Source organism: Notechis scutatus, chromosome 6, assembly GCF_049901735.1.
Source record: "Notechis scutatus isolate UNSWTSFEM ecotype Mainland chromosome 6, rNotScu1.2, whole genome shotgun sequence".
Lineage (NCBI taxonomy): Eukaryota > Metazoa > Chordata > Lepidosauria > Squamata > Elapidae > Notechis > Notechis scutatus.
Window position 1 is genome coordinate 53599844 of NC_142014.1, and position 144179 is coordinate 53744022.

General features: G+C 37.6%; 6 protein-coding genes across 8 annotated transcripts; 3 read left to right on the forward strand and 3 right to left on the reverse strand.

The window, feature by feature from the left end:
- The first annotated feature begins 17824 nt into the window (after positions 1-17824).
- On the forward strand, positions 17825-42259 carry SOX10 (SRY-box transcription factor 10). The gene is made up of 4 exons (XM_026694898.2): positions 17825-18040; positions 18917-19374; positions 38864-39129; positions 39824-42259. The coding sequence occupies exons 2-4, from the start codon at positions 18965-18967 to the stop codon at positions 40531-40533; spliced, it is 1386 nt and encodes a 461-aa protein (XP_026550683.1). The 5' UTR covers positions 17825-18040; positions 18917-18964; the 3' UTR covers positions 40534-42259.
- A 4730-nt stretch (positions 42260-46989) lies between these two features.
- POLR2F (RNA polymerase II, I and III subunit F) lies at positions 46990-53675 on the reverse strand. Its single transcript, XM_026694900.2, has 5 exons — positions 53494-53675; positions 51850-51919; positions 50868-50998; positions 48812-48883; positions 46990-47201 (listed from the first exon to the last, which is right to left on the reverse strand). The coding sequence occupies exons 1-5, from the start codon at positions 53511-53513 to the stop codon at positions 47111-47113; spliced, it is 384 nt and encodes a 127-aa protein (XP_026550685.1). The 5' UTR covers positions 53514-53675; the 3' UTR covers positions 46990-47110.
- Positions 53670-63449, forward strand: C6H22orf23 (chromosome 6 C22orf23 homolog). Of its 2 annotated transcripts, none has more exons than XM_026694899.2 (7): positions 53670-53766; positions 54809-54935; positions 55636-55698; positions 56269-56451; positions 57931-58062; positions 62201-62301; positions 62563-63449. In XM_026694899.2, the coding sequence occupies exons 2-7, from the start codon at positions 54833-54835 to the stop codon at positions 62683-62685; spliced, it is 705 nt and encodes a 234-aa protein (XP_026550684.1). In that variant the 5' UTR covers positions 53670-53766; positions 54809-54832; the 3' UTR covers positions 62686-63449. The 2 variants fall into 2 exon arrangements, with proteins under 2 accessions (XP_026550684.1, XP_087824460.1); XM_087968334.1 differs by lacking the exon at positions 53670-53766 and adding an exon at positions 53788-53878.
- A 99-nt stretch (positions 63450-63548) lies between these two features.
- MICALL1 (MICAL like 1) lies at positions 63549-103084 on the reverse strand. Its single transcript, XM_026694901.2, has 16 exons — positions 101414-103084; positions 88516-88564; positions 85192-85333; positions 83543-83643; positions 81620-81756; positions 80057-80628; positions 79475-79538; positions 77076-77470; positions 73406-73884; positions 71578-71712; positions 70039-70165; positions 69861-69951; positions 68725-68798; positions 67521-67635; positions 66966-67012; positions 63549-65549 (listed from the first exon to the last, which is right to left on the reverse strand). Exons 1-16 carry the CDS (start codon positions 101557-101559, stop codon positions 65428-65430), a joined length of 2796 nt encoding a protein of 931 aa, XP_026550686.1. The 5' UTR covers positions 101560-103084; the 3' UTR covers positions 63549-65427.
- Positions 103085-114997: 11913 nt separating this feature from the next.
- On the reverse strand, positions 114998-128465 carry EIF3L (eukaryotic translation initiation factor 3 subunit L). The gene is made up of 13 exons (XM_026694902.2): positions 128285-128465; positions 127940-127988; positions 126381-126591; positions 125893-125972; positions 124885-124946; positions 124672-124741; positions 123910-123983; positions 123025-123196; positions 122641-122795; positions 120969-121139; positions 119387-119884; positions 118738-118818; positions 114998-115219 (listed from the first exon to the last, which is right to left on the reverse strand). The coding sequence occupies exons 1-13, from the start codon at positions 128312-128314 to the stop codon at positions 115181-115183; spliced, it is 1692 nt and encodes a 563-aa protein (XP_026550687.1). The 5' UTR covers positions 128315-128465; the 3' UTR covers positions 114998-115180.
- Positions 128466-130041: 1576 nt separating this feature from the next.
- Positions 130042-140527, forward strand: ANKRD54 (ankyrin repeat domain 54). Of its 2 annotated transcripts, none has more exons than XM_026694904.2 (8): positions 130042-130382; positions 132446-132493; positions 133765-133863; positions 135450-135521; positions 136210-136257; positions 136347-136471; positions 138051-138158; positions 138641-140527. In XM_026694904.2, exons 1-8 carry the CDS (start codon positions 130151-130153, stop codon positions 138713-138715), a joined length of 807 nt encoding a protein of 268 aa, XP_026550689.2. In that variant the 5' UTR covers positions 130042-130150; the 3' UTR covers positions 138716-140527. The 2 variants fall into 2 exon arrangements, with proteins under 2 accessions (XP_026550689.2, XP_087824461.1); XM_087968335.1 differs by having other exon boundaries at positions 130075-130354.
- The last annotated feature ends 3652 nt before the right edge of the window (positions 140528-144179 follow it).

The window sequence follows — 144179 nt, forward strand, 5'->3', positions numbered from 1 at the left end:
CTGTCAAGTTTAGAAAAAGAAGATGGAACACTCCTTGAAGTGAATACTTTCCTGTATGAAACTTGGGGAGAAATTTCTACCATGTCAAAAGTGTACCATCCTACACAAAGCATGAATTAGCCCTAATCTGTCTAATCAAGACACAATGCTAGTGGTGGTTGGTTAAAACAATGAGCTAATTTTAAAACAAAACATAAAATGAATTCATGGGTAATAAATATCACTTCTCCTTTTTACAATAATAATTAAGACTTGTTTCAAAAAAGAATCTTGTGGCATTATAAAAGCAAATTCATTATTACCTAACTTTTTGTTGGCAGTGTAATCATCAGATATATGAAGTCTAATCCTATGAGAGGATTATTATATCAATACAGCTTTTCTAGAAAAGGGAAGGAAGATAAAAAGAGGACTAAAGAGAAGAGTTGTGACAAAAACATATTAGCAGTAACTTTACAATAACGCCCTTGATATCTATGTGGTATGAACTCCTTGTCACAGCGAGCTTCAACGGATGTGAAAGTCGGAGGATGACCACTGATCTTTTTTTAAATAATTGACACCTGTGGATTCCAGTGCTTGTCATGGAGTGACAGATCATAATCCAAAGTAATAGAATAAAGGGCTACTGCAACCCTGTCATGCCTATGTCCTGGGCCATCCTCCAGCTGCAGTAGCATCCGCTCGAGACCCAGACAACAATTCCTACCAAGTCCTTTGCACAGATTTCTCTCTCTCTCTTTCTGTCTCTCTCTCCCTCTCTCCTTTTCTTTTTAAATCCCCCCTTTTTTTCAAACATATCATTACAGCGAAACAAAAATGGTGGGACAATAACGCCATTGATACAGCCTTCTCATCACCCGCTCCTCCCTCCCTCCTTGGTGCGTGCCAGCACTCTTTCCACCCGCCCAGAGCTGGAACCGGTGCCAAACAACCTCTGCTAATAAACAAGAGGAACCAGATAAACCAGGAAGACAAAAGAGGGATTTGTTGCATTTAGAGATGGTGGGAACAATGTCAACGTCGCGCGCAGCTGCATAGAGTCCCCACACACTTGCACCCAAGCTAGTATGATTTATGAAAGGTCAAGGTTTGTCGTGTCTTAAATGGTCCCCTCTTTACATCATTTATTAACCCTTCCTGTACAATGGGCCCTTATTTTATAGGGTGAAGGGTTTGTATATTTAGAATTTCTTTGAGGAACTGAGGAAGAAGCAGACAGAAATTCGTAGGCATTTTTCCACTTTTAAGCTCTGATGGATGATGGCTGGTATGAAGTATAACTCAGTTTATAAAACTGAAGTGATGATAAAACAATGCAAATCAATAGCAAACAGAGGTAAAAAGAGTAACCCCAAACAATGTGCGCCAAAGATAAAAGAGTATAACTGAAAATCAAATGACAAAATGCAGAAACTGAAATGGACAAGACGTAAAGAAAAGCATGGTGTGACACAACAGATTTACATATTAGCAAATAACATAGTGTGAAAAATAGGTGTGAATTATTTTTATTGCTACTTTTTATGAGTCCGATAAATAAAAATTATGCAAAATGTATTAACAGAATTTAAGATTTGTCCTTGCAATAACTTTAAAATATGCCACCTCAATTAAGATGTTCCTGATTTCAGTTATTTATCCATTATTTTCAGTTTACAAATATTGACATCAATCAGCAGTTACAAAATAGCAGTTGCCATTCCAATCTCTATATTCATTTTATAATTTGAAAGTTTCATTGACAGTAAAATTGGCAACGTTATATCTTTCCAACATCTAGTTGCTAAAATATATTTGTAATCTGCAGGTGGTGCTGGGAAAAATATGTGGGCATTCTTGATTAAATATATCAAACTCTAAAGATTAATGTGTAAACTTGTAAGACCGATCATATTTTATTTTATTTTTTAAAAAATTTAAATTTATATGCTGCTCATCTCACTATCCAGAGTCTCTGTCTGTCCATCTATCACAGATAAAACTGAAATGACTTTCATATCCAATCATTTGAAATTTAGAATTAATTAGCAGTTGCATATTCTAGGAAAGGCAAATATCTGTGTACTGTAATATAGGATAAAATCAGAACAGGTAATAATTCTGGTGTATTTGGGTATCATTGGAATTCATTCTGCTGACTGAGAAGAGTTCCACCATGCCATTTGTGCTGGCCTTCCAAATAACCAAGAAGGGAACACATCCTACCAGCATCTACTGCCTACCCAGATCTTGGTGCGATGCTTTTTTCCCTTGGCAGCTTCAAAAAAACACTGTCTGCCACTGTGAGGGTTAGTTGCAAAGTGTCTCTTGGGTCCAAGTTTAAAAGGACTGTTGCAAGGGTAACATGGATGAGAAGTTTAAGGGAGAGGGAAAAGCTTAGGAATTGGAAACCCTTGTCAGTGGGAAAATCCAGCTGCAAGATACATTAACAGTGATTCTTTTTGTACTGTATTTTGGCAAAGTTAATCAGTCCTACTGCCCCAACAGAGTTTATAGAATTTGATCACATGGACACAAAATTGACTTGGAAGCTACAAAATTTTGCAGGTAAAGAATATGCAAGATACCCCAAGCATGCCCCAATAATAGCTCTTGATCCAGAAAAAGTTGTACTTCATATTTTAAAGCAAGTAATACTGATCTAATCAAAATTTTTGTCAGGATATAGTTTCAAGCACAGACACAGCAAATAAGGGAAGAGCAACTATATATTAAAGGAGAGAGATCTGATCAATGTGGCTCAAAGCATCTAATCCCTGGTTGGGACATAGGGATGGAAACAATTTAAAGAAAGGAAAAATGTCTTCCTGAATGTTTTCCATTTTGTTCTCTACCTGCCAACAGAATTATTTCTGCCCTTGCTTTGGCATCTCGGCCTCTCTTTCTCTCCCTCTCTCTTTTACTTACTTACTTACTTACTTACTTACTTACATACATACACACACACATACACACACACACACACACATATTCTACTGGGAGCCGATCAGGGTTTGAATGACACCCCAGATGACTCTTTGCTATTAATTCTTGAAAACAGAAAGAGCTCCTTGTTCTTATTCCCTGGGAGAAATTACAAGGAAGGAGGCAGCAGGCCGAAATGTTCCTGGCTTAACCCTTTCCCTGACTTCCTGGGATGTTTCGCAGAGCAAGGGTGCCAAAGAGACAAGTGCTGCTGCGTGATTCTGGTTTTCCATGAATGTTCCCTAAAAGAATTAGTGCCTTGCACAAACATGGGCCAAACACCCTTATGTCTGTTTCACACATACATGCTAACCTTCAGCCTAACAAACTGTTTTTAAAACACTCTCTGTCACACTGATTATGATGCCAAAACATATATGGGACTTAATGGTAAAAGAAACCCATAATAATAAACCCATAATGCAAGTCTGGGAGGGTGAAGGGTAATTTTAAAAAGCTATTAAAACTGATATTCTAGTTGATACTAGAAATTTGGTATTCTGCATCAGGACAGGAAGGGTTAAGAACAAAGGAATAGGAAGTGAAGAGGTACACCTGTCCTCTTTCATCTTCTGAAGCTGGAAGTAGGCAAAGAAATTGATCCTTTGGCAATTGTAGACCTTGTTTTCTTTCTAAAATAGTTGGGTATGTTAAGTTTTCCAGATCGATCCAAAGATTTCAATAAAATCATACTGCATAGCTATTCTGCCTTTTCCTCATGCACCAAAGAAAGAAGGAACAGTGTGAAAAGTTAAAAAAACTTACAAATGATGAACAGATATATCTCATTTCCCATAGAAAATGTTATGGGTAATGTACAAGAGAAGCCTAATCTAGATACATTTTGCTTCTCAAATTCATAAAAATCATTCCAGTTACTTTTGCCTATAAAAATTTAAAAGAAAGACACAGAGTGCAATACTTCAAGTATATGGTATTCCACAAATGAGATACATGATACTGATAATACTCCTATGTTCTTAACTTCTGTTAGATTGAGGTCTCTGCGAGTAGGCCTATCAATATGATTGGCCCCAGAAGCCATATCTTAATTTGACAAAGTAGTCCTAATAATCCATTGTGTAAATTGATAGGCATTTGATGATGATCAGAAGAGATCACCAGCCGCTCACTTCCTCTATGTAAGGGAAGGATGCAAAATATTTGTCAGTAAAGACAAAATCACCATAGTCTGAATGCAACTTGACAAAGACACTGGAAGGTGTAGACTTGAGTTTGGTCTTTAGCTATCCTAAGATGGGTTCATTTGGAATACCTTCATAAAAGTCTTGCTGAGGTAGGGTAGTCCATTACGAAATGATTCTATGTGCATACAGATATTTTTTTTTATTGTTTAAAAATGAGGACAGAGCCATTTGTGCTCAAAAAACATTTTTTGGAAATAAAAGTACTTTTCCTTTGTACCATCCCAGCTTCCTATGTATTAATTATTGTAATGTGCAAAATTAGGTGAAGCAGGAAGCCTGTGAGAGAGAGAGAGAGTGTGTGTGTGTGTGTATGTGTGTCCTTGACATGCTGGCTTCTCTGAGTGCTATCCAGGGGCCTAGTGATTCCATTTGAGACAAGGGCACTCAATGTCATATTCGTATGCATGCATGTATGTATGTATGTATGTACGTACGTACATACGTACGTATGTATGTATGATGTAAGTATGTATGTATGTATGTATGCATGTATGTATGTATGTATTCAATATTAAAAGCCCACTTCCATCTGTTTATAATATATTTGCAAATAAGCACGAGCATTACCAAAAGTTAATATTCTGTTTTGTTTGTGGAAAAAAAATTCTTCCTTCTCTATTTCATCCTTGTTTTTCCAAGTAAATTTAAATGTTACATTTCAATAATTCTATATATTCTAATTTTTATTATCTGTCGGCTACCTGCCTTCCTGCCTGCCTACTGGTCTGCATCTCTATCTATCTATCTATCTATCTATCTATCTATCTATCTATCTATCTATCTATCTATCTATCTATCTATCTATCTATCTATCTATCTATCTATCTATCTATTTATCTATCTATCATCTGTCTCTCACAGGGGTCTTCAAACTTGACAGTTTGTGAACTTCAACTCCCAGAATTCCTTCTCCAGTCAGGTTTGCTCAGAAATTCTGGGAGTTGAAATCCACAAGTCTTAAACTTGCCAAGTTTGAAGACCCATGGTCGGTCTATCTATATCTATCTATCTATCTATCTATCTATCTATCTATCTATCTATCTATCTAGCCACCTAGCCATCATCTAACATCTACCTCTTGCCAGCAAATTGCCAGTTACCTTCTAAAAGAAACACAATTTAGGTCCTGAAGTTTCTTTCAATTCAGAGAGGCATAATACAACAATATTTAATTTACAGCATTTTGGCAAGCATGCCAACAAGTAAAAATATCACAGATGTCAGTAAAACTCAGAATTGTACCAGGATTTTGAATTATATTATGATCTTCTAAATTCATCTCAACAAGCAGTGGATAACCTGCAATTCATAAGCTTTTTCTTTATCATTTCACCCCAAATGTATCAGCAGAGATACATTTCATGGCAGGAAGCATATGTAAACTATAACATAAATCCTAAAAGATGTTTTGAAGCACAATGATACCCAACCTGAAGATATGGTTAATCTAATCGTAGAAAATTACACTGTTGTCCAAATAGGGCAGACAGAAGACATGAAACCTATTACATAACCGTGGGCCCTTTCCTTCACTTCTTCATGCTGTAAACCACAGTGATAACCAAGCATTTGTATTGGGAGCCCTGAGGAGCAGATCAGATTGATGTCTTTGCATATATTGCATACATTAATACTCTGTCACCACTCTTATGATGAATAGCATTTACTAAAAACCTAGCTGCTGAGAATCCAGGCTTAAAAGTTACTCTTATATGGAAGGGCATGCTTTTTTCAAGCTTTCCTCTAATCTCCTTAAGAACAGAGAATGTGCAGACAGCAATCTAACACATAAATAAGACTACTTTCCAGGCTGTGGAAAAAGACTAAATCAACTGCAATGTCTAACCCAAGATGTTTGTCAAATAACTCATTAGAGAAGAATAAGAATAATTAATTACTTAGCTATTAAAACTTATCAGGGGCCTTAATGTTCAGAGGTATTCCCTTGTCAGGTTTCTTCACTAGAAGAGTAATTAGATTTCACTTAGTACAGGGATTTCTAGGAGAGTTTCCAGGAAAAAAGTTTAAATTGCTAATCAATATCTTGGAGATTTCATTTTATAATATCTGTTTAGCATAGTATGTCAACCTGTGATGTAAAGTGATTCTTATCAGTGATCAAGTCAATAGAAAGCATGGCACTGTGATTTCTGAACCAGCTAAACAGACATGAAGATAAATTGGGACCCAGATGGCCTTTAAATACATCATTGGTAATAATGATCCACTTTAAAAGAGATCCCTTGTGCAAAAAATAAATTGATTTATGTGGCCACCATACATAACTAGAATTGTATGTTCCAAAATTCTTTGGGGAAGCATAGCCATAGCTTCTATATAGCTGCTACTGACCTCATGGTGCTTCCAGTTTTCTATGGCTTAAATCATCTTACTTCAACATGAAATGAAACAGGATTAGCAAGGGCTTTCTTGATAAAGAACAGTATGGGAATTTGCATGTTTATTCCTTATGCAAGTCAAATGCGCTTACAGAAATCCAGCATCATTCAGAAGCATACAGCTAGGTAGTCAGGAGCCAGTCAGCTAGTAAAAGGCATCCCACAACCCCTTAGCAAGAGAGGGCAGGAGGGGGAGAGAGGGGAGAAGGACATGTTTATTGGGGTAGTCAAATACCTTTCCAATCTTTTGTGGACACTTATGAGTCTTGGTTGCTGCTTTTAGACTGGAATATGGAAAATGGGAAGGTTGGATAAGCCTCCTCCAATGATCACCAATGACCCCATGCCGTAAAAATGTATGCAATGATAGTTATTGTCTAAAAATGGAAGATTCCTGTTACAACAAATTTCCCAGCTGCAGCAGGAAGCAGCCAGGAAGCTAGGAAGTGCATCTTAATATTAACTTTAAAACATTTAATGTGGCAACTTAATCCCAATCTGGAAGAGACTCTAGGAAAGCTAATATTGCTCACAAGGTCTGTCTAGGCTGAACTACACATTACATTAACTTCCCAAGCCTTGCTCCTTCCAAAACTGTGATTACAATTAGAATTTCCCAATTACAATTTGACATATCATTGCATTTGTAGCCTCAAAAGAGTCAATAACTACATAGAAAAGATGTCTCAGATAGGATTGTGACCTATATCTTCTATTTCTCCACAGAGTTCATTAACATATCAAACTTCTGAAAAAGAAATACATTAAAATAGACTTGCTTCTTTAAGGGCATATATTCACAATACAGACTTAGATTACAAATCTGAAGCTTCATTCTAAGCAAGAAAATTAATAAATGCTACCTTTATAAAAAATAAAGATGTCCTCTGAGGCCTTAGGCTCCATGATATCCCTGAAACTTTTGGATACAACCCATAGAGATATCTCAGAATGATTATCAATTTGTGAGAGGAAAAAATTGGATATATACTGTACATTATCAGAAAATAATAATATCAACTATATTAATTCTAATTACATTTAGTGCAAATAAATAGAAATCAAATTTCCTTTTTTTAGCTTCAGCCACGAATTTTGCAGTGTAGTACCTAACATCCAACTCAAAGAACATTTGTATATTTGTGGCATAGACCTGATAGACTTCAGACTGTCACAGAAGTTAAATGGTCTTAATAAAATAGAAATCAAATCTAACAATATGAGGAATAATCAGCCAATTTACATTCATGTTCATAATTAAAGACATAGATTTAACATCATCCTAAGGGAGGCATTCCATTCTCCCTTCTTTCTGCTCATCATCTTTGAATCTATATTGCACAAAGGGAATGTTTTGTAGATCCTGTGTAAATTTGTCTGACTTTACTGGCATTTCTTTTTGTACAGACTTGAGATAAGGATTCAGATTGTTGTATGTCATCAGAAACTTTCACTGTCTTCTCAAATCCCAGGATTTTCTGTTGGGGGGGTATTAAAAGTCTATGCAGCAAAAGTGCTATTTGTAATACAGAAAAGATTAAATAGAGTAGAAAACATAGAAAGAAGAAGAAGAAGAAGAAGAAGAAGAAGAAGAAGAAGAAGAAGAAGAAGAAGAAGAAGAAGAAGAAGAAGAAGAAGAAGAAGAAGAAGAAGAAGAAGAAGAAGAAGAAGAAGAAGAAGAAGAAGAAGAAGAAGAAATAATTACATATATTGTTACTTCCTCCAATTCTTCAACACCTGTGGCTTTATTGCTTTTTTTTACACACTAGACTTCATCATAACAAAACCATTTAAATTTGTCTCCATTAGATTATAAATTGTTTGAAATATAAATTGTTTGTAGCCTTTTGCCTTAACCCCAGTTTGAAAAGGTCTAATGAAAATCAGCTTGCCCATCTCCATCTCTTTGCCTATCTGCTCCTGCAAGGGAGCCAGCCTATGCCACAGAACCCAGTAGAGGCTGACATTCATTTCTGTGTTTCTACCAAAGAAGAACCTAGACATTTTTCATGACATGTGAAAAAGGAAGAGGACATGTGAGTCCTTTCTTGAATGGAGTCCATCATCTTAGCATCTATCAGAACTTGAAGAGAAGCTAGAAGTCTGCACTTTAAACATCTCCTCCTTCTACAGAATAAAACAAAAAAGAAAATAACAAATAAATAAAACTAACCTTCATTCCCCTGATTTAGCTCCAGCAAGACTTCCAAAATTGGCAGTGACAGATTAAGTTGACAGTTCCAAGTAGTGCCAACGATCTGCTCTACCATGTATGACCTAGGAAAATGGTGAAGAATCAGAAAACCGCCATGGTGATCTCAAAGATATATAAAAAAAGGTACCACCAACCAGGGATTTATAGTTCCCTCTGAAGCAAGGAATAAAATGGACCTCTCTTCCCATTCTCCCACTGGGGAGGCTACTTCTTGTTCTGTGAGGAAGCATTTCATTCCAGAGAGGCCCTGAACAGTCCAGAGCCATCAGAAAAGGCTCAGCCATAGTTGTGCTGTTGCCACTAGCCCAGATTTTGTGGTCTTTGCTTCTTACAGCCCTAAGTGCTGCCTGGTTCTGGGCAAGAAAGGACGGGCCTTTAAGAAGCTGTGTGCATGTGTGGTGTGTGTGTGTGTGTGTGCATTTTAATCACATGATTATTGTTCACCTGTATCTTGAACAAAGGCAGTGCACTGTTAAAAAATCCAAACAAGAAAGCAGGCAAGAGAAGGGGGGAGAAATTGAAGGGGTTGTTGAGAGAAAGAGAGAGCCCTTATCAAACTTTCAATTCATGGGTCTCTCTTTCTGTCTACACACTGGCGTTATTGTTCAGCCATTGCGTGTTGAATGTTTTCCCCTCTTTCCTTCACCCGTTATTGCTCTAGTGTATAGAAATAATTAATAGAGTCCCTCCAATTTTCAAAGGGGTATGACACCAGTCTGTTGCCCCTAAGACAAGCATCATCTGCAACAGATACCTCTATCATATTTACAATGTGTCTGGACACACTGGTTATCCAATTGAGAGTATAACCCACCTGCATGTATATTTCCCCCAAAGATTGAGATAATTAAAACATCAGAACTCTTCAGTGGCTGAAAAGTTTTCTAAGAAAATAAATAATATCATGGAAGCTTAATTTTCCTCCTTCAGCTCTCCTTCATATGTGGAATCTATTGACTAATTTCTCTTCTGACAAGTTGTTTTTCTAATGTGTTCATTAATTTCTCTATTTAATTTCGAATGGAAAATTAGTTTATTTGGGGAGGTCTAGATTAGGCCTTTGTTTCTGCTGTTGACTTAAACAGAGAAAGTTAAGATGGACATCACTATGTAGAGAAGTTCATACTATCCAATATCCAAAAATATCAAAAGTAGAATAATACCAGCACAAAGGAGACTAATGCTGAACAGGGACCACCACAATCACAGTACTCCAATTTTTATTAATTCTCATGTTTATAATGCATTTTCGTTAGTGCCAGCCTAAAGGAGAAGGAACCTTAATACACTGAGTATTTAATGGTGTCTTTCACACTCAGAAAATCTAATGTCCAGTCACTGACACTTTGAATTAGAAATAAATTCAATTAGAAATAAGCAAGTGTTGACAAGTCATCTGCCAGAGATCCTGAAGAATTGCTAGCTGTTAGCTCCAGTAGATAGAGACAAAGAATTGAAGGTCATACATGACTCTTAAAAGCCTGGTATGTAATATGCAGATGCCTATTAATGTTGCTACAACATTGCAATTGTAATGCAGAAGAAAATGGAAATCATGAAATACGTGGGAAGTAAGTATATTAATTGTGTTTAATTAAGCTCTGTGGGAAAATGGAATCTAGAATCTGGAGTCCACATTATCCTATCTTTGTTTCTTTATATATTTCAAATTTCCAGACTGTCCAACTCTAAAACTCCTGAGTGGCTTAAAGTTATCTTGTATTTAATGTATCTTATTTTTCTGATTTTGACCTGCTTTGAGACTGCAAATCACTGGAGTTACAACTCTCAGGGTTTCCAATTTGTAATTCCACACATTTGGAACAAGCCATGTCTAGTAAAGATGTGCTAGTCTTCCGTTTCAGAGGCAAAAAAGTACTTCAGAACGGGCAGGGCTGCTCCTGTAACACCCCAGCAACTGTTGAAGCAGCTTGAGTGTTTTCTTGGGATTGCACATCTCTCCTCCACAACTACAGCATAATCCTGGGAAAAAGATATATTTCATTTAAGATTTTCAGACAGGTGTTATTCAGCCCAAAGCTGAACAGAGTGAACAAAAGCTCTCTTAACCAAAGGATCCTTCAAACAAGGATGCAATTGCAACATTAAAGTCAATTGAACCCCCTCCCCACCTGAATATAGAGTTGATGATATTGTGTATTGTTCTGGAGAACTTCCTTTCAGAGAGATGAGGTTTGCTACTTCTGTTTTCAGTAGAAGTGGTAATATTGATGATTCCACATGTCCACATTGGCTAGCAACCTCGGAATTGAAAACAGCAAAAACAATCCACCAAAATTATGCTATGAAATCAGACAATTTGAACACAAATAGGAAGGCTGCCTATCTGTAAATGTCCAGATTTATAGACAAGTAAGTGTCTTGCCAACATGTTTATGAAGATATGAGGAATGAACTTTGAAAACTATTTTTCCAAGCATGAGATCTAGTCTAATCAGAGTAGCACAAGATTGTAATGTTACTTTCATTGTAGCTGTAATATGTAGCGGTGGAAAATATATCAGAGAACCACATACTGACACTATATGTTCACTAAATGAGGTGCCTGCAGTTGCAGAGCTGTCCTTAATAAGTGGGAAAGTACCACATGATTAGAAGTTTAAGTCTATGTGTAAACTTAGAAGTTCACACATTCAAAATGTAAGGGATGAAAGCCCAACCCACAGAGACAATGCCACATAAAATGTCAAGAAAACCAGAAATAAACTCAAAATTGTTACTTGTTCACTTTCTTAAGATCTGTGAAGCCATGAGAATCAGAGTTTTTCCTTGTCTTTATAGTATTTTTTTAAAATAACCATCAAGTTTATTTGTGACCATGAATTTGTGAATGTGTTTCAGCTCCACTAATAGGCTGTTGCAACAATTATTTATTTATTAAATTTATATAGCTGCCCATCTCACGTAATGACTCTGGGCAGTGTATACTGTCAAGAAACAAAAAAAACCCAAACCTTCAAAATAATTAAAACCAAAACCATTAAAAAGAAAATTAAAACAGTTAAAAACTATAATAAAAACATGGAAGAGTGCATTCTGAACTTAAACACAATGCAACCATTTAACTATTTAATTAGCCAGTTTAAAGAAAACAACAAAGTAAATGAGTTACATTTTCCAGGTTTCTCATGTCATAAATTACCACTTTGATGCTTTCCAAAATAGCTGTGGTTATGAAAAATGTCTTCCGATTCTCAAATCCACACTTCCCCCTTCACTTTCTATTGTGACTTACAACCAGACTTTACAACTGGTTGTAAAACATGACTGATGGGGGGGAGAAGATAATAATTTAAATCCAGACATAGATAACCTTTGGGCACTTTGAGTGTATGCTGTGGATTATTTCACAAAATGGTTGACATATGATTTGTGTTTTGATTGTGACATTCTATTTCCTACAATCTCCGTTTGTTAGGTTTTTTGGCAAACAGAGCACTAAGTTGAAATTATCCATCGTTGTTGATGCCAAAAATATCTAGGGAAGCAGTATGCAGCTCAAGATGATTCCTAGAAATGAAGATTTTTGGGGGAGGTTAATGGTTGACGTAGCTTTATCCTAGCTTCCCATTTACTTACAGTTTAAATAATCTTTTTTTTTTTTAAATAAGGGCAGGTAAAACAGGGAGCCCAGATAGTCATGTTGCTGCAGAGTTCTGCTCTCATTCTAAGTAGGATCCACTTTTATTCTGAGATTCAAAGAAACAATGATTTATATGTGTTGTTCTCTGAAATATACCTTTCTTTGCGCTGGCCTTGTTTTAGCCTACAGCTCCATTCATAGTTAACACAGAAACAAGGAGAAACTTCTGCAGGTATCCATTTTTCCATCATAAAGTCTTAGGAGAAGCAAGTTGGCAGAATTCTCCTGTCTATTTTATTATTTTATTTTATTTTATTTTATTTTATTTTATTTTATTTTATTTTATTTTTTATTTTATGTTATGTTATGTTATGTTATGTTATGTTATGTTATGTTATTATTTTATTATTTTATTTTATTTTATTTTATCTATTTAGTCAAGCATGTATGAGAAAACAAGTGTAAGTATGAACATAATATATAAACATATAAATATAAACATGTATAAGCATATACACATAATAAATGAGTACGAGTAAATGAGATTTGGGGTGCCCTTCCAGGTTTGAGGACGAGTCCCCTTTCATGAAGTGGATTCTTCTGTCAATTGATGCCTTGCTTCCTCTTGCTTGACCATGTAATTCCAGATGCTTGAAGATTGCTAAGGCATCGAAAATACTATTGTCTTTCACTAGCAAACTGCACCTGGGCATGGGGAAATTTGCTGCCCGACCTCTTTTCTTTTCCATTGTTTCCCAAGTTGCACTTCTCCACTCTAAGCTGAATTTTAGCCTGGCTTTGGAACAATCAGACCAGTGTTTCCAAGCCATGGTGATATCTCAGGGGACCAAGAGATCCCCCCCCCTCCATGCCTTCCCCTCCCCGAGGCTATTGCTCTGTCTGAAGAGTCTTCTATCTCTCACGCTGGTTGAAGATGACCCTTTCTAGCCAGGCTTGATACAGCTGAGTTGATGTAATATAATTATCCCATTTGAAGTAGACCATAGAAATGAACAGTTCCCCTGGGTAGAAATTACCAAACTCTTATTTGTTCCTTTTAAGTGGTAGGATGAAGATATTCAGTGATATGATTTAATGTTAGGTGTGACTTAATCATTTTTTGTAGTTTTTGTGCAACAATTATGTTAGCCTGGGATATATAGGGACATTTTCAGTGTCCTTGGAGCTAACAGAAAAAGCATGCTCATGTTTTCACAAACATATATTTTACATGCATATCAATTAGTTTCTTCATGGGAATGATAACTATGGCTCCAACCATGTAGATCCATTAATACCTTTCAAATGTTTTAGGCCAGTGTTTCTCTACCTCTGCAAGTTTAAGGTGGGTTTACTTCAACTCCCAGAATTCCCCAACCTGTGTTGCTGGCTGGGGAATTCTGTGAGTTGGTCCACCCATCTTAAACTTGCTGAGGTTGAGAAACATTGCTTTTAGGCTACAACTACATGCACAATACCTGACTATTTGCTGTATTGGCTAGGGTTTATGGCAGTGGTGGGATTCAAATTTTTTTACTACCGGTTCTGTGGATGTGGCTTGATGGGTGTGGCAGGGGAAGGATACTGTAAAATATCCAGGCAGAAGTGGTATTTGCCAGTTCTTTGAACTACTCAAAATTTCCACTACCAGTTCTCCAGAACTGGTCAAAACCTGCTGAATACCACCTCTGGTTTATGGTTATTATAGTCCAAAGTAGTAACAATGCTTTACACATTTGTCAACAAAACCAATCAATTTTACTTGCTGTTAATCTGTCCACTTGATTTTTATTTTTATTTCATTTATCAAATTTAAAAATCGCCCCTCTGCTTCACAGAGGGGGTTTGGGCAGTGTACAAGTAAAATATGAAAACATGAAAACTGTATGGAAAATTTAGATAAGAGGCAAAGATAGTTAAAATTCAATATTAAAAGTTAATTCAAAGGCGGGGGGGGGGGGCTTTGCTACAACATCAATTATTTTCCAAACATTATGCTGACAATTTGACCATTGTTGTTGGTTTACTGTTACAGATGAATAATATCTGTCAATCATAATCTTTGCTGAAACCACATCTTTAACTATTGTTAAAAGAGAGAAAAATTACCATTCTGCTGCTGATTTTGTTTTGTAGTGCATACCTGGTGCAACCTGATACCCTCAGGATCAGTGGTGGGATTCAATTTTTTTTACTACCGGTTCTGTGGGTGTGGCTTGGGGAAGGATACAGTAAAATCTCCATTCCCACCTCACTCCAGGGGAAGGTTACTGCAAAATCCCTGCTTTCCAGCTCTGTTCTCCTGTGCAGGGTAACAAAAGAAGACCCAGCCAATCAGCTGGGACTCGGGAGGCAAAGAATAGATGGGGGTGGGGCCAGTCAGAGGTGGTATTTGCCAGTTCTCCAAACTACTCAAAATTTCCGCTACCAATTCTCCAGAATTGGTCAGAACCTGCTGAAGACCACTTCTGTTCAAGATGTTTCCTCTCATTTGGGTAGCCCACCATGAACTCAGCTTGAGTTACCATCCTTAATGTAACTGTTCTGTTAATACGTTGTCCATAGTGGGCAAATGGCAGCTTGGCATTAGGAATTTAATTAAGACATGAGTGAAAAGCATTAAGTCTTGGTCTCCCAGTGGCTCCACTCTCACTCCTTCTGTAATAATTCACATCAAATCAAGTTTATTACAGTCAAAGACCAGAGACCGTAACAAATAAAAACATCAAAGAATATCCAGTTAAAATGATAGAATAAAGTATCAAATCTTTATTAAAATCACAATTTGGCATCCAATCTGTCAGTTACACATGCCTAACTATACTATAATATCCATCTTTAAACTGTGAGGCCCACTCATTCCTTCTGTAATAGCATTAGGGACAATAGCTGGGTTCATACATGTGAAATCCAAACTGTATACTATTACTGGTATCCACTTCCCATGTTGGAATTGTTTTTATTTTATTTAATTATATTATTAATATCTGTTTTTATTATATATTTTGAATGTATTTATTATTTTGAATGTATGTATTTATTATTTTTAAACATGAGCTATAATTTTATTGAAGACTTTCCCTCTTTATTTTGTAAATCACAGAAATAAAACATAACAAGACAGAAAACATGAATATGGTCCTCTCCATAGACTTATACTTTTCTTTTTCTGTCATATTAAAATTACTGTTGGATGGATGGCAATATATGAAAGGGTTTTAAGAGGTGCACTTGATCATCCCTGATCTACATTCACAAAATCTGCAGGACGTTGTCTAACTCTTGATAGAGGCTGACTGCACCTTAAGCTGTAATATTGTTCAGTTGGTTTTAGTTTAACATGTTATATTATGTGAAACCAGCTAGTTGTGATTTATTAAATATACTGTGGTTAAACATAATATGGCTTTGTATGCAATAGTTGTAGGTTTGGCTATCATGTTAATATCACAACTGCTTTTAGTGTCTGTCTTAATATTCCAAGATTGCTTTCACCCATCCTTGTTTGCTTGAGCAAATATTACAACATTGTTATTATAGCATCTTCCCAACAAACAGGAGAGAAAGACAAGTAACATCTCAAGAGTATCCTAGATAAAAATATAGCAACTTCTTGTTTTGAGGCATGATTTCTCAGCTCTACTTGACAAAAAAGAAAGGCAGCTAATATAGTCTATGCAACACCAGATTTCATCAATGGTCCCAAATATACAATAATCTGATTTGTATTATAATATTTATTTTTACTTTGGAATGGGGATTGTTAGGCATCATGGTTAAAATGATCATTTGGGTACAAATGGGAAAAATATGTATTGGAATGGTTTGCATGTGACGGTTACGAGAGTTCAGCTGATTGAAAAAGACATTATTGTTGCAACTGCTCTAGAAAGCCAGAAGTAATGAGAATTCCACAATATTGTGGAATCATCTATACTTGAATCTATATTTCATGGTTCTGTTGTGCAAGTGTCTTTCCTGAGTTTTACTGCATCTTTGGAGCTGTCTCCTGAGGATTCTATTGAATGTCTGCAAGTCCATTCCATCAATATTAATATTAATATTGCAAAAATCATTGGAAACTAAAAATGGTAAGTCAAAGGGAAAGAAAGATGTAGAATTTGTTTTTGTCTATGTGTTTTCTCCACAAGAATGTGGAAAACTCCTAGGAGGGATGGTTTTAGCCTTCTCTATGAATACAATAGATAAGTCATCAGATACATGTATTAGTGACTGCACTGAAGTATGTTTAATTTTGATCTGCATTTCAGGAGTGTTTATATAGACAGGAATTCCTACTACGGGTTGAACAACAACAATAAAATACATAACTGTAAAAGTACAAATATGCACCTCATCCTACAAAACACTTTCAAAACTGTCCCAAATCATCTTGTATGGGAGAAGCTCTTAATCAATCCACCAATTCTTGTCCTCAGTATTTTATTTATTTTATTTTATTTGGTTTGTCAATTGCTTACAAGATAATAGGTATAAGTAAAAGCATAGTTATGGATACATGGATACATATACGAAAAATAAAAGAAACAATAGGACAGGGACGGTAGGCACGTTGGTGTGCTTATGCACGCCCCCTACAGACCTCTTAGGAAAGGGGTGAGGTCAATAGTAGTGAGTCTACAAGAGAAGTATAACCCACCTCAGTGTATCTCAACTTTGGCAACTGTAAGATGTGTTGACTTCAACTTCCTTCAATATGCAGACTGGGGGATTCTGGAACTTGATGTCCATGTATCTAAAAGTTGAGAAGGTTGAGAAGTACAGGCCGAACTGCAACTGGCAATAGGCTATTCAATTACAAGTCTTTCTAGATTGTTCTTATTTCCTAGAATGTTCTGAACTCTGTTTGTAAGAGAAAAACATTTATCTTGAGGGTTCACAGAATTTTCAAGTATTGGAAGCCCACCCAACATCAGAACAGTAAGTTTCATCCTAAAAGCAATTCCATATAATTTCACATACATGGAGACTATCATGCTTTCAGTAGATGCTCCAATCAAATAATTGACTATTATTCACACACTCATATAGAAATGTGTGCATATAAAAATAAATAACAATAAAACTGTTGGTGTAGCCATCACAGGGAATGACACACAAAGTTTGTTCATTCTGTAGAGGAATGATATAACGAAGTGGTCCTTAATGTGGTCCTTTCTCAAACAAAAGATGGTTTGAAAAAGGGTATTTGGGGAGGAAGAGAGGAAGATCTGATGCTAAACATTTGAACAGATGAAATAAAAGTTGACTATAGCCACCTTTTAAATAGGCCATATGATAGAAAAGTGTTAATTTGAGATGGGGGTTGAAATGTAGTTGATGGGGATGCTGAACGTCTCCTGTCTGCATACAATGGATGTATTTGGGCCATAGAGAGCTCTTAGCTCCACCCTTTGACTTTCCCTCCCCCAGTGTTAAGCAACGAGCCAGTTACAGAGACATTCATGCAGGGTATTAGGAGCAACCAAGTCTCCCTCCAGGAATGGCACTTCTGATAGTTCTCCCAGCACACAGCTCTTGAAAGCTACCAGCCTTGTGAAAAGAGAACAGACACAGAGAGAGAACAGAGAGGCTAGTGGGACACAAATTACAGCTAACTCAGGATTTGCCCGAGAGACCGGCTGATGTAAGTTTCCTTACCTGCACTTGGTAACTTGCTTCTTCTCTTTTTTTCCCTTTCTCTTTCTCCCTTCTTTTTAACTAACTGACAGCTTTCACGTTACTTACTTTAGCAGATCAAAGTTATTACTGTTCTGTTCAAACTACTGTAAACATGTAACTGGAAGCCAATTTTAGTTTGGCTAATTTCACTGAAGGTGTTTGGATCAACTTTATTTTTAAATATTGTTTCCCTATGGTTGGATAATATGATATCTCACAGAAACTAAGTGGTGGTAGAAGTAATGACGAACTAAAACTAACAGCTTTGAATTTCTTAAAAGGCTCCCCCCCCCTTTAATCAGAATGTAAGTGAAATAGGACAAAAACGTAAAGACAAAATATTTGTATCCCCTCTATGCTGCTTTTACCTATTGGCTTCAAAGGGCACTATGTGTAAAGACGCATTCTGAAATGTACGTCTTACAAAATCACAAGGCGTTCATGTTATGATCCTTTAATACTAAAACCACCTATTTCTCCTCTGCTGCCAATATTCTTGATTCCAGTCTCAAAAGAAGCTTATATTAGAAGCCATATTTGGAATGTAGAAGGACAAATTAGAACATGGGGATTTTTTTTTTATTCTCACCCCTCTAAGATCACCCTAATTATTATTTTATGCTCATGTGTCCAAAAATTGTGTTGCCATATTAGAAACTTTCCAGACAAGAATTGGAAGCATCAATTAATTTGGAACTTGTCCTCCCATTTTTGATCATGGATTTTGCAAGTGATAAAATATAGCTTCCATTGTTGTTTTTAATGGTTACTGACTGTTTGATTGTTCAGAAAGTCTGACCACTTTTGACTTTAATATTCACATCTATGTTTTAAATGGTAGTTCCAGCTTGAAGACCTGGTTTCCGAGGGGTAAAATCAGGAGGAAACAATGACAGATGATCAAGACCTTTCTGAAGTAGAAATGAGTCCTGTTGGTTCTGAAGACCATCACTGCCTTTCACCAGGACCTTCCATGGCATCAGACACCAACTCTCATCTTACCAACTCTGGCAGTAGTGAGATGGGGAAAGTGAAGAAGGAACAACAAGACACAGAGGCAGATGATGATAAGTTTCCAGTGTGCATCCGGGAGGCAGTGAGCCAGGTACTGAGTGGTTATGATTGGACCCTAGTGCCCATGCCTGTGCGTGTCAATGGAAGCAGCAAGAGCAAGCCCCATGTCAAGCGGCCTATGAATGCCTTCATGGTGTGGGCTCAAGCGGCCCGGAGGAAGCTGGCTGATCAGTATCCTCACCTTCACAATGCAGAACTTAGTAAGACGCTTGGGAAGCTCTGGAGGTAAGAACAATTGGTGGGGACGGGGGAGGTAAAGAAACCACATAAGGCAAGGTCAAATAGAGTTACAATGGAGAGTGAGAGAAGCTCAGCAAGTATTGATTTACTGGATATATCTTTGCAATTTTTGGTGTTAAGATAGGGAGTGTCAAAGAATAGGCAGACAGCCAATAGAACAAAACATCCTGAGTGCTCTCAATATAAAATTTAGCTCATATTTTGATCTTGTCTATTCTCTTATCTCTGCCATGAGGCCAGTTGACCTGGCCGTTCAGTCTTAGGCCCATGAGTTTTATTTCAGATACTGTGTACTCTGCGCCTTCTCTTGATCAGTTGTGTTCCTTCAGTCTAAATCCTTGATCATCTTCTAATCCTAAGCATTTGGCATGCTGGCAGAGAATGATGGAAATTACATTTGGAAACACTTGGAGGGCACCCAAGTGGAATCGGCAAATTTAAGCCTTTGCTTCCTTGTCAAACCAAGGGTCTTTGTTCTGCTGGGGAGCATCTAACACTGGAACAATGATTTTCAGGAATTTTGGGAAAGAGAAGTTTTATCTTCTAAAGCAATTCAAATAACTACATTTTTTTTATCCATGAGGGAAAACAAATGCTTCTATTGGGGAGAAAGAACAAAATGATTGCTAATGATGTGATGAGTTGCAGGTACAATGAAAGAATCAGTTTGTTCTTATTAGAAACCACCCCATTTTTAAGCTCAGGGATGAATAATTTATAGTTGTCTAAAAGTGATATGATGATGGGATTAGGTATAGGATTAGTGACAAGCTTTTAAAAAAGGATTAGTGGAGAGATGATGAACTTAAAATCAAAGATAGGATTCTCTATGTTGCTAATTAGCCACATACCTCCTTTATAAATAGGTGGAGCTTGGCTGATCATCTGGGCATTTGTAACTTTCAGGTGATCAAACTGAGGAACAGAGATATCTTTATGGAACTATACTACTCCATACTTAGCAGGAACAAGCCAGCACCTACCCAACAGATTGTTGCATTGTCTTTGCTTTTTTAATTACATGGACCTAGACTTGGGGAAGCATTTACATTTCAGAGGCACTGCGTTTTCCCAACATTCAGATCACATTAGATTGCTGCCAGGAGAAAAATGCAATCAATTATCACATCTAGAAGAACCAATTAGAATACAATTACGAGGATGTCAAGGGTGTCCATTGGAGAGTGGTCATACAATCATTGATTTAAAACAGATACAACTCAATATATAGATGCCATAATAATAGCTTGTAAAAGAAGGCTCACAATGGAGTTGAAACTAAGTGGTTGGAAAGAAAGCATGGAAAGACCCTTGATAGTTTCATCTTCCATCAGATAATCTTGATGCTATATCCTAAGGATTTATTTGTATAATTAAAATGGTTATTTTATCATGGGATTTTTTTTGCATTAGACATTAGCTGATTTTGTAGGGAAAATATAAGCTGGCTTATACACTGAAGTCTAATCAAACATTGAAAAAGACAATTAAGGGAAAAGAATAAAATTTGCCTCTCTTCCTGTCACATTGCATTATAAGTTTAGAAGTTTGGATATGCAGGAGTATTGTGCAAAGTCTCAGATGAGGTAGGTTTGCTTTGATTGTTCATCCAAGTAAACCTTAAAGTTGGATTCTGTTGCTGTGGGATATTCTTTTGAATTCATTGTAACGCATTTGAAGCAATTAAACATCACAACAAAAGCCTGAATAAAAGTTAAATTAATTATATTATTTTTAATATGATCCTCAGAATTTGGGTTTTAAAAAAATCTACTTTTTTCCAAATAGTGGAATATTAGAATTTTTAGAATATTTGCTTTGGAACAAAACAAAATGAAATATATATTTTTCATCAAATCACATGATTCCTTCAGACAAGGAAATATAAACAACAAGGGACTTGAAATTCCAGGATCTAGCCACACTGCTTGCTTTCAAGACTTTGTCCCATCCCACCTGACTATCATTCCTTCAAAAGATCTAAATAAGGCTTAATTCATGTGATTCATTTTGCTAAGCAATTTGGTAATGGAGAGCAACACAGTACCCATGTGATATCAGATTAAGAATTCCACTTTTCTGCCACATTTGTAACTGACTTCCGCTGAAAGGCAAATGATTGATTAGAGTTCAATAGTGTACAATAGTACATATTGCGTACTGAACTTCCTATGTTATAGGGCTGAAAATATTTAAACCTTGAAGAGCCACTGGCTAATAACTAGACAAGCAACTGAGCCGGGCTAGTGATCTAACTTTATATGCAGCATGCTTTTTTTAATTACCTCCCTAAAATTGTTTGATATGTACTCCATTAAGACACCGGGGTTTTCTTAGTGAAAACAAATTTAATATTAAGGATTTTGGTCTCAATTCTTTAGCTATGTGATTTAAAAGGCAACTATCTTTCTGGATTAGGTAGACATGAAACAGAGATATTGAGTGCAAGTCATATTAAATTGCAGAACCTCTGTGAAACCTATTCTCTTCAGTATTTTAGTTTGTCTCTTTGGTGCTGGAGACCATTCACAAAACATTTGACCAACTAATTTGTTGATTGTGGTTTATCAAAATCGAAATCTGTTCCTACTTCTTTTGATTAACTCAAACAAAAGGGCTTCCTAAAAAATAAATGAATATAAAGAAACATGGTAGATCACAAATAAGATTTCTAACATATCCTGGTCATATCTCATTTTTTCCAAAATATCCTACAGAAGCATTTTTGTAAGCAGTTCATGATGAACTACTTAGATAAACTCTGGCTTCTTTCTTACTTCACAGGAGTCTGTTTGCATTCACTATTGCATAGACTAGTAAATCTACTGTTAGTACTAATGCTCCTATTGCTGCTGCTGTTGCTACTAATATTTGGAGTTTGAAACCAGATTAACATAGTTGTGATACTCCAGACAGTTTAAGTCTTAGGAAACTAACCCATTCAAATAAAAATGACCTCTACTTATTTATTTATATATTAAGTAAATATTTATTTAACATAGCCTTTATTTATTTAGTTGAAGAAAATTTTTAATGCATATTAATTTTCTTGATCCTTATAAACAATTATTTGTGAGTTGTTCTTTGAATAGCTATAAATTTATTTCTGCAAATACTGGTATAATCATAAGTTAGTTTTAAATTAGTAAATATAGACAGTGGTGAGATATAAACCAACAGAGCAATCAATGTCTTTATTTAATTGCATTAAGATCAATGACAAATATATACTGTAAATGCTAAATCAGTGTCAATCATATTGGCAATGAATAGATTAAGCAGCAGTGAATGATATCTATAAGTATCTTCCCCTTCTTCTACTTCGTTATTAGATCAAATCAGGAATCATTTTAAGACCTTTCTTTATAAGACCTATTTTTTCTCTGATGATTGGATGCAGCAATTATGGAACTATTACAACAGTGTTAAGAATCAACCATATTATATACTGTGACTCCTGCAAGGGCAAATCAAATAAAAATGGAGCGTTTTGAAGTGCATCTCTTCTTTGGGCATAGAGGGAGATATACCAAATTCTTAATTTATTTTAAAGTCAACTTCAAGCTCATTGATGATACTAGATTGTAGTCATTGGCTTTTGAAAGTGTCTGGTTTGGGACATAGAATGATAGCCATATTTTTATGTTTTTGTTTTCATAAATTTGATGCTGCACTTACTCTTATATTTATCTTATTATATTTTTGCCTGTATATATTTCAAAATTAGGGGCTATATTCTTAAACTCATAAAAATAATGATGCATGCTGAATTCAATAGAATCTGCTTCTATATAAATAGCCTTAGGGTACCACAAAATCAGATAATCATATAGTTATAATTATAATTAATCATCATACAGTTATTATTACTATGGGCCTCCTAATTAAGTTCTATATTATGAAGAGAATAGATATAGATACAGATATAGAATATCTTTGACTTCTTTTTTAATGTTATATAGTAGTATATATCTGTTTCAGGCACAACTCTTGATCTATGTCTCTATTTGCTTTGTCTTGTTTGCTTTTGTTAAAAAAAAAACTTCCTTGTATCTCTCTTCTCTTACACAGCATTTCTCTCTTTTTTTCTTTTTATATCTTGCTGCCAACATTTAAAAATCATCCTAAATATTCTTTAAATAAATATTATCTTTACTATGTAATTCAAAATAAATAAATACATATTTCAAGTTTTTTTTAAATAAAAAAATTTTACATCATGCTTTCAGTATAAAGCTCACATGCAGCAGAACTTCAGTCATTAAAATATTAAGTTTGGAACCAAAGTAATTTTTCTTTTCTGATCCCAGACACATAGAGGGTGTCTCCCAGAACTTGTGACCATGTTCTATGAAACCTACAGCTGCCATTCCTGTCTTTGAGACTTCCAGGAATTCTGAACTGCAGAAGCCCCATGTCTGCCTTCCCAGATAGATTAGACAGGAAACTGACCAGATGAGCTAATTCTACTTAATTGTAAAGCTGCATTAAAAGAATCTTGCAAGTCTGACAGTAGAAACTTTTTACTGTCTCTTTTACTGTCTGTTAAATTAGGGGTGTTCCTTTCTGGGTTTCTTTCTCTGCCCATTAAGTAGCTGCAGGTTGCATCCAGGTGGCATCTTTTCCCTCCATCTCCCAGGGGCATTTTCACATACCATTACATCCATTGCAACCAAAGGGCAACACAGTAAATAGGTTTTGGTGGATTGATGCTACAGTGATTGTACTGATTGAGTCACTTAACTTGGAAATGAATAGTAACACATCTGTAGAATAACTTTTGGCCACCAGATGTCCTCCAAGTATGTTGGACTACAACTCCCATCCCCTGGAATAGAATGATGGTGATATAGTCCAATACCTCCAGAAGGCATCAGGCTACAGAAGGCTAATTTATGGTACCAAAAAGCAGGAAAAGAGCTTTCATTTTTTTCCTATGGTAAATGAAATAAGCTGTATTACAAATGCAGTGGTGGCCCCAGGTTTGAAACAGCCTCCAAAGTTCTTCAGAGGTTGTCCCTGAATTGCGCTTTTTAATAACAAAAGAAGAGGTGAATGATTAAACATAGAAAGAATGGTCATGAACATTATTTAATTAATTAATTTCAATTTAATTTAGGTTTTATTCTGGCCTTTTGTTCTTTCTGGGAGTGCAACTCTTGGCACACTATTCACATGTCAAAAGTAGCCAATGGCTCAAAAACCAGTTCATATCTCTGCATTAACGAAGTGCTCATTGACAAATAATACTTTTCTTATGAAAGTGTGGGAATATGTTTATATGTTTATTTCTTACATGCATACTTACATCACCTGCTCTGATATTTATAGTACCCCAATAAATATCATAATCCCCAATTAAATTTTACTTAATAGATCTTTAAAAGCATAATCCAAGAAAACATAAAATAAAAAAGAGATTTACAAACTAATAGAACACAGAATAAAACTTTCAAAGTTAACCTTAGATTAATGCTGCATTTAACAGTGATCAAAACCATTAGTAAAGTCAATATGATTCTTATTATTTAGCTATCTTTGTTAACTATAGAATAGTTCCCAAATTGGAAATCCTCTCCCAGATGTTTCCTGTTTCAAAACTCTTGCGCTCAGGGAAAGTTTTCATTGCCTTCCCAAATATTCACAGGGAGAAGGCTATCCTCACCTTGTGGGACGGTCTATTCCAGAGTAGGCAATTAATATATGAACACATCCAGTAATCAGAACCTGGCCTGATTTCTAAAGTGGAACTGCAGTCAAAGTCTGGATTGTTGCTTCTCTTGTCCTGACAAGCATGCCTGCACTACTAAAAAGTCCAACAAACAGCATCAACATTTATCTTTTATACAGCACTTTCGGTCAGCAACTAAAACAAAGAAACTTTGCTTCATACACTCTTTTCTGGACAAAAATGAAATAAAATCAAAATCACAGTTTTCACTATTATTTTAAAAGTGTCGATAGCATCTCCTCCTCCACATGGAATGAAAATCCACCGATGAAGTTATCTTTATTTTTTAAGATAGTCCAGAATATAACTCACCGGCACACAAAACGTAACATGTACCTTTACTAGCTTCATAAACCATTAATGGTGTTTAGGCCTTGCTTCTCGTCACATCTCCAAAGCATCTGCTATGACTCAAGTGCAACTATTTTACTCTCTATAAACCAAAGTACATGCCTTTTGCCTGATGTGTTGAATTTATAACTGTTATACAAGACAGTTTCAGCTCTATTGTATCCGGGAGATTTTTTTTTAAAAAAATCTTGTCTTCTGATCAATATTTTTTCAGTGGCAATATCCAAAACGGTACTCCCCACTTACTCACCCACATTCCTATATTATTGCTTCCACAGTCTGCTATAATGAGGAATCTTCCTACAATTTGGAAATTCCTCTGAATTTTTTACAAATAGAGGCAGTAGGGTATCTGCATTATTCATTGCGGAAATAATGCCTGCACCTCCATGAGAAAATTAATATTTTAATGGGAAGAGAAAACCTGTATTTACTAAGATCCCTTAAAATTATATTAATTTTTTTAGTATATCATATATAGTATGCTAGCTCATGCTCTCATAATAAGGCTACAATTTATGGCAGTAATATTTCTTCTTTACTGAGAATAGCTTGTCTAAAGTATCCTCCCATACTGTATAGTTTTTACAAGCAGTATTGGAGATTGTTCTTATTCTCAATCTACGACTTATGACCTCATGTATAACGAATTTCTTACACAGTGCTATCTTTTATTTAAGGAATTGCATGTGCTTACCTCATGTGCATTTTTATTTTTGCCACATGTTGATTATGTGCCATCATGTCAGTGTTAACTTTTTGCAACCGCACAGGTAGATTTTCTCCAAGACAATCTGTTCCTAACCTCGTCCCTCATGTCTTCCAACGGTGTACTCATCACCACTCAAACTGAGTCCGTTCAATTTGCTGTCCATCATCCCTTCCTCTCTTTCCTTTCACCTTTCCCAGCATAATAGATTTCAGCAGAGAACTAGGTCTTCACGTATTGTGTCTGATGTAGAAAACAATTGAGCTGATCATTTCTTCTTCAAGTTTCTTCTTGAATAGTCAAGATCTTGTTGATGACCCAAGCTCTGTAAAGGACCTTGGAATACTCACCTCTAATGATCTAAGTGCTAGAGCCCACTGCAACTACATAGCCAAAAAGGCATTAAGAGTTGTTAACCTAATTCTACGTAGCTTTTTCTCTGGTAATATCACACTACTAACCAGAGCATACAAAACATTTGCTAGACCAATACTCGAATACAGTTCATCAGTCTGGAACCCACATTACGTATCTGATATTAGCACAATTGAGAAAGTCCAGAAATATTTCACAAGAAGAGTTCTCCACTCCTCTACTCGTTGTAGAATACCTTATGCCACCAGACTTGAAATTCTAGAACTAGAAAACCTTGAACTACGCCGTCTTCGGTCTGATTTAAGCATGGTATATAAAATCATACATTGCAATGTCCTACCTGTCAATGAATACTTCAGCTTCAACCATAACAACACAAGAGCACACAATAGATACAAACTCAATGTTAACTGCACCAAACTTTATTGCAGGAAATATGACTTCAGCAATAGAGTGGTCAATGTCTGGAATACTCTACCCGACTCTGTAGTTTCTTCCCCAAACCCCAAAAACTTTAACCTTAGACTGTCTACTATTGACCTCACCCCTTTCCTAAGAGGTCTGTAGGGGCGTGCATAAGCGCACCAACGTGCCTACCGTCCCTGTCCTATTGTTTCTCTTATTCTTCTTTTATTTTTCTTATATGTACCCATTTCATGTATTCACAACTATGTATACACTTATACTTATCTTGTAAACAATTGGCAAATCAAATAAATAAATAAATAAATAAATAAAGTGAGAACTCTGGGTTGATCTATTCAATGATCTATTGGTTTGCTTTCTTGACAGTTCACAGTATTCCCAGAATCTTCTCCAACTCCAACATTCAAAGGGGTCAATATTTTTTCTATCCTGCTTCTTCAAAGTCCTACCTTAGCTGTCATAGGTATATACGTCACAGCATCTGAATATCGTTTTCAATTGCCATATGTATATGTTGGGAAATATATATGATAGCATTTTACATGTGTACGCATGTAAACTGGCACAGGAGCATTAACAATGATATACCCAAGGGATATAATAAACTGCTCATGGGTTTCGTTAGTTGCACAGGTTCACACCCAGGATATTTGCCTTGTTTTGTAGAGGCCATTATCTTTTTTTCCCCAGAAGAAGGATAATTGTTAATTTCTTGAAGCAAAACCTATATTTTTGTGGCATCTTAAAGATCAATAGACTTTCACTTTGTTCAGTGTTGATTCTGTTCAAAGTTGAATAATAGTTGAATAAATGTATTGGCAGATTTTAATATTGAAGGTCAGTTCTGGAATTCATGGAATTATAATTATGCCTGAAAATTTTTTATATGTGGTTCTTAATTGTTAAAAACACTTTGAAATATAATGTAGGTAATTGAACATTACTAATAGTATTAATGTACTTGAATGCTAAGATGAAGAAAGCAGAATTTTCAAATTCCTATGAATTTATAGAACAGATCCCTAAATTTCTTCTAAAATTAATTGCTGACCAATAAAAAGGATTCAGGCAAAGGGCTATAATAGATGAGTGGTTTATCTGAATGACTACTACATAAATAAAATGACAATTGAGATCTAATTTCATATACATGTTTTTCTTCTGCTAATTGCATCATTAGCAGACAATGTAGATGATAATTCTCAGTTGATGCTGTTTTAATTCTCATCATGATCAAACCAGATTTAGACATTAGGTTCAAGTCACAGTTTGCTTTTAAATAGTTTGCTGAATATTCAAAACTAGCTATGTTCACAAAACAGACTAAGCTAAAATCCATGGATTTTTAAAAATTAAGTATGTGTACATCAGTTGAAAGTTGAATGCAGTGAAAATGAAATTTTTAACCATTTTGCCAATTTCAGCGAGAATAGAGTAAGAGTAGAACAGAACACAGAAGGTTTTTGAATTTTGCATTTTTGCATTTGATAATTTGTTGGTTGATTCTTCTCAAGGATTTTTTTCTTTATGGAAATAGTATCTAGTTCCTAAGAATAAATGCTAAAGAAATTGTTGTCTGCAGATTCACCAGGAAAGGTACGGAATTTTTTCTAGCCCAGAAAATTAATGAGATGTGGAAGCCTTAAGATTCCTTCAGATTGAAAGGGCATTTTTGAGCAGGCAGAACTGCAAAGTCCCTAAAGAATTGTATAGATAGATGTAAGTGTGGATTCTTCTACATGCTGTGAGAAGTGCGAGCCTGATCCATTTGGAAAGAAAGACAATAACAAAATCAGTATCTGTCATAATGTACAGTATAAAGGCTAAACTGGTGCGTGTAGAAACTAAAATGCTGCTATTTACAGCACCCTCTCCTGGACAAGATATCCAATAACACATTCCAACAAGAATAAAAATTGTTCCCCAAAATAAATCCATAGGAATTTACTGTGGCTGCAAAAAGAAAATAATGCTTAGACTTGTGATTGCTTAATTGCTGCGTGCATTCATGAGAAGAGGAAGGTGAATTTGTCATTAAAATTCTCTGGTGTACAGTACATTTAGTTTTTGATGAACAAATTCAGGTGTTCGGAACAAAATTATTAAGCACTGAACACTGCAAGATATGTTAAGCATCAGTGCTGTACACACATCCATGCGCACAGACCAAAAACCAGTATGCCAGTTTGGTGACAGTTTTCCTGAGAGTTTTTGACAGCATCACAGTATATAAGTGATTGTACATCTTTTCATGTGTTTTTTTAACCAAATAACTCAGTATTCCCAATTTGATGTCATCCAGATGCTTTGGCCTCTAAATACCCCATTATTCCTAATCAGCATATTTATGAAAATATAAGAATAGGACCAAACCAAAGCCCATCTTAGACCAGGATTTTGATTAACTGGATGCTCCCAAGTAGGAGACAGAGACATATTTCTCTTCTGCTGTTGTTTGCCTGCAACTAATTTTTGAGCAATGCTGCCTCTAATGCAAAGATAACACTGACTTTTCAAGACTAATAGCCCTTAATCGATCTTCCTCTATGAATGTCTCAATTCCCCCTTTAAAGACAACTAAATTAGGATTATTGTGCACTGGTTGAAGAAGTACTTTCTTTTGTCTTTTGCTTATGCCAATCCAGTCATCTTCAATGGGTCACAACTTGGCCCAGGTATTTTGATAGAAGAACAAAGATATTTCCCAGCCTACTTTCTTAATGCCATGCTGCATAACAGTTAGATTTTCCTCTCACCCCTTCCTCAGGTGTGCCTTCTTCTTTAGCTAAGAATCCTATATCCAATATTTTTGATTTCTTAAGGAATCTTCCAACTATTCACTCTTCTGCAACTATATCTCTATCTTTCTTTTAAATGTGACCATAAATGTAAATAGGGTTCAAAACATTGATGTGCCATAGATGTATATAATGGGGGGAAATTGTCAATGTTATTCTCAGTCCCATTCCTAATGATTTCTAGATGGAATCTGTTTTCTTTTTCAACAACTGCTGTGAACAGAATTAACCTCTTCGTTGACCTTTTTCTTGATTAGTTTACAAGTAGCTCAGATCACATTAATGTATAGATGAAGTTAGATTGTTGCCTTAATGTGCATCATTTAACATTTAAATTGAAATTCGTAGTTTGCCATAATAGTTAGACTGGTTAGAAATCAATGGTTGAAATCCAGCACGCTTTGAGATGGAGGCTCAGATTGGAGATATTGCACCTACCTACTTTTATCACTATCCATCCAATAATATTGGCACATCAAAACCAGGCATGCATAATCAATAAAATCATGGCAAGAAAATTGTGGAGGGATAATATTGATGTTTGTTTTTTTCCTGGTTCCTTTTTCATTGTGCCTTAGCAGATGCACTGTTATTCATGACCTGAGGAGTGTGAATTGAATCCAATGTTTTGATTTTAGTATTGTCAGAAAAAAGTCTGACAGCCTAGGAAAGTGAGAAAATTTTTCAGGTTGTATTTGCATGCAATCTACTAAATTATTTGTCCTGAACCAATTCTTAAACAAAATTGCAAATTATCTTTCAGGAATGGTACTTTTCTGATGAAGCAATTCTCCACTCTGTATTGTGTATTCTAATGTGCATGTTGAGAAAATTAAGGAAAATGCATATGTTAATAAGAATGGCACACAAAAAAGAATATTAAATCAATAATTTGAGAAAATGAATATATTAAATACAAAATTCATTTATATACATATACATATACATATACATATACATATATATACATATACATATACATATACATATATATATATATATATATATATATATATATATATATGGCATTCAGCTTTGTTGGGTATTTTCCACGTCATGTAGTTGTGCTTTTAAAGTTGTAGCAACGTTTCAGCAGAATCTCATCTGCCATCATCAGGCTTCTGAGAAGATGAGATTCTGCTGAAACGTTGCTACAACTTTAAAAGCACAACTACAATGACGTGGGAAAATACCCGAACAAAGCTGAATGCCATACATGTAAGTACCCGCGAAAACTTAAGAAATATATATATGTTTTCTGAGGTTTTTATATATATATATATATAATGTAAACAAATAGCAAATGGAAAGGAAAACTGAAGTAGAAAACTGAGAAACAGGAGAAACCAAAACTAATAAAATTATGCTCTTAAATGTGGCAATGTGCTGAGTGAATAGAAAGAGAGGAATTGTTTTAAAATTGTGCCACTGGTGGAATCCGGTAGGTGCTAAAATTGTTTGTATGGGAACAGGTTATGCTACACCTAAGGGATGTAAGTTTTTATCAAGTGTTATATAGATTTGGCCCAACATTTTCAAACTATTCACACAAATTACATTGAACAAATAGAAGTGTATATGTAATATATTTAAACAGAAGAGTGGGCAGATATATGTCTAGAATTGTTTTGAAACAAGTTGAAAAGGAAGAATTAATTATCTTTCCTGGTAATGGGAAGCAGCTTCCATCAAGCTGAGCTAATATCGTCAACATTCAAAGATTATGGGAACTATATCCAATAAAATATGGAGGATTATAAATCCCTCTATACAACTACAGGAGCATAACCTTGTCTTTTTGGCATGTGGCCATTTAGATTGGATGTTAGGAATGATGTGTGCAGATTGAGAAGAATTCAGATCTTTAAAATGGATTTCCTTTATAGAAAGTGAACTTTTGTACAAAAGAAAAAATATGCTTAGCATTTATTCAGGAATATCCTTGTTCCAAATCCCAAAGATGGCACATTACTGTCAGTTATATGTTCAGCTAGACTTGGCTGGTAGAACTCATGATTTTAGAAACGTAAAACAAATAATTACGTAGATAGTACAAACATCAATTTGTGATAGTTTAATTAAATTTACATACTATCAGCAGATAAAACATGCACAACAGCACTCACTGGAAATAATAACATTGTCTTAGCATTGATAAATTAATTAACCCCAGGATGGGGCAGAAAACTGTTTTATTCAATTAAAACCCAGTTTATCACCAATGATTTTGATAAAGTCTAACGTAATTTCGTGCTGAATTTTTCTTAAGTCTCTTTTCTATATTCTGCCTCTGATAAAATCAAATGTACAAAATATAACCTATTATCTTTTAGGTGTTGTTTGTTTGAAGCATCTTTTTTTAACTCAATGGACTATCAAAAGTCAGATATGAGATGGTAGAAATTTTGAAATGCATAATTAGAGCTTTCAGTCTCAGCCTAAATAACTTTGAGCCATGTCATGTTGGAATTGTGTTGTCATAGTCACAATGTTCAAACATCTGTAGTTTTCTATGGGTATTCATGCTGAATGTGTGATCTTTTATCCTCCACCTTCCCCTTGTTTTCATTGTTTACCACACTGATTCAGCAGCAGCTGCTACTGATGAGTAAGTGGGAATGGTTGTGACTTTATCGTTTGCAATCACTCTCAGCGATATTCACTAGATTTCTACTGTCGTGACAGTGAAAAACTAAGATTAAAAGACCACCTCTCACTGATATTATAACCAATGTGAAAATTTCACTTGAACTGTATGAAATAGTCTTTACTTGTGGGTCAGGGAACTGGGAGTTCAATTAAAGCTTTCTTAGGATCAATAGTTTTATAGGTTAATTTGCCATCCCCAGTGGTGGGCTTCAAATTTTTTTACTACCAGTTCTGTGGGGGTGGCTTGGTGGGTGTAGCATGGCTTGGTGGGCATGGCAGGGGAAGGATACTATAAAAATCTCCATTCCCACCCCATTCCTGGGGGAAGGTTACCGTTGGTTCTCCGAACTACTCAAATTTTCTACTACCAGTTCTCCAGAACTGGTCAGAACCTGCTGAATACCACCTCTGGCCTTCCCCCATCTGCTTTGGTGGGGTTTTGTTGGGGGGGGGGGGGTTGAAAAGTTGCGTCCAATTTTTTTCAACAAAGCATAGAAACAAGGAGATTGAGTTGGAGAAAAAAACCAGCTCTTTGCCTGCTCATATCACTTTCTATTTATTACAGCTGGTTTGTTTAGGTAGAAAGAGATGGGTAGATTAGCATGGATTTGATTGCAATTCATTGAAAGATGGTGAAAACAAATATGTTGAGGTTCAGCTCTGGGTACAATGGCTGATACAAAAAGAATTGAAACTGATTTTGTAGTAGATGGATCTTCCTGTCAACTGTGTTTTCATAAACAGCACAATTAAGGGTGATCCGTTTTAATAAAAAGCACATCCTGCTGTATAAGAGTCCCTCTGCTAGGGAGATAGACAGTTCTTAAATATGATAAATAAATGTATAATATAATGAAGAAACAATCCACTGAATCATTGATGAAAGCAGACACCGAGCAAGAATATCTGTTGGTTCTAAGTATCTCCAAGCAAGGACTGACAATGTTGGCCATCTTGCATAGACTCTTTTTTAAAACAAGTATTTAATACCAAGCAGGTTAAAAGATTCTGAATGGATTTCCAATGTCTTTTTGTTTTATGCCAGAATAATATTCACATAATATTCAGTACTTTTCAATGTATGTTGATTGGCTTGTCCAGATGTCATCCTTCCAGAAAATAATTGTCAACTGAGTATTGTTGAGCTGGGGCTCTCCTTAGCTTTTTAGACCCATTGAAGAACTCTACTTGGAACAATTCAAGACAAAGGAGGTGGGTGGTTGGACCTCTGAATACAATCCGTAGAGCCACAATGATAATCAGGAAAGCTGACATTTAACTTCTAGAAGATCAGTGTTTTTAATATCCTGAAGTAAAACAATGAAGTAAAAGAATGAAATTTTGGGCATATAAGCCATTCAGTACTGGGTGGTGTGATAGTAAATCAGGCTTTCAAAAGACTCTGCTGCAGGTCATAGAAAAGAAAAGCCAAGTCTATTGTTTGCCCATTAACTTTGTTATGGGCTGCTAATCATTCATCAGTATTTAATATTCTTGTTCATACAATAAACTAAGCCAGAACATGTGTGATTGATTTTTTTTTATTGTTAGCAATATGTTCTGTGAATACAGTTTCAATTTATAAACCATGGTTTCTGAGCTAGTAATAATGTGCAAACCAGCCAGCAAACCATTTAAAAACCATGATTTATGTGATGTGTGAACCTAGTCTCTGTTTGGCTTTCTAATATTAAAGTCTGCTTGAATGTTAATTTCAATAATGTAAGAACTTTCAGAGCTTGCACAGACCCACAGAAACTCAAATCAATTTAGTATTTTGGTGCTCCTTCCCAGAACTTAATCAAAATTCTTAACTGGAAATCTTGTACAGAATGACAGACTTGCATGAGAATTTACAACTGTGTCTAAATTAGTTGGAAATCACACAAGAAACACCGGGGAATTGTTCTGTTTCTCATTGAATCCAAAATAAACAGCATTTATGGAGAGAAACAATAGAGTTGGTCCATGTTTTAACAAGGAATACTGTGGAGTGATAATATTCAGAATATAGCACAGCAGATCTTGAGATCTAAGCTGGCTTGAATTTTCAGTAATCAGAACTCAGTTTGTAGAAACCTGATCTAAAAGTTATATATCCCTGAAAACTATAGTTATGCTAACAGGCTAGCTAAAATAGTCTTTTGGGGGAATGTAGAGATATATCTAAAAACAGGTGCTGTTGTACTAATGAAACATATTCCTCCTAGTGCTGTAAGATATGCCCATTTTCTTCTATGACTAATTTTTGCACTTAGAGACACTCATTGTTGTTGCCTTTTGTCATGGGAATGGGAAATATCCTTATAGCTTTTCCAACTCTTACACCTGAGTATGCTTGCCTCTTTTATTTGACTCAAGGTGCAGAAGTAGAAACTTTTTCAAATGTTATTGGATGAGAGGTAGGAAGGAATGCCACTATTTAGAGGCCAAGGCAGGGCCTCTGACCATGCTCTAATTATTATTATAACACTTGATTATAGAGTCGTTAGTTCACTAGTCAACTATGTTTTAAATGACGATCAATTAAATGAAAATTAATTTGGCATTTGTCAAAATCTCAAAAATCTGCCTTTTCTTGCCTTTGCTCTTTTCCTGAAGATGAAATATTTTGAGGCTGAGACTGCTATAAATAAGTGGAAATTAACATAATTTGTGTACCCATTATAAGCATTTTATTATGATAGCCAAAGTGGCAGAAAACCGTGCCATAATTTTTATGAGGTGAAAAAAGAGCAAAGGCAAGAGAAAAGTTATATGATTTTCTTTTCTACCTATATATAAATATAGGAAGATAGGATTATCTTGAATATTTTTGTTTGATTCCCTACTCTTGTAAAACCCTAGAAACAATAAACCAGTTTGGTTTTGTAGTTTCTATACCAATTAAAACTAAGATCCATTTGCTAACAAGCAATACCAAATAAGCAAAGCTTGCAGTCCTAATAAAATACTGTTTCACATGTTTCAAGCAGCTGCTTGATATTTACAACAAATACCAGAGCTCAAGCTGTTGTTCCAATTAAGCTCTGTCATTATAATTCCATGTTTACATATTATCCATTAAACCCTGCTGCTGCCAATCTCTATGCCTGATTTATAGTGTCTTAGACTGAAAGTCTTGGATGTTGCAAAATTAAGTCCCAAGTAAAGCAACCCAATTAGCCAGTTTTAAAATGCAAATGTGTAAAACCATTTTGAGGTTTTTTTTAACCATGATGGAAGCTTGTCAGCACTACCAGATTTCGGGGAACTAGGTTCCCTGAAAGGCTTGAAGGCTGCAAAAAGTGGGGTTTTGGGATGTACTGGCTCATCTTTGATATATATTCAGATGCTTTCAGAGTGCTAATAGCTGCCAAAACTTCATGAAGAACCATTTAACACAGAGAAACAAAGCATTAGAATTTATCCATGGTTCATGCAATGACAGAGCATCTGAATAACAGAATAATATTAAATAATAATGTGAATTGAAGCTCAGAATTTTTGTGGTTTAATCTCTCTCTCTTTCTCTTTCTCTCTCTCTAATTTATAGACCTGCCCATCTTAATCTCATGACCTTGGGCAGCGAACAGCAGTTAAAAACATAAAGCAACAATAATAGCATACTAAAGATTGGCAGCCAAGGTAAAAACCATCAAAAACCATCAATGCAGGTATCCAATGGGCTCTCATTTTGATTCCATGCCCGGTGGCATATTCTTCAAAACCATCCAACAAGTTAACAAGGTTGGGGCTAATCTAATGATGTTCCAAAAAGTGGCCATCACAACAGGCTTTCTTTCTGGGTCCTGTTAGATGACAGTTTCAAATAAATGGGATCTGTATCATGCTGGGCCTACCCGGATATACATAATCAGGAAGCTGTGGTCCGTCAAAATCTAACTCTATGTCATGGAGGGGTTTATAGTTACATAAACAAATAGAGTATTTAGGCTCTTATTGGTGAAAGCAAAATCCACTAATCTAATTGCTAAACAAGAAATAGCCAGCAATTCTTCATAGATTATTTAAGAAATAAAAAGATTAATTCTGTTTGTTGTTTGTCTATCAAACAGAGGTCTTTCTCCTCACTGGGCAAGACAGAGAAAGGGAGGAAAGAGTGCACTTCTATTGAGACCCCAACAATCTGAGATTTGTTTTGTTAAAATTTAATGTAAGCAATAATATTCTTTGGGCACTGGGAAGACAATCTGTAATTGAATATAATATATATAGTCTAGCAAGCTTTACACAGCAATCATTCTGGAATAGGCTTTACAGTACCATGGTTAGAATGCAGTACTGCAAGCTAACTCTGCCCACAGCCAGAAGTTCGATCCTGACCAGCTCAAGGTTGATTCAGCCTTCGATTATTCTGAAGTTGGTAAAATGAGGACCCAGATTGTTTGGGGAAATATGCTGACTCTAAACGGCTTAGAGATTGTTGTAAAGCACTATGAAGTGGTATATAAGTCTAGGTGCTATTGCTATTAATGTTATTGCTATTAAACAGTCAGTTGATTGCCTCAGGTGGTAGGTGCTGAAAGACAAGGAAGTTACAAATTGAAGTGATACCTGCCTTATATTCCCCCTTTCTGTGGTATACCTGCCTATATTTCCTCCCTGTGGAGACAATGATCATCTAAACAGATAGACAATTTTTGAGTATTTTGAAACTCCAGATAATAGGTTTTCTGTTCAAGGCTCCAAAATGCTACTTAGCTCAACAACCCTGCCCACTTGCAGCAACTTAGCAGGAAATATTGTCTTAAGTAATAACACAAGTCACTTAGGGATTATGTTAAGCGACTGGAAAATTCTTGATTAGATGAGGCAATGAAATAAGAGTCTGATTGGTCTCAAAGTTAGTGTTGAGCTCAAACTGGTCTCAAACTGGCAATTCCCATTAAGAAGCAAAGTTCAGAATGTGTTAAAGAGGTAGTTTCTCTTTTTTACAAATAGCTTGCAATAATCCAATATAGATTTGGGCAGTCACATTACTGGATAGCAGAAGTTTATCCTTCTCTTCCCCTCCTTGTTTATCAAAAGTAAAACATTCTCCTGCATCTGTATGGGATTTTTAAGGGGAAGGATGGTCTCCATTGACATTTTAAAACAAAACAATACTTCATTTACACAGTATCTGTGAGCATTTTTTGAAGATGACACCTAGAGATCAAAATATTACCTACCCAATGTATGATAGCCCCAAACTGAAAAATAAAGCTGCCATGGCAAATGCATGTTGCAGATTTAACATGTGATATAGCTTGAGCCATGGAAAGAAATATCAGAGTGTGCCAATCTCACACAGTTTCATTTAATCCTGTGTGTTATTCTGTGAATACATTGAAAAAGATTGTGTATAAATGGAAATTGATCATATTACAGAAAGACTAGAATTTGTACAAGTATATGATGTAAAATTTTCCCACTTATACAATCTGTGAGGAACATCTTTCTGTTCCATTTCAGTGAAATTGATGACAAACATTTAACCAATTCTCCTAAATAAAAATTTCATGCATTACAAGGCTTGGTAGGTCATTAGAAAAACATATACCAGATGTGCTTTTCATGTTTGTGTTCTTTCAGGTCAGTCTTGACTCCTGGCGATTGTCTGGACAAGTCCCTGCAGTTTTCTTGGCAAAATTCTCGGAAGTGGCTTGCCATTGCCTGCTTCTTTAGTTTAGTTTAGTTTACTTTATTGTCATTGCACCTCGTACAACGAAATCAAACACCATCTTCAATGGACATCATGACCATGACCATGAAAATAAACACAAACACACATCCTTCACCCTTCACACATTGAACTGGAAACCCCTGACACCACACCAACACTACACTATACAGCAGAATTCAAAAGAGCTACTGCCCTGGGATAGAGAGATGGCTGAGAGAGAGGAGGGGAGGAGCTGGCCTAAGGTCACCTAGTCCTAGTTGGCTTTATGCCTAAAACAGGATTAGCCCAGAGGTTATAGTCATTACACCAAACTGGTTCTCAGCTGAATAAAATACATAACTGTTTACATTTGCTCATGCCAGTGAATTTTACATAAAAGTGTGATTATGGCAAAAAGCTTTGCTGATGTGCTGAACTGAAATCTGTTTATGATATGAGACAGAGTTTTGACTAGCTGAGTACAAAAGAAAATGGCTGTTAATGTTTCTGGTAGCATCACCGATTGTCTTAAAAGTTCTCACTGTTCCATTGCAAAATTTCTGGTCAATCTCCTTCCAGTGTCATGGTAGAGCATCTCCTCTTTGCTGATCTCGTCTTCAACATCTCCTCTTTGCTGATCTTCTTTCCTATCTGCAATGCTGTGTCTAATAGTCATTAATGGGTTTCTATTATCAATTGATATGATCCTGATTATTTAGAATCCCCCTTTTTAAAACATTGGTCCCTTACATTTCTTCCTGTTCTTTTATCTCTCCCACCTCTTTAAGATTATTGAATGAAAGTGACAAACGACCTTTCATTGAAGAAGCAGAGCGGTTACGGATGCAGCACAAGAAGGACCACCCTGATTATAAATACCAACCACGGCGTCGGAAAAACGGCAAGGCTGCCCAAGGAGAAAATGATGGCCAGGCTGATGGGGAAGCTGGTGGAGCTGCAGCTATTCAAGCCCACTATAAGAATGCCCACCTGGACCATAGGCATCCTGGAGAAGGATCTCCCTTGTCTGATGGGCACCCTGAACACTCTTCAGGTTGGTTCATAAATTTAGCCAGCAGTCAGATCCCCAGCAATGATGAATTCCAGTGGCCTACTAAACCAGGAACTGCCTAAATATAGAGCAGGATGATGAAAACCACCATTTATTTTTCTGACAAAGCTGAACATTTAATTGAATCGGCATAGATGAGTATCATAACAAAAGAGTGATATCACAATTGCTACAGCTCACAACCCTCAGCCCACAATTACATTTTGCAATAGTGTGTTTTTACTGATTACCTTTCTTTCTTTCTTTCTTTCTTTCTTTCTTTCTTTCTTTCTTTCTTTCTTTCTTTCTTTCTTTCTTTCTTTCTTTCTCTCTCTCTCTTTCTCTCTTTCTTTCTTTCTTTCTTTCTTTCTTTCTTTCTTTCTTTCTTTCTTTCTTTCTTTCTTTCTTTCTTTCTTTCTTTCTTTCTTTCACCTATTCACTGGAAGCTCTTGTGAAGCCATCCCAATTGCCGAAATCAAGTAAAACAAACAAATAATTGACTAAGCAGTCTGTGCAGTGAAGGTAAAAAAGTTAACTAAGATACTGGTTTGTCGTGTTTCCTTTTTCATGGAGGCAAACTCTGGTAACCTGGAAAGGATCCAATCCAAATATAATGTTGCTATGAAAGTTATATTTGTATAAAGTGAACAGTTTACACACTATCTCTCTTCCCTCTTTTGTGATGTCAACCTTACAGGTCAGAGCCATGGACCTCCCACTCCACCAACTACACCGAAGACAGAGCTCCAGACGGGTAAGGCTGACTCCAAGCGGGACGGGCGTTCCCTTGGGGAAGGAGGAAAACCTCACATCGATTTTGGCAATGTGGATATCGGAGAGATCAGCCACGAAGTGATGTCCAATATGGAGCCCTTTGATGTCAATGAGTTTGATCAATATCTTCCACCAAATGGACACGCTGCTCATCCAGGCCATGTGGGGGGTTATGCCACAGCTGCTGGTTACGGCCTTGGTAGTGCCCTGGCTGCAGCCAGTGGACACTCTGCCTGGATCTCCAAGCAGCATGGCGTCTCTTTGTCTGCGGCCACATCCTCAGTGGTAGATTCGAAGACACAAGTCAAAACAGAGGGCTCTACTCCTGGGGGTCATTATACTGACCAACCCTCCACTTCCCAGTTAGCTTACACATCACTCAGTCTGCCCCATTATGGCTCAGCTTTTCCCTCTATATCCAGGCCCCAGTTTGACTATCCTGATCACCAACCTTCAGGACCCTATTACAGCCACTCTAGTCAGGCTTCTGGTCTCTACTCAGCCTTCTCATATATGGGGCCCTCTCAGCGTCCTCTCTACACTGCCATCTCTGACCCAGCCCCTTCAGTGCCACAGTCCCACAGTCCCACACACTGGGAACAGCCGGTGTATACAACCCTCTCAAGACCCTAGGGAATGGGGAATAGTGACCAAAGCAACAGCAGAAAGGCTCCAAAGAATCAGCCCCAGAAGATGAGCCTCCAAGTTCCAAGGTCTTTTGGTGTCAACTATTCGCCAGAATCCACAGAATATCCGGGGATGTCTATCATGACCACAGTTATCGATGGCTCACCTGGCTGGAGGAAGGTTCCCAACTACCCCCCCTACTCCCAGTCCCTGAGTGGCTTTCAAGACCCCATAGGCCTTCTAAAAGAGGGTGATTCTAGGCATGGAGCAACAAGTCATGGTTGGTTTTTCTAAGGCAGGTTGAGGGTTAAGTAATTACAAGAAGAATAACATTGAAAGATAATTCCTCCCTTCTCTTCCCCTATCCTCAACTGCCCAAACTATCTGTCTGATATTTTAAGAAAGAAACCAATAACCATAACTGTGCCACAGTCTATGGGTAAATTATGGCTAGAGCTGGGCGTGCTGTGGTGGATATGTTACAGAAGAAATGCAGTAATGCAGCTGTTGTGGACAGAGCTCTAGGACATTTGTGCTTCAGAGTTGCACATGCATGAAATTTTGTTCTCCATTGGAAGATCACCCTGTGCTTGCTTTTCCTGTTGTACTTGGCATCTCAGTTTCCGCCTATCTAGTCCATTGCCTCTCTGCTGCCTGGCTCTCTTAAGACTTAACTACACAGTACATTGGACTCAGGAACTGTATTATATGATCTGGCCATCTTTGCACATAAGTGCATCCATGTGTGAACACCTGCTGGTCCCTTGACCATAAATGGCAAAGCAGACTGAATTTTCTTTCTTGGTAATGAACGTTTTGTATTCCTAGTGTGTTCCCAGTACTTCATGGTTCCCTTCTAACTCTCCCAACTATCCTTCTAATAGTCAAAAAGATATCCTGCCAAAGCCAATGTTTTTTCTTCTGGCACGCTTATGAATGTGTTTTCCATGTATGAGTGAGTATATGTGGGTGTAGGGAAATTGAGGAAAGAGAGCAAGTCAGTATGGTTTTTCCTACATGCTTAATTAGAGAACAAAATTGGCACAGCATTAATCTTATTGTTTCATGAAACATCTCAAGGATGTTTGGGTACCTGAGGCAGAATGTTCAAATGGTATCCAGGAAGGGTAAAAAGATAGTAAAAATATTAGCTGATCATTTGCTGCCTTTCAATCATTCACCAAAGTCTGCTATGAATGGAGGTCTGTGTTACCATGCCTTTTGGGCACAACGTAAAAACATGAAAGCATCAATGCACTAAAAACAACCGGTGCTATGCAAGTATATGAGAAAAGGCCATTACTGACTTTAGCAGTGTTTCTCAATCTTGGCAATTTGAAGACGCATGGACTTCAATTCCCAGAATTCTCCAGCCAGCATCTTCAAGTTGCCAAGGTTGAGAAACACTGGGCTATAGTATTGTATGTTACCGTTACGTTTTGTTCTTCCCAACACCTTTAGACTGAGACAGCTGAGGCTTGCCTGTCCCGAGTTATGAACTTATATATGCTTACTTCCATGTTCAGCTATGGATAATTATCTTTTCTCTATGGTATTTGAAAAGAACACGTAGTATGGCTGTACCTCTTATAATCTGTTAACTGCTATGCACCCTTATTTATGCAAGTAGCACATCTTTTCCTGTCCCCAATGCTACAAACTTAAGTTGTCCTAGCATCATTAACTTTGCATCAAATGTATGGAGTAATAAACTTAAAATGTTTTAGCTATGGATGTCAATGTGTGTTTCCTATTTTGATCTATGCTCTGCCTCATACCCCTCCAAAGTTGGCTGAGAAGAGAGGGGGGGGGGGAAACTGGTATACTACATATAACCTTCTTACCCATAGATTTCTCCCTATGCATTGTTAACAGATCAACCTGTCTTTTCACACCTAGTCAGAACTACAATTCCCACTTTTTTCACCCAGCAATGGACCAGATGAGGATTGTTGGCTTTTCCAGTTAAACATTCCAAGCACACTTTTTACTGCATTTTTCCAGTTTCATGGCTGACTGTTAAACCCAATTGGGATGTTCACAAGCATCTTGACATCTTTTCTAGCTGTTTCACTACATTTGCTATTCTAAAGTCATCTGCCTCTAAATATGGGGTAACATTTTTAATTTCCAATGATAAATGTAATTGATAAGTGTATTCTACAGATCTGTATATAATCCTTTTGTGGCATACGTTCTATAAATCAATTGCATCACCTTAACGAGGGGTCCTTTTTGTGATGCAGACAGATTGACTGTGTAATTTTAAAATACATATTTTAAAGTGAGATTAGAATAATACCACTCTAATTCAATGTATCCATCCAGTTTACCATCCTACTTGATTTGCAATACTTTACTTGAGAGAGACAGTGCATGCCTTCTTCATCAGGCAGCAAAAAAACGTATTTCTACCACTACCGTACATATGCCATTTTTATTGGGAATTACAAAAATTACTTTCAAGCTTCCCCTCTATTCCTGAAACCAACTGACCCTTCTTAATTTCTCAGGTAGGTATTAACAATCAGGAGGAACAAAGTCTCACTTTTGTCCGCTTCTTCAACTTTGTTTCATTCCACAAGATTCCTAAGATTATGAATAAATGATACATTTTCCAGCTTGAAATATCATACCAAAACCAAAGAGTTGCAATGTCAAAAAAAGGAGATATGTAACCAAGATGGTACTTAAAATTCAGAAACTGCCATATTTTGCATACCAGGCTACATTTTGACTTATTCTGCGTGGGGGCACATGAAAAATGTAATGGTGGGCGGGTTGTGCATTTGGCTTGACATTATCTCCTTTGATGGAAATCTTTGGCTCTAGGCCTCTGTTTAAATGTCTGGCCAAATGCTTTAAATTCCCCAAAATTGGCAACTTGTGCTATATGTTTGCCATGGCACTAGGAGTTATTTAACCAGAAGACTCAATGATCACTAAGCAATCTGAGTTGAACTTTCTTAGGTAAAGGAGAGTAGCGAAAGGAGGTTAGTAGGAAAGTGGTAAGATCAATGCAATTACCTTTCTTCAGCTGACCAATGAATCAATTTAAGACATACTTCATTTTAGGTCAGAATAGCCGTAGAAGTATAGAATCAGAATTGGAAGAGGGTGCGTGGGGCCTCTAAAGTTCAACCTCCTGTGAAGGAATCCAAATTCAAGCATCCTAGTCAGATGGTTTCCAGTCCTAATTTGAATTTATTCAGTAAAGAGCAGCCCACCTTCTCTAGATAGCATATTTCAATTTTGAACTGATGTTATTGATAGATAAGACATCTGTCTTCCTATAACTTAAACGCATTATTCTGTGTCTTGCATGCTGGAATGAGAAAACTTCACCTATATGGACATTTTTATATCCAATAAAAGAGAACTGATTCACAGAAAAGTGTGATGCTTCCTTTGCAAAGTTTTCTTCTAGCAAAAACTTTTGATGGTAGATAATTATTTAAGCATGAAAGCATGTTTAAATAATTATCTAAATTATAAAGAATGACACCCATGCTGGCTGGGAGAATTCTGGGATTGAACTCCATACATCTTAAGGCCGCTGAGGATGAGAAACACAGGTATACAGAAAAGACAAAAACTGTAAAAAAAAAATGCTGAAACAGTAAAAAAAAACAAAAAACCAAAGCACAATTGTTGGACTCCATTTTAAAGTTTCAAAACATCTGTGCAAACAGTAAGTTTACATATGAAAGAGAAATGATCCCAGCATTTGCACAAGTTGAAAATCATGGAGACAGTAGTTCAGAGAGAGGGTACCACTACTCAAAAGGCCTTCTCTCATTCTACAAATTTCCCTTTAGGGGGAAAAAAAACCCTACCAGAGTTCTGGGTTTTGATGCAATACTGCAAAATAAAACAGCTGCCTTTTGGATATTCAAGCAAAGGCAAAAACACATTGTCTTTTTCACCCTTGTGTCCTCCCTAAAGTAGGTGCGTCAAAATCCAAAATTGCTCAGCTGGCATAGCCTTTGTTGAAAATTCTGAGTTGGAGTTCACACATCCGGAGGATGCCCTATTTTGAGGAAGCTCATTGAAAATAAAGAAAAAGCTAATTGAGAAAAATCATTGGCAAAGTTGGAAGGGATAGCCAAAAGAACTTTTGTAATCGCTCTAGGGAAGCATGGTTAAAACTGGAAATATATGACCTATTGCCAATAGGTAGATTGCCACAGCTAAAGAAACCACACACAAGGGACAAAAGTAAATATTTCCAGCTTCCTTCAAAGTGCTTCCCATGTGCATCCTCAGAAGGAAAGCTGATTAAGAAGAGGTGATGTGCTTTCTTAGCCAATAAATTGCAAGAGTTAATGCCAATTGCCATGTTTCTGTCTTAAAGAACAAAAGTAGGATCCAGCATTTACCAGCTTCCATGCTGGGCACAAAGGGACTGCACATTCCCCTACCAGTCTGGTGGGAGCTGGCCTAGAGCCTTTTGCTACCCTTTTAATTGTATCTGATGTAGATGCAAGGGTTGAGGAAGGGGGATGGGGAAGGGAGAGTATTAAAACAAAGCAGCTTTAAAAAAAAAAAAAAGAGGGCCAGGAGAACAACTCCTGCGCTCCATTGTGGATGACAAAATGATCACACAAAGACACATTTCATTACTGAAATTTCATCACACAAACGTGATTAAACGCCAGAGGGAGTGGAGAGGCCAAGGAGATTTGTAAGTTATAACTCTGCAAATTAACCTATTATTGGCATAGTTGCTGAGTAAAGGCGACACATTCCTTGTGGTTTCAGTGCCTTTGTCTGTTGACAGTTGTTGCATTCTGTTAACTTCCATTTCACCTTATTTCTGAAACTACTCCCTTAAAAAACTATTTCCAAATATAAATTTCATTTGCATATGTGTTTGTGTATAAATAAAATGGGTGGGGGGAAATAGCCTTTGCCCTAATTTCACAAGCTCCCTGAAAAAAACAGCTCAGATCCTAGGCAAGTCTGATATACCCCTCCAGTAGCAACTCCTGAGCATAAAGTAGCATTATAAAAAAAATTTGCCACAGTAGGAGCAAATCTGGATATTCCAGCAGGAATATTTCTTCAGTCTGGTTAGCTTTAGATTCTCTCCCAAAACCCCACATCTGAAACTAAGGTATGGGGGATTGCGTGTTGCATACAAAAAGCAAGTTATATTTTTAAAAAGAACTTGGATTAAAAGAAAATACACTTTAAGAAAGTATGCATTAAGTTTGCATCAAGAGCCAAAAGAAAGGCCATCTGCATCTTAAGCAAACTTTTTGGGACAACATGCATTACATGCATGTAACTTAGAGCAGCAGTCCCCAACTGTTCTGGCTCTGCCGACTGGCAGCGTTGGCAGCAGAGGGGGGAGGGGATGGTTTCGCATGTGTGCCCACTCGCACAAAATGGAGCTCTGCCTGCTCTCCCACTGCTTGCACAGCTCAGTTCCCAATGGATCATGGACTTGTACTTAGACCTGGGGTTGGGACCTCTGATTTATAGGAATGATGTTTACAAAGCTTTTGGAGATTGTTAAAATATCCTGATGTTTTTTTAGAAACAATGCTGACAATACATTTGCTCTATAAAGCTCCCCCCCCCAAAAAAAAAGTTTGTTGCAGAAAGCAAAGATTTCTTTAGGAGCATAATTTTTTTTCATTGCAAAAGTACTTTTAAAATATTCTTTTACCATTTGAGTGACCCAGGGGATTTGGAGGTTTATTTTGCAATAGTTTGCTTATTTACGTAACTTTAAAAGTTATTTTCCTGACATTTTAGGGATCATGTAGTTCTTCACAATATGAGCATGCACTTACAGTAAGGCTATGCCAGATAGGGTGGGAAAGAAATGTACTGAGACATAGGTACCATAAAGCATAGATTACAGATGTCAAGCTGACTCTCACTAGATAACTCATCAAGGCAATTATGCTTTTTTTCTTTGCTGTAGAACAGCCCACTGTAAGGGGATCCTGTTGATTGATAAGAAGTCAGGGCAGGAAAAGGAACAATGGAAGATTTGATGAGAGTCGCTCTGTGATACTCCTGAGAAGCCCAGAGAGCCAGCCTTGATCAGAGGGGAAATTGGGGGTTTCCAAGGCAACTTGTTCCTGGGCACAAAGGCATGTCTGTTTGGTAGCAAGCAACAGAAATGCCTCCTCTACTACAGGCCCCTGGAAAAAAGCGTAGGTCGAAGGCAAAGAGGTCTTTCAGTTGTCTTAAAGGGCATCTGGAAGCTTGGCAGCTGCAGGATCACTTTAAAATCACTTGCGCATAACATGATGATTAGATACAACACTGAGGAAGCTTCTCCTGCACCACCTTTCTAGTTTGCATTTATAGCATTTGAAAGGCAGCAAATACCTTGCTTGGCTCGGCAAAAACAGCAACAGAATTAAATCTACTGGGTCTTCAAGACTGAGCTGTAAAAGCACTAAAAAAAGAGAGAAAGAAAGAACAAGACAGGCAGACTGCTGGTTTTCTTTAGTATTATTTTATGTAACAAGGAAACATCCAAAACATTTATAGGCGATTTTGGTATTTATTTACACAATATATATATTTCCATAAAAGTTGGGAGTTGCAGCACGGAAGATATTTAATCTGTGATAATTAGTTCATCTACACCCCAGTCTTCATAACTTCCATCTGGCAGATACCTGCGGATAATTATAGGAATTTTCCGAGCTCTGGAGGAGGGAAAGAGACATTCATAACTAAATCATTGGTATTCAGCAATGTATGTAATAAAACATTTGAAAGCCTTCAAACCCAAATCTAAAAATTCACCCACAGAAAATCATTAAATGTTCGTTTCTACTTCTTAAAAATAAGCAGCAAATAATCTGAATGTAGGACTTCTGAATCTTATTTTTCCAAAGAACTTTCCTAAGAGACAGGGAGACAGCTGCACTATAGAAAGACTGTACTGGGATCACATAAATGACCCTTTCAAATACGCATTGTTTAATAACGTATAAAGTGTTCATATAGTGTAACGTCATAAACCAAAGAAATGCTCTGAGTTTTAAACTATTAAAAACCTTTGGCAAACGGAACAACTTGGAACTTAAAGGAAAGAACTTTAAATCCAGTTTAATCTAAATAAGACTTTTTAGGTCAACAATGTAATTAGCCAGCCTGGAATTTGTCCAGAACATCAGGTTTATAATCTTGCAATACGTGAAAAGTAAAAACAGGCAAAAAATTTTTTTTAAGTTACAGGAGTTCAACACAATGGTCCTGAAACCATAACCAGAATATAATTTTTCTGGAAAATTCTTACATTATGATTTTGTATTGGGGTACTAGTCACAGCTTTGCATAGTTCAAGTAAACATTAAAACAAGTTTAGTCACATTAATGTTTGGGCTTATAAACTCCTTTTCATTAAATAATGTACAAATCTTGCATTATGTGCACAATGTGAGCCAAACATGAAGAAAGAAAAAAAGTATTGTTTTGTATTTCTTTCTATAATGGGAACTCATGAATCTTAAGCGCATTATAACAGGAGTATAGTTTACTATCACTTTTTCAGTTTCTACATAATATAACATCTGACATTATAACTCTCTAGCCAATGACACTTATAAAAGAAAAAAAGAAAAACCAAATTATCTATTTAAGTCCTGAATTTCAAAATAAGTCTGAAACATTTCAGTGCCGGGAAAAGGGAAATCATCTACTGTGACTGTACTTCTATGGAAAAAACAAAGATGGCAGGGACTAAATCATAAACCACTGTAGCGCTTTTCATTAATGCACCTGGGAAAATTATGGTACTGAAAATGTGACAAAAATAAATCATAAAAATAGCATTACTATTTTTACAATTAGTATTTTATTCCTATTCAAAACAATAGCATTACCTCTACTTGGAAAAGTCAAGGCACCTACAAAATGGAACATTCTATGTATCTCTTGTTGGACAACAAATTCAGATATTTTACATGTGAATAAAATTAACTAGCTCTCTCCTCCCCCCAATAATTGCCTTTTTGTCACAAGTTGTAGGACAAATAATTATAGCAATAAATATTTACTATTTATTGAGCTTCCTCTCATCCTCAATGTCCTAAAAATTGTGATTTTAAATTGTATGTAGAACCAATACACGTAGGCAAGATTTCAGTCTGCAGAAAGTTCTCTTGATCATAAGGACAACTAGAAGAACAGGAAGAGTGAAACTAGCATGTTCACCATACAACCCCTCCTGCCTTCAAGCAGAACGTCCAAATCTAATTAGAAAGGGAACAGTTTATGCACACCTGCACATGGATAAAACTTCTCAACTTACTTCAGTTCTTTCATTGCAATCAGCAAGGGATCTCTTTCTCCTTCAAGCTCTACCATTACTGGGGCACACATCCTGAGGGGGGAAAGATTTAAGAACCTTTACTGCAACTGGAGTAAACAGTGGGTATTAAAAGTTATCAAGTTAGATGAGAATAAGATATACCATTTGGTTTCCTGTCAAACTTGTAATTTGCCTGGAATTTTTGCTCTTGAGAACCTATGCTATAATCTCTGCTTTCTAACATTTTAAAGATTTTCATTTTAGAGCTGGGTGCGTGTGTACCTTTGAGTCAATCTTGATTTCTTGCAACTGCCTGGAAAATCCCTGAAGTTTTCTTGGCAAGGGTTTTGAGAAGTAGTTTGCCACTGCCTGCTTCCAAGGGCTGAGAGAAAATGGGCAAATTTCTAGCCTGGTACCTTAACCTTAAACTGGCTCTTGTTATTTGTTGTATATCAGGGGTCCCCAACCGCCGGTCCGCGGACCGGTACCGGTCCGCGGAACAACCCTTACCGGGCCGCTGGTTGCTGGGCGCCGCCATCTTTTTTTTGGTAAAAAAGCGCTTCCGGGTAGAAAGCTCACCGGAAGCGCTGTTTCGTCATAAAAAGATGGCGGCGCCAGCGCTTCCGGTGAGCTTTTCCGGGTAGAAAGCCATTTCTACCCGAAAAAGCTCACCAGAAGCGCTGGCGCCGCCATCTTTTTATCAGCTGCGCTTCGATGGCGTCACGAGCGCCTTTTCGTCATAAAAAGATGGCGGCGCCCAGTTGACGCCGGTACCGGGCCGCGGCGCCCAGCTGATGTCGGAACCGGGCCGCGGCGTCGAAAAGGTTGGGGATCCCTGTTGTATATAACTCAATAATAATATGTCCAAATGAATTATACTTTTAAATTGCATACAGAAATGGGGTGATATGGAGTTGCTATTTTGGGCATAAAACAAAATACAAAAATAAAAGTAGGAGAGACTAAATTCTCACACATGGACATTATTGTTATTCACCTCTAGCAAACCAATCTTCATTGATTTATCAAAGTAACTGTCTACTATGTGAGTTCTACTGAAATAAAGAATAACCAGCCACTAGTCCTCAGTTACTAAAATTGGGACCAGCTACTCCATCATTAAGTGACATAGTTGTAAAGTGAAACTTCATGTGACCATACAGAGCTACATCAGTTCTGGATATGGTCATTGAACAAATCATCAATGGCCATTAGGTGAAATGTTACATGACTGCAACTTGCAACTTACTGCCAGCTTCTTTGATTTTATTCGAATGTAGCAAATGGCAATCATGTGGCCAGAAGAGGAAGACCATCATCAAAGCAAACTGCTTGCCAAGCACCCAAACTGCAATCATATGAATGCAAGGGCGCTGTGATGTAAGTTTGAGAACTGGTCATAAATCTACTTTTCAGTGCCATCATAATTTTGAATGGTTACTGATTGTGCAATTGATAAACAAGGGCAACCTGTAAAGTTTTGGCTTAGTTAAACCTCTGGTAAGATGCTTCAAATAAGCTCAAGAACACTACATTCCTTCCTGGAACAATATTGGGAACATATTGGATAATGAAACATCTGTCGTTAGTGGCTAATTCTTCTAAATATTTAGTTTTCCACAAAGAAAAGGAAAATTTTCCTGTCTAGCACCTTCAGAATGGGGAAAAGATTTAATCTGAAAGACATTATGTAACCCCCCAAAATGCAATCTTATTTATGGACCTCTGTTTTTAATTGCTCATCTTAAAGTTGTCCCTTTTCTATCACTCTTACTGCCCAATTCTTGAATGAGGGATAAAATATTCTGCTAGCAGCCTTCTCTTTCCATTATTCATATATTTCTCTATATGAACTCTGAAAGCCACGTACATAATATTTAAAATAAATGTCCTACTTTTTAGCGGCATCTCACTAATAATTTAAATACATGCGCTGCCAAAGAGCTATAACTATGGCAAAATAGAATTATGCATTGGAGACAAACAGCTGGAACCTGGAGAAGCCTTCAATCATTGGTAGAAAAAGACAAATAACTAAATAAATGTATATATTTACGCTATCTGTAGGGCACGGGTACCAAGAACTCTGGCCCGCTCATATTTGGTCATGTAAGGAGTAGTGATCCGCTTCTGATTTGCTTGTTGACGCTCTCCAGATGGCAAGATTTCCACATTTTCCTGACCCTCCTATGGAATAATACAAACCAAATGTAAACATACATAGCTGCATGCCCTGTCATCTGAGTAATCATGCAATTAAAACCGAGAATATGAATGGAAAATATTAAATAAGGTTCTACAAGAATGCTAATTAGGTAAAGATACCTAATACATGATGGTAAGATGTAAAACAGATATTAACCTATGAATTCATATATATTTTAACCCATTTTCTAAACTTCACATTTTATACCACTTAAGCATTGGGACTTTACAGATCGAGGTTACTAGTCCTTATTCTTTGTCCTTAGCTACTAGTCAAAGAAACAAAATATATGCCTTGGGTAAAACAATGAAAAACAGACTTTGAGGGAGATAAGAGAGCACTACGCAAAAACTTTCAGGATTCTATTATTCTGCCTTACTATGATAAAGAGTATTCCTGGAATCCAGTTTCTTGACCTGACCTACTTCAAAGGACTGACATATTTTTTGAAAATTTGTCCAAGTTTCTCCCTATCCCATCTTATACTAAAAAAAAAAAAATCACGGGGAGGTTATTTTGAATTTGTTTCTTATGCTTCCCGCTAAGGACTGTGTAACTTTTTCGCAAAGTCCCTCCTTAATAGTTTGATCCTTCTTTCTCCTCTTAAGTGGCCCTTTCAAGTTCCCCAAAATCAACCCTATATTCCTTTATACCCTAATAATATACTTAAATACAGCCTTCCAAAAGTATTCATTTTTCCAGCTAAGAATGACAGAAGTTGAAGTCTAATACATCTAGTAGCTATTTCACTCACAAAATATATATCTTCCTTTTTCAAACCACTCACCAGATTGAAGGCTGTTTTAGCATATCACAAGCTAAAGTCACTTACCTCCTCAACATTTTCTAGATCATCAAGTCCTTCATCTTCTTCCACATCATCAAAATCATCTCCATCAAAACTAATAGAAGAAATTTATTAATATTTTATGGGCAATTCTCTAGCAAAACCCTGAAATACTTACTACCAGCTAAATGTCATAACTGATGTCAACACCTAAATTATCTATCTTGACAAAAACAATGTAGGACTGAACTGGATTCATATGTGGAAAGAAGATCACTAGGAAATCCCAAGTGTGAATGGATCAGGCTGTGAATGGATCACAGAAAAGTCAGAAAGGGAACATGTTTGTCTTTAGGTTGGAGAAAATTCACTTGCTCTTCTTCCAAATTCTGTGGTACAAGCCAGAAAAAGAAATATTCTTGATCTTTTAAAAGTCACTAAATCAACAGGCATGAATTTGGAAACTAGAGCAATTCTGTTCTGAGTAATTCTGCTCCCCAAATGTACTCTGTGATGGTGATAAGCAACAGCTAGCTATTAAGCTTTCCAAATTTGCAATTTAGAGATTACTACAATCTACTGATTCCTTCTTAAGTTCTAAGAAATTTTAGGTCAAATCATACATGAGTCAGGGAATCCATTGGCATGACTGTTGCTACTGTACATGATGTAGAAAATGCATTCTATTCTCAAATTCTGTCCATCAGGTCAGGATAAACTGAGCAAAAGTATAAATTTAATTAAAATACACATATTAATATTTTTTTAAAAAAGTCTGCTTTGGCTTGTTGTATCGCAATTCCTCTTTGACAGGTGATTAACACTAAAGAAAAACAAACAAAATTATAAGACAAAGGATTCTTGATTTTAAGTGTATTTCAACTGCCACATACTAAAAATGTAGGTCATTTAGCTTCTCAGAATAAACCATGCTAGACTAGACAGAGCTTTAGTCGGATCCAAATGTATATATGGGTGGGAGACACTGTAATTACTCTCCAGTTTCAGTGGTGAGCAGAGAAAGATGCCAGGCCAGTTAGAAATATTTTTTGGAAAAGTCAGTGTGGTACAATTATTTGAGTAAACCCAGGACGTGGATTCAAATTTCTCTTTGGCTATGAGACCCACCTCATTATTATGTAGCTACTCCTCAGTCTCTGCTTGGGTAACTATCACTTTAGGACTGGTTCAACAGTGAAAGTGGGATACACCTTTTAATAACAGTGCTATTGTTATTAACAGTGTTAATATTAAATCATAGCAATACGTTGGGGGGAGGGAAACAATAGCTGAAAATTCACATTCTTCTTTAAGTACAGGTGGAGCTCTCGCCTCACAATCATGAGCCTGTAAGATCGATCCCAGGTAGAGGCTAATATTTGGATTATTAGCCTCTACCCAGGAGGCTAATATTCCAAATATTAGCAGAGGTTGGACTAGATGACCTCCAAGATCCCTTCCAACTCCTGAAGTCAGGAATTGAATGAAGTTGAATCCAGGCCAGCGTCTCACTGCTCGGTTTAAAGCAGTTCCAGGAGGCTGTTTTCCCAACTGCAGGCGGACTGGCTAAGCAAGCCTTCCTCCCAGCCTGGACCGGCTCTGAAAATGAGAAGTAGCCCCAACACCCGGGAGACGCCAAATTGGGGCAAGAGGCTAGAAGATTCATTTCTTATTCACGCGCTTATTTACTTATCCTCGTTGTCCGACATGTGGAGGCCTTCCCTCGTTCAGCACAGACCTTCACGGTGTCAATTCCCACCACAAACCGAGCGTCCTGACGGGAGAAGCGGACAGCCCCGAGATGATCTCCCCCGGCAAGGAAGCAAAAGGAAAAACGCAAACAAACTCACGCGCTTCCCGTCGAAGAGCACGACGAGCGCGAACACTTCCGGGGTCAGAGTTGACGTTGGCGTAAGCGAGCGCCGGAGGCGGTTGTCATGGTGACGGGAGCCGCCAATTCGGGTAAGAGAAGGGAGGGGAAAAAAAAAACCAAGACTTTTCCTTTTGCAAACCTCTCTCGCTGCTCATCCCGTAACCCCCCAGAAAAGGGAGCCGTGATCGGACAGAAAATCGGGTAGATGGGGGCCTCCAAGCCGAGAAAGGCACGATTTCACGCATCCGTTTTAGATGCTGAGTTTGCATCTCCGCTACCTTAAATTGCACCGTGATGTCGAAGTTAGGATTAGGCTGCGATTAGACGCCGGCTGCAATTTATTTTATTATTTTATTTTATTTTATTTTATTTTATTTTATTTTATTTTATTTTATTTTATTTTATTTTATTTTATTTTATTTTATTTTATTTTATTTTATTTTATTTTATTTTATTATTTTATTTATTTATTTTATTTTGTCAAGCGGTTATAAGATAACAGGTATAAGAGTAAACATAGTTATGAATACATGACATTGTTATGATCATGATGTATGCAGCACAAATGTCTCCAGTTCCTGCCTTAAAAAAATCCAGTTTGGGTTTTCTACATGTAGCCCATACATATTTCTACATGTAGCCCATATATGAGTATACAATTGGTCTACAGGTAATCTGCAACTTAGGACCACAAAAAGAGCCCAACATTTCTGTTGCTAAGCGAGATGGCTGTTAAGTGAGTTTTGCCCCATTTTACAAACTTTTTTCACTACGGTAAGTGAATCGCTGCAGTTAGTAACCTGGTTGCTAAGTGATTCTGGCTTCCCCATTGACTTTGCTTATCAGGTCGCAAAAGGTGATAACCTGACCCTGGGACACCTCAACCGTCCTAAATATGAGTTAGGGTACTTGCTAAGCATCCACATTTTGATCATGTGACAATGGGGATGCCGCAACAGTAATAAATGTGGGAAATGGTCCTAAATTCAGTGCCATTGTATTGACATGTATAGCATAGAAATTTAATAAATAAAATAAAATATGGCAAATGAACATTGGTGAAAGAATTATGAGAAAAAATACAGAATATGTGTGAGTTGTGATCTTAATAACTGTAGAACTCTTTATCAGTTTCTTTCAGAGTACTATATTACAATGGCTTCTCAAGAGAGGATCAGGCCTGTGATAAAAGGAAGTGGATTTTGGCATGTTCCCACTGTGAAGGAATATAGCCAGGAAACACAAGAGTTATTAAAAGGTAATTAGCAAGCAGAATAGAAAAGTATCCCAGGAAGTAATGCTCCCCACTCCTGCTTATTATCTTGTTGCATTTTAAATTACTACTACTTAAATTACTTTTTGTGCAAATTGAGGATGTAAGTTAAGAATCCCTAGTCTTTGATAATTTCAGTGACTAGTTAGTAACTATAGGAAAATGTCTGTGTTGAATTTCTTCCTTAATATGAGGTATAAATTCTTGAATACCTTTCTCAGCAGTAGCTAATTACAAGATCTGGTCATGCCAATAAAGTTATAAGCTGAAAACTGGTTACAGAAAAAAATAGAGCTTGTTGAATACTACTTGCTTAAAACCAAAAATACAGGAAAAAAATTCACTTTGGATTTCTGTATTCCAGAATAACCACAATAATAAAAATAATTTTGGGGAGAAAACCCAATGTTGCAATTAGTTAGATATTCTGAAAAAGGGTTTTGAATATAAATTATAACATTCTACAACTGGATACCCTTCAATTATATTATATCAAAAAAAGCAGGAAGATATCTCATTGGAAAAGACTGCTACTGATAGATTGGACTGTAGCCTTTTAGCATTTGGGGTATCTGTGCTCAAGATTTTGCATTCCTTTTTGTATGTAGGTACCGTTTGGATTAAATCTATTTCTGCAAAGGGTGTGATGTTGTTGCTGATCTGTATAATATTTTTTCTCTTTTAGTGATGATGCAAGAATCTAAACTTACTTCTTTCCAGCAACGCCATCTTGTAAATTGCATGAAACGTAAGTATGCCTAAAATTCAGATTTCTAAATTTAATTCAGACATGCGACTTTCTCCAGCTAAAGAGACAAACCATCCCCTTGCAAAGGAAATTTATATAAACTCAGGAAGACAATAAAACATTAGTGTAAAACTGTAAATCACAGATGATGAATACTTCTTAATAAACTCTAGTTTATCCAACTCAGTCTAGGACAATAAATCTTATGTAAAAGTGAGATTTTCAACATGTACTATAAAGATAGGTTGAGGGACTATTTTTAAACAATTCTGAATTCATATTAAAACATGAGTAATTCCTATTATATATTTTCTTGTATGCATTTATAAGCAAGTCAGTTTACAGAATCCCTCCTAAAATATTAAATTGGAACACATATTTATACCTAGCAATTTAACCTTGGGGTCAAATCTAGACACTGCCAAGAATACTACTGGAGGTTTCTAAAAAGCTGCCAGAGACTGAGCTTGGGTGAAAGGAGACTCTTGCCATGTATACTTAAAATGGTACATGCATGCCATTGCTTTACATTTAATTCCTTTTTGACCAATCTCTGCCCTTCTTTCTTAGGTGGTGATGCTTTCCCCGTACACTGTTATCCAACATCCAGCAGAGAACCAGAGTTTCCGAAGCCTGTGTCATCAAAGATCATTTTGACCACCAGTCTCTGTGGTAGACCTCACCTGCGGCCTGCAGAAATCTGTCGGGCAGGAAGTGCATATACCAGAGAAAAATTCAAACCTCAAGCCACTCGTAAGCAAGAAACATTTGCAAATGATAAATGCATCAGTGGTGGTATTCTACCGGTTCGGCCTGGTTCTGCCGAGGCGGTAGCGGCGATGAGCAGCGGAGACCGAACCAGTTCTCTCTGACGCTTTGCTGTTGGGCCCACCCGTCCGGGCTCCCATACTAACCTTTATGTCCTGCTTTTGAAGCGCAGCTACTTTGCGCGGCAAATCGATTGCTGTGCAGCAGTTGCTGAAGCGACAGGGGGAGTGCAGGATTGCAGGAGGCGAGTTGGAAAGCCTCTGTGCCTGCACAAAGTGCGCGTTTGGCACACACGCATGCATGCAAAGTGTATACACACAAAGCGCACCCACCAAGCCATGCCAACCGAACTGGTTGCAAAAATTTTTGAAACGCACCACTGATACTCATCATAATTTACAAGTAATCTTTGTTCAGCTACTGTACTATGTGGGTAGCAACCACCTGTAGTTACAACAGTGATGAAAATGTAACTTTGCAACCAGTGACCACATTTATGGCCTCCAAAGCTTCTCTAGGTCAGTGTTCACCATTAAACACAATGTGTTGTCTATTGCCTGGCCTGCTTTTTTTTCCTCTACCTCCTTCACAGTGCACAGAAGGATTGTCTAAACAAGCTATCTCTTCCTGAGCTGCTTCTCTCTCTTCAGTGCAGCACTGAAAAGTGCTAACCACAATTTAACCACTCTTGTGATTTTAATTACTTGATTAGAATCCTGGACCTGCACAGTTGCTGCCTGAAATTGACAAGACTATAATCAATGTCTCTACTCAAGGCTTTTTTTGTTCCCTAAGTGGCTCAGCACTCCTAAGGGTGCTAAGCAAATAGCAGGGAATGTGTATTCCACATTGTATGCCTGCTTACTTCTTATAATCTCTTCTTCTCCAAAGATGAATTATCTAATTCCCTTACTAATTATCCCAGTACTTGAGTGAGCTTCCAAAATGGTAAAAAGGAGCCATAAGATTTGCCCTTTTACTTGGCTTCCTTGTAAATCGTTCCAGAAAACATCCCTGCTGTTTGAAATCACCCAACTGTTTGGGGTCATATCCTTTTGATGCTGTAAAGTAAAGGAAAACTAATATAAATTTGTAAGCAGTCACATAATTTTTCACTTAGCTACCACTTTGCTTAATGACTGAGTTGGTCCCAGTTGCAATAGTTAAATGAGGACTACCTGCTGAAAGGATGAATATAGGTGATCTGTCAGATTAGTGCAACTCTTCAAAGAGAAATGTCTGAGAAAGAGAAAATGATAACCAAGGGAAATACTATCTCTAGAATTCTCTCCACTTAGCAGTCTCAACTGCTGCCATTTGAGTATCAGAGTTCATTTGTAATTATTTGCTTAGACATTTTAAAATTGTCTTCTTTTGAGCATAAAAGAATGACAGTAAGTTATCCCCTCCAGGAATTCTGATCAATATTTTTATACAGTAATAATATTTCTTTTATATCTATAGGAGACATAGAGAAGGAGAAAGAAAGACTGCAAAACATCTTAGCAACAGGAAAGGACAAAGTAGAGAAGAAAACTCAGAAGAAACCAGTCAAGGTAGAAGAAACAGTACCAGAGGTGGACCGATTCGATGAATGTAAGTGGACCCCCTTAGCTAAAAGCAGTGACCTGATACACTCTGGCAGGGTACATACAATATATTAGCCTAAGATAAAAGGGTTGTTGTCATTCAGGAACTCAGACATTTACACCCACCTACACCTCTGGAATAAAAATATAATACAAAGAATTGCAAATAGAAGGACTGTAGCAAAAGAAAGCAAATACCAATAGTGATAGGCATATTATGTGCAATCCTAAAACAACTGGATCACCACCTGAATACCATTAGCATTGACAAAATCCCCATCAGTCAATTGAAAAAGGCAGCTTTACTTGGAACAGCTTACAACCTGCAATAATACCTTTACTGCCATCAAAAATTTGCCTATAACAGGTCCTTGGGAAGATTCTGTAGGTTGACCAAAATACCAAATCCAATGTAAACTGTGTGATGATCCCTAATAGTGTTTAGGATTAATTTGTAATGCTAATCCACTTACTGAGTTGGCATCATACATAGAACCAGAAAGCTAAGCTAAGATGCTATGTTCATACAGTATGCTATCACAAAAAACTAAGGTTAACTCTAACCAAATTAATGTTAGATTCATACCAACTAGGATGTGTGAGTGTAGCTTCTAAGAATTGACCTGATCTGATTAAATCATGTTCTATGAATACTGGCTGTTTGTAGCTAGTAGAGACTGGAATCAGCTACTCCTTCCTGCTTGTATCTTTAGAGTCTGAGCACTGTCAAATCAGTGACTTACATGCTAAGTTGTCTTTGCAAAAGATTGCTCATACTTCCAGGATGAAGCACAGCAACACTACTCTTATCCCACTAATGCAGTACAGCAGGATCATTACTTTGGCACAGTGTTATATATTTTCAACCGGGATGACACCAAACCATTTGATACAACAGTGTATCAGGTTAACAATAAACATAAGAGATTTCTATAGGTCAGTTTCAGCAGAGCATATGCAAGGCAAAGCTAACCAAGAGCAGGGTAGTCATACAATAGACTTTTAAGATGTCCCCCCCCGCCCATAATAACAGCCACTATAGTTTATAAACCATGATTTATAAACCATGATTATGGCTCAATGTTGGGCAAAATTTAATTCAATAAATCATAATTCATCATATCATAGTGTGCATAGTCAGTCTGTCTATCTTATCAAGAAATGGAGTTAAAGTTATTTATACCTAGCTTAAAACAAAGTCCCTATTGCAAAGTTTGTCTACTGTCCCAAATATTGCTTGCTTTTGTTCCTCAGAATTAGTATTCAGTGGCATGGATCTTGTGGATGTTCTGGATCAACCAAACTTATGGACATTATTACTATGTTCTATGAAAGACTTCCTTTTTGTATATGAGAATCTTATTAAACCTATAGTCATGTGAAAAAGAAAGTTCACTTTGAGTTCTATGAACATCAGAACATAATAAAAAAAAATCTGGTCCTCAGCTGTTCTTAAAAATAGGTAAATACAATCACAAATGAACACCACCACATGACATGTTACGCCATGTCATCATTTATTTTACAGAAAAGAAAGCCAAAATGGAGAAGCCATGTGCGAAAAACTTACACTTTATGATTCAATAGCTTAACGAACCACCTTTAGCAGCAATAACTTGAAGTAACGGTTTTCTTTATCAGTCTCATTGTGGAGGAATTTTGGCCCACTCTTCTTTACAATATTGCTTCAGTTCATTGAGGTTTCTGGGCATTTTGTTTATGCACAGCTCTCTTGAGGTCCCACCACAGCATTTCAATCTGATTGAGAGCTGGACTTTGACTGGGCCATTGCAACACCTTGATTCTTTTAATTTTTCAGCCCTTCTGTTGTAGATGTGCTGGTGTACTTAGGATCATTGTCCTGTTGCAATGTCAGCCAAACTTTAGCTGTTAGACAGGTGGCCTCACATTTGACACTAGAATACCTTGATATACAGAGTTCACGGTCGACTGAATGACTGCAAAGTGCCTAGGTCATGTGGTTGCAAAACAAACCCAAATGACTACCACACCCTCACCATGCTTGACGGTTGGCATGAGATGGTTGTACTGATATGCTGTATTTGGTAATCACCAAACATGGCACTGTGCATTATGGCCAAACACCTTCACTTTGTTCTTATCTGTCCAAATGACAATGTTCTACAACATAGGTGTCAAACTCAATCACATCACGGGCCAGTTCACAACATATCATGATATTTTTTGTCTTTGCGGAGCTGGGCTGGGTGTGGTCTGTGCATGATGTACCTACCCAGCCTGCAGGCTGCCAGTTTGATAGGCCTGTTCTAGAAGTTTTGTGATTTATTCAGATGTAACTTTGCAAACCTAAACCATGTTGCCATGGTTTTTTTTTTAAGAAGAGGCTTTCTCCTAGCAACTCTTCCAAAAAAATCATACTTCTGTTTTTTTTCTAATTGTACTGTCATGCACTTCAACTTTTAACATGCTGTCTGAGGCCTTGTAGAGTCTGCGATGTAACTCTTGGGATTTTTTGCAATTTCTCTGAGCATTGCACGGTCTGACCTTGGGGTGAATTTGCTGGGACATCCACTCCTGGGAAAATTGGCAACTGTCTTGAATGTTTTCCATTGTGAATACTCTTCTCAAGAATAATGGACTTTAAATTGTTTGGAAATGGCCTTATAATCCTTTCTAGACTAATGGGCAGCAACAATTGCGTCTCTAAGACCACTGTTGATATCTTTCCTCTTTGGCATTGTGTTAAAACACACCATAGTGCTGGAGACCAGCAAACTCCTAAAACTCTGGCTTTTATAGGGATAGTCACACTTGCCGGGTCAATTGATCAAGGGCACTTGATTAGCAGCACCTGGCTGCTACTTAGCATCTTCATCTCTCTGAAAGTATTAAGGGTGAACGTAACTGCTCCATTTTGGCTTTCTTTTTGTAAAATAAATGGTGACATAGTGTAATACGTTGTGTTGTTGTTGTTCATCTGAGGTTGTATTTATCTACTTTTAAAAACTAAGGACCAAATGATTTTTACTGTTGATACATAAAACCATAAAAAGAGGATGTTCTTTCTTTCTCACATGATTGTATAACAGGCATGATATTCCCCTCTGAAAAAAAAATCGGGGCCGGCCAAGAGACCCCCCCACCGCGCGCCAAGAAATCGCTGCCCAGCTCCCTTTTCCTGCCGCTCAGCGGCCTCCGCTCGCACCGCCTAGGCTCCGCTCGCACCGCCCGCCCGCCCGCCTGGGCTCTGCTCAGGTATCTGGCTGGGGCTGTCAGGAGTTGCTACCGCCCGGCGCGGCTCCGCGCGGCTCCAGTCCCGCGTTGCCTCCGGAAGGGAAGGCAAAACCAGGAGCCGCTGCTGCCGTTGCAAAGCGCCGCCGCGGCTCTTCCTTTTTGCCTTTCCCTTCCTGAGGCAATGCGGGATTGGAGCCACGCAGAGCCGCGCCAGCGGTAGCAACTCCTGACTCGGGGCCTCCGAGGGAAGGGGAAGGAGGAGAAGAAGGGGGGGGGAAAGGGGGGAGCGATTCCCAAAAAAATCGGAATTCCGATTTTAATCGGAAGAATATCATGTCTGTATAACCAGTGGTGCAATTCAACCTGTGTAACAACTGGTTTGGTGAGCGTGCGTGTGCACCAAACACACACTTTGCGCATATGCGCTGCATTTTAAAAAGCCCATTTTCAACTCAATTACTTGCCTTCTGCTGCATCCCCGGTAAGTAAAACAGCTGATGCGCAGCAAACTGCTCTGCCGTGTGAATCAGCTATGCTAAAAACCAGGAAATAAAGCATAGGAAAGAGCAGGGACAAGTGGGCAGGGCCACATGCTCACCTGAAGTACCGGTTTGCCCAAACCAGTCAGAACCGGTAGAATCTCACCTGCATATAACATATTACATCTATTTTCCCCCAAAGGAAGCAACAGGTTTAATTAACAGGTTTAAGAAGCATACAGGGAATTAATGTAATATATGTTCCAATATTGTTGTTTTCAAGTTGCTGTTGTTGTGAGGCTCCCAGAATTATGGCCCATAAGATGGGCTGCTACAGAAGTCTTTTAAATAAAGTAAATAGGAAATTAATGATTCAAACTTCAGAAGAACAACTATATTCCTGCCCTTTAGTCTTTCATTCCACATTGCTTCTTTTGTCTTTATGCTTAGTGGTGAACGAAATTCAAGACCGACAAAATTTCCTGTCAGAAATGAAAGCTTTGGGACAGAGCAAAGCGTATGAAGGAATTATCCAAACTGAAATATCACAGGTACCTGGTAATTCTGACCTTTATAGGCTTAAATGCAATCTTTTTTTCAATATGAAAATTGGATATGATTATGATTTTTTGAGAAAGTAGGAAAAGACTTGGTTGAAGGGCACGTATGCATCTAAACTGAAAAAGAACCTTTAAAAAGTTATACAGGAGATGGCAATACATCTTCATCTGGAGTAAGATTTGTGTATTATCTTGTAAGAAAATTAAAATTCATTGAATTCTTACTATGTCTTCTTTCTCTGCTGTTTGCAGAAGCTCCGGGAGATGGAGATGATTGACAAGCAGAGAACTGCAGAACTGAAAGGGGCAATAGCCAAGTCTTTCAATATAAGCATCAAACATGACAATCGAAGCACAGGTCAAGTAGACCAATAGTTCTCCCCCACACACACACCCAAGGATGTAACTCTTCACCCTTACTTTTTCTGCTGGCATAACCAAATGTGAAGAATATCTTATCAGTACAGTTTTGACCCTCTTGTGGCAGGTATCTGTTAGAATATATTTAATCTCCCAGGAATTCTGTATGAATCCTGAAAAATAGGAACAATCTGTTTCAATATGGAATGGCAGGAAGCCTTTCCAAAAATGTGATCCAGAAACAAAAGAGTTCAAATGAATCGCTGGCCTTACAATGAATATTAGCTTGCTTGCCTTGACAAAAAAGAGGAAAGGATTTCCACATATTTCATCTCTGGAAAACAGCATCTGTGTTTCTACCATTTATTAGAATTAGAACAGTACAACTCTTAGAATAGATCAAAAATACTTCATATATTATTCTGCCATCCACGAGACTGCTTCCAGTCAAAACTGCTGTTTTTCACTTACCATATAAATTTTAAGCAAACAGTGGTGACTATTGTATCGGACTATAAAAGAGAGAATTAGAAGATTTTAGATGGCAGTTATTTTTGATGAATGCTTCTTCAGTAAAATTACAGACCTAGGACCATCTTCATTATGACTAAGTGACTATTCAGATGTCTGTCACTTGTTAAAAGAAAGACTTAATATCACAACAATAAATGGAGTATGGGATGTTTTTTTCTCATTGGTGGACTTTTTGCTTTGGTCCAGGTCACTTTTGATAGCTGTATAATATTCTACTTGTAAAAAATAAATAGAAGTCCTGAGAATTTTGTGATTTTCTACTTTCCATTCCCTATAACATAATGCTTTGTGTCCACTTCCTGCCAAGACATCTCTAGAAACAAACACAACAGATACAAAATATAGTGGTTTTATCAGTTTTATTATTGATTTCATCTGTGCCCATCAGTGGAGATTGCAGTTACCACAGGGTAATTATGTTCACCAGAATCTGATAATTTCTGATGGGACTGTATCTGAGGTCATTTTAAAAGATTGACTTGTTTTGCTTTATAAAAGAGCGAGCTGTGCATTGGACAATCTTGTAACTGAGAGCAAGAAACAGATGATGGCTACTGTCTACTTGTAGAGCAGGGATATCAAACCTCTTGTCACACTGTTGTCATGTGGTGTATTGTGACTTTTTCCCCCTCCGCTAAAATGGGGGTGGAGGCGGCCAGTGTGATGCATCCAGCCCGTGGGCTGCAAGTTTGACATCCCTGTTGTAGAGGCTAAGAGCTGACACCACCAATGAATTCAGTTCTGCTTTGAAAAGGTCTAAACCCTAACTGCTGCTTTCCAGATATGTTGAATTATCCATCATTCCCAAACTACTATTAACATGATATATTGGCTGACCAGATAGAAATGGTAACAAAACATATCTGGAGGGCTCCAAGTTAGGGAGGGCACTCCAGGTTGAATATCACAGTCAAGGACTGTTTTCCAATTCATTACATTTGAATAAAGCAGCACAGCAATTTGCTAATAACTCAAACCAACACCTACAATATTATCAACATTTAACTCAGACCAAACAAACATCTCAATAAATAGTCCCTCAATTTAGAGAAGCCAGAAGAGAAAAAAAGACATTCTCCCTTCTGAATTCATACATACACACAAAACTAAAAAAAAGCAGACAGTCAGATAGAGAGTGGGTGTTTGGCTACAAAAATTATAAAGATCTTTTGCACTCTTAGAAAAAAAACATGCACATAAACCCTGAGGGGGGTGGGGAGCTAAGAATTACAGTGGTACCTTGTTGACATCCTCTTCTGGCTCTAGTGTTTGGCAGGCAATGAGTTGTCCCAGCCTGCTGTGTCCCGATATACATAGCAGCAGCAGCAGCAGTAGCAAATAAGAGGGTTAAAAAGATCCAGTTGTTTCCCATTCACACCTGCACAAATCTACCCTCTTGACAGCAACTGCAATTTGATTTACAACAGAGGTCAAAACTGCCTCAGCCTTTCCTCTGTGGTTTGTTAACTGGTTGCCAAGAGAATCGGCATTCACAGCATAATGTCTTCTTTGGTGGCAGAGAAATCTTCCAGAAATAGAGCATTGGTTAGGTTTTTGGCTGTTTTTGCAGACTTTATAATAGACTTTCCTATGGTCAAAATATTTTAAAAATTTAAGCCCACAACAAATATCTGCCCTGAAAGCCCGATTTTTTTTTTATTTTTTTTTTGGAATGACCAGAGGAGAAAAAGAATAAGAAAAGGAATTCAAAAGAGATAACCAGAGGCTCCCAAACTGCAATGGGGATTTCCTTCCTCCTCCCTCCCCCGAAGAGATTATTAGGCACGTGTGACTATCACAGTTAAAGGAGGAGGACAATTAGTGCAACTTTCCCCAAAACACGTACGATTAAAAGTTCTGAACAGTCAATGATATAATAGGTGCACAACTGAGGAAGTCTAAAGCTATTTTATTTGTCCATTCCCATCCCCACCTTGAAGGAGAAAACGGCAAACAGCTTCTTCCCCCCATGCCTGTCCCTCTCTGTAATGTGCTCATAAGACTTGCCATATTTCCCCCCCTTTCTAACACCTGCTGCTGTGGAAGGTGGTTGGATTTTTCTGAGATAAAGCCAGCTTTGGTGTATGGCAAGGCACAACCTCTTTTTTAAAAAAAATGGGCAAAAGCAGGAAGCCATCCTACTTGCCAGGCACGCCCAGCTAAATGGGGCTGAGCAGTCAAAGAGACCAGCAGCCCTCCTTACTCTTCTAGTTGCCAGCTGCTTTAGCTTTTTTCCTTGGGGGATCTGTTTTTTGAGTCAGGTTTATTTCCAAGTAACTTCAGCACTTTCATTGGTTTGAATTTTCCTTTCTTCTTGCTTTCAGCCTCAGAGTCCTTGCGAAATTCTGGAAAGAGAAAGAGTTAGGGTTAGTGGATGCAATGTAGAGGGGATTAGGAGCATAGAAGGCTCCCTTAAGAATCAGCCAGACTACTCAACTACTGTCTTTGCTTAAACTGAACAAAAGCTCTTGGTTTTCAGAAACTATTCTTTCCTAATGCTACCTCATCAAGCACTGAACTAACCCAAGGTCCTTCCGATAAGACATGGAAAGGCTTTCTTGGATCACGGAGGATGCTTAAGCAATATATCCAGAAAATGCCTCAATGACAGGATTTACAGGAATGTAAATTTTATATTTTAAATTTTGCATTTAGTGACTAATATTCAAAACTTGCACGCGGATATCATCTAAGAATATCTGCATGTTTTCTAAAACTAAGATCATCTTGGAATCAGAGCTAGCAAAGTTTACAGAATCTGCAGTTGTGTTCAGATTTTCCCCCCTCCTGTATTGGATTAAGAAATAAAAGATTTTCAGATGGCAAATCTTAAGCCCATAACAGCCACTGAACTTGTTCATTACTGAATCTGCACCACTCTGGGAACGAAAATAGAATCTCAATTTAAAATTATTACCCTATGCTCAGAATCAGTCCCAGACAATGAACTGTTTTTGTTACAGGACAAGTTTCTAGCTTTTATGACAAATCACAAAGGATCCTGGATTTCCAATATTTTGGGCAGAATTTCTATGCCTTCTATTTGTTTTTGCTCCACTGCTAGCAAAAGCAATGTAAAATAACAAAATTAAATGCATGTCCCTGAAAAATGTTCATGGCTTGCATTTTTCCCCCCTTTTGAGGTATTTGCTTCAAAGGGAAGGAGGACTTTCTTCTTCTACACTAGCACTGGAGGAGAAAGGCAGATTTAGATCCATTGGTATAATGCCTCAGTTTACCTCCTCTTTTCACATAACTTTCTTTGATCTCTACGATAAAAGTGAGTTGCTCCTCTTCTGTGTTGGCACAGGGAAAGAAGCTAAACCAACACAACTTCCCTCTCCCTTGGTTCATGGTAGCAAATGTGCTGCCTCTTTTGGCAAAGATGTTCCCTAACAACAGAGAAGTGTGCCAACATAATATATTGCCAAAGCCAATTTAGGATGGAGAAACATTACTTTTTATTTCCCATTTCTAATTCCTCCCATCCGAACAAAAAGGAACAAAAAGTATACTTTACTGCTACGATGTATTGTGGAAAACAGGATAGGTTACCCAGATGTACTTGGTTTATATTTTATACTAATTATACAATTAGCTTTTGTCAGGATAGAACTGAAGTTGGTATGGGTATAGATACCTAACATTTAGTTATTTTGTACAGAAGACAGAATAGTTAAACAATACCAGTGCATAATTCTGCAAACAGCGACTGCATCTGAGACTGGGAAGTCTGAATGATTGGACCTCATTCTTCTTACCTTTTGTTTTAATCATGGCTTCCAACATTTTATCCTCCTCTTCCTCCCTGATAAAACAAGCAGATCCTGTTTTAGTCAATATAGCCAAAGTGGGACTGATTAGAACAAGAATCACTCTCCTGAAGCAGAGAGGAGCTGCTATTTGGTGACCAAAATCTGTGTTTAATATTTTTCAAATGGGTGAAGGTCCAAATAGGGAAAATGCATCACACATATACTGTTGCCTGGATTTTCATTTTTTAAAAAAATAGTTTTTAATTCTATTAAATATTTTTTTTGGGGGGGGGCATTCATTACATTTTGTGAATGTACCCTTTCCTGAAAAGATAACTAACAGGGGCAGGGGATTCCTGAAGCTGCATATTGCCCACCCTTCTATATATATCTATACTACCCTTTTGCCCAAGTTTTTAGTACTACTTGGCTTAGCTTATCAAATAATTAATGGTAAGAATCACACATGCAATTATGCTTCGCAGTGCTACAATCAACATTTCCCAGGCCAATTGTTTTCAATTAACCAAAAATACAGCCTTTTGCTTTTCCGTTCACTACCTTTGCCGATCCTCATCCAGACTGTTGACAATGGCATTCCGTTGTTCAATAATGGTTACAAGCTCTTCCATCAATACCTTGTCTCTGATTCTGTCGTCATCTGTCCAGTCTTTATCTAACACCCCCAAAAAAAGAAAGAAGGGAAACAAATTATATAATAAAGACAACTTATGCCCTATGAAATGTTACATTAGAGAAGTGCTTTTGACCCCCCATTATGCATCTTCTTCACTACATATTATAAAGCGCTGAGAATATATAAAAGATTGGGCAAAGTTTGCTTTTCTATCTTGCTTGAATAGTGGCATCTTCAGTAACACAGCAACAAGATTCTCTGGAAATCTACTGCCATCAGAACAAACTATAGTAGATTAAAACCAGGCAGGTTCCTATATTTTATGTGCCATTGAGTTTCTTGTCTGAAAATGAACAATAAGAACTCACCAAAATATGGTGGAATTGAATAATAGTAATCCCGAATCATCTGGACCACCACTTGAACACTATTTGGTATCGACAAAATCACCACCAGTCAATTGGAAATGGCAGCTTTACTTGGAACAGTTTGCATCCTGTGACAATACCTTTAACACCATCAAACAACATCTGTCTATCCCAGGCCCTTGAGAAAGATCTGATAGGTGTATAAAAATGCCAAATCCAATCTATAAACATCTGTCTGACTATGTAACTATAATTATTATTCTCATTTATATTAGAAGATCAACTGTGAGTTCAATACACATTTGAATCCAGTCATGAATCAGTAAGTTCTGATATCTTTCAACAGGTCATTATGCTTTCAGCCTATTTTTGGAGTTTCTTTTTTGTTGGATTTCTTGCTATTAGGGCAGAAATAGAGTGCATGCAGAAAAGCTCTTGGTTAGAAACAGAGACTCTCCTTTTATAGAACAATACTCCCTGCTAGCAGGCAAGATATGGTGAATTAAATAAAAAACATAAAAAAGCAATAAGCACAGCTCAGTCTTCCCCATGTAATTCCTCCCAGATGTGTCAAACTGTAATTCTCATCATTTCCCTCCAGCACAGCCCATGCATAACCGATACTGGGTTAGGGAAGAATCAAACCCAGTGAGAGAACAGATGCTTACGATTTAAATAATTTCCTAATGCTACAACATATTTCACTTAAGATCATTTTTTTAAAAAAGCAAACAGCAGGCTAACACCCTTTAAAACTTGCCAGGTTTATTAAGAAGACATCGCAGTTCATATTCCACATCAGCTTGACGCTGCTCCAAGTTCTGCTGCTTAAAACTCAAAAGAAGAAACAGAGCATGTATTATTGCTTTAATTATTGTAAAAACTGATATACCATTTTTAAGGACCAACACAGTTCTCTCAAATCTTCAGTTTAAAAAAAATGCTTTATTTTACAGCATTTTTGCACAATTTCTACTATGCAAAAAAGACACTGCTTATGACTGCCCCCATATTTGCATTTCTGTTGTCATTACTGAATTTGTTGCTATTGAAATACTGAATAAATTCCAGGTAGATCACTTTTCCAAAGGTCAAAAGAACTACTTTGAATGTTTTATACTCATATCTCTGGGTTTCCTACAAATAATCAACTGGCCATTTTGAAACAATATTGAATTAAATAGGTAAGCATTCACTTGTATGGGATATCCTTCAGGACTGTCCACAGGAGGGAAAGCCAGCTCAATGTCCAATGCCACACGAGTTTGGCAGGAAAGTTGCTTAACAATAAAAGAGTGCTCCCGTCATCAGACATTGGTAGCTGCCAAGTGTGACGGGCTAAATAGCATCAAATTTTTTACTTCTATCTTTTCAGCTTGGAAGATATTGACAAGAAATGGTTCCTGAATCATCTAGATTCTGCTATGTTACTTCTATTTCTTTAGTATATTTGAAGGTGACTTTATTTCTGATGATATTGCTCCAAGATTCTTCCATAATTTTCCACGGCTGTCAGTGGAATATAAGTGAATGAAAAAATGCTAGCCATTTTGCTTTCATTCTGTGCCCCATGTGCAGGAAACTACCCAACTAATGAACTGCTTCTTACTGTAGGCATTTTAGGAAGCCAACCACATTAATTTATAGTGGTGAAAAATCTGAAGGAGTCTAATGCCACTTTTTCTGACAAATAAATTTTATTAATTCATAAATTTTCATGAATGCAGCTCACATAAGGAGATGCATAAATGAAGTGAGCTACAGCTTATGGAAACCTAATGACTTTGAATTGCCACCTAACAAATATAATTCATAGCATATTTATTCAAAAGTAAGTCTCACTGAACTCAATACATTAGTAAACATGTTTGGGATTGCAGCTTATATTGTACTTACATATAGATAAGTTCAGACTCTCGACGCACTAGCATATGTTTCTCATGAATCAGCTTAAACCAATCCACCAGCAAACCATCTTCAGGGACATCTGCCAATTGGAGACAGGACAGGGTGAGGTCAGAAAAACACATTTCCTATCCTTGTCCAGCCTTAGGAGTAGCATCAGCTATCCTACCATTCTCTATTGTCCGGAGTTTCCTTTCCAGTTCAACTCCTCGGTGTTCTAACTCATCCAGCTGCTGCTCAATGCTGTCCATCTCACCATATATATTCTCCACTGGGACATACTGATCTGACTGAACCTATCAAAAGGGGAAAAAAAGGAATCTTATGTTTTATTCCAAACAAGATTTGTATAAAGTATCAGCTATTTCCAGAGTAGACAAAGAGAAATACAGTTACTGATTATGAGACAGAAGCAGGACAGAATTTGGGAGAAGACACAATATGCCAAATTCCTTCTGACTTCTTGCCTGAAGCAGCCATTGACTGCCTAGCTCCTTCACAACCATGAAAGGCAGGCAGGGAGTGGTTTATTGTCTTTTATTTAATTGAACATTCAAGCATAAGGAAACAAATTCATGATTAACGATCAGGAATCAAACTCCACCCCGCCCCCCTTCAATTGTGTCCAATTCTCAAAGATTGCCTGGACAAGTCCCTGAAGTTTTCTTGACAAAATTGTTCAGAAGTGGTTTGCCATTACCTCCTTCCTAGGGCTTATACAAAGTGACTGGCCCAAGGTCACCTTAGCTGCCTTTGTGCCTAAAGCAGAACTAGAATTCAGTTTCCCATTTCTAGACTGATGCTTTAATCGCTACACCAAATTTACTCTCAATTTATGTCATTCCTCTGTTTTATATAAAAGTTTAGGCATCTCTAGTCAAATTGTACATTTCCGTGAGTAGAAGTTAACATAGTCTGTACACGATACAAAGCTAAAATACATCTTTCTGCAAATCTGAATACATGCTTATTATTTATGTATAGATATTTACAAATTTAAAATATATAAAGAATGAATATTGCATGCACAAAGTTTGGGAGCACCCTTTTAGTCACCACTTTGTAACACAGCCTTGGAAGAATTGAAAACTTCCAAGTATTTCCTGTACCTTTCTATTTTCATTTTTAGAATTTTTTCCCATCTTCCTGGTGGAACTCTTCTAGCTTAAAATTCTTTTAGGAAGTTTGAGATCTCCACACAGAATCTTAACAATATTCAAGTCTGGGACTATGAAGGCACTGAAATATACCATTTGACCAAGGGTGCCTAAATTTATACATGCAGCTGTAATTTTGACTATGGTAAAAGAATGTATGGAAATCATTAAAAAAAGAGAATTGAAGGTTGGAATGTTCCAAGCCACGTTCTAAGGCCACAATTTTAGAACCTGAGATGGTGATTTTTACTGTAGAGCAGTCTACAGAGAAAGCCATTATACCATTACATAGTAATACACTTCCTTATAGCATCTCTTGGCAACCTTCTTGTGCTGTGTCCCTTTCAGATATGTGAAGTTCAACTCCCAAAATTTGCCACTCATAATTGGCATGGATGAAAACTCTGGAAAATGAAGATTATCTAAGCTATCTTAGTATTCAACTCCTCTCTTAGAGGTTAGTAACCCTCTTCCAACATCTGTAAAAAAAATTGGAAATTCAGGAAACACCCTGCAAAAGTACTTCCCCATTTTCCCCCAATCCCAATTACCTTCCGTTTTATTAGTGGGAAACCATGTCCAGGAGCAGGAGGCCTTGCTGGTTTGGGTCCCTTTGAAGCTTTCTTAATAGAGGGGGAGGCAGCAGGTGATGGCTTCCGGTTGAAGGGATTCTCCTTACAGGATGACTAGATACAAACACATAAATCAGATAAAAACACATCTTGTGATTCTGGGCTTCACCCTCTTTCTTTAGTGGGAAAATTCCAAGTGCATTGCTAAAGAGTGTATCCCCTTCAAAAAATGCGGAATTTTCTCCTCCAGGTCAAATAAGTAGGAACAAATGGGTATATTGTCCAGGTCATTTTACATCTAGATCAGTATGAGATTTCTGAGAAAGGAAAATTAGGTGCTATAAGAAGTCACAAGTATTATGGAAACACTGAAGGATTAGACAGTATTTTCTGTCAACCTTAAAACCAAGACTCTAGGACTGTAGGAAGTTGCATTTAAACTGTCAGTCCGTCTTTTAGAATCTAACTGGCAACATCTCATCACAACAGGCATGATATTCCCCTCTGAAAAAAAAATCGGGGCCGGCCAAAAGAGACCCCCCCCCACCGCGCGCCAAGAAATCGCTGCCCAGCTCCCTTTTCCTGCCGCCCGCCCGGGCTCCGCTCGCACCGGCCACCCGCCCACCCGGGCTCCGCTCGCACTGCCCGCCCGCCCGGCCTCCGCTCGCACCGCCCGCCTGCCCGGCCTCCGCTCAGGTATCCGGCTGGGGCTGTCAGGAGTTGCTACCGCAGTGCGGCTCTGCGTGGCTCCAGTCCCGCGTTGCCTCGGGAAGGAAAGGCAAAACCAGGAGCCGCTGCTGCCGTGCAAGCGCCGCCGCGGCTCTTCCTTTTGCCTTTCCCTTCCTGAGGCAACGCGGACTGGAGCCACGCAGAGCCGCGCCAGCGGTAGCAACTCCTGACTCCGGGCCTCAAGGGGAGGGGAAGGAGGAGAAGAAGGGGGAGAAAGGGGGGGCGATTCCCCAAAAAATCGGAATTCCGATTTTAATCGGAAGAATATCATGTCTGTCACAATTTAAGACAAAAGTTTTCCAGCCCTACTGTTTAATTGAATGGCAGCTTGAATTATGGACAGCATAATTTAGTTCAGGAACTGAGTGTTGAGCAATGTATTTTGCTTGTTTGTCTTATGTAAGCGATACAGACGCTTTAGGTGGTATGGAATCACTGCATAAAAACATAAAAGTACCATTAGGTAACTATCTTATAAGAACACAGGCATATCTAGTTCAGTTTTATTATTACTGACTAGATTTCCCAGATTTCATGATGGAGTCCTCCCAGCCCTACCTGAAAATACAATTCTTACTATGCAAAGTATGTGAGCTATGGTCCTTCCCTATAGGGCAATTCTTGTCTTCTCTAGTTTACATAATTTGTCCCATAATCATTTCTGGGGAAGTAATTCAGAAGCAAATAGAATGAACTTCTTGGTGAAAGCAGCGTCAAAAGTATTCTCACTAATCAAAGCGAGACAGAATTTTGCTCTCCAAATGAGGCTAGTTCTTTAACCCTCTGAGGAAAACCAAGTTGTGGTCAAAAGCAAACAAAATAATACATTTTAAAATGACCAGCTCTAAACAAAACTTCTGAACCAAATACCATTGGCCCTAAATCTAAGAGACCAAGAGACCAAAGAAGCATTTCATGGACAAAAATGGAATTGTCTGAATGCTTTATAGTGAACAAATCCTATATATTTCCTAGAAGGATACGTATACCAGTGAATAGCTTTGGTAGGGGGAGACCCGGGAGAATAAGGGAAGGAAAGAAAAAGACAAGAGAGCTTCCAGCTATGCCTGCTACCTACCTTTGGCTGCGCTTTGGGTGAAGGAGAGTTACTTGCAGATCCACTGTTCAACTCTGATGCCAAGAGAATGGGTGTGGGAGATGCTCCAGCAGGAGGCTTAGGAAAGATATTCCCAGGGCTGGTTTTCAAGTTCCCAGACGGACAAATTCTGGCAGTCTGTAAATGTCCACCTTGTGCCTCATCACCATAGCCCGTCAAATCACTGGATGATGATAAGGAGGAATCAGTAGAACAGGCGGGCAGAACTGTAGGTCCCTCACCAGAAGGGACACTGATCAGTGGGGTGTCCGAGTGGGAAAGGATGGAAGCAGCAGGAGCATGGACTGTAGGCTCAGAGGAACTCTTCGGCACAGAGGCATCATTCAGGTTGTCAGCAGCCTTGGCCAAACACTCAGATGTGATACTCTCCAAGCTGAGGGCTGGGGACGGCGTGGAAGAAGATGGTTCTGAGTGGGAAAACCTGGAGATGGGATGGTGAACTGCAATAGGAAAGACAGAGTTTGGAGGTAGCATAAAGAATCTTTTGGCTAGTCAGGTCCATCGATGGAAGTCCTGCAGCTAGTGACAGAAAAGCACCATATCTCAAGCACCCACCCTTTTGTCCCTTTGATCTTAAGGATGTACAGCCTTTTCCAAAACAAAGGCTATGTTCCAGAAAACCCATTCCAAAAGAAAATGAGGCCTGAACAAAACAGTATTTGGAAAGACAACAATTTCTAATTTAGGGTCTTCTGGTTTGAGCTTCTTCAGCGACAGACCGGAATCCGTGATCGTGCACGGTTTTGATCTGTGCTTGCCGCTGGAGTGCCCCGAGCCGGCTGGTTTCAAGGCTAAGCCACCCCGTAGAGGTGGTGAAGAGGGGGGAGACTGCCAGCAGGATCGAGGAGAGTCGCATCTCCCCTCCCCAGCTGGCCATTACTCCCTTTCCTGAAGGCGGTTGCAGCAGTGGTCAGAAATGGCCACCTTAAAGAAGAACTCGACCAGAAAAGAATGTGCAGGAGGAAGATAAGAAGAGAAAGTTTTGGCTGACCGGGTCGAACTGAAAAAGCAACAATATAAGGTACCCTGGAATTTGAATTATAAAGAATAACATTGCTCCCAAAGAAGACTTTGAAGCGGTGAATGAGAGAGGGAAGGGAAAGGATTTGGGTTTTTTTCTTTTCTTCCCTATATTGACAACTAAGGGATTTAAGCAAGAAATCGGCAAAAATCCACTTTGACATTAACAGATATTTAAGCTGAAAATAAAATGTCAAAGGGATAATAAAGATTTCTGGATTCGCAAAAACTTTTAAAAGAAGGAAAAAAACAAAAGGGTGGGATCTGGAAAAATGGAGACCACCTGGAAGTGAAAGGAGTTAACAGTGAAACTTTAACAAGATTCCTAAAAGATACATTTTAATTGAAACTTTGTAACAAGATAATAGAATCCCAGGAACAGAAAGTGGAAAAAAGAAGCAAGAAGAAACAGCTTTGGATTATTTGGATTACTTGGTGATTTTTGGATTTTTGGCTATTGGATCTAAAGGACTAAAATTAATCGGTGGTTGTTTAAAAGTTTTTAAAATGGTATCACTCTTGGAAGAATTGAGAATAGAACTTAAAAAACAGAAAGAAGATGCACAAGAAGGAAGAGGTTCTTTTGGCTTCGTATTTCAATTTTTAGAAATGGAGATCCTGAACTATGTGAAACAACAAGAAATGCCTGTAGAACAAGAAGGGCAGGACAAAGAAGACGCCATCTTCAATGATCAAGTATTTCTATGCGGGGAAAAGAAAGGAAAGGGGGGAAAGAGAGTGAAAAATTTAAGATTTGAAAAAACAACCCCAAAAAAGAATAGTTTGAAAAGTAATTACAATATTAGGGAGAAACAAGAGAGGATTACAGAAGAGAGAATCAGAATTAGAGAGAGAAGGGGTTAAAAAGAGAAGGGAGAAGAAGAGGGGGAAGAGGGAAAGGAAAAGAAATTATAAAGGACAGAAACAGGACATAGAGAAACAGGAAAAACGTACAAAGATTAAGGGTATAAGCCTACTTAGAAGACAGAGATAATGGGTAAAAATTTAATTGAAAGGGGGATTCTGTAAGGGTACATAAGATAGTATTGTTATATTAGAAATAGAAATGAACTTTGAAAATATGAAACAAGTGTGATTAAAATGATAGATAAAATACTCATTGTAATGTAATGGAATGTTTAATAAATAGATGAAATAAAGAGAATGAGAATGGAATGAGAAAAGGAGGGGAACATTTTAATTATCATTAATGTGTTATAAAAATTTAAGTGAAGAGGAATATGAAAAAATTATGGAAATATTATAAGTATTCCTAGAAGTATGATATCCTATTGAAAAGAAATGTTAAAGATGTTAAAGATTATAACTAACATTAATGATAGAGCTGAATTGGAATAGAATAAGTGTTTTATTTATTATTGTTATATAAATACTTTTTCTTTAAGAACTTAGTACGTATTTTAAGAATGTACCAAGCAGAATTCGACTGGAAGTTATGTGTTATATTGAATGTTATAATTGTAAAGGCATAAATTGAAGTTTAAATAAGTTGAAGGGAAAAATTAAAATATGTAAAGGTGTTATTTAGTATTCCAATTAGTAACTACAGGGGAAAATTTTGTTTAATGAGAAAAGAAAATATGAAATTGAAACAGGACAGACAAAAGTATAAATATAATGATTAGAAAAATATTGAAACTTAGAAAAAGATATATATATAATTTAATTTAGAAAGGAATGAGATAATTAAAAATAAGATTGAGAAAACTAAGGGAAGGGAAAAATTATTGAGAAAATGTTAAAATAGTAATAAGATATGGAATAGAACACAAAGATGAATATGAAATTGAATTTGTGTCTGTATGGAGAAGTGACAACTCGGGACCATGCTATTCTCAAAAAAAGAAATTTTACTTGTATTATGTTTTGTGAAAACCCAAATAAAATTTTTATTAAAAAAACAATTTCTAATTTAGGTTAAATTATATTGATTTTATTATTAAGATAATGATAATTTCTCTCTTCTGTTACATAACCTTACATTTCAGCAGCAGTGTTTTGAGGGCTCCCCTCAGGTTTTTGAAGACTGCATAGGACCATGAAATTCAGGTCATGCACCACTGCTCTGTGCCCTCCAAACTATGGCGGGTAAAAACAGAGGGAAAAGGGAAAAAAGGAAAAATGCCTAGAGAAAAAAAATTAGGCAAGTCCTTCCCAGTCTTCAAGCTGCAGATCAATTAAGTTTCATAATTAACACACCTTCTAAAAAATAGGAGGAAAGAAGAGACAATACAACACACAACACCTTGTCTTTAGGTGAAGAATGAAAACTTATTTTCAAGACTGAATGCTGGAAGGGAAGTTCTCGTCTTAAAGGTCCTTCACTAAGGAACATAAGAAAAATGGAGGCGAAGGGAGAAAATATTTAACAATAGCTCTCTGCCATTTCCTTAGTCGTTCAAGAATAACCAGAAAGGACTAGGTAATTGCATTTGTTTTGGAAGCAACTGAAAGATCAAATCAACAGCGATCCATATTGTAAAAAGGAGAAGCCATTCACATGCTGGATAAGTCAGGATACGCATCTAGAGGCATCCCCCCCACCCCACCCACCCACACACACATTTTAAAACATGCTGAGGAAGCTCACCAAGTGGGGAGGCACTGGGTGCTCTTGGAGCTGGCCGTTTCTTTGTCTTGGGGCTGCTTGTGGGAGTAATGCCGTACCAGGGATGAGCAGGCTTGAGACCACTCTCCCCCTCCCTTTGTTCTTGCTTTTGTTTGCTCTGTGATATGACAACTTCCTTCTCATCCTCTTCCTCTTCTTCATCTTCAAAGGGGTTATAAGGCTTTGGCTCTTCCAGGACAGGTCTGTCTTCCCTGATTTGTGCCTTTCCTCCTTCTACTCTACCTTCATTCTCTTCGAAGGCCACTGGTGAGCTTTCCTTGCTATTGCCTGGTGGCAGAGGAGCCGGCTTCTTCCTGGGTTCTGTCTGAACCAGTGCAATCCATGGAGGGTCTCTGGGCCTTAGCAATTCACCAGAGCTGGTTGGAGGGCAAAAAAGGACAGAACATAAGGAAGGATGAAAAGGAAGACTGGAATCCCAGCACCTAGAAAGTTCTCTGTGAGTAGAGGAAGATAGGGAGATGCATGTCTTCTTGGGAGAAAATAAGATGCACTTTCTGATACGTGCAAATCTAAATATTCTGCAAGTGTGCTACACAACACAAAGAAAGGCTATAATGGAATAGCTAAACACAAAATAATTATTCCTGCAATTTTATGTTGTCTTTCATTTTAATTCTGTAAGCTTATATCCTTCAGGCTGCAAGTACACGTTTAAAAATGAATGGATAACAACAATGGTAATTGTTTTAGAGGAACAAAATGGATTTCTTCTCCATGCACACTTTCAGCTCTTCTTCAGAGGTGAAAGAAGCAAAATGAATTTAAGTAAATGTTATCGTTAATCCCCACACTGATAAAGATTTAGTAGATAGTTATGTAAATGGCCAGCTGCAAGTTTTCCTATGATGAATGAACAAACCCAGCTCCCACAGAATAAGAGGAAGGCTGCTAAAAGGAAACTAAAAAAGGCATTTACCTTAATGTATTATTTGATAAACTGTTTTCTAAATGGGAAATAGTTCTGTTGCTGAAATCTTGTAACCCTATCCCTTTCATCTCAATAAATCACACTGAAGAAGACTTCGTGGGAAGCTTGCTTGGAAAGATTTACTTGGGTTTCAGGCAACTGCCAAAGAGCTTGACAGTAAAATAACTCAGACTAAAAGCCTGCAATGAAATAACTGTCTGTTTAATTCAAATGTGTATATAAAGCTCAACAACTTGCATATCCCTGCAGATTTTAGTCTTCCTCCATTCTACAATGTGGGTATAAATAACAAGATCTCTTTGCAAGGTGTAGATAAGCCTTTTATAACTTTGGATCTCCAGATGTTTAAAACTACAATACTGTATTTATCATCCCTGACCAGTAGAGAAGCTGACTAAAGATGGTGAATGCTAGAGTTAGGATACATTTGCAAAAGCAAACCTCTTGCCACTTTGTCTCCCATCAATAATTTACAACCCTGCTTTCAGTCTCCTCAGACCTACATTTCTTCATTTCTCAGACCTCAATTCTTGAATACTTCCCTTCTCTCTACATTGTCTTAAATCTCAAAGGTCCTTTCCTTTTTTCTCTGTGGTCTATGAGGTTTGAAGCCCAATGCTAAATAATTTTCCTTCCCTGAACTGAAAATTTTATGACTGAGGTAGACATTAGGTGCATGTAAAAGGATGGTCCAGAGACATCAGATCTGCATATGCTATCATATAGATCAGGGGTGTCAAAATCACATCGTTACAGTGGTGTCATGTGACATATCAGGACTTTTTCCCCTTCACTAAACCGGGTTTGGGAGTGGCCAGAGCATGACACATCCAGCTTGCAGGCCAGGAGTTTGACAGCCCTGATAGATCATACACCAAAGCCTATTTACACTCATTATTGCATCACCTGTCCATATTTCATTCACTACTTCGGTGAGCAGGTGCAGCAATGAGGGAATCATGCGGAATATATGTGTGTTATGATTCCTACAGAATAGAGGAATAAGATTGAGACATCATTTGCCAATCTAAGCTTCAACAGATATCCTTATCCAGACACAAATGTATTTTGGGACTGTTTTATGGTGAGCTGCTGGGTGTAGCTCAAAGGTGAATGCAGCCATGAAGAACATAATGCAGAGCTCTCTAAACCATGGCTTTACTAGACCATGGCAGTACTAGACCAATATGTGATGGCCAATCTGTCAGACACTATTGGATTCAGCTGTGTTGGCTGTATTGGGTATGTACAGTATATATTATACTGTTTGGAAAGGAAGGAAGGAAGGAAGGAAGGAAGGAAGGAAGGAAGGAAGGAAGGAAGGAAGGAAGGAAGGAAGGAAGGAAGGAAGGAAGGAAGGAAGGAAGGAAGGAAACAAACTTGGTAACATGTTTCCCTCTGTCTCAATAAGATTTGCAAGAAAAGAACATACCGGTCTGAGGAAGTAGGTCTGCTCCTGGGCTTTGGAACTGGAGGGCTGAGCTCAGGAAGTTTACCTATTCCAGAAATGAAGAAGACATAATTGTGTGTTACTCTCTAAAACCACTTCCAAAATCATTACACTGTGGGTTTTTTTTTTAAGTATATTCTTTGCCTTTATGCCTAGGAATGAAAGCTTGGCTATGTATCTATTCAGTATCTTATATTAAAGGAGAAGTTTTTCTGGAAGAAGATACACTGTCTCTTATTTCTGGACTCTATCATAATTCTTTGGCACATGCTTAAAAAGCCAGAGACCCTTTGGATGTATAGTACTATAATGCACATAATCCCAAATGGGATGGCCACTGCTGGTAGGGAATGATGGGCATTCTGGCCCAACTAATGGGAAAGCTCTAGCATAATTTTTTTTTAGAAAACTAAATAATAGGGAAAAAAAAATCCATGAATATATACACGTCAGTATTCCATGTTTCTATAAAAGACACATTTTTCTTACTTTGACATGGCCTCAACATACAGGATTACAAGGAGTCCAGCTAGAAGGTTTACATGACTGTCCATGTTTCCTTACCATTGACCAGATCAGATGGTAGCTCACTGGAACTCTCATTTTGCATATTGGCTCTGGGCCTTGGGACAGGATATAAGCTCAGTGGCGACAGGCTGGCTGGGTCTGTGCTCCTCCGAGGGGCAGGGGTAGGTCGAGGCTCTTTGAGATGCCCATGTTGCAGGCTAACTTTTTCTTGGATAAGTGTTGGTGGCTTGGTTGGTATAGGTGGCTTGGGAGGCATCTGTAAGCAAGAGCCAGAATTGGAAGTAGAAGTGGGCACTTCATTCTTTGGCTGGGTACAAGGTGTCTCAAGCTCTGTGCTTACTTCACCAACAGTTCTTTCCCCCATTTTGCCCATCTCTTCCACAGCTGATGAGTGACTTTCTGATATGCCATTCTTTTCTTCCATCTCATTACTCACTGTCCCAGCTTCTGTACTTTCCTTTCCAAGTAGAGGTTCTGGAGTTAGCTGGTTCTCAGTCCTCCCACTCAGTTTGCTCAGCTTACCACGATGCTGGGTACATACGAATGTGCCCAATTCAGGTCCAGCTTTGTAAGATCCAGGAATGAGCGTGCTGGAGCACTCCTTGCATCTGCCGGAGACATGAACCCATGATCAAAAGAAAAGACAAAGAGGAAAACTTTCAGGTTCTTGCTTGCCTTTTGCTAACAGGAACACCCAAAGAAAATAAAATTCAATCTGTGATTTTGCTACAGATTCACTTAGAGATTGGAAAAATACTTATCATTTTTATCAGTTCCCATCATCTCCACTTTTAAGCAAGAGCAGGTGGGTGGTAAAAGTTTGCCCCCTCCCACACACACACAATATTTCTTGTTATTAAGCTCATAATACTTTGTGTGGCTATATTGTAAGCCTCCATCTCATTTTCCCCAGAGAGCTTCTCTTTATTGAATTAACACATCCCATCCTAATTACCTGACCTTACTGCTTGTAGAAATTAAAATCCACAATTATTCTTCAAACTGAATGACATGGAAAACTGTTTTTTAAAGCTGGATTTACTGAATTGCATTTATGTTTTGCCTTTTCTCTGAGAGCTCAAGATTATGTTAAGAGAGTAAAGTGGGATGTTTCCCCTAATTTTATCCCCACAACCACAATCTGTGATGTTAAGCTGTGACAGCTCCACAATAAATAGTTAATTCTCTGATCTAAATTCAACTCCTTAACCACTGTGCCTGAGGGTTTAGGTTTTAGGTTTGCAACTCAACAAGACAAGTCTCATAGAGCTGGAAATGACACAACTGAATCTCACAGTACTGTACTTTATATTCCCGTATTAGACAGTCCAGAAAAACCAAAACAGAAAAACTCTTTATTTCTTTCAAAGGTACAAATTATGGGATCCACTTCAGCCTAGAAACTGGAGGTGATTTTATTTTATTTTTGTTTTTTAAAAACAAGTAACTTGGTAACATAGTAAACTGCAAGGACATCATGGCCTTGAAAGGATTGAAAAAGGAAGAGATGTTCTGTTACCCTGGCACAACTACAGACCTTTTCTACAGGACTACAGGTGAGAGACCCGTTTTCAGTGGACTTGGATAGGAAGAGCTCACCTGAAACACTGACGGTGGTAAAGTTTGCCCTCAGCCAAATAGCGCTGAACCAGGTGAACGTGTTGCTGGCAAGCTGCACAAGGGCTGCTAAGGGAAGTATGCGAGGAATCCTCTCCCAGGCTTTCAGTAACACTGTCCTGAGGCAACAAGAATTGAGACGAAAATGTCTCCATGAACTGTGATTTTTGCAGACTTGAGACCGAGAGATGGCCTTTTGGTTAAGGATATGAAAGACACAAAAACATTTAGAATAATCTTTTTTTAACCCCTCTCTCAAAGTTGCTATGCTGATGAAGGCATGGTAGGATTTTTTTTTTACAGTGCCTCAAAATGACGCTTATAAAATGCTGCCCAGAGTTGTTTTGATATAAGATGGGCAGCAAATACATGTAATAAATGAAGAAAATAAATAAAATAGTTATAAATTGATTAGATGCCATCTGACAACCATGACTGACACTTTTAAGAAAACTCTCAAAATTTATTTATTCATTCAAAAGTGACTATTTTGTTCAGAGGTGCAATCGTAGCTGGCTTTTTAGCATTTTGGAATGGATGTTTTACTTTTTGCCATTTTAACGTTGAGAGCTGGTTGAATATTAATATTGGTCTGATTCATGTTTGTTTCTTTGGGTGTGCATTAGTCATCCTGGACAAGTTTTACTGTAAAAACACTATTTTACATTTTTAAAAGAAAGCAATATAATTTGGGATATCCTTTCCCCCCCTTCCATTCAATCACATCCAATTCTCAGAGAAGTCCCTGTGGTTTTCTTGGCAGAACTGGTTTGTCATTGCCTCCTTCCTAGGGATGAGAGAACGTGACTGGCATAAGATGATCCAGGTGGCCTTGTATCTAAGGGAGGGAGGGATTAGAGGTTACAGTCTCCCTGTTTCTAGATTGATGCCTTAACCATTACACCAAACTGGCTTTATACCCAAACATCATATCCTACTTTTGGATCCTGTGTGCAACATAGTATCTGCTTCTTTACATACAATTTTCTTCACAACCATAAAGCCCTTAAGCATATTTCTAATTCACAGGTATCATTACATTTCACTCAGTGTATATTTCTTTAATAAAACAATATGCTTTTCTGGGCAGCAAACTATGGGGATGAAACAATCAAATTAGTAATGTAAACAATTAAAAGTGCTTATTCTTTACAGGTATCAAAGACTTGTTTTTCTTTGGTATGGTCCTATGAAACTGTAAATACTAAAAGTTTCAAACAAAGATTTATTGAAGTGGGGAAAAGCATTCGCTTTGGTAGGCACTGCTTCCTGGAGATAGCCAAATCAATACTATTCTGAAACTCTGAGGCAATCTTTGATGCAGCTTTTCCTCATGTAACTGATATGTCGTTTGAAATGTACAAGCCAAGTTCAACATAGCTACTATTTCTCTCTTGCAAACATTTTTACCCCAGTCCCTGGGATCCCCACCCCCACCCCAAAAAAGAATATTTATCCATGTTTAATACTTATTTTAATATAAAATAAATTAAATGGGATTACTCATTTTGCAAATGCATTAATAACTGCGGTGTACTAAGTGGCAATTATTGCAACTCAAGTACTGTGGGGCCCTTGGCAACCTGTACTTGTATAATCCCAGACAGACAACATAAGCATTTATCAAGTATGTACTAGTGCATCATACATGGCATGATGGAGGAGGAATGTAAGCATAATCATAAAACCCACAAAAAAATGTTAAGTGATGAACAAAACCCTCAATAGTAAAGAAGACAGAAGAGGATGAGTTGTCAAATCAGGCGCTTCAAATATGCAACAAAATTTCATTTTAATGTATGCTGATTCCTGCACATTTGGCCTTTCTTAAAGAGCACTCAGAAGCAAGTGCCTGCAATAGACTGGAAAAACAAAGAGAGTTTCCAGTTTGATCACACTAAATACCTGGGATGTAGATTTAGTTTCAAGTACAGGCAAAGGTTTGTGAGTTGGCAGAGTCGGTGAGGAGGCAACAGCTGGGTGTTTCATAGGCATGCCGACTCTGGCTGCAAAAATAAAGAGAAAAGGGAAATTAATCTGTTAGGCAATAGATAAGTCAGAAAAAATAAGGTATGGAGCAACTTTTCTCTAGTCAGTTAGGCTAATTCCTGGTACCTTTACATAAGATTGGGGAAGTTGCCTTAAATATCCTTCAGTGTATTGAGGTATAGCTATTAATTATTTTGCCAGACATAAGCATTGCATGTTTTTTGAGGATCCAGAAGTACACATCTTTTTTCTAAATTCTTACTTGCACTTAGTTCTCTCCTACAATGCTTTACTTTTTCTGTGCAATGAGAAAAATGAAGAAAATTCTGCCTCTCCTGTAAAAGATCTTGGGTAAAGGAGAAAGCCAGGGTGAAATAAGGAAATAGTCAGAGCAGACCCGAGTTGCATTATAGGTTCAAGACCAATATTCTACCCACAACCTTAGGACCAAAGTCCAAAGCAAAGGGGTGACAGAGTCTTGCGATATTCCATTATTATTTCAGACATATTTGGAAGGAAGACCACAGCCAAACCTAACATTAAACAAGGTCAAAGGGATAGCTAAGTTTTTTTAACATATTACTTATCCTTTTTTACTGCCATAAGTAAGAAGTGTCATTAACGGGATGTTTTGGATGGGAGTTTCAGTTGGTTATGGTGTTAGTACCTACACTCCACACAAACACCAAACTCAGAGCTTTTTAAAATTTCATCCTGCTTACTATGGAATGTTTACAGGACAGACACAGACTTCAGAGGATAATTAAGACTGCAGAAAAAAACAATTACTACCAACCTCCCTTCCATCCAGGACCTGTATACTGCACGAGTCAAAAAGAGGGCTGTGAAAATATTTATAGACCCCCTCAAATCCCGGACATAAACTGTTTCAACTCCTTCCCTCAAAACGATGCTATAGAGTACTGCACACCAGAACAACTAGACACAAGAACAGATTTTTCCAAATGCCATTACTCTGCTAAACAAATAATTCCCTCAACACTGTCCAACTATTTACAAAGTCTGCATTACTATTACTATTAACCTTCTCATCACTCATCGCCCATCCCCTCCCACTTGTGACTGTATGACTGTAACTTTTGTCGCTTGTATCCTTACGATTTATACTGACTGTTTCCTAGTATGATTTGATTGTTTATTGTACCCTTTGACTATTATTAAGTGTTGTACCTTATGATTCTCTACTCTTGACAAATGTATCTTTTCTTTTATGTATACTGAGAGCATTTGCACCAAGACAAATTCCTTGTGTGTGTCCAATCACACTTGGCCAATAAAGAATTCTATTCTATTCTATTCTATTCTATTCTATTCTATTCTATTCTATTCTATTCTATTCTATTCTATTCTTCCATTCCATTCCATTCTATTATTCCATTCTATTCCATTTCTATTTCTATTCTATTCTATTTATCATTGGCAAATAACATTATGGCTCTAGCAAGGATTAGGAAACTAGTTCTGCCACAGCAAAGGAAATGAAGGAACTATTCCTCCTCAATATATAATTATATCTCATATACATGACCTGCTGAAGCTCTCACCTTGAGTAGGGTTGTTAAAATGGTTGTAATACTGGGACACGTATGTCATGATGCTGAGGCAGTCAGGAACTCTCATGGAGACCATATCACTGGGATCCAACAAGGCAGGGATCCCCAGTTCTTGTTCAGCCACTTCAAATGCCTGTCAAAGCAACCAGGAGAGAATAGTTAGTTGATGGAAGCTGACACAGAGGCAGACTCTAGTGCAGGGAACCCCAAACTTGACAATTTTAAGACTTGTGGACTTCAATTCCCAGAATTCCTCAGCCAATTGATCCCTGCTCTAGTGGAACAACATGAGGTGAAAACAAAGGAAGAGAAAAATGTCAAGGCAGCCATTTAACATAAAAAAGATATGAGAATACTGATTATATTTAATTGAATTAATTTGAATTAATTTTCACTAAACTTAAATTAAATCAAACTTAATTTTGTCCATCACATTAGGGATGTTATTCATAGGTAAAATAAGACTCACAAGCCTGTAGATCATCACTGATTTATCATCTTAAAAATCACTTCAGTATAAGAGAGGAGCTTCCACTTTGCCTGTTAGTAAGCAAGGAACAGGCCATGCTATTCCAGAATACTCAAAATGGCCTGTTATGTAGTCAAAACTTCCATGTTAGGATCATAACTTTGTGCAATATTGAGAATGGTCTGTGTTTGAGAGTGGGATGGTCTACATCAAGGGTCTTCAAACTTGGCAAGTTTAGGACTTGTGGACTTCAACTCCCAGAATTCCTGAGCTAACATGACTGGAGGAGGAATTCTGGGAGTTGAAGTCCACAAGTCTTAAAGCTGCCAAGTTTGAAGATCCCTGGTCTACATAATCCTAGGTCTTATACCATTGTTTGAGTCCCTTCATATCAGAGCATTGTTCATGGATAGTATTTCTGTTTCCACATATGTTTCGCTATAGTCAGAGTGAAACAAACTGACCCTTAATTAAAAAGACAATAATGATATAATAGTTGGTATATCAACTATTGATTCACCTATGATTAAGACAACTCAGCTTCAAATTCCTATTTAGCTACAAAGCTAATCACATGCTCTGGGGCTCTCAGCCTGACATGATGTATTTTGGCATAAATAAAATGGAGACAGTACATGACAAACATTGCCTTGATGGAACACAAAAGCAATAAATGAATGAATGAAAAGGTAATAAACATAAAACAGACAAACATATAAAAAGTGATGGAAGACTGTATGTTTTTCCCATGTACTTTTCCAGCATTAAAATTCCTGCTCAATCCTCCTCCATATTGAGCGCACAAAAAATTGCTTTTAGAAAATATTACACAACTGAATATGCTTTAATTAAAAAGAAGTTATGGTGATATCATCCTAATGGGCAAATGAAATTACCACGGCAAGTATTTCTTGTCATAAGCAATTACCAGGGACAATGAGTGAAGCAGAAATAAGAGATTAATGATGATGCAGATTTGCTTCTTATACTGTATAATCCATTACATTAGATGGAAGGTTGGACTATTGACCAATTCCCAGCTGAACCAAAGTCTAACTGGATGGATCAATCGGTGTTCCTTAATCTAAGAATGCCAAAGCTTAGTTGCTTTTATGCACAAGTCAAAATGGAAAGTATTTGTAATTTATAATCTTTTTCTAAAGCAATGCATACAATATATCAAGAATAACAGCACTAAACTGTAAACAAACTAGCAAGAAGTACATTATTTTTAAAAGAACCTAAAAACAGATGCATATAATCCGTGCAAAAACAAACAGTATCTTAACTGAAGTCTTTAAAAATGTGCATGAATATCTATACATTCAAAAAGTGCTAATATTGTGTCCTTGCTCATTTCCTCTCAGACTAAAGCCAGCAAAGATTTCATCTGAACTAGTCTATTGTTAGTCAGAACTTTACAATTACATCAGCACTGTTTTCCTAGTGTAGATTGTTATTTACAGTCATTGGATAATTTACACTGGCCACAGAGGCAAAATCTAAGCACGTTCTTTCACTGTCACAACAAGCCCGTGATACTGGATTGCACACTTACATCTGCCAAGTTCGCAGTACAAATATGAAATCTACTACAGTAATACTGTACATGGAATTAAACACCTTTAGAATGCAAATATGTTACCTTTCACAAGGAGAAAAATCTAACTACTGAAGAACTTTGCTAGCAGAACAACTGGATTAGAGATGAGATTTATCTTGGCCTATCTACTAATGTTTTGTCAGAAACCTTATCAGCATCCTAATCCCTCTTCCATGATACCAACTTCTAGAAAAGTTGTGATAGTGAAAGTTAGAAATAGGCTTGCATAAGAAATTAAAGAAATTTAAATCAACAAGAATAAGCCAATTTAAGTATTGGTTTTCAACTTCCACCAAGCACAGCCAGCTAAGGGCACCAGGTTGGGAAAACATAAACACTTTTCAAGTTGAGCTTAGCTTCAAGTGGACTTCAGACACATATCCATCAGTGGTGGGATTCAATTTTTTTTACTGCCGATTCTGTGGGCATGGCAGGGGAAGGATACTGTAAAATCTCCAGTCAGAGGTTGTATTTGCCAGTTCTCCAAACTACTCAACATTTCCACTACCGGTTCTCCAGAACTGGTCACAACCTGCTGAATACCACCTCTGATATCCTCTGATATAGTTCTTTTGTTGGCAATATGGAACTGTGTTGCCATTGTTTTTTTCTCAGAGTTTTTTCAACTTCCCAGTCAAGCCCATAGCTCTGAAAATCCCCATTCAGATACTAACCAGACAATTCCTGGGCCAAGACAAAGTCAATCAGCCGCTGTCACTGCAAGAGATACCATATTGGAAAAGGCTGCACTTAATGAATATTGATAAAAATGTGAAAATACATAACTCAGAAAGTGAGACACTGAAATTTCTCTCTCTCCCCCCTGCTTTTCAGAACTGGTATTTTATTCTATTTCTCTTGTCTTTATATCTTCAACAAATGTCTTTGCTGCAGCTTTCCCAAACTTGATGATTTCCAGATGCATTGGTATTTACAAGTTTAGAACTGGTTAATAGTCATGCTATCCAGAAATATGGAGCATTATAAATCAACACATCTGGATAACACCCTGTCAGACAAAGCTGAGTTCATCCTAACAAAAATCAGTTTTTTTCAGCAGCAGGTTTCTAGTCATCTATCCATAGCATGCATGGCACTCATTTAATGCAACTAGCACATGCATTTCAAGTTGATGTATGTCTGCTGATTTTCTTAGCAGACATATCAACTACAGTTGGAAAAAGGGACTAAAAAGCAAGCAGGATGAAGTATAATTGCAATGAAGCCAGAGGCCAGAACTTACCAAATGATTGTTCTCATATACATTTTCTTTGGACAGGGAAGTAAAGTCCCTGCAAAATGAAAAGAAAAGAGATTGTCATAGAACAAGTACATTAGATTATACAGTTCAGTGTTGCAGTATTTCCACTTTTACCACTAGTAACATTTTCAGAGAACAGAATCTTTGTAGTTCATTCTTTGATATTACAGTTGAACAAGAAAGCTTTAAATTGTGGAAGGAAACTGTAACTTTAAAACAATCCCAATAGAAGTGCCTTTAAAAAAAAAGAGATCTAGCATAAAAAGCATTCTGATAAGCAAAGGAACAGCTTTACAGCTCTTTCTTTGCAACTTGCCAAAATATGTCCCAATGGGTTCACCTGAAATCTAGGTTCAAAACCATTTTTCATGGATACACTCCATTTTCTCAATTCCTTTACACAGTTTCCTTGCACATGTTTCCACTATGTGAGAAAATCGCTGAAAGTGTGAATAGTTATTGAAAACTGTGCTGACAGTGAAGCTAAATTCAAGAGACAGTGAAACTAAATTTAGAATAGAAAAGAATTCTTTATTGGCCAAGTGTGATTGGACACACAAGGAATTTGTTTTGGTGCAAATGCTCTCAGTGTTCATAAAAGGAAAAGAAATACAGTAATTCATCAAAAATCATAGGTATAACACTTAATAGTAGTCAAGTGTTATAGCTATGATTCTTGACAAATGTATTTTTTATTTAATTTATTTATTTAAGAAAAGCACAATACAAGTCCGGGATCAGTACATTTTTGTTGTTGTTGCAGATGGCAGATATGTTTTTACAATACGCACAGAATACACTAACACAGGGAGTCGGGGGGCGGAAGGGGAGCGGGGGGGGGGGGGGGGGGGGGGTTTTATGAGGGGGGGGGGGGGGGGGGGGGGGGAGTTGCCGAGCTCGGGGGGGGCGGCTTTGGAGGTGGGGGGGGGGGGGGGGGGGGGGGGGGGGGGGGGGGGGGGGGGGGGGGGGGGGGGGGCAAAAGGGCGGGAAAAGGGGGACTAATGTCTCAGGTGGCTCTTTTAATAATTCCTAAACAAATTTGAAGAGGGGAAAGCTGATTAAATCCTATTTTGCTATACAATGAGAGCAACGGGACCTGAAAATCAAATAATAACTGCACATATAGTTGGAAGTGAGTTTTATGGTTATTTACCACTCATATCATATATTTGTTTATCTTTTTATTTATGGTTACTCAGTATGGAAATTTAGAATAATTTAAATTTGAGGCAAGATCTACTAATAAAGGTTACACACAACACAGCAGAACCTGTACCATTCTTACTGTTGCATAGCAGAGCTTAATAACTCTCGGGGTAAAAATATACATCTCCATAAGCTTCATTTATGAACCCAGAAATTAGCCTCAATATTGGACTTTGGTATAATTTGATACTATTCTGCCTTTAGAGTCAGCAGTACTTGCTGATGGACTTTATTATGTATTTTCAAGTCCATGTTAACTCCTAGTAATCAGATATACTTTCTCTAAGATGATCCGGCCTTTCAGGTCTTCTGACAAAGCATAGTTTGCCAGTGTAATTAAGTCCATCACCATCTATTACTGCAGTTGTCCCTCTTTTTCCTTTCAAATTTCCCAGCATCATGGACTTTGCAAGACAGCTGAATCTTTGCACCATAAGTTCAAAGGTATAATTTCAGCTGTCATTTGTCTCAAGTAAGAGCTCTAGCCTGGTTCTTTCATTTTAATCCAAAGTCATCTCTGAATTCTTTTACAGATTCTGATCTTCTTAGATACAGGTTGTCAAGGCATGTGTATATATATCCAAGGTCTTCACCTCTCCTATACCAAGTACTAGCCCACAGAATATTTTTGATATTTCATTTACAGTTGATATTAGTCAAACCCAAAAGGCAAAAACTGTCCACCACGTCAATGCATTGTCAATCCTAAGGTTGGTTGTTGTACCTGTTGTCATTATTGGGCCTTCTTTATATTTAATCTTATTCATTTTTTCCTCATGCTCCTTGACTTTCATTATTAGATTTCCAAATAATTGGCATTTACAGCTATCAAAATAACATAATCACCATAGCACAGGTTATTGCTTTTTCTTTCTCCAATTTTAAAACCATGCTCATCTTCTTCAAATGCAACCCTCTTCAATATATATTCCATCCTGAGGTTGAATAAAGGAGGAGAAAGTCCTGCCTCACTCTTGTCAACCTGGGGCGAATCTCTTTCATCATATTCCATCCAGACTGTAGCTTCCTACCTGTGTGTAACTTTTGCTTAAGGACAATGAGATGTCCTAGGTTTCCCATTTTTAAGGACATTCCATACTGTGATACGATAGACACAATCAAAAAATCAAAAACCAATAAAACTTGTTTAAAATTTTTTTTTTCTACAAATAACAAAACACATTGTTTACTTTAGAAAATAGTCTTATTTTGGGGGGGTATAATTTATACAGCTGCTCATCTCACAACAGTGACTCTAGACAGTATGCAAATATTAAAACTAAAACAAGAAAATAAAATCTATGGCATCCAAGGTTAAAACAACAACCAACTTAAGAATACATCACTAGGAACCTTTGGCCTTCTCAATTATTCAGTATGCATCAGTAATCATGTCTGGGTTCCCTAACCTTTTCTTTTTTTTTTTTTAAAACAAGTTTTATTAATTTTTAAAACACACAAATTATCATTATTCATTACATGTTTAAACTTTTTCCCTTGTAAATTTAACAAGTCAGATAAATTATGATTCTGTTTTAAACCATTTCCATATAATATACCAAAACCTCTTATTCAATTTCTCTTTACTTCTCTTTACTCTTATTCAATATCATTATTATTATTTCATCTGTTTCTTTCTGACTTAGTTACCATTATTCTCATTCTATATTTCTACAAGTTTTTACCAATTCTCCCCCAAAAAGACATATACACACAACACACAAAACATAAAAAAATATCTTTTTGGAAAGTAACTTGGACCCAGGTGTCTCTCTCTTCATGGACTTCAATTATATTCATGCTCATCTTACATATCATTACTTATTTTATTTACCATTCTAAGCCTTCTATATTAACTTCTCCACATATTTCACACTTCTTAATTCTACCTTAATTAATCATCTTAGTTTAAATCATTATATTTGTATCTTTTGTCCATTTTTATCATCCCTTTGTCTCATCCTTATAAAAAAAAGAAAATCAGTTTCTCCTGAAATCATTAATCAGAGTATGATGCCTTTCTATCTCCCCCCTAAGTTAATCAAATTAATCTTTAAAATAATGTCTAATACCCAATCAGATTTTGCTTGGTACATTCTATCTAACTAATACATCCAACACAATTAAGTGCATAATTAGAGAATAAATCCAAATATTAAAAGAAATACTATAATAAAAATTTCATAATAACATCAATACCATAATTTTATTAAACTCTTTAATTAAAACAATATTCTAAACCCCTCCTATTATTAAGTTTTAAAACCAATCATTTTTAAACATTTTAACATTTTAATCTCTTATCAACTCTTAAACCATTGCAATACTACCATCTCATCTTATGTACCTTGCAAAATCTTTTTACTTTATCCATTATCCATAAAAATTCCTTTTTCCATTTAATTTCAAAACGTTGTAGCTTTTTCTCCACCTTTTCCCTTTCTTTCTTTTCCCAACAAACCTTTCTACCCCCCTTCTTCTAGCCTCTGCCTTACCGGCTTCCCTTCTCTGTCGTATTTCTTTTCCCCTTTGTTTACAATCATCATATTGGTTTTGCACTTTATTTTTCCCTTTCTTAAATGTTTTTTAGATCTTAAGTCCTTAAATCCTTTAGTTTTCTTCTTTTCTCTTCTTTTCTTTTCTTTCTCTCTTCTTTTTTTCTGGATCAAATTCTGAAATTCATTAAAGATGGCTCCTTCCTTTCTTTCTTGTTCCTCTGCTGTCTTCATCTGTTGTAATTTTTGTTGATAATTAGTAAGCGCCATTTCTAAGAAAAGGAAAGCTTCTTCTACACCATTTCTTAGTTCCTCAACAGAAAGAGCCATTATAAATCTTTTCTTTTCTTTTCTCCTTCTTTCTTCTTGCAACAACCAGAATATTCAAAAGAAAATAAAAAAGATAAAACAGTCCCAAAATTATCAATCAGTCCAAACCAAGGCAGGGTTCTCACTTTCTCCTTCTGGGGTGATATCAATCAAAGAGAAAGAAAGTCCAAATCTGTTTAAAGTCTTGTTACAGTATATTCTAGTCTTCAAATCCTTAAGGCATCTGCTCCAACAAATCTTAGCATACAAATATTTTCTTTTTAATCCTCTCTCTTCCCACTCACGCTTAAAACCAATTTCCACCTAAAAAAATAGGTTTCTTAATATCCAGTTATTTATTCCGTAGGAAAAGAGGGAAAGCTATCCTTTCAGCACCTTCAAGCAGCCGCTTTTTTTCTCTTCTGGCAGGTATTATTCAGAAAGTCATACTTTTCAGGAATTTTATTAAATATGTCTTAAAGTCCTAGGAGCCAAGAAAAACTTTCTCCTCTCAATCACTTTCTCCACTTCCTCCTGCGCATTCTTACCCGGCTGCCAGCTTCTTTGTGGCGGCATTACGGACCGCCGCTGCACCGTCCTGGGAAAAGGGGGTTCTGCTGGCCAGGGAGGGGTCTGCAGCACCCCAAACCCTTCTCCGGATCCCCTACCTTCAGCTGCCCCTGCAGCCTAGCTCCGCACCCGGCTGGGTCGGAGCCCCAAAACGGCTAGCGCGGCAGGGATCGCGCAGCTTCGCAAATCCCTGCCGCTCGGCCGACAAACCGGAAGTCCGGTTCCCTAACCTTTTCTAAAGTCATTTTGAATGTCTGGTATCTCTCCTTCTATGTAGGGCTTTAATTTGTGTTGGATGATCCTAAGATATTATGAGATATTTTGCATAATTTGTTAAATGTCCTTGCTTTGGCTTTGGTATATAGACATACCTCTTCTAATTTTTTTGGACATTGTTCCATTTCTCAAATTTGTGGCATAGCTTGGTTATTATCTTTCTGATTTTTCTTCTGCTGCAATCCATACTTCTATAGCCACTCCATCAATTCCTGTAGTCTTCCACTTGATAATTATTGGAGTCCTTATCCAAATTCATATTTTAGTACCAAAAGCTCTTGTAAAGTATGGAAGATCTTCTAAGATATCTCAGATGCTAACATCTTTACTGTGTAGAATTTCAATATATTCCTTCCATCCCTATTTGATCTTTTTGGAATAAGGTGTTAAGCCTGAATTCCCCAACGAGTGTTAAGGAAAACAAACTAAACAGAATGTGTAGCGTAGTCAGATAGGCAGACAGGTAAATGTGTGAGATAAGTTTGTATTTTAGTTAACACGCAGTAAAAAACAGATACGCTTGTGCTATCAAAAATATAGTTTATTCCATTAGGAATTATAGCATAGTCAAAATAAACGGTCCATTAGTCATGTATCATTTCAGTCAGTCCAGTCGGGGATACTCAATTTGCAAAATCCGTGTTGAATAGCTAATGTCAGTTCACTTACAATAAATCAGTCCGTTTTATCTCTTCTCTCCTTGAGAAATCAACACTCCTTTCTCTCCTCCGTTTCAGTAAGGAAAAACACAGTCATCAATCCATCCAGTAATTAGGGATCATTAAGCCAGAGAGAGAGAGCTGCAATTGACTTGCTTCTTTTATGGTGCTTTTACAACCACACCCTTAATTACATTCTTGTAGTTAAAGTTACACACACTTTAACCAACAAACCATGATAACTTATTTATTATTTTTTACCCAAACCAGTTAGGGTAAACAATGTTATCCCTAACATAAGGTACTACCTAACCAATGACATACTAATTAATAATGGAACCAGCTTCTGTGTTTAGAGATATTTTGGAAGTCCTTCCCTACTTTTCCATGTTTGCTTTAATCTTCAATATCAATGTAATATTACTTTTGTCTCTGTTAACAGCTTTCTGAAATCCTTTGTTAAGTTCTTTCATGAGATTTTTTTCTTAGCTTTGGCTTCTCTTCTCTTAGCAATTTCCATTATTTGTTCCAACATCTATTTTACTTTTTTATTTTTATTTTTATTTTTTTCCTTTTTCTTGATGTTTGGCAATCTGCTTTCATATTCATCCTTAATAACTTCTTTGGTTTCACTATATAATTCCTTCAGCTCTCTATCAATAAGGTTCAGGACTTCAAAATTATTCCTTGTGTGTGGGTGTGGGTGTATTCAATATCATTTTGGGAAACTGTTTGGCTCTGCTTTCCTAACATTAGCTTGACTTAGAATTTACTCATGAATAGTTCATGACTTGTTCCATGGTCAGCCCCTGGCCGCAACTTTGCAACTAAGTTTTTCCATCTCCTTATACCACCGATATAGTCAATTCCATTTCTGGGTATTCTATCTGGTGATGTCCATGCATATAGATGTTGTTTTGGGCATCCAAAACATACGCTAGCAATGAAAACAAATCTGGATTGGCAGGAACAAATTAATTGTTTTGCTTCATTTCAGCCTCCTAGGCTACATAGTTCAACTACATTTTTCTCTTTCCCACTTTGGCTTTCTTGACTCCAACAATAAGAAGCACAGAAAAAGCTGTAAATGTTACTGGGAAGGAAAATGCAGGCAGCACAAACAGGGTGTGTAATCACACACTTCAAATGCACGTCCTCACCTCTCTGAGCAGTTTGCTTGAGGAGAAGCCAAAGCTCATTAGTCCAGAGAAGGATGCAGAGTCAGTGTCAGAAGACAAACCAAAAGATAGAAATGTAGGTCATGGTGAAAAAGCAAAAGGGTGTTTTTCACAAGATGCAGTCAGGTACTTGTTCCCAACAAGGGACTGATTGCTAGCGGTGGTTCTAAAATAGAGCCTCTACCAGGTGCAAGCAATTACCAGTGGAAACACCCTTGTGTGTCAAAGAGCTGCTCAGATATTCTCCATTCTGCCCTTCATCGAGCCCTATGTGCCTTAGGGCTAGGAGGAGATCCTAGATCAGAAATGTCATTCTCTGCTGCTTCCAGCTGCTCAGAATGCTCTGCAACCATATCAGTCCCAGGTGTGTCCTTGCTGCTTTCTAAGATACCTCCTTAGACTCCTTCCAGTTTGAGCTGGCCCTTACACGTTCGGTTAATTTCAGATTGACTAGAAAACATGTGAATTTCCTTTTTTCCCCCCTGCAACAGCGATTAAAGCATAAACTTAGATAACTACCATATTAAAGGATTGTCCACAGAGTCTATTTGATATGAAATTAGTCATTGTATTGTACCCAGGTACTGTCTTTTTATATCTTCTGGACTATGAAAGCAGTGGCATCCCTTTTTTTGTTTTTTATATACTGAGAGGTAAGCAGTATGATTTTCAGATTGAAGGTCTCAATTTTTAATCCATTTCAATTAAACCTGTACAAAAGGTAAGGTAAAGGTTTCCCCTGTAGAGTTGTCCAGTTGTGTCCAACTCTAGGGGCAGTACTCATCTCCGTTTCTTAGCCAAGGGACCCAGCATTGTCCGAAGACCCCTTTCCTGATCATATAGCCAGCATGACTATATGCCGAGGTGTACAGAACGCTATTACCTTCCCACCAAAGTGATACCTATTTGTCTAATCACATTTGCATGCTTTCTAACTGCTAGGTAGGTAGGGGCTGGGGCCAGTAAAGGGAACTCACCCCATTGTGTAGGGCTCGGATCTTGAACTTGGGCTGTCAGCTTTGCAGTTGACAAGCTCAGTGTCTTTAATTACTCAGCTATCACACCCTGCCCCCAATATGTCATAGATTCATTTAATCTTTCATTGTGTTGTGCTTTTTGCATGTTCCATAATCCCGTTATAATTCTGTCTTTACATCCTGAGAGTTTCTTTTCCTACAGAGCAACATTAGGAACAAGATGCCCTATTGACTCTAATGCAGCTGCATCACAGATACTATAGTACTGAGGAAAGGAAAAAAGAAGCCTTGCCCTTTAAGGAAAAAGGCAAAGTTCTTTCCTTTTGTGGATTCAAATTTACCAGCTTGGAGGTTTTAATGCAAAATGATTTGGTCAGCTACATTGAAAATCAAAATCAGTTTATTAATAGGAAGGCAGATAAGAAGAAATCTCACAGCGTTCCTAGGATTAATCTAATAAGTGAGTAGGAAAACCTCTCTCTTATACACTTCAGGTTCTTTGATTTGTAAGTGAAGTCTTTGATTTGTGTGTGTTGAATTCCTGTCTCTCTGAAATTGGGGTCTCTTCCTGGGATTTTGGTAGGAGTAATTGTTTTATAGTCCAATCTGTTTTTCCCTGATCCTTTGTAGCTATCAGTTTGCACCTGGTTGCAATATCCTGAGTTTCCTGTTATGCTGTTTGCTATCTATTTGATTTCTATGGGAAAGGATCCTAGCTAATGTGTCCCATGCAAAGGTGGGAGCTAATGGAGCTGTCCCTGCTTGTGTTTTCACCTCTCCTTTCTTTTAGGGGAATTTTCCTTCCCCTTCTAATGTTTTCCTAGAAGAGAGGGGAATCGTAACTTCCAACAGTACTGTAAAAAAATCCTCAGCTCTTCCTCAATAGCATATTGAATGCCATCCAACTGGAGGGACCCCTCATCTGGTATCATATTATCCATCGCTGCAACCCATTTGGCATAAGTCTTTTTGGACAACCATTTTGAAGAGGTTAGGAGGGATCCAACCTATCAAGCCTCATTCCTAAACTGTTACAACTCATTTTTAAAATGTTTTGGGTTTTTTTAATTACCAACAGGAATTTAGGCTTCTCATTGGAAAACAGTATTCTGAGCTCAGTGCTTTAAAACATAATTAGACAGCTCATGACCTGGTAGGTCATTGTTTCAGAGATATTTCCTTGCCACATTCTTCAATGTCTTCAACAAAGGCAGAGCTTCTAATATACTAGAAAAGTTCCTAAGAATTCAGGAAGATATTCAGAGATGTATCTGCCTTGAAACAGCCCATGTTGAACTATATATAGCACAATCAAATATCAGCAGCTGACTACAGGAAATCCTTTATGACATTTTGTATTATGTCATAAAATGCCAACCAGTTCACCAAGGGCTCTGATAACATAAAGCTTAGGTAAAAACAGGATTTCTTTTGATCTACCAATGGAGTGATTTTTGACCATTTCTTTCTATCCTTTGATCCTCTAGCTTCCAAGTCAAGACATGCTGAAGCAGTTAAAATGATTCAACATTCCCTTCAGTTGTTCCTTGGAAACTTATTTCTTAACATGCCATGCATGTCCTTGTAAGGCTCTATCTGTCAAGTTGGCAATGCAGTTCACTACCGTTAACTAAGAAGTGCTTACTTAGACCATTTGCAAGAGCAGAAATTCATAGCTGAGATATTTCAGAGCAGTACCTTGTGCTTAATTGGCTCTGAGCTGAATTCATCTCTTTGGAACAACTTGCTTCAAACGCCTTGTGCTTATTGGACAGCTGCTTCATAGACCCTCAACGCCGTCATATTCATTTAAAAACTATTGAATGACTATCACCAAGTATCTTTATCAGTCAATCATCAATATCATACCTAATTTATATAATTTATGATCTAATAGAGAACTAATGTGGTCTAGTGGTTAAGGCACCAGGCTGGAAGCCATGGGACTTTCAGTTGTTCTCCTGCCACTAGGCATGAAAGCCAGCAGCCTACTTTGGGTCAGTAACTCTCTCTCAACCTAACTCACCTCACAGAACTGTTGTTGTACAGAAAATAGCAGGAGGAAGAAGGAAGAAGTATCTCTTTGTTCTCTGCCTTATTTATAAAAATAATAAAGGTGGGATAAAAACAAATAATCTAGCTTTCCTCAATCTGATGTTCTCCAGGTACTGTACTTCAATAATTCAAGAATTTTAACTGTATCTGGAAGGCACCAAGATAAAAAAGGTTGCTAACACAGTACTTCCATATAGATCATAAATTTACTAAAGACATTTCTATTCTTAATTCTCATGGCCAATTATAATTATAAACCTTATCGAGATAACTGATGGCATAGAAATGAGATGAGGATGATGGTAATAACAGTCTTTTAGTTTTTCTGCTACTAATTTGTCATATTTTAAAAAGTTATCCAGTTGTAAGAGAACAGCGCTAAACAAGAGCTTGAATTTGGTGATTTCTACTGTGCTTTCCAATTATAATTCTGTAATTGTACCATAGCATTATAATGGGATAGGCAGACGGAAGAAGAAGTATTAACAGATATGTAGGATAGACAAATATCCCCCAAATAATTATTTGCAATATTTTTCCCCAGAGTTAAATTGGATCAGACTCAGTAAATGTATTTACATAATATACTTAACCGCCAGCTAAAGACCTGCCATTTGCACTATGTGCAAAGTTGGTTAGTTTTAAACTTAATTCATTTATTTAGTTTGATTCTTTGCATAAACTCACCTCATTAAGTTGGTTTACTGGTCTCGTGAGAATAAATAAGTTAATTTATTAACACCTATTGTTTGAAAGCAGCTCAGGCTTACCCAGAGCTAAAAATGAAAGCATCTTCGGATGGAGACCTTCCTGCCCCCACCTTCCTGCACATTCCACCCAAGCACTTATTCTGATTAGAAAAAGCAATACATTAAAACAGAGGTCTTCTGGAGGGGTTTTAACTAATTGGAATGAACCGTAAGAATTGTTTATATATTATTCCAGTTTAAATGTTAAATGTTGTTTATGGTTATATTTGTAATAATTATTATCCTATTATTGTAGAACATTTATTTTCTATAAATTGACTCATACAATTGCAGGGGTTTAAAAATCTAGTAAATAAGCACATTTAACTCCCTCTCCATTATATAACACAGAAATAAATATAAGACACATACAGGATCATATTTTGCTAGTTTCAGTAGATATTGTCTAGATCAATGTGTTTTTTTCAAACATGTCTGAAACAACATGGACAACAAAGTAGTTTGACTATGGCAACATAAGTTTGCAAGATAACATTACAAAAGAGAAGCATTACTATTTGCCGGCAAGAATACATTTGAAAACTATAATTCTGTTAAATATCAGGGATGGGACATACTAATTTTATACTGTTTTTAAGACAGTGAACATTTATCTATTCCTTTTCTGAAAACATCTGAATTTGCACTAACTAGAAATTCTGTAAAAAAAACAAATCCAATCATGTACTGCCAACTATTTCATGACAACTGTTAAAAAGGTAATGTTTGTGGATGTATTTACAATTGTGAAATGATTTACAAAAGTGTGGGGGGGTCATTCAGGAGGTGGTTAATAGACTGAGATAAGACCCCACCTCCTTCAATGTGCACTTGGCTCTCTTCCTTATCTTTGTCATTTTTAATAAAACATTATATGACTATTTATTGTCTTAATGTTTCATGCTTCATACTGATGTTTTACTGGTTGTAAGCTGCCTAGAGGCACCTTCTGACAAAATGTGCAGAAGCCTATATTTTAATAAATAAAGTGTTTACTGTAATAAATAAAAATATTACCAAACCTTTTATTGTTTGGCTTAGATGAAATAGTTGAATATTAAAACTGAGTTTCTAATTCATGATTATTACCAGAACTCCAATATCTATCTCCAAACTGGAAAGCTCTTTTAGGATAAGAAAATTAAACTAATGGCCCATCCATATATCCATGCAACATCAAAAAAGACTAAAAAGCATCAAGCAAAGCAGGGTGGAAATTTTCATTTGAGAAAAGTTCTGAAAAGGAAAGTACAACCATAAAGTAAGATTTCATATGTTTTCATAGTCAAAAAGAATAGGTTCTAATACTCTTCTCATATATTATTTGGCTATGTCTGTTAGAATCATAGAGCTGACACTACAAAAAGGTATTTCACAGAGCTTCAAACAGTATTCCCTGATTATGGTCTGGTTCATAAAAGCTTTAGAAAGTCACTTAGACGAGATGGGTGGTGTAGAAATGTGATAAACAAATAGTCTTACACTTGTTTTTTCTTGTGTTGAAGGCTGGGCTATTTTGACACAGGCCAGGTTTTCAATCAGCTTGAACTAAAAGAGTGTGATGTTAAAAATATCACTCTATAGTAGGATGACATTTCCATTTCTTGAACAAACCATCTCAGAGATGAGGAACAAGGAGGAAGACTGAAACTGACTTTTAGCTAAATCTGAGAAGCATAAAACTCAGCTTCATAAAATTTTTGTCATGAAAGCGGGCACATCCATTTCATTACTGTAGAGAAGCAAGATTACAATTATTAAAATGTGAACTTTGATTGGTTATCGTTTGATTTGGAGCAGAAAGGAAATCAAGGGATTCATATTTAAGGGGTATATTTATTAAGGGGTTCATCAAATTTTCAGCCCCAAAAATCAGGAACCAGTTTTATACACTTGTTTTACACGATTCACAACTGAATATTCACCCTATTTCAGGCAATGTCTGAATTACAGGGAGTAGATCCCATGTCAGACACACAAGGCTCTTTTTACACAATGAATTTTCAGTTGCACTGCACTACTGATTACAGAGTTGGAAACAGTCCTTGTTGGGGATCAGTTGCTATGGAGTAAAAGAGTGCAAGTTGGTGCCTTTGCTATGAGGGTTATGAACAGCTGGGTGGGGGTCTCTCTAAGGCTCTAAGTACTAGTTTAAGACGACTTCATGTCCGTCTCTGGGAGGGGGCGCCTCTCTCCAGCGAGGGTTTCTAGCCAGTAGCCCATCTTTTCTCCCTCTTCAAAATTCCCAGGAGGAAGGCGCTGGTTCCCCCACTCGGGAGCTGGAGAGAAGCTCCTCCTCGAGCGGCTGGTGGTCGAGCCGAGCTCGAGGTTGCTGGGCCTAGTCCCGCACGTCCAGTATGTGGAGAGTAAGGGGTGGGGAACGAGAGGCGGTCGCCCGGTACTCACAGCAAATCAGGCCGGTTCCTATGGAGGATGGCGCAAAAGGCCAGGCCATCCCGGAAGGAGCTGCTGAGGTCTCGGATCTCCACACCCGGGTAACCCTCGCATTGGCGGCGGCACCAGGCCTGCAAGGCGCTGCGGGGGCCCGACATCGGAAAGGAAGAAAAGAGGGAGCCCGGCTCAGGGAGCCTCTGCCTGGGAAAGCGGCATGGATGCAGAGGAGAGAGCAGCCCGGACTGGGCGCGCCTCCCGGGCGAGCCAACGGAAGGCGGCGCGGCCGAGCCTTCGAGCTAGTGCGGCTCCCGGCCCGGTGCCTGGGCGGGGAGGCTGAGCTGCGCCGTTCCCCGCTCGGGTTCTCTGGCGGTTCCCCGCTCCCCTCCTACCCCCGGGGGGCGCCTCCTTCCTCTCCCGCCCAGCAGCACCGTCGGACTCTGCTCAGACCTGTCCCTTCTCCGCCCATGATCATCTCCGCGCAGTGCGTTGCTCTTAGTCATCGGTCACACCGGGGACGGCAGAAGTCGGCTGGGTGCGAACGGAGGCCCGGGAAGAGTCACCCTGCGGCCGCCTCGCGATTCTGCGGAGGTTGTTAGTTAGGGGCTGCCCTTTACGGCCACTCAATAGAGTCTCCATGTTCAGAAAGCTTAAGGAAACTATACCACGACCACCTGGACATCCTACTCTGACCTTTGTGGAAACACTGGGCCAAGGGACATTTGGCCTGATCCATTTTTAGGGCTTGAATGGGAATGGGGATCCCGAGCATTCAAGAAAGGAAGATTCACAATTAGATCTGGCAACATCACATCAAACTCTCTCCAGGTTATCCCTCCATTGTGCCTCTGTTGAATGGGAAGCACGAACCTAAAATTATGAAATTCCAGATTTATACATTGGCTCCTCCCTTCATCAAGATGCCTTTCGCTAAATCCTCACACCATCAAATGTCCATACACACAATTAGATTAATCTGAGATAGGTATAAATCCTGAATCCTTTTTTCCCTTGCAGATACAAGACAAAACTATTCAGGGTGTCTGGGTAAAGATCTAATAATTTGAAATATTGTTTGAATTTGAGGTTTTGCTTGAGCCCAAAATTTCTGTTGTTAAGCAAGACAGTTGTTAGGTAAAATTTGCCCCATTTTATGAGGTTTCTTCCACAGTTGTTAAATGAATCACTGCAGGTGTTATGGTAGTAACACAGTTGTTAAGTGAATCTGGCTTCCCCATTGATTTTGCTTCTCAGAATCTCAGGACACTGCAACCAGAGGTGGGATACAAAAGGGTTAACTACCGGTTCGGTATTTACCAGCATCCCTGCCCTCTTTTCTTGTTTTTTTAACTGCAGCTGTGGCTCCTTTGTAGCTGAAGTTGAAAAATCAGGAAATAAAGATCAAGTAAGAGCTCAGGTGGGCGGGTGGGCAAAAACATCAGCAGACATAGAACAGGTTCTATGTCTGCTGGTCTTCAGAGCTACCGGTTCTACAGAGGTGGACAGAACCCCTGAAGAAACCCACCCCTGACTGCAACCATCATAAATACATGCCATTGCCAAGTATCCTAATTTTGATCACTTGACCATGAGGATGCTGCAATGGTAGTAAGTGTGAAAACCGGTCATAAATCAATTTTTTTCAGTGCCATTGTAACTTCAAACAGTCTTTAAATGAATGATTGTAAGTCGAGGACTACCTCTACTGTCAGTAATTATGCTATCCATAGGAAAATATAGGAATTATTGGAAATGTTATCTAAAATTAATAGACAGTATGAATGAGAGTGTGTGTTTCCATGCAGTTCTAAGAGGTTGGATTATCTGTAGTGAAATTAGAAATTCAATGGCTGTGTAGGAAACAGCGGAACACACTCAGTTCTATTCACAATGCAGCGAGTTGTGTTTCCACACCAGCAGTGCCACCAAATAGCTGTGGTGATTTATTTCTGGTATTAATAGTGCTACACACATTTTTATTTGTTTGTTTTAAGAAGTAATGCTTCTTTCCTACTGAAAAGAACATTTATTTCCATACAGCTCCCCTCAGTAGTACAAGCAAAAAGAACTTAGAGTGAATTTATCTTGTTTTTCTTGTTTTGTATCTCTTTAGAATCGGTTGAGGATGTATGGAAAACACCAGGTTTGGAAGGAATTTTACTGCTTGCGCTATACTTCTCCCTTATTTGAAGTGAAACTGAGGGGAGTTTATTGCTGCAGAAAAAGCCAATCAGGAAAATTTGGGAGTTTTCATGCTAGTTCTTAGCATTTCAAGTCAGAAGATGTCAAGGCTAATAATGCTATAAATATGCTACAAATAGCACTCAGACAGCAGGCACATCCATTCTTTCACCGTTTTCATTTTCTAAATCATATTTCAAGTACAGAATTCCCAAGCAGAAATGCCCGGCTTTTGAGGATTTGGGAATGAATAGAGCAGTAAGGAAATTTATGCTACTATTTATAAATTCAAATAGCAGAATTGTTTCCAAAGCTTTCTTTAACCTAGATCTAAGATTCATAATATGTGCATTCCGTAATGTTTTGGATGCAAACCTATCATATAATGTAAGCATATGATGATTACTTGTGTGTGTACTAAGGCATTTAACTATAATTAAAATATAGCTTTTCTCTGACCCACCTTTTATTTAACTATCCATCTCTCTCAGAAGGGGCTTATTTTGGAATGCACAGCTTCGTAAACCCCTTTAATATAAAATAATACACAGCTGCCCCCCAAAATTGCATACCCTTCCAACAGATCCCTATTATTTATTCTATAGGTTGCTCTGCAGGAAGTCTCCCAAGAGAAACTGGCATATTAAATATTATATTTAAACATACATACCAGAGCACATATGGAGTTCAACAATCGCAAATTCCTTAGACAAAGAAATTAAAGAAATTAAATTCCATTGAAGAGAATATCAATAAAATATAATTCAGTAATCACTAATGTAGTGTTCATTCAGGCAGATCCATCAAGTTACTACATTTGAGAGCTGCATTACGCAAAGCACAAAAAACATTCTGCAGAGCTCAGAAGAGAGCTGGTAGGCAAAAAAAAGTGAGATAAGAAAAGAATACATAACTAAACTTTGTTCACATCAATGCCATTCTCTAACTCCCTGCTCTTTTTCTTTCCAAACCATCTTTGCTTTTATCATATCCCTTCAGATTTGTATGAAACTTCTTGTTCTTGAAATATCTCACTGATTTTTTTCAGGATCTCCCCAATATCATAAAACAATTTTCTCATTATTCCCATTCCTCTGTGTGTGTGTGTGTGTGTGTGTTCAAGTATGCAAACATACTTAATGCGCGCCTCCTCTCCCATTTACCCCATACAACAACCCTGTGAGTGAGCTTGAGTTAAGAGACAGTCCCTGCTCAAAGTCACCCAGGTGGATTTCATGCTCCAGGTAGGACTAGAACTCACACTCTGCTTGTTCCTAGTTTTCTGGATTCAGTCTCTGAATATGACTAAACCTCCTCAACAGGTTTCCTTTGTATTGTTCATACATGTTTACATCCAGTCTACGTTAATTTGGTTTTCATCCATTCTTGACTTCCTGTGTCCTGATTTTCTCGGCTATTTAAGAGTAGCTATGTACCGTATTTAACAGTAGCTATGTATTTAAGAGTAGCTATGTACACTCAGGAGGGGCTAACAGGACAGTGAAACCTGCAGGCTTTGTAGGAAAGATTGAGCTCAATGTAGGCTCTGCCCATGTTCTTTTCTTTGCCTTAAAAAGTTCTAAATCAGTTTTGGAATGTTATTGATTGCCTTTGTTTTATATTCAGCAGGAAAAAAAGAGACTGAAAAACACCTTATATATAAAAGAGGGGTGGGGAATCAAAGGTAGAACAGAGGGATGAGAAGCCAACCTCTAGAGATAAACTGGGGGTCAGGAAGAAGGAAAAGCTTGCATTTGAAAATTGTGTGAGCAGGTAGGAAAGTTCTTAAGCATTGCCTTGTTGTATATCCCATGTTTCCTTCAATAATTACTCTAATATAAAATCTTTCCTCTGTATAAGCTTTAAAATGGTACAGTATTGGGATAGCAAGGATGAGAATATCTCAGGGCCTGCTTGAAAAGGAAGTGGGATGAGGGTGCTGGGACTTCACTTTTAATGGAAATACAATGGCAAAGGGCTTATAATGAAGTCCTTTGCCACCATACATCCATTCAAAGTGAAGATACTTTTCTAAAAAGTTAGCAAATAACTACATTATGATTGTGGTAGATCGGATTACACTAATTTTTCTATAAAAGTATAGTAGCAGTTATGTGTGGTTTGGGATATCAAAGAGTACTTGAAACTTTATCAAACTGCATAGACCAGTCGGACAAGGAAGACTGGAATGAGGTGTGGATGGGTGTGTCTTTTGTTACAGCGGTTCTAGCCAAGCAGAGCATCTACTTCACCTTTACGTATGCACACAAAAATGTTTGAGTCTGAACTCTCAATTGCCTTGCAGTGCTATAATTAACCAGCATTTATGAAAACCAGTGTTTTTCATGCTAGCTGGGGAATTCTGGGAGTTGAAGTCCTCTTAAAGTTGCTAAGGTTGAGAAACACTGATTCAAACAATTACAAACATCACATGAGTTTGTAAAGTCATCAGATAGAAAAGCCATCAGATAGAGTAGCACCTAAAGTACAAATAATAGAAATAAAATTCTGAATAATTGGCTTTTAGAAGAACAGAATACAATAACAGAGTTGTAAAGGACCTTGGAGGTCTTCTAGTCCAACCCTCTGCTTAGGCAGGAAACCCTACATCACTTCAGACAAATGGTTAGCTAATCTCTTAAAAACTTCCAGAGTTGGAGCATTTACAACTTCTGGAGGCAAGTTGTTCCACTGATTAATTGTTATAACTGTCAGTAAATTTCTCCTTAGTTCTAAGTTGCTTCTCTCCTTGATTAGTTTCCACCCATTGCTTCTTGTTCTACCTACAGGTGCTTTGGAGAATAGTGTGACTCCTTCTTCTTTGTGGCAGCCTCTGAGATATCGGAACACTGGTATCATGTCACCCCTAATCCTTCTTTTTATAAGACTAGACATATTCAGTTCCAGCAACCATTCTTTATATGTTTCAGCCTCCAGCCCCCTAATCACCTTTGTTGTTCTTCTCTGTACTCTTTCTAGAGTCTCAACATCTTTTACACTGTGGCGACCAAAATTGGATGCAGTATTCCAAGTGTGGCTTTATCAAGGCATTATAAAGTGGTATTAACACTTCACATGATCTTGATTCTATCCCTCTGTTTATGCAGCCTACAAATGTGTTGGCTTTTTTGGCAGCTGCAGCACACTGCTGGCTCATATTTAAGTGATTGTCCACTAGGAGTCCAAGATTCCTCTCACAGTCAGTTGAGCAAGGTACCACGTATACTGTACCTATGCATTTTGTTCTTCTTGCCTAAATGTAGAACCTTACTTTTTTCACCACTGAATTTCATTTTGTTAGATAGCGCTGAATGTTCAAGTCTATCAAGATCCTTCTGTCTCTTTTTTTTAACAAATTTTATTCAGTTTTTCACATTAAAAACAAAAATCTCTTTTTAGTGGACAACATATTTCAACATTTTGCTATTTCCGTATTTTTTATTTCATGCACCTGTTTCTTACTGCTTCTCCTCCCCCTCTTTTCCCCATATCTTTTTTCATTCCAGTTTATATCCTGCTCTTTCTTGATATCTTCCTTTCCCCTTTTCTGCTGGATCTTTCTGCCTTTCCCAACTTCACAGTTATTCCCCTTTTTGATTGCCTTCTTAAATCTCAACTGTTTAGCCTTCCTTCTTTCCCCACTTCTTTGTAGTGTTCTTTGTGTTGTCTATTTAAGATGTCTTCTCTTTGAGTCGACTCCTCCTCCTCTGAAGCTCTTTCTTCTTGTTCTTCAATCGTCATTTCCATTTTTTCTAACACAGAGCAAAGTGATTCGCCTTTCCTGTAGTAATTCTCTCATATTTTTAAGTTTCATTTTTAATTCCAGAAGAGATATCATCATTACACACTCTTGTATTTTATGATCGTTAAAGTCCACAAAAAAACCACTTTTACTTTCCTTCTTTCTTCTTTCAATTTTCTAAAGTTCTCAATTATTCAAGCCCAGGGTCTATACCAAAAACATCAATCAGTCCCATAGTCAGTCTTTCCTTGCTTTTTTCTTTATTCTGGTTCTGCTTTCACTTTCTAAGATTCTTACTTTGTTTCAATATTTCTTTAGTGTTATATCCACACAAGTTCATTCAGAAACAGGATGCTTTCCCTTTTGTTTGAGCTCAAGTTTTTGTCAAAAGGTGGCACTCTCCATTATACAAAGTCTTAATCTTTTTCCCCTATTTTTTTGTTTAGGGTTTTTCGAACCTCAATATTCCAGCACAGTCCAGTCTCCAATTTGTAAACTTTATTATTATTATTATTTGACAATCTAAAGTCCAGCTTTATTTTATGCCTGTTTATTGCCAAAATATTTTAGTCCAATTTAGTTAAATCTTTAGTTCCAGCTTCTTCCTTTCCCAGTTCGAAGCCCCGCTTAGCTGTCAAAAATATTTTCTTATTTTTTTTCCTGTCTCTTTGTAATTTCACCACTTTTCTTAAAAATTCCATGTTACTTTAATCCTGGGGCACTTTTGTTTAGTTGTATTGCCCAATTGTCCCGGTTCAGATGTTATCCACCTCTTTCTTCCCTCCTGCACAAAGCTTAATCCAGCTGAGTCCTCCTCTTTGGGGTGGCCATTTTAAACCACCGCTGCAGTTGTCTTCGGGGGGGAAAAGACCAAGCTCAGGAGGGGAGATGTGGCTCCCCTCAACCTGGCTTGCGGCTTCCCCTTACTCTGCCGCCCCTCCAAGGCAGCTTCAGCCCCTAATCGTAATGATTATGGCTCTCCAACGAAAGAGCACGGACCATATCCGCAGAGAGTCGCGATCTATGGTCCTTCAGTGAGGAGGCTCCGCCTTCTTCCAAGATCCTTCTGTCTCTTAAGCCTATCTTCTGGAGTGTTGGCTATTCCTGCTAGCTTGATGTCGTCTGCAAATTTGATGACTTCCCCATCTATCCCCTCATCCAAACCATTGATGAATATATTAAAGATGCCAAAGAATATTGCACACTGCTTTAGGGTGTTGCTGCAGGTGTTGAGCTATAGCCACAGCAGGAATTGTTGCATAAAATCAGGGCTGAAAGGAACTTTGGAGGTTTAGGCCCAATTCTGGTTAGGCTTGTAATTATCATATATTTTCAGTTTGTGGCTTCCTCAACTCATGAATTTGTTCCCAAATTCCAAATAATCCACAGAACAACCATTCTTCGATTTCTTCATGTTGATATTTCGTAAGAACTGAAAAAGTCCTGAGTGGGACCTTGGAGGGGATTAAGCTGCATTGCTTGAACTCATCCTCCTGTTATACCCTCTAGCTATGAATATTATAAAGCCAGGAAGCTGTTCTTTGGCAGAATATCCACTTGAAACATCATTGTGCCAAAATAATTCCGTTTCTTTCACCTTTGTAATAACTAACCAATGCTTTAATTCATTAGTGAGAAAACAGCTTCCTCCTGATTCACCTCTGTTCATGGGCTTTTCCAGTTCTAATGGCTGCTTCTGCTGCTTAAAAGGTCTAAAGGCCACCTGAGCATGGATTAGGAGTGGTCACACCTCCGTTCTCCCAGGTCTATTATTTTTCCCTGTTAAGAGTAGTTGGGATAAAATCTCTTATGATTAGGCTGTGTCTGAATCACTACTCAATTTTAAATCTTACTGTATGCTAATTCATATAACTTTTAATTTGGGCATTAATATATTTGTGACAATTTCAGCTTTGTTCAGCTATTAAATTCTTTTTTTAAATGTTGTAGTAGGATGTGAACTCTTCTAATGTTGAGCATGGAAAATAGCATACAAAGAAACTAAATGCTGAGATGTTTTCCAGCTGCAGCTGTACTAGGGATGGGCAGGAAACGAACATGATAAATGCCTGGAAGGAAAAAGAAGTTCATCTATTTCAGTTATCATGAAAGTGCACTTTTTTACTGAGGTATTTTTTAAAAGCCTAAGAGGAAAATACTAACAATGGAGAAAAAGTAGCAGCACTGCATCTTCAAAACTATTTGAAGATGCTGGAAATTACACAAAGTAAAAGTTGTTTATCTCTTTAAATCTGTCATAACTTCAAGATTTGTTATTTTTCTGACACACAACATATGCTGCATAATTTTGAGATGAGATGTGCAGAGCATGATAGTACAGAGCACACCATTTCTTTTGGCTTGCATTAATCATGGAAGAACAAAACGGATGATAAACATTTATAGAAAAGGCTTCAAAGATATGTGCATTCGTCTGCTCTCCCCACCTTCCCCTAATTTTTATGCTGTGCTCTGTAATTTAACAAAATTATCACAGTGCACTATATATTTCATAATTGAGATACAACATGAGTCTGAAATTTAGAGATGGAAAATTGGTATACAAGTCAGATGACAACTCATTGTCATTGTCCAGGCTAAAACATTCCAAGTCTGCCTCCATAAAAAATATATTTGACAACTAATTAACTCCAGACTATGACAGATAGAAACATTTCCATTTTAAAAAGCAAACCTCAAATTAATCCTTTGTGATGGCTAATATAATGTGCAAACCTGTTGAAGTGAGCTAAACCAGACTTCAGAATAAGTGAGGCAGAGTTTTGTACAGCCTTTTCACATGCCCTTCTCCACCTGCTTTTCAATCCTTGTTTGGGCTTTTTCAATTGGCTGAATGCCAACTATTTTCAAAGCAAGATTAAAAAGAGTCATACTGGATTAAACCAACAGCCTGTCTCGTCCAGTACACAGGATTAGATTGTGGCCAACCAAATGAATTCAGGAAGTTTGTCAATGCAGACAGGAAGTGATTTCCCACGTCAGTTGCTGTTTTTTTAGCATATGGTATTTAACGTATACTATTACAGTAGTACTAAATGGACAAAAAGCCTAATAAGCAGTAATAACTAACTCACATATTTGTAATGCCATCAAAGTTGGTGTTTCTTATTGCACCTTATCGTAGCAAATATCATTTTAACTATCCATTGTGTAAAATACTTTTAAACTGGTTCTGAATCTCATGACTTAAGAGCCATGGTGGCAAATTAGTTAGAATGCAGTACTGCAGGCTACTTCTGCTGACTGCCAATTGCCAGCAGTTCGGCAGTTCAATTCTCAAAGGCTCAAGGTTGACTCAGCCTTCCATCCTTCCGAGGTCGGTCAAATGAGGACCCAGATTGTTGGGGGCAATATGCTGACTGTAAAACCGCTTAGAGAGGGTTGTAAAGCACTGTGAAGTGTTATATAAGTTTAAGTGCTATTGCTACTTGAAGCTAGCAAAGAAGGTAGAGGGAGCTTTTCAAAGGCATTTTATTCTGCACAATAATATTGGGAAGGGTATAATCATTTTAAGATGAGGCTCAGAGATTCCAAAAGTTGCATGATGCCAAGAGCATTCCAAAGCAAATTAAGGTAAACAATTTCTGTAATAGGTTAGAAATGGCAAGCAAAATGCCAGATTTTTAAAACAGAGGTGACAAAACACGGGCACATCCATCTATTGACTGATTTTGAATCTAGCTATGCACAGGTCAGGATTTTGCATAGTGTCAATTTATAGAAGGTCTTATTGGCTTTGGTTTAACATGTAATATAAATACATTACATTTGTCAGCCATTCCATATGAACCCAGTCATTATAGATTTTTCAACAAATTAAAGTTAAAATAATAGCGGATTAATGAGGAATTTCTCAAAAGATGGCGACCATAATGGCTGCTAATCAGAAAACATCAGAACGCAAACTGATATGGTTACTTCATAATAAGCCACCTACTCTATGGTGTTGCCTTTTTTCTGAGTAGGTCGGCTCACTTCCATATCAGGCTGAAGTTGTCTATCACTTTATGAGTGCTGCTGAACACTATGCACGACTTAGAGGAATTGTTGAAAATACAAATTAGGCTTGAATTTATTGCTTTGCTTCTCATTTATTTATTTATTTTTAATGAAATCAGATCAGAGAACTTGGTATACAGAGAGTGGCATTGACAGGTAGATTGATGCCTATATCCTCATACTGAGACTTTTAAATATGCCATGTCTATAAGGGAATATGCCGTTGATCAAATTTACAGGATCTTATGTCAAACAACATTGTGCATAAAAATATATCACTATAGTATTCTGTATGCTTGGCGTCTTGTTCGAACAAAATCATTTTTCATTAGGCACTTCCATGACATGACTCCAAGACCAGAATACTGATCACCATAGTAAATTAATACTAGATATAAGTGGGTCAAGGAGCCAACTTAAATTGTGATAGGTCATACAGATAGATCGTTTTGCTCGGTCAGCATCAACTTTAACTGGATCTGGTCAGTGTAAAGCAATATCTTCCTGTCAAGAAATGTGAAACAAATCACTTGTAGCACCCATTTTATTTCATGATTTCATTAATTAAGAGTTCTGAAGGGGTTTTTATGGTTGAGCTACATCAGCCCAGAATTTATTATGGCAGTTGAGCCCGGAGCTGAGATTTAAAAACAATGTGGCTATACAGAAACTTCACTAGCATTTCAACAATCGGGCTCTCTGTTGATGCGGCTGCATACTTTGAATTCCTTTAGATTCAGTTGGTGCCAGGCACAGCCTGAAACAGCCTGTCCTTCCTCTTGCTACAATGAGCAACTGGCCAGGAGGTCTTTTCAGAAGGTCAGCTGTGATGAAGTGAACCCACCCACACCTTTTGCCACTTAACAGAAGTGTGATGCAGGTATCAATATGCAGCATGTGATATTTGCGTTCTCAGAAATTGTGGAGGGAATGGTAACAGGTGCAAGTGCAAAGACCGCTTCATGTAATATTTGATCACACTTGCTAAAAGATAATCCTAGGCTAGATTTGAGAATGCCACTGGAACCATCTCCGTAACAAGAAAGTGCCTGAGGAGATTCTTCTGGCTGTTTGAAGTGAACCTATTGATCTATAAAATGCTAAAATAGCTGGGGAGGGGGTAATAGCTGGGAAAAATGAAGAATACCATGACACTAGGATAAATTCTGTGCAGAAAATGAATTACAGAAATTGAGAGGATTTGACAAATTATTGGCAGATATTTATCAAAATAACTTTTAACTTTTTAAACTTTTTTTTTTCCTCTTCCATAAAGGACAAAGTTCTTGTTAACACTAATTGGTGGGAAGAATGCTGTTATCCTCATGAGTTTTCAACACCATCTAGTTGGTCACCATGGGGACAGAAATTTGGATTTAGTAGTCCTATTGTCTGATGCAAATAGTGATTCATCTCTCTGAAGTGGTACATGGCCAATAGCTTTTAATAAAAGTGGGCTCATAACATTATATCAAGTCATTTATTCTACAGGCAATTTGGGATTATAACAATATTATTTTAAAAACAGACTGAAAAATAGAGGCTAGCCAAAAATCACCCATAAAGGTTTGTGGCTGAGTAGGGACTTGAATTAAGTTCAAGGTTCTATCCATTATGCCATACCCAATGCTACAATATATATTTGTAAAAGTACTATCAGTGACAAAAATGCTGGAAATGATTGAAAAATGTATTTTGAACCAGGAGATTTCCATGGAGATTTGTTTAGCTCACTATGCCTCTACCAGAAGTCAACAGCAAGCTTCATATTCCATTGAAATATGTGCATCTTAATATAGTTTTATAGTTCTAGAATATAGTTATGATTAAAACAGTGCATTCCAATGCTATTTATGACAAAACAAGCTCTACTGAAATCTTAAGACTTGATATGTGTCTTATGTGTGGCTATAATAGACTGCAAAGCATATTTTTTTTTCATTTTCTATCATAAATTGAATGAATAGAATACAACAGAACAGAATATAAATGTTTTGTTTGCCAAGTGTGATTAGACACACAAGGAATTTATCTCCAGTGCTAGAAGTTAGGAAATACTCAAGTCCTATAATTGTCACATTGTCTGCTGCTAAAATCTGTTAATACTATGTTTTTCTGTTGATAGAATCTCTAGCAAGAATGGCTCTACCTTTCCAACTCATTATTGTTACAGAAAGGAGGGGGTACTCTTATAGGCACCACATGGATGCTACCAGAAGCCTATAATGTACATTTTAGATCCTGTATGAACAACTGACAATTTTTTTTATAACTACTCATTATAACATTTGCAAAAATTCTGAAAAATGTAAAATTTTCAAATTTGTGTGTTGTTAATAATTAGCACCTGCAACAAGGACTTTTACGAAATGCTTTAGCTTTTCCTCTTCTCCAATTAGTTTTAGCAAAAGTGAACATGAAAAATTTATTGTTTTTCTATTATTGTTTTTCATCTGTTTTCTAGTAAAAATATAGAAACTAAAATATATAAACAGAACTATTGAGGATGAGAACAAAGCACAATGAAGAGACAGTAAAACACACAGATTCTCAAATTGTAAAGTGTGCTTGTTTTGTTACTTTGTATTGAACTTGTAATAGGAAAGGAGCTTGCAGATTTTCAGTTTTACTTGAACTCAGCACTTCCTCATATGCCTTTTCTAAGAAACAAACATTTCCCAAGAGGTGTTAACTAGCTCACACTGAGTGTACAATTGAAAAAATTGGCAGCCCTAATTTCATGCGCTTACCCTCACTAAGAAAGTTGGAAGGAGTCTGGCATGAATAAATTGCTGGTATTTTTTAGCAATGTTGTTTTATTACTGTCAGAAGCGTTCCGTAACATGAACTGTACTTTGTTACACACTGAAATCCCCTAACATTTGATCCAATCTGTAAGTAAAGAGACATATCCTTTGGGGCAGCCCAATCCTAATATGTTTTCTAAAATTACCAAGTTCAAGAGAATGATTTCCAATTTACATGGGACTGTAGTCATAATTTCTTTTGTTTCATATAAAAAGACTGCAGGTTTATTTGCAGTATTTTTCAATATAATTTTTAAAAGGGAGAGAAATTTAATCATAAATGATAAGAAAGGTGCTATATGATGTCAACTTCACCATCTACTGGGTGTAGACTGATTTTGCACAATTAAAACACAACAGGATACATGAATATTGCCAAATGTCATGCTTGGGCATATCCACGAGGTCACCAAGAGCTGAGCCTGATTCAGAGACTTCACTTTTCCTGTCCTAGTGCCTTAAATTAAAAGAAAAAAAATCATAAAAGATCTGGAAGATACTCTGAGGCATTCAATCTTAGAGGGATTAAATCTACAGTCTCACGGAAATCATTTGGACATGTAGCATGATCTCTTTTCCTTTCTTTTAACAATGCAGGGCATTGTGGTTTTACATTCTAAAACTATAGGAGAAAGGGCCGCTTCACATTTTTGCGAAATCAGCATTAATACAGGTCACGTTTCAAAATAGAGGTGAAGACCTGTGATTGAGTCCTGGCAAACACACTGCCAGCTATTCAAAAACACTTCCTATAGAATGAAAGTAGGCAGGTCCTAAAACTAAGATATCAAAAGGAGCCACAGATTAGCTATTTCTCCCTCAAATGGACAAATGAACAAACTCCAGAGACACGAAGAAATTACATTTATTTAATTAGACCTTTTAGGTTTTTTTTTTTTTTTGCATGAGCACAGTCATCTGCTATCCAAATAAAAAATTGCAGAGATTACAGAAAATTCCAGACTTCTTAGCTCATTTTTCTTCCAGGCTTGCCTTCTTCAAATCGGGCAAATAGCTGATGCAAGAAGAGTTTCAAGGTCTCTGGCCCATCTTCTTCAGGGTACGATTCAACTGAAAGAGACAGACATCTAATTACAAGTTAATTGGGGGAAGGGGGAGATAAGTGCCCACATAGTTAAGCACTTCAGTATCATTGCCCCAATTATACACTCTCCAAACAAGTGTCTACATCCTACCAAGAATGCTGAGTGCAGCTGAATGAGTAAATCAAATCTAGCCCATATGCAGACTATACTAAAGTGGACAGATTTGAGGTCAGACCACCAACATATTTGTAAAAAGCGATGGGCATCTGCAAGTTACATGAACTACAAATAATTTTAGCAGCATTTTATCCAAATATACACTGGCAAAATTGTTTAGAAATCATCATTTCTGGAAAATGACTATTCAACTGATAAAAATAAACTTAGAAAAAGAATTTTTGGGTTATTGAAATTGGGAGATTCATAGCAAAGATCTGGTTGTAAAGAATTCATACTCATTGATCCACTGGTTATCTCAAATCTTTTTACTTTTGGGATTGCTTTCAGAAACCTCATTACATAGTATTATTTAATCTCCTGCACTATTTTCCAAATTTTTATACAATTGTTGGAAGAAACATCCTTCTGGGTTCAGTTCCAAGTGGGGAAAAAGACACTAGAATCATGGAAGTTGCTTGGAAAGAAAGTTTACTGATGAACAGAATCACATGCCTTGGAGCTCTGGACAAAGAAAAGGGAAGAGATGCTGAGAGTCCCTGGGTTTTATACCCTGTCTTTGAACTTCCTGGAACACAGGAAGAGTATCCCGATTGGCTGTTGTCAGAGGCCATAGCTAGCTTTTTAGGTTGTCTGTGTGCTAAGTTTGGTTGAAACTTGGGTGATGCAATGAAGAGCTATTAAATGGCTCTGCCTGAAGGAGGTAGATCTTTGTTATGTAGAATAGACTGGCCCTGGCTTTAATGGCCGATTAACAAAGGGGAGGGCTGTTTCTGCCTCTCTGAGTTTCTAATTCTCTTTTAGGGAAAATATTCTGCCTTTTTAATATATCCTAAAATATTTCATTTTTCTAGGAGAGGGGTGATTTTTAACTTCCAACACTATATTATGCATTTCTAGATACTTCCTTATACTTCCTTATTCCTTATTCTCTCCTTCAGGAATCATGTAATTCCCACACATATAAATGTGACCAACTAATGGTAATTATGTATTCTGAAGGTGAGTCAATACACTACACTTTATCTCCTAGTTTGTGGGATGCACGGAATTGTACTATACATGAAATGTGCAGAAAAAACTAAGAGGTGATAGAGATGTATATGGAGAAAGATTATTCCATATAAATTAAAATCAGCTGCTTCCTTTCTCTTTAGATCAGGGCTGTCAAACTCCGGGCCCATGGGCCAGATGCGTCATGTGCTGGCCACGCCCACGCCCAGTTTAGCGAAGAAGAAGAAAAAAGTTCCGATATGTCACGTGACGCCGCCATGACGACATGAGTTTGACACCCGTTTTAGATGTTTATTTGGTTTATTGGTTCTTACTCCTTTCGGTTCCTTACACAATGATGACAGGGAACAGCATTAATAATAGGGCATGCATCTATACATATGTAAGATTTTTGTGATCAAGAAAACTAACAGAAAGTACATATTACAGAAATTATTATAGTAAACAATATGGAAAATAGACCACAAATATTTACCATAGCTCAATTATACACAATCTATTCAAATAATTCAGCCTTTTCTGTTTAAACCATTTGTTGTATCCTTTACTTCAGGGGTCCCCAACCACCGGGCGCGGACCGGTACCGGGCCGTGGAGCACTCTCTACCGGGCCGCAAAGAATTTTTTTTAAAAAAAAAATGGCGGCTTTCTTCACCTTCGGTGAATGCTGCTGGGATCGGGGATCAAGGACACAAATGAAAGAAGGGAGGGAGGAAGCAACCGAAGCCTGTCCTTCTCTCTGGGTCAGCTCTCTCAGTCACTCTCTCGCTCCTCCACCAGCCCAGGAAGAAACTGCTTCAAAGAAGGGGGCTTTTCCTGTCGCCGCAGCGCCTCCGAAGCACCCGTTTCTCCCCACCCCCACCCCGCCCGCCCGCCCGCCCGCGCGCGAGGTTTACCAGTGCTCCGTTCTGCCTGCCTGCCTGCCTGCCTTCGTTAATGGTTGAATCGGAACAGCTTCGGCTGAGTAAAAGAGGCGAATAGTTACTCTCAGCGAAGCTGCTCCCAAACAACCAGAAACTAAGGCAGGCAGGCAGGCAGGCAGAACGGGACACTGTGGATTGACGCGCGCGGCGGGCAGGGTGGGGGTGAAAGCGGGCGCTCGGAATAGCTGCGGCGACAGAAAAGCCCCCTGGGCTGGTGGAGCAGCGAGAGCGCGAAGCCTCCTTCTCTCTCTCTCCCCCGGTCCTTGCAAAATTTTCTGCTTGAAACCGGTCCCTGGTACAAAAAGGTTGGGGACCACTGCTTTACTTGACAGACACTAACCCTAACCCTTATGATCTTTCATTAGACAACCCAAAATTAGCATCTTCAAAATTAATTTGCCTGGCATTATTTGTAACATAAGCTGCTTAAATCTTGGCAAGCCTCTGCAAAACAGCTGCAGTTTGGAGAACATCTTTCACCGACTCTGACCTTTCATTCTTATGAGGGAAAACTCTTTGTGCAGTAGGGATCCCTTGACCCCTACTTTTCAACATAACTACAATCATGCTCACTCAAGAAAATATCATTATCTACAATGGCGAGGATTAAGACATCTGAAAAGCATAGTTATAACTGAGGCCATTTTAACCATGCACCTTCTTATGAAGCTGGCTAGCATCTTGGTTTTATTTTAAAAATGATGATGATAAAGTGCATCACGCAACTCTGAATAAATCTTGTATTAACATACAATTTGTTGATTACAAATAATCAGGAACTCAATTCTGGTGGGATGGCAAAGAGGGGTTTTAGCTCTCCGTTCTTGCTCTTCTACCCAGAATAAAAACAAAGCAGGCAATTTAGGGAGGGGAGAGCCTTTCACCCTTCCAGAAGAGACTTGCCAACTGCCAGCAGTCTGACAACTTTTGAGGGCTTAATCACAAGGCAGCTTTACAAGATGCTCATCTGATAGCTTCCCTCCATTTTCCCACCATAATGCCCTGTTAAATGACCTCAATAGAGTGTACCAAGCCATTTCAGTTTTTCAAAGCAAAATAGGAACTAGGGATAACCACACGCACGCACATCTTTACTCCTTTGGATAGATTTCTGGGTAATGCAGTGACCTCTTCAGGATACTAAAACGGCCACATTTTGCTCTCTAGGCAGCAGGTTGCAAGGGATCTTTTTTGACAACTCCCTTTTCTCACAGAAAGAGGGCAGCAATGCCAGCAATTGCTTCATTTGGGGGTTACAAACAAATATTTTTTGGAATAACTGATGCTCTTTTAATATTTGACCACCTTTGTATGGAAAGAAGCCCACACTGAAGCAAGAAAGACGTTTAAGTTTCATGGCCACCAGGTTTTGGAAACTATGCCATTTATTTGTTAATAGGTTTCTCCTGTGCATTCAGCCATTAACTTACCTCTTCAAATTTATGAATCTGACGGATGAAGAAATCCCCATAGCGTCGAGCGACTTTTGTATCTGCAATATGGATCATGTCCTGCCAAAAGGCAAATAGAAGTTAGCAACATATCCGGATTCTGCTAGGAGACATCTGCTGGGTATTATGTCTGCTCTAGGCTGGGATTATAGGGTTTTATTTTTATATTGCCTTGTATCATGCTATAAACATTATACGCTTGTCCAGATAAGAACTTGCTGTCATGAAAATGAAAACAGACTTGTCATGTTACCTGCTATTATCTTAGTCTGGATTTAGTCTGATTGGAGGTTTCTATCTGAAGCTAATGCCCCTCAGAGAGGTGGCCTAGTGATCTGGTCTCACAAGGAAAGGGCTTCAGAGAAGGACTGGGCCCCCATCTCTACTACTATATGGCCCCTGAGAAACAGTCAAGGCAAGAGAATGGTGGGAATATCTAGTTTTTACATTAGTTTCCAACACAGATTCATCTCACATGTATAAAGGAACTCAAACCCAAGAGAGGATGCTAAATGAGTTTGATGGTGATACATTCCAGCCATCCTGTTGACTGGAGTTCAGTACGTCTAAATAATATTAAGTTCAGGTACTATGTACTATTGTCAGAAGGGTTGGAGAAAAGTCAAACCTTGTCAATGTAAAAGTCCACCTCAGAAGCTGACTGGAACTCTCCATCCAAGGCAGAGATGCCACTTGTCCAGACCAGGTTTTTCATTTTGTGCTTGAAGACCAGCAACTGGATGCAGAATTCCTGTTCTGTGAGATCCAAGAAGCCAGCCAGTTTAGTCACAGGCATAGTAGTGTAGAGTTTTAGGAAACTGCGGATGGTGGACAGCTGAGCTTGCTGCTGGACTTCATCAGCAAAGACTTTCAACTGCTGCAGGTATGGTTCTTTATGATAATTGGGATGCACATTGTCGTAGTTGGGTACCACGGGCGAGACAAATTTGGGACAAGCATAGCTGAACAGCTCCTCATATACCTGGGGGTCTCCCTTCTGCATTCGTAGCATCTTATCCCCATACTTCTCTCTAAGCTGCAGGTGAATGCTTTCATCAATGCGCATTGGATACATGGCAAGAGCAATGGCCAGAAGAGCATGCATCTGCTCATTTTGTTTGTTAATCTGAAAAATAAACAATTTCCACGAGAAACATTAAAGATAAATTACTCTTTGCATCTAAGAAGATACATGTGTAGCGGTTACTAGCCAAGTAACACATCATTAAGTCTCACTTTTGCTATAAATTCATGGGTAGCTTTCCAAAGTAAAAACTAGACAAGCAAACATAGTGACACACTAATGGAAAGTAAAAGCTGCCCTGATCCATTAAGCTCCCTGAACATACAGTTCTAGTTCTGCATTTCTTTGATTAATAGACCAAGTCCTTTGGATAATGGGGTCTTGTTCATTAACATAAAGGGACTTTTAAAAAGCGCTTTGAAATATACGTATATTGTATGCTGCCTATTGTCCCCCTGCACCTCCCCTTTATTTGAACACTTCAAAAATAAAATCCCAAAGAGTTCTCAGCTCTTTGAACATTAACTCTGAAGACCAACCCAATAAGGAAAGCTACCTATGAGAATTCACCACAGAAGTGATTACCATATTTAAGAAAATACCAGCAAAAATAGGAGGAACTGAGATACCATCATAGGCCTATGCTGGTGGGAATGTCACCAGACAGGATATACATTAACAAAGAGTACAAAGCTTTGCACAACTCACAATAAGGAGCCAGTCCCATAGAAAATTTTGAAAACACTATCACTATATAGGAAGAAATGGGAAGGGGAGAGGGCATCAGCAGAACAGCAGCAGACTAGGGAAATAGACAAGTTAAATCAAATTATCAAAAGTGTCTAAAAGTGAAGACTGAAGTTTGATATACCTAGGGCAAATGAAAAAGATCAAAGGATAAATAGTCTCCTGAAAGATTTAATCAGTTAAATACTGGATGCATCTAGTGGGAACTATTGATGCCAGGAAGGACAATAAGGATCAGCTAAACCAGAAAGCGTTTGCAATTTTTTAAACAAATTGACTTGAACTGAAAGCTAAAAGATGAATACAACATACTTCTTCGTATCAGTGAAACAGATTCTGATAGAATTGTGCTGAAAGATCACTAACGCTATTAGCAAATAGGAAAGAATTTTCAAGGACAACTCTTAGAAAGGAGGGTAGAAACCTTACAACATTTTACCATTTCATATTTGTAAGTTGTTCTCTGGAACATGCTCTTGGTCCTCTGAATATACAGCAGAATATTAGCAAAGACACGGATTGCATCTTGGTAGCGTCGCATCATGAAGTATGCAAAACCAACATAGTAATAGGTGGTAACCTGGCATTCTGGTACTCGTGAGTACATACTCTGAGAAGGGAAAAAGGAGATATTGTTCAGTACACAAGACAGGAAAATGTTACCAGTCTCTACAAAGAGTGAATAGCGTCATTCCCAAAGCTATAATATAAGGACTTGACTCCACATGCCTTCAGTCTATAAATAAAGATCATGTGGGTAAATGCAAGGTAATTTCAGCAACTTTAAGATGTGCGGACTTCAATTCCCCAAATTACCCTAGCCAGACTGTTTACAATTTACAACTGCAATTAAGCCCCAAATTTCTGTTGCTAAGTAAGATTGTTGTTAAGTGAATTTTGCCCCATTTTACTACCTTTTTGCCACAGTTGTTAAGTGATGCATGGCAGTTGTTAACTTAGTAATGCAGTTGTTAAGTGAATCTGACTTCCCCCTTGAGTTTGCTTGTCGGGTATAAAAGATGAACACATGACCTCAGAACACTGCAACCATCATAAATATGAATCAGTTGCCAAGTGTATGAATTTTGTTCATCTGACCATGGGAATGCTGCAATGGTTCTAAGTTTGAAAAACAATCATAAGTCACTTTTTTCAGTGCTGTTGTAACTTCAAATGGTCACTAAATGGACTGATGTAAGTGGAGGACTACCTGTACTGCCCTAGTGTCTCTAAAGTACTGCAGCACAGTACCTCCTTATTCAGTCTTAACGTAGCATTTTCAGAGAGATAGGCCTGTTAAGTTCCTTGCAGCAAACAAAATGAAGAGATATAGAGTACCTTAAACTTGAGCAATAAGACATTATTTTAAACCAATCTATGATTTTAAAAGCAAACGTATTCAGCATTTTTAACCCAAACTTGTTCATAGATATTTTGAAATAATTATCACCAGCTAACTGGCAAAAAAAAGACAAAGATACAATTTTTTCTCTGATTAAAAAGGTACGATGTAACAACTTCACCATTGTAGAGATCTTTTATTACAACCTTCCCCAACTCTGTACTTTCCAGATAAGGGATTTGATTCTTGACAGGAGAGGTCTAAAGGGTGCAAGTAGCTGTCAAGAGAAATCATGGCAATCCTGTGTGAAATCACAGGGGCTGTTTATTTTCAGCTCAAACACAGCCAAAATTAGATGGGGCTATATATCTATACAGATATACGTTACTGATTTTCTTCACATTAGCTTGTTTTTAGTATACAACCTATATGATTTATTTGGAAATCAGGGGAACAGATCTGGGGAAAAGTAGGTAGTGTATGAGGGGAGAAGCACAGCTAACAGTCACTAGAGAAAAGAAGTAATTTTGGAATCTCACTGTACGGTTCTGAGACATTCACCAGGCTGATGTCTATGGTTTAGATAAAAATTTTGCAGAACATTTAGCATCCTACCAAACAAAGTTTATATATTTATATAAATATAGCTGTCTAGAGCCATATTCAGGAGATGGGTGGTGATATAAATCCATGCAAATAAATAAATGTTCCAGAAGAGAACTGTTCTTTTAAAAAAGTGCAATTTTTAAACCAAAGGTGGCTCTCTTACCTTCTTGTTAAGCTCAATATTTTCCAGAACCTTAATGGCTTGATAATAATCACCCAGCAATGAATGAAGGCGCAGCAGACCCACAAGGCTAAAATAGCCCAACATCTTATATAAAGAATGACGACCGTATTCTCCAGCGACGCTCTCGGGGTCCCCTAAGGGGAAAAAAGAATTTGAAACTATATATGTGGACTCTAAATGCAACAGTGAATGAAAATGAAAATTTCAATCTGCCAGCTTGATTCCTGATCAGAATGAAATAGCTGAAGATTCACAATCAGAATTAAAATGGCTAGACCTTCCTCATGAATAAATTACTGGATAATTATTATTGATAACTGACAATGGCAAAGCCCACTCATTTTAAAATATTTATTTCCTTACCTCCGCTGGTATAGACTTCCAGTTGCCTGTTGATGTTGGATTTGTCCACTATGGAATATAACACATTAAGAACACTGTGGACATTCCAGATCTTAGGATTTAACCTCAAGAAATCAATTTCTTCCTCAGATTTCTTGGCAGTCTTGCAGCGATACTGACTGTAGGACTGAAACTTTACAAGGAGATAGAGAATGCAAGAGAAAATGAGGGTGGCATTATTTTTCTCCTTGGATTTTTTTTTTTTACATAACCAGAATAAAAATGAAATGACTGAATAAATTGGAATTACCCAAAAGCAAAAGTGGGAAAGAAAGATCAATTTATCGATGAGTACAAATGTTATGTTGTATTATAACAAAACCAAACTATATACTATTTTACAAATGAAAATAGTAAAGTTTCCTCAGTGCTAACCAGAAACCAGATTGCAGCCATAACAATTTGTAGGAGGAAAGACACATAGTGTGAGAACACTGAATAAAATTACAACTCACCACAAAAATATTATTCCAAGTCACTAACAATAGGTATATTCCTATCCAAAATATACAGTATATAGTATACGTCAAACTGAGCTGGTATTAAGCAGAGTTTAAATTCTGTCCAGCACACAAAGTCCCATACAAATTGCAATCTTACATATCAATATAGAAATAAACCCCTCTTTCCATGCATATATATAACTGGATATCTATAATGTTCCAAGACCCAAACAGAAAGATATAAGCATTCCAGCCATAAAACATCTGGAAGTTTTAGTGCTTTGAAAAGTGTTTTGCAAATTACTTGCATGTTTAGCATTTGATTCTAGTGATCTTTGTAGATTTTCATCATTATTAAAAAAGGCATGTGGAATTGACATAAGAGAACTATCCATTTTTATACCTGATATATAAATTCATCTATAATATCCCAGAGCCATTGATTGGGTAGTTCTAGAGGAGCTGGACCATCTGCATCTAGAAAGGAACATTCATATAGAATATATGGAATGAAAAATACAAAGCAAAGAGTCTATATGTTTTTATTCTCCCTGCATCTTACCAATAAAAAGATAAAGAGGAAAGCCTGGATTGCTGACTGAACAGTTCCAAAGACAAGTTAGAACCTAACTTTATAGTATTATTCTGCATTGTGCCAAAACCCACTTCATAATATAATTTATTTACCAATTTTGGGAGGAAATCTATACATTGCTGCATTTTCCAATAGACAATTACTTTTAATTCAAATTAGATCCCACCATTAGTTAATAAATACTGAATATTTACTAATTTAACTAGAGCTTGCACTGTTGCTTGTTTTAATTTTACATACTTGCATTGTTTTCTAGGTATTCTAAATAAACATTGTATCATAGCAAATCATGTCCTTAACAGAACAAAATGTAAAAAGGAGAGGAAAGGCCAGAGATTACAAAATCAGAATGAAGATGTGGATTTTTCTTTAAAAAAAATAAAGATATACAGTATTAACAAAAGGGGTCAGAGAGTTTCAGAAGGCTTCCAAAAAACAACAACAACACCACACTTAGGAACAGAGTTATATATTAGGATGGTAACTGACTAAATATTACTCTAAATATAGAAGATATATTCTTATTACCCCTTGTACAATACATAGAATTATATAATTTTAGAGACTCACTAAGAATGTAGTTGAAGAGATTGCAGTAATTGTAGTAAGATTCAAATCTTTGTTCCAGGGTTGGGCCACCCTGCAATAAATGAAGAAAGAGTAAATAGTTGCCTAGATTTCTGAAATGAATGAATACATGATCTCAGAGTTCTACGTAAACAGAGCAATTGAACAAAAAGTAAAGGCACTTTTCATTAAGGACAATCTAAATCTGATACTCACACTGACTTTAGCATAGATGTGTCTATAATACAACTCCTTGTACAAAATCAGGAACACAGCATCTACAATTAAAGAAAAGCTATAAATCACTGTATCTGAAGTATTTGCCTTTGATTTTTTCATTCAATTGGTCAAGTATTTGATGCAAGTGAAAATAATAAAATATATCACAAATCCAAAAATTTCCTATAACAAATAAAAGTCAAAAAAATTTGCTGCAAAAGCATATCAACATGATTCTTTGGCAAATGAAATTTCATACACTATCTGAAAGTTAACAAATATGATATGCTACGGTAGAATATGCCACAAATACATTTTCGTCTGAATACAGTCTCTCTTGCTAATGAGCAACTGAGATATCTCAGAATTGGTGATCGTACACTGTCATTAAGATCCATTAACTGCAACTATAATAAAAACAGGCTATTCTTATTTTGATAAAAACTAATTGTGTTGTATATTTAAAAATACAGTATTGTACTATGCTATATAATCTTCAAGCATGGAGTGGTATTGTTAAAAAAATTATTCAAGGATACTGAGTGATGCAAATAGGAAATATAGTTAAGATTGGAAATTTCTTCTGGCAATAAAGACCCTCTAATTTTTTGAAACTATAATATCAACAGCTTAATACAATAGGGTAGAATGCAAAAGTTCAAGGACAATATTTTTTTATACCACCTCTTAAATTTATCACAAGTTTCATAATTTCAGTACAAAAAACAAGCCAGGTATAGCTACCATAAAAAAGAATAAAATCTTCTGCTGAATCTCATTTTTAGGCTTATTATATAAATGTTGGAAATGTGGATCAGATCGCATGTGACATATCCTGTTACATTAAAGAAATCATTTGGAATTTAAAAAGTTCAATGCAATTCAATTCTTAATCTGTCTTCTTCAATATGTACTAGTTCCCTTCCTTTCCCACCCTCCCCCCCAAAATTACTCTTCCAATACGGGACTAAAGTCAGAATAACGTTTTCTATTAAAAATTCTTACCATTTCCAACCTGTGGTGCAATAGCCTCTGCTTCTGGCCACGGTGTGTTTTTAAAGAACCTTTCTGTTAGTTTGGTCCAACTGCAATACACATAATTATTTAGAAAATAATGGCATGACTATAATAAACCCATATAACAAACTACCACAATTTACACGCCCCCACCTCACTTTTTGCCAACTCTACATATGTAAAGATTTCTATGAAAAATGTGGTAAGAAAGATGCTAAAAAACAAGATTTTTCAACGGCATGTGCTATCATGTGGGCAGATAGCATATGTCACTGAAAAATCTTGTTCTTTAGCATTTTTCTTACCATTTTTCTCATACCTGCATAATCTTTATTTCCCATTATATATTCACAATTATATAGCTATGTATCACTTACATTAATATTTTATGTCTTTAAATGTAATTGAACCACAATAAGAACTAGCCATACTGATAATTTTTGCCCTGCCCTTTTCTGAAGCAAATGAAACCATACCTGTTTTCATAGATGTCTTGGATCTCATATACCTTCTGATCAATAACATCACTAGATATGCGACTGGCCTGAAGCTCATACACTTTCTGGTCAATCAGATCTGAAACAGTCTTATGAAAGTACTGTATAAAATTTTTAATCACTTCTGGAATCACCTGAAAGGTTTGCTGTTCATATTGCCGTTCATAGGCTAAATCCTGTTTTGGATCTCCTATGAAATACAAGTTATAACAACTACATCAAAACATAGTATCAGAAAGATATAGAATAGCAACATTTTGAATCTTACGTTTAAATGCATGCATCTGTTTTAGAATCCTCATTTTTAATAAAGTTCTTCAAATATGAACCTGGGCAGATGCCAGGAAGGAGGAATGAGAAGAGAAATGATAACATATTGATGATAATGCCGGCCATGCAAATACCATTATTTTCATACTTGCAAAAATATATTATGAAAATATATAATAGCAGCATTTGCATGATGATGTCTGTCTGGGGCTCACAGCCCATCATAGGCCACTCAACACTGGCAACATTAGGGTTACTGTGGAGGCCAACAAACATGAATATTACTAAACAAGACAACAGAGGTTGGAGGAAAAAAAGCAAATAGAACAAAAGGCCCTCAAAAATGTTTTTGGCCAACGGGTTTGGGGATCCCATGAATTTGGGGACTCTATTAAATGTGATGGTTGACTAGATGCATTCTTTGTATGCTTTGCTGTCATTCAGTCTTATTTCTTGGTTTTTTTAACCTTGCTTTTATATTGTCTTTATTCTAATTTAACTTGGGCTTTTTAATAGTATTTAGGTATTTTGTTCTGTTATGGATGCTATCCAAAGTCACAATGTGAACTTAAGCCATAGTATTATTTTGTATCTAAGTCATTAATTCAGAAACATTTTTTTCTTAGTTAAAAATCACTTTCAACTGGCAGCTTCAGAATACATATATGTTTTTTTTCCCATTATATTCTTAAACTATCCAAAGAAGTAATTTATTTTGGGAGAGATAACTGCTCTATAATTACCCAAATGAGTTCCATAACTGAGTGGACATTTCAATTTGGATCTTCCCAATTCAGTCCTGATAACTTTAAAAATATTTATTAAATTAAATCCCATTATTCTTAAGCAAACCAATCTGAATAAAACACCTACAATAGATTACAAGAATGGAAAGTACAAGAATGGAAATGCCTAGTAGCTATTTTTGTAGCCATATTTTTTAATATTTAGGTTCTACTCAATTTTTTTTCACATTTTAGCCTACATCTGCAAATTAAAAGTAATTGGCAAAGAAACAAACAAGGAAGAATTAAAGTTGCTAAACCAAATATAGGTCAAAGTACTTTCTTTCCATAAGAGACAAATATCAAAAGTTTAATACATAGTTATCCATTTTTTGGTAGAAATTGAATAAAGAAATGGGCTGGACTCAGAAGCACTTCTGAACGATACTGCCACTGTGTCTGTAGCACAACACACATCTCTTTGCCTCCAGTAACATAAACTCGAAGTAGCAGGACCATCAACACGAAAGTATACGGACTCACCTGTGTGTAAATCATAGTCCCCTGTATAAGCATATGGGTCGTAAGAGCCCTGCGAAAAGAGAGCGTGGAAAGGGAAGGCTTGAAACTGGTACAGATAACACGGTGGAACATGCTTAATCGTTGCCCCACCACCACCTCATATGTGAACATCCACGGCTTTGGAAAACAAGACCCTTCTTCTCGGCTTTGCTTTTAGTGACGACTCAGCAACCTCTCTTCCTTCCACTACACTGAGGCACCCGCCCATCCCTTTTATCCGAAAAGGCCAAGTAAAAACCACCCTTGAAGGTCCCAATTCCCACACGCCAATCAAGATCGCAGTGAACAGATACGCAAAGTTTGTACCTCCTCGTAATCGTCCACCGGATACGACATGGCGGGCTTAAGAGCACGAAAAAAAGAGAACGCACACCGCCGAACAGCCGACCGGGGTGCAGCAAACAAAGTCTTCCGGTCACCGAATGTGTGGAACTTCCCTCGTAAACCGGAAGCCGCCGGTGTAAATAGTCCGTTTGGCGGACAACTTAAAATACTGTAGGAATGAGAGGGACCGTTGTTAATCTGCTGGTAATACGACTAAGTAAACGTACTACATTTAGTGTGCGTTATAACGTGACGGCAACCACGCTTAGAAAAAGTAGTGCATTTGATACACTACTGTTAATTGTGTTATGAAAGAAATGCGGGTTATAAACCTATTGAGAATAACTGATCTCTTGTTAGATCAAATCAAAGGACCCCCTAAAGCGTTATCTGATCTTCAACATTGATCATCTAGTTGCAAGATCGCAAGCAAGGTGAAAATGTCACAAATTTCCATTGGTTTTGTGACCAGGGATGGGGTTTGACAAATGTCTAGAGCAACATTAATAACCACTACACAAGAATATTGCCTCCTAACCTGAAGTCAATTTTGTTTTCATAAAACATTCATTAGATAATAAAAACAAATTTCTCACTCACAATTGCAACTCAAATTAATTCATAATTACTAAGGAATGGTAAAAAAATATAAGAAAGTATAAAAGTTTAGTCACAGCTGAGACATTTCTGTACCAGTATTTTTATAAAAGTATATTCTTTGCCCTCAAAGAGAAGCAAAATAATTACAGAATACTTGTTTCCTGAGAATGTTCCTGTACAATTTCAATAAGAAAAAAACATTCTACATCTACAGAGGAAAAAAATTAACAAATGACACCAAAAGTTAAACCTATTGTGTTTCTGTCCTGTGAGGTATACTTGTCAATGCTTAATACTACATTTATAACAACCAATTGTCCTTGAATGTAAACCTTTTATTTTAGTTAGAACAAGATGTAGACATTACAATCTAATGCCTGGAAATAATATCTTCTCTCAACACTGAGGTTTAAAATTTGGTAAATAGGTGTGTATAATTTATATCTGTGGCAGTGTGCTTTGCTATTGTTTCATTTTGGGGGTCAAGTAATTACAGTATCTTCCCCGCTGAAATGCTTTCTTTTCTATTTTTGCTGCCTTGAATAACATTATTGTATTTCTCAGAGTTGCACAAGTACTATATTATCCTGGGTATAAATGAGGCTTCTAATGAAATGTTGGTATGCATTCTGCACTTCTGCTCAGGATGGTACAGTAGTTAAAGCCTCCCCGTTTGCAGATTGTGGATTCACTTCCTTCCCTTGAAGGAGTAGCACCATCCTTTTCTGCTACTTGGGATGTCCACCTACCCTTCTCCCTTTTCACATTCAAATACCTCTTAATATGTAAGGTGTGCTGTTTTGTCTATGTAATGATCCACATTCGAAAGTGCATTTTATTCTAATATATAATGCTTATACCCTCCCCAAAGAATGTGCTGGATTGCACATCATCTTCGGCCAGTAATCAGCACCGACTGTGAGCAGAAGGTCCTCCATCTTTCCAAGCTTGCGCACAAAAGCATCCGTTCCGCATTCTATTTGGCCGTAGACCGAATTCTCACCTTTAAGGACAAGATGAGGGAAACATTTGGGGGCGGGGGAAGTACGCTCCCTTGCCCGTCATTCTTAACCCGTCGCTTACGGCGTCCGACCGCTCCTATTGGCTGCTGCTTGCCTTGTTCCCTTCCTTTCATTTCTATGGTTACGCGAATTTCCCCGCCTCCCGTCAGCGAGCTTGGGCTTTCTGGGCCCACGCTCGAAGCGAAGGCTTGGAGAGGCGGTGGGGAGGTTGTGGGTAGCCGCAGGGATGGAAGGCAGTAGCCCCGGCGAAGCCAGCCCGGCCGATGCCGCCAACTTGTTTTCCCTGGCGGGTCTTGGCGTCGCCTTGCAGACCATCCCGGAGACCCCGGACCCGGCTGCTTTGGGTTACTTGCAGCTGCCGTGGCAGAGGGAGCACCGCGTGTGCAAGATCATCAGCCGCCGCCGCAGAGACGCCCGGCTACACCACAAGGTGGGCCCGCTGGGCAAGGAGATTCACGGTGAGGTGCTGGCTGCGGGGCTAGGCGGGAAGGGGAAGGCGTCCTGTTTTTTACCGGGCGACCAAAAGGCCGCCCGTCCTCTCCTTACTGATCAAGGAGAGTTCGACCTGGAAATAAGAAATTTTATGACTGTGAGAGCAATCAACCAATGGAACAGAAGTTGCCTTCAGAAGTTGTGGGAGCTTCATCATTGGAAGCTTTCAAAAAGAGACTGAACAACCATCTCTGTCAGAAATGGTGTAGGGTCTCCTGCTTGGGAATGGGGGTTGGACTAGATGACCATCAACGTCCCTTCCAACTCTGTTAATCTGTAATCTACCGGAGCGGCACTGGGAAGGGGAAATTGGGGAGCTTCAGTCTGGGGCTTTGTCAGGAATTTAGAGCTCTTCCAGGTAAAAGCAGCAGGAGTTTGCTGTCAAATACAGGTAGTCCTGGATTTACAACAGTTTGTTTAGTGATTTATGATCCTTTTTCACACTTACATCCCCATAGTCACATGATCAAAATTCAGATGATTGGCAAGTGGTTCATATTTATGACAGTTTCAGAATCCTGGGGTCATGTGATCAGCTTTTATAATCTTCTGACAAACTAAGTCAATGGGGAAACTAGATTCACCTAACAATCGTGTTACTAACTTAACTGCAGTGATTCATTTAACAACTGTGTCAAGAAAGGTCATAAAATGAGGCAAAGCTCACTTCAGTGTCCCACTTAACATAAATTTTGGGCTCAATCATGGTTGTAAATTGAGGACTACCTGTAAATACGGATGAGGGACTAAACATTCAAGCAAACACACTTAGGTGTGGACACATAATTGTTCCCTTGATAATCCAAGGCAGCCTTCCCCAACCTGATCTGAACTCCCAAGCTGGCGTTTGTAATAATTGCCCAACAACCTGCCTTATTGCAGGGTAAAGGACAGGACTTTTCATAATAGCTCCTGTGTTTTGGAACTGACTGCTCCTGCCAGGATGCTTGGCTTATTTTAACAAGCCAAACTTCTTACAAGAATTAATTGTACTATTATGGATGGTATGATTTGTTTTAATGAGGTCTTATTAATCATTGTTTTTCTATTGTGTGTCATCCAGAACATGTTTGATTGGATTGCCTACAAATATTATAGATAAATAAATGGTACTGGGCTGTATAAAAGAAAAAAATGAAATACAAGCATGGCTCAATGGTGTTACATTTGAAATAATTTTGCCCATCAGACCTGAAGTCACCAGAATTCCTGATTTTGTATTAAAAGAATGAATGTAGTTTAAATTGTGAATAAAATGAGGTAGTTTGTGTTATAAGTGAAGGATTAAAAGATTTGTGATGAATAAATGAGAGCAAAGCAATCCAGTTATAGCAGTATTAATTGCAACTTATTGCCAGGAAAATTTATAATGTATTGAAGCCTGAGAAGTTTGTTTTGTTTTGTTCTGTTTTATGTATTATGGATAAATAACTGCAGAAATGTAGACAAAGTTTGCTCACTTCTCAGAGTAAAATTTTGAAGAGAAGCAAATTGTGAAAACTTTGTAGACTCGTGTTCCTCTCTTTCCAGATACAAAAGGATCATTAATTCTTGAAAGATCTTTTCAGTCAAAATCATATCAAAGTCCTCAAATTACGAGAAAAGAAAAATCAAAATTATTGGGCTCTGCCCATCCAGGAACATTGTTGAAAGGCCTCCTGTGGCCAACTAGCCATGCCCTACTTGTAAAAGATTATAAATTCTTTCTGCCAAGGCAAAGAGAAGGTCTGTTTTGTTGTTGTTTGCACATCTAAAATGAATTTTAAGAGGTAAAAGATACCTACAAAAAGTCATGCTATCCGAATAATTGTGAGTCCACTAGCTAGAGGTAACATCACAGTTCCTTAGATATAAAACACTGCATTGCTGCCTTCCCCCAGTAAAAGATCACCCTTGAGGAGAAGGTGTGGATTGTGCATAGTAAGAGAGTCACAAAACCTTTGTTTAACCAAAGCTGATGTGGTTGTGGTTGTTTTGTTTTTTATAAAATTAAATTGAGAAGGAAATAATTCACTCTCTTTTTCCACAGCTTTAAAAAGATTGAGAGAAGCTGCTAATTCAAATGATTTGGAAACAGGTAACATTGCATCTGTCAAAATTTGATCTTTAGCCCCATGTATTTCCCCCTACATAGGTTCTGTTAGAGAAATATGGGTCTTATAAAATGACAGGCTGTAAACAGGAACGGATTATTTGAGATGAGAATGTTCAATACACTGTATTAGATTCCTAAGAATTCCATTGATACGTAAGCTTTTACATATATGTGTGTGTGTGTGTGTGTGTGTGTGTATGTATCTATATATCTATATATCATCTATATCTATATATCTATATCTATATCTATATCTATCTATCTATCTATCTATCTATCTATCTATCTATCTATCTATCTATCTATATATATATATAGATATATCTATCTATATATATCAGTAGCTTGGAGGAACCTCAGGTAGGCTTGAAAATGGGTCTGTTAACAAAATGTTAGTTTCATACACACACACTTCTTCTACCCAGGTATTCTTTCATCTCCTAGTTTCAATTAAGTCTTTCCTAACCAGTTCTATCTTATTGTAAGACGCATATAATCATTTCAAATAAATTTGTTTATGGAAATGTTGGCTAGAAGAAATGCAGAGGGCTAGATTTCAGTGCTTTGCTAACCCTCCATCTTCACTCTCCTCACTTGCCTGCATATTTAATTTCTTGGCACACAGTTCCTGATTGCCAATCAGGATTACAAGATGAGTACATTTACTAGAAGGTTACATTTGCAGGAATATGAAATTTTTCTATATCTCTGATTAACCTATATTAAATATCCTCCTATCTCTAAACTTTAGCTGAAATCAGAAGAAGTTTAGACTTAAATTTGTCTGAAGAGTGTAGTGAGATACTGGAATATTTGGTATTTTGTCATTTTTTTTTCAATTGAATAAGGAAGTAAATTTTAAATAAAAATATAGTTCTGGGAGAGACAATGTCCTAACTACCTGATGGATTAAAATTTGCATTTAATGTTTTCATTAAAAGAAATATATATTCACATTGATTGAAACAATTACTATGTACAGTTTCTTTTTGTGGATGCTTTAATTCTGCTGGTTCACTTTGAGCTTGAAAGGAAGTAATTTACTGATACTGAATTGCTTGAAAAGATCTGAATGAATTTGTGCATGTATCTTATTTGTTTCTTCTAAAATGAACTTTAAGTATTAAGTATTGTTTCTTGAAAGTTTTGCAACAATTTATTACATTTTAAGCTAGGATACTGGTGGTGACTTTTAGCCAATTAAATCTTCAGGTTATTAATGCTTCCTTTTCTTTCTTATTTGGTGGCATCAGTAATGCAACTTCTAGAAGATGGGGCAGACCCCTGCGCTGCTGATGACAAAGGTCGAACAGCCTTGCACTTTGCTTCTTGTAATGGAAATGATCGCATTGGTAAGCCAATTTAAAGAATGGGGGACTTTCACTTTGGATGCCACTTCACAGGGAGATAGTGCTGATTATTTTCAAAAGCATTATTATTTGTAGATTTCAGACAGGTAGTCCACGGTTCCTAGCAGGTGGAAGGAAACTGGGCAAAAGTAATGGACATAGACCAGTGTTTCTCAATCTTAGGAAAGTTAAGATGTTATAGATTTCAATTCCCAGAATTCCCAGGCCAACTATGCTGGATGAAAAATTCTGGCAGATGAAATCCATGTATCTTAAATTGGCTAAGGTTGAAAAAACACCGATATAGATTATTACAAGATAGAATGAAGTTAGAAGTGAAAATACCATTATGAAGTATACTTCCTAAAACAGTGTTTCTCAACCTGGTCAAGTTTCAGATGGATGGACTTTAACTCCCAGAATTTCCCAGCCAGCAAAGCAGCGTTTAAGGTGGGTGGGTGGCTGGGGAATTTGGGGAATTGAAGTCAACCCATCTTAAACTTGCCCAGGTTGAGAAACACTGTTCTAAAAATCAGTATTACAGAGATTGCCTGGTGTCCAGAATAATTCCAGGAGGTTTTGTGGTTTTATAAACAAGCTTTGGGTGTGTTCCTTGAAAAGTTTGGCTAAAAATATAAGAATAGGGGCAAACAAAAACCTGAGAACATAGGTAACACCTTCAAATTAGGAGTGACACCAGCATCCTTAATTAAAACTTTTCTGTCCCTTCTAGGTTGAATGAGGCTTGGATATTGGATAGAGGACAGATTCAGTTAAGCTAATATCAGCTCACTGTAGTCATTTTTGGTTACCAAGAGTTGAGCAAAGTGTAAGTTGGCTTCTTGCTTCAAAGATGAGCAGTTCGAGATTGTGAGGGTCCATAACTCAACTTTACATTCTTTCCAAAGTGCCCCTGAAGGCTGATAAATAAATATGTGATATTATTCAATAAGATGTACTTAAAGTTTATTGGCATATTCTTGGAGTTGGAGTGATTAAGAAGGAGCTGAGGGAGGTAATATTCTCACTGGCAAACTATATTTGGGGGGAGGGATCTGCAGTGATGCTTGTGTTGTGAAATGGCAGGTACTACTAGGCAAGTAAAGCCTTGATCCATTTTATGGGTATACATTGCATGCAATGCAGGTTAAAAGAGATTTGAGCTTTAATCCCCTGATCATGCCCATCACCTTGAAGCCAGTGACGCTCATTATGGACATCCCATTATTTTTGAACAGCCCCCAAATGTGGCAGATTGGCTCACATTGTGCTGTGGCAGTTTATTTTGCAGGCAATTTTGGATAGTGTGAACTTGAGATGATGGGGCCCAGAGGTCCATTCAGTAACGCTTCATATGCAAACTTGACTGTTTCAAGGGACATAAAAGCATCATTTTATTATAGACCTCTTCCATTAAAGTACTTAGGAAAAGAGGTTGATTTTGGTGAGGGCTGAATGCTATCCATCTCCAAAAGTTGCTAGGAAAGAATGAGTTCTGTAAGACTATATGACCAAATATGGGCTAATATTTGGGATATTTCTTTATGGTTTTCAAAGTGAACTTGAGAGACTCTTTGTTTGTATTTTAGTGCAGTTGCTTTTAGACCATGGTGCTGATCCAAACCAGCGAGATGGATTAGGGAACACTCCCTTGCATTTGGGTAAGCATCGTTTATCTGAAATGCCATCTTTTTTTTCCTGAGAAAATTTGCTGAAACTGGATTTGCTTCAAGTTCAGGCAGCAATAGCCTGGGACACATAGGAAAATTTCTTTAGAGTAAACCAGGAAATTGCCCATTCAAATATCACCTCAGCAGAGAGTGAACGTATGCAAACTTTTGCCTTTGGAACTGAACCCACATCTGCCATACAAGAAGCATAATATTTACTTTTCAGGACTAGCTTAATGTTTACTGTGATAATTTCTATAAAGTATATTTTAGCATTTTTTATTGGGTATAAGCAGTTGCATATCTCTTGTTTTAAAAAATTGGATTTTAATAATCTTACATGATAGAGCCAATACACCTGCGCCAAATAACTTGTGATACTCTGTTTAGTTTTTGTAGGTTCTATAATATTCTTAACTTTTACTGCAATATTTCTTCTAGCACAGATAGGATTTGGTGAGACTGCATTGACTTGTTCCATGCCATGACATGAACCTGAGATCAGATTTCTCAGCTTGCATTCTTTGTTAGTATACTATATAGATTTGCAAAGGGAGCTTTTTGGAAACACAGTCTTTACTGTATAAATAAAGTTGTGATTCTGATCAGATATAATATATCCCTGCTGCTTTACTGCAAAGCACTCCTTAGTTCTATGTTTTGTATTTCCCCTCCACAGCTGCCTGCACGAACCATGTTCCTGTCATCACCATGCTGCTCCGCGGAGGTAACCTTTCTTTTTGGCAACGCTAAAGCTGCCCTTTCTTCTAGTGCTCTTTCAACTTGTTTTTCTTACTCTGCATTTGCATATTTCAGGAGCTCGAGTGGATGCCTTGGATCGAGCTGGAAGGACCCCTCTGCACTTGGCCAGGTCAAAGTTAAACATCCTGCAGGATGGCCTCTCACAGAGCTTGGAGGTTGTGCGCCTTGAAGTAAAGCAGGTACAGGAAGGTTATCCTGGGTTTGAGGGGCTGCCAGGTGTTATATATTTAACAGTTGTCTCTGCGCTCCACAGAAGACATTTGGGACTGAGGAATGTATGTGGACATGAGAGTTTGGTATCAGTGGGTTCTGAGAGAAAGGCAAAGGTGTGTAAACCTGATTCGCACGCTAGACTAGGAAAGGAAAAACACCTTTGGCTTAGATGACTGAAATTCTAAGGCGTAATTGGCCAATCAGATTAGTTGGATATAGCAGAAGTCTTGATGAGTCGAAAAATGAATGTGATCTTTGAAAAGTTTTAGATCAGGGAATAATTATTAAGTATCTTTGGAGATCCTCTTGGAAGTACAATCTGCACTTCCCTGGCAATTGTGAAAAAGGAAAATAGAGAAAGTACAGAGGGTAGCAGATAGAAAAGTAAGGCTCGTTCCCCACTCTCCTATTTTATCTGTGACTTGTTGCTGACAAATGGCCTTCTATAGCCAGGGTAGGATATTTTCTTCCACAGGCTTCAAAATGTTTTGGCCTCTGAAGGTCCCAAGATATATTGCTAGTAAGATCGTGAAGTAACCATACTGAAGAGAGCCAATCTACTCTCAAAAATGTATAATACAAACATGCACAGTTTTTTAAAGTACATATTGCACTTACTTACCTTTTATTTTATTTACTTTCTAGCTCTTTATAGCTATAGTATCTCTAGAATCTGCATTTTGCCAGAATGATATTTCATTTCTATTGTAATCCTTCTATCTACTGCTGTCCAAAATCTATGGCAATGTATTTGAAATCTTACATTCTGATCTAAGCGCCCTAAGTGCATTTGTTTAACAGTCACTGCAAAGTTTGGGCCATCTGTTCATGTGGATCCAAAATGTTATGATTTGGAAATGTTTACCGTAGCAGTGTAGCTTTCTTGCTACTGTTGTCAGCATCCATACCTATAAAATAGAGATGAATTCTGATCTAACAATGGATTTTTACATATAGCACGCATGCTTTACCTGCAAAAAAAGGGTGGAGCTTTGATTGCATAGTTGTGGTCAATGTGTATTACTTTTTTGCCCATCCCATGTCACCTCTTGAATGTGCCTAATAAAACTGTTGATTAATATAATTTTTAACCCCCTACCTGTTGAAGGCTGATGGATTGCCTTGCGTTCATCATTGGTCATTTTTTGATGGTGATAGGACTAGTAGGTCAACATTTGTTTTAATGGTTTTTGTTGCTTGACTTTGTATTGCTTATTGTATTTTAACTTTATTACCTGCTAAGAGTCACATATGTGAGATGGGAGGCATTGTAAAATGAATAAATAATAATACTGTCACTTTTAAAAAATGAAGTGCCTTGAGTCCCAGTAAAAAAAATAGTTTTATTCATTTACAGTTATTATTTATGTTTAATTCTTACTTTTTTCTCCCAGGTAGTTAATGTACAGTTGTCAGTCACCTTCCACTTTACTAAAAGGTTATAGTAACTCTGCAGATTTGCTTCAGAATTGGGTTTTTAATTAAAAATTTGGGCTTTTTTCATTGTTTGCTGCAAACCACATATTTCTATGCTGTTTGTTTTAGATTATCCAGATGTTGCGGGAATATCTTGACCGTCTTGGACGTCATGAACAGAGGGAACAATTGGATGACCTTTGCACCAGGCTACAGATGACTAGCACAAAAGAACAGGTGAGGGCTAAATAAAATTTTGTACTAGCTGAACATTTCTACAACATGAGAAACTGGGAAATCCAAAAACTATGTTTCATGTCACTATGAAATATTTTAGTTTTGGCAAAATACATATATCACTTGAATTTAGGATAAATACATTCAGAATAATTGGTATTGTAGGAGAGTGTCTGATTTTAAGGATATTTTAATTGTATTTTGTGGCTATATTGTTTCATCCCTGGTGAAGATGACATTTTAACCCATTTTTCATTTTTTGGAGTGAGTTACAGGTGTGTTAAACAACTTCATGGGAATTAATGATCCAATTATGGTCCATTTGTTATTGCCATTATAGGATGGTTTGCTGCTGCCGGATTTCAGCAGAATTGGGTTGAGGGACTTCAGCTGCTTCAAAAAGGGGTTGGGCTACAAGCTGCCCATCTTTGTAGGGTTCTTCTTCAGCTCCTATGTAATCATCTCATGTGCTTCTCTGGCAGGTCGATGAAGTTACTGATCTCTTAGCCAGTTTCACCTCACTCAGCTTGCAGAAGCAGAAGATAGACAAGAGGTAACCAGCTTTTCTGTTGTCCTCTCACACCAAAGGAGAAGCCCTGGAAGAAAAGATAGCTGGAGCACCATTGCAGGACTGGAGTATTGTTGTTGCCAGCATCAAACTTACTTTTCCTGCTGCTTCTATGTTGAACAGTTTGAAACCATGAAACATCAGGGAACTGCCTTCAGTATCCTTTCTTTGGGCCAAGGATTTTTGCTGTGCTGCCTTCAAAGGCATTTTTATTATTCTTTGTTTAAGAATCAGGAATTACCTTTCAGCTAATGAATTCTGGTGGAGCTGCCCTTCTTTAAGGACACTGTCTTCAGGAAGTATTATTGAAGTCCTGCAAGTAGCATCTTCAGCCTGCTCTGGATATATTTGGAGAAATGGCAGCTATTAGCAGTTGCTCTGCTTTTAATACCCAGTATTTATGCACACAATTATTGAGCCTTTGTAGAAGGTGACAAACTTAATTGACAATAAATAAAAAGATAGGATGGGGATATTTTAAATGGAGCAAAGTTTGAAGGGCTAGCAGTGCTGCCTATGTTCATTGTTGGAGGAGGGGAGAGATTTTATTGATATCACACACGTGTACACACATGCACACCTCAGATTTATTCACAAGGGCCATTTCCTTTATGCTGATTCTATTTCCTGAATTTTGAATCCCCAAAAGGCTGGTATAAGTAAGTCTACGCTCTGCCCAAGTTTCTCTTGCTGATATTAATTGCATTAAAGGAGCAGAGCAAGAGTAGCTCAAGTCTTTGGTTGTCTCTTAGCCTGCTAGTACAAACAGACATTTGCAGGAGTTGGGTGATTCCTTTAGGGTGCTGCAGTGACTTGTTAGATCATCAGCTGAATATTCTTATTGTGCCCTTTTATTACTTTTCCAGAAGGGGGAGAAAAGGAGGAAAATAATGTGAAGTACAATGGGTGACATGCTAGTTTACTTTCATACGCTGTTTTTCTTCCTACAAAGGGCATAAAATTGGTTTACAGCTCATGCCAGATTCAGGGACTGTAGCAAATCATCTGCTTTAAATAAAAAAAAATGTCTCACTGTGATAGTATGTAGATTGTACTCAAATCAAAATATGGTTAGTTATATTGAATTAGGCACAGGCCTTGTCTAGGGTAATGTAGATGAGCAGAGAAAAGTGTTTAGAGAGAGAATGTAGATGAGCAGAGAGACGTGTTTTCCCCTGGGGCCTGTGAGTTCCTTGAACATGTAAGACTTTTTTTAACGATGCCATTTTAATTGGCTCTGGATGAGCAAGTTTTGGAAATTCTGCTTCTTTTATGGGAAAGTACTTGCTTTTTCATTTTGATGTTCCAAATGAAAAGAAAAACCCTTATTCTGAAATTCAAACAATTTTCTACAACCATAAATTTGTTGAATAAGAGCTGGTTCAGAGGAAAAAACCCTCAAAGCTGTTGTTATGCCCTAACTGGGTGCTTTGACTCTAACCAGTCAACAGTAATTAAAAAGGAAAAAAGTTGTAGCCATCCCAGCATCATCAAAATTCCAAGGTTGTTTTAGTTCCTTGAGATTTGTATCTTCTTATGACTTTATTTTTGGTAAATATGCAATGTTTGTGGCAGAAGAGTTACTGGATGCCTAACTTTAAAAGAGACACCGTTCTTGGATCTCTTGAATGCAGCAGCTTGATCAAGGAATCTTGAATTCTTTCCTCAAGAGGATGCTGTAGTTCTGAATTGGCTCAGACTTTGCTAGAACTGTCACTGTGAATACAATGAATTTTATTCTATTATACAAGGAAGGTGGGAAGCAATTTTATCTTTTCAATAAAAAACTGTTTTGCTGTCAGAATGAGTTTGGGATGTTTATTCTTTCCTGCCTTTAGGTTGTTTCCCCTCCTTTTTTTATCTCAACCTGATGCCATTTCCTTACTGAAACTAACCGCAGTGAAATGAATTGTGATAGTGTCCAGTTAAAGTGAGCTCAGAGGCCGTAATCTTGATGTAATTTCCCACTTTTAGCGTGTGACTGAAAACACATTAAGTTCTCCCTGACTCCTAATTCACTGGGAACTGAGAACATGTAAACAGTGTTTGGAAAAGGGAGGAGTTGATGGGGGCAGAGAAAGTCTCCAATGAGAACTGCTTGTTACTTTATTTGATCAGGTTGTAAATAGGATAGGGCAACATAAAAAAGCTGTTCTGATAATTCGGAGGAAACTATAAGAATTATATAAGATCTCCAAAAACATATAGGAGAGGGAGGAATAATCAAGTACACTTCTTAACAACACAACATAAACTATGTGATATGAGTACTTGCCTTCAACAGTGGGATGCACATACAAAAGTGGGACTTATGATATATGTATGTTTTGTTATTTTCATAGTATGGCTAAGAATATTTCTTAAACTTAATCAAACTTGATGGAATACCTTACAGGGGTATGTGTAAGTAAAAGAAGCAATAATACTATGTTTATACATTATATCAGGGCTGTCAAACTCAATTTCATTGAGGGCCACATCAGGATCCGGTTTGACTTTGGAGAGCCAGTGGGGGCATGGCTATAGTGGGTGTGACACGGGACCACACCTCCGCAGACATGGTTTTATAAACTAATAAAAATAGGGAGGGGTACATTTCTGTGATTTTTAATACTTACTTGATCTACTTGATCACCTTATGAGAAAGAGACCAGATCAAGAAACTGACTCCATAGGAAGACTAGAACTACAAAATTATTGACATAGGCTACAGTAGCAGAATCCTGCAAGCCTGAAAGGTAAAATATGTTACTTTTCCTCCCTTTAATAACCATCTGAGTCAAGGACAGCCCCCTGGACCACTCCAGAGGCCCCATTTTGGGCCTGGAAGGCCTGGGCAACTCTGGAGGCCAAAAGCAGTTACGGGGGGGGGCACCCCACCCATGCCCCATTTTTACTAGCAGAGGCACCGCAGGCCGGTCCTTTGCTATTTCCAGACCGGCCCCGTGGGTCAGATCTAAGCACCCCGCAGGCTGGATTCAGCCCGTGGGCCTTGACACCCCTGCATTCTATTAATCCATTTGGTGCTTGAACACAATTTATTGGCATAATTTGTTCATTTTACCCAATATGTTAACCCATAAACCATGGCTCACAAACCACAATAATTGGGTTAACACATTATGCCAAACAAAGAGGAAACCATATTTTGACTTTTCATAATATACAAATACATATATTGACTTTTTCTGCTTATTATACCTGTCCCTATCTGAAAATTTTGTAGAAATTTGGAGTAGAGTCTATCAAACAATCTCCATCTCAAGCTCCTTTGGAGGTGTGGGGAGCTGCTTAAAATATAGAAGGATTAAATTGAACTCACATATTGCATGACTGGTTCATATTAGATTAAGCAAACTACATGGCTTAATGTAATGTGTAACCCAATATTACTTTAGCTCAAGATTGGCAGGCTTGGAAATACCACAGTTGTAATAAGTTTGCTTCTGCATAGCTAAACTCTTGTAAACAGAAAGGTCTGCATAAAGGATTTGGCATAAAGTCTGACTTTTGGGGTTCCTCCACCTCACAATAAATGGCAAAAAAGAAAAATATAAATTACACAAAGCCGATCCATCCCCTATAAAATGTCTTCCAACTTTCCAAAGGAAAAGCTTTTTCATCATCTCTATCGCTATTTTGGCATAATCATCATTTTCTAATTTTTGTTTACATCTTCTATTACTTCTTGGTTTATTGATTTCAAAATCAATCCGACCTACAGTGTCATAGAAGAAACAGGTGTTTTATTTCTCACAAAACTATTGCCACAGTTACTTTGTCCCCAGTTCTTTTTTCGATCTGGAGCCTATAAGTGTTCTGGGTAGTTTCCACATCTGCCTCATAGTATTGCCAATAAAATAATAGCCAGTCCAGTATTTGTGTATGTTTTAAGATGGCTGATATCTTATCTAACAAACACCTGATCATCCAGAATAATCAAATCACTCCCATGTAATATTATGATTAACTATTGGGGAGAGATGTAATCACCAGGTGATCAAAGACTGTCATGGATGATAGACAGTGTTGTTTTTATAATGCCACAATTGAGAGGTTAGTTAGTGGGAATATTATTAACAGATTTTTCATCACATGCACACCCCTCTCTGTATGCAAACACCTGGCTTCTATTTTCCCCACAACAAGAAGGCTGGGCTCAGGTGATGTTACTGGTACTAGCACAAAAGACACTTTGCCAGCTTTCATGACTAAGGGAGACCTAGAAATCGCATTCTGGTTTCCCTAGCCCAGCACCTTAACCACTATACCAATCTTCCTAAGATCTCCTCCCATTAAAGTATCACTTTTTGCAGTAATAGCAACACATGCAGCTATAATCCTGGAACAAATAACATGAGCTCCCTTGGTTACTTACATATTTAAGCAAAACATCAGGCAACTGTTCCAGAATCTCTTAGTATATCTTCATCCTTTTTTTCCTGTTTCCTCATTCTCTATGTATACATATTCATTATTACCAACCTCTAACTGTGGTTGGGGGCGGGGGGTTTGGAACCCCAGCAATTTGTCCTAGCTTCTCTATTGTATGAATGGGCTGCTTTCTCCCTCTAAAAGAACATGTTTCTCCGTTTCTCATCCATGGAAATATAATATTATGCCTTTTTAATATTCCTCAAAATATTTCATTCTTCTAGGAATGAAATAAATCTAAAAAGCTTCAGCATGATGACAAGTAGATGTTTTGCCATTTTGAATATTTCCCCCAGGATCTCATTTGAACAAGTCACTGTCAATAGGAAAGCAGCAGAGCATCAATTTTAGCCTGGCAACCGTGCGGTTTTAGATTGTCCACTTTGCTCAGCCAAAGTGGCATTCTATGATAATTGAAAGCTGTGTGTGTGTATTTACAGGCAGTTCCATGAATTAAAACATAGATATGAATCTGATAGCTTTGTTTCAGGTTTCCTTAGTACCACCAAATAGAAGTTTTAATGAGTATACACGAAAAAAAGCTTCCATTCATTAGATCTTAAAAAGAGTTGATAAGCTGACATGCAGGTTTCTTTGAGAAATGTATCTCACAAGGACAGTTTAGCATGGATTGTTCCTTATGAACAGGCCATTACACAGCATTTCTTTATTTTATTTACAATGGCTACTACATTGCAGTACCTTCTTGGTCTGCTTTTCTTAGAAGAATCCTTATTTCCAGCTTCTGTTCTTTCTTGATTCTTTCTTTGGCCTTTTCTTCTTTTCTCAGACAAGGATCATATTTCATTGCCCAGACTGAGTCTGTTCAGAGAATCATACTTGAATCCAATTTTAGTACCCCTGTTGTCAAAACAAGCACAATACTTGAATCCTTTTCTCTTTCCCCTTTTTTGACAGATAAATGGTACTGTAAATGGTAAATATGCAAAAACTGGTGAAGAGATAAAATAGATTGATGCCTCAATTTTATCAGCATGGCAGATGTCATGCAGCATTTT

Bases quoted from the DNA above. Each gene is read 5' to 3' on its own strand.
- SOX10 (XM_026694898.2), top strand. From the start codon at position 18,965: ATGACAGATGATCAAGACCTTTCTGAAGTAGAAATGAGTCCTGTTGGT. The intron at 19,375-38,863 runs GTAAGAACAATT...CACCTCTTTAAG, and splicing joins ACGCTTGGGAAGCTCTGGAG to ATTATTGAATGAAAGTGACA. The intron at 39,130-39,823 runs GTTGGTTCATAA...TCAACCTTACAG, and splicing joins GCACCCTGAACACTCTTCAG to GTCAGAGCCATGGACCTCCC.
- POLR2F (XM_026694900.2), bottom strand. From the start codon at position 53,513: ATGTCGGACAACGAGGATAA. The intron at 51,920-53,493 runs GTAAATAAGCGC...TTCTTCTATTAG, and splicing joins ATGTCGGACAACGAGGATAA to TTTTGATGGAGATGATTTTG. The intron at 50,999-51,849 runs GTAAGTGACTTT...ATTATTCCATAG, and splicing joins ATCTAGAAAATGTTGAGGAG to GAGGGTCAGGAAAATGTGGA.
- C6H22orf23 (XM_026694899.2), top strand. From the start codon at position 54,833: ATGGCTTCTCAAGAGAGGATCAGGCCTGTGATAAAAGGAAGTGGATTT. The intron at 58,063-62,200 runs GTAAGTGGACCC...CTTTATGCTTAG, and splicing joins GGTGGACCGATTCGATGAAT to TGGTGAACGAAATTCAAGAC. The intron at 62,302-62,562 runs GTACCTGGTAAT...TGCTGTTTGCAG, and splicing joins TCCAAACTGAAATATCACAG to AAGCTCCGGGAGATGGAGAT.
- MICALL1 (XM_026694901.2), bottom strand. From the start codon at position 101,559: ATGTCGGGCCCCCGCAGCGCCTTGCAGGCCTGGTGCCGCCGCCAATGC. The intron at 88,565-101,413 runs GTGAGTACCGGG...TTCATTTTGCAG, and splicing joins AGGAACCGGCCTGATTTGCT to GGACTTTACTTCCCTGTCCA. The intron at 83,644-85,191 runs GTGAGAGCTTCA...TTATTTTTGCAG, and splicing joins TTTTAACAACCCTACTCAAG to CCAGAGTCGGCATGCCTATG.
- EIF3L (XM_026694902.2), bottom strand. From the start codon at position 128,314: ATGTCGTATCCGGTGGACGATTACGAGGAG. The intron at 126,592-127,939 runs GTGAGTCCGTAT...TGTATTTCATAG, and splicing joins GGACTATGATTTACACACAG to GAGATCCAAAACAGGATTTA. The intron at 122,796-123,024 runs GTAAGGAAATAA...TTTTCCCCTTAG, and splicing joins GGAAGTCTATACCAGCGGAG to GGGACCCCGAGAGCGTCGCT.
- ANKRD54 (XM_026694904.2), top strand. From the start codon at position 130,151: ATGGAAGGCAGTAGCCCCGGCGAAGCCAGCCCGGCCGATGCCGCCAAC. The intron at 130,383-132,445 runs GTGAGGTGCTGG...CTTTTTCCACAG, and splicing joins GCTGGGCAAGGAGATTCACG to CTTTAAAAAGATTGAGAGAA. The intron at 136,472-138,050 runs GTACAGGAAGGT...TGTTTGTTTTAG, and splicing joins TGCGCCTTGAAGTAAAGCAG to ATTATCCAGATGTTGCGGGA.